General features: G+C 40.9%; 4 protein-coding genes across 13 annotated transcripts; 1 reads left to right on the forward strand and 3 right to left on the reverse strand.

The window, feature by feature from the left end:
- Positions 1 to 17,468: 17,468 nt before the first annotated feature.
- LOC137296743 (small lysine-rich protein 1-like) lies at positions 17,469 to 22,965 on the reverse strand. The gene is made up of 3 exons (XM_067828581.1): positions 22,859 to 22,965; positions 19,933 to 20,059; positions 17,469 to 19,472 (listed from the first exon to the last, which is right to left on the reverse strand). The coding sequence occupies exons 2-3, from the start codon at positions 19,957 to 19,959 to the stop codon at positions 19,209 to 19,211; spliced, it is 291 nt and encodes a 96-aa protein (XP_067684682.1). The 5' UTR covers positions 19,960 to 20,059; positions 22,859 to 22,965; the 3' UTR covers positions 17,469 to 19,208.
- A 153-nt stretch (positions 22,966 to 23,118) lies between these two features.
- LOC137296744 (uncharacterized) lies at positions 23,119 to 33,847 on the forward strand. Its single transcript, XM_067828582.1, has 4 exons — positions 23,119 to 23,158; positions 28,364 to 30,440; positions 31,592 to 31,759; positions 32,684 to 33,847. Exons 2-4 carry the CDS (start codon positions 28,421 to 28,423, stop codon positions 33,559 to 33,561), a joined length of 3,066 nt encoding a protein of 1,021 aa, XP_067684683.1. The 5' UTR covers positions 23,119 to 23,158; positions 28,364 to 28,420; the 3' UTR covers positions 33,562 to 33,847.
- A 1,937-nt stretch (positions 33,848 to 35,784) lies between these two features.
- On the reverse strand, positions 35,785 to 80,405 carry LOC137296745 (striatin-interacting protein 1 homolog). Of its 4 annotated transcripts, none has more exons than XM_067828584.1 (20): positions 80,254 to 80,361; positions 75,996 to 76,065; positions 75,511 to 75,717; positions 64,953 to 65,073; positions 64,647 to 64,715; positions 64,102 to 64,208; positions 57,755 to 57,882; positions 51,164 to 51,352; positions 48,632 to 48,798; positions 48,216 to 48,345; positions 46,789 to 46,860; positions 46,025 to 46,099; positions 45,843 to 45,940; positions 41,853 to 41,979; positions 41,488 to 41,588; positions 41,211 to 41,277; positions 39,795 to 39,815; positions 37,415 to 37,519; positions 37,069 to 37,273; positions 35,785 to 36,750 (listed from the first exon to the last, which is right to left on the reverse strand). In XM_067828584.1, the coding sequence occupies exons 1-20, from the start codon at positions 80,332 to 80,334 to the stop codon at positions 36,506 to 36,508; spliced, it is 2,385 nt and encodes a 794-aa protein (XP_067684685.1). In that variant the 5' UTR covers positions 80,335 to 80,361; the 3' UTR covers positions 35,785 to 36,505. The 4 variants fall into 4 exon arrangements, with proteins under 4 accessions (XP_067684685.1, XP_067684684.1, XP_067684686.1 ...); XM_067828583.1 differs by having other exon boundaries at positions 48,632 to 48,813; XM_067828585.1 differs by lacking the exon at positions 39,795 to 39,815 and having other exon boundaries at positions 48,632 to 48,813; positions 80,254 to 80,405.
- Positions 80,406 to 83,748: 3,343 nt separating this feature from the next.
- LOC137296176 (DNA-binding protein P3A2-like) lies at positions 83,749 to 111,988 on the reverse strand. Of its 7 annotated transcripts, none has more exons than XM_067827888.1 (9): positions 111,863 to 111,988; positions 105,770 to 105,966; positions 104,907 to 105,021; positions 97,463 to 97,598; positions 95,465 to 95,611; positions 94,953 to 95,111; positions 93,767 to 94,027; positions 93,314 to 93,554; positions 83,749 to 86,374 (listed from the first exon to the last, which is right to left on the reverse strand). In XM_067827888.1, the coding sequence occupies exons 2-9, from the start codon at positions 105,939 to 105,941 to the stop codon at positions 86,187 to 86,189; spliced, it is 1,419 nt and encodes a 472-aa protein (XP_067683989.1). In that variant the 5' UTR covers positions 105,942 to 105,966; positions 111,863 to 111,988; the 3' UTR covers positions 83,749 to 86,186. The 7 variants fall into 7 exon arrangements, with proteins under 7 accessions (XP_067683989.1, XP_067683988.1, XP_067683984.1 ...); XM_067827887.1 differs by having other exon boundaries at positions 105,770 to 105,969; positions 111,863 to 111,986; XM_067827883.1 differs by having other exon boundaries at positions 93,314 to 93,557; positions 111,863 to 111,941.
- Positions 111,989 to 119,933: the final 7,945 nt, after the last annotated feature.

Consider the following 119,933-nt stretch of genomic DNA (forward strand, 5'->3'; position numbering starts at 1 on the left):
AGGCCTTCAGCAACCCATGCTTGCCATGAAAGGTGACTCTGCTTGTTGTAAGAGGCGACTAACGTGATCGGGTGGTCAGACTCGATGACTTGGTTGACACATGTCATCGGTTCCCAGTTGCGCAGATCGATGCTCATGTAGTTGGTCACTGGATTGTCTGGTCCAGACTCGTACAGACTTGTATTATTATATTTACAGATTATTTATAGCTCAAATATTGCTGAATGTGGCGTAAAACTAAACTCACTCACTCACTCACTATCAGTTACTCTACGATGTCTTACTGCGCAATGTTTGTATGCATCTGTATAGTTCAAGGACAGTTGCAATAGTGAGTGCCCACAAGAACAGAATTTGTGTTTGAAGGTTAGTAAGGACCGGCTATATTTCGGCCGAAGTTTCTTCCCCAATGCAACCAGGACTAGGGACAGATGTGTAATGGCAGCTTGTTATATTGTGACACTGCAATCGGGACAGATCATTTCAAACACATGTCCGTCTCTCCTCTGTGTGGATGGTGCACTGAAGTGAACCCGGATAGGATTTTAACACAAGCGTGACCTGTGACCATTTGCCATAAAACACAAATATCTCGGCAGTATGGGCAAGGTGACTCTAGAAACTGGCGATATACAAGAATACCACTCAGGCAAACTTATGTATCCATGTTTGACAAAATTGCTCAGTCTGTCAATCCATAATCTGTGTACGACACATGTAACGTTGACATTGTTTTACACTAATATTCAGGAATTCCCTTTGAATGGCAAAATACGATTAAAGTGATGTTTAAGCGATGATGATATGTCATCCCACTGATGTATGTCATAATGCAGCGTACATACCCACAAACGGCGTTCACAGATGTCATATATGGTGCATGAACATTGTAAGTACCTTTGTGATATACTGTTGAATACTGGCCAAAATTATTAATTAAAAGTATTTACTCCACTACAGTGAACGTGCTACTGTCATCATTGTGGGTGATTTATGCTAAATATCTGAATATAAACTGGAAATTACTGACTTGTAGCTTGTGGCTGATTCCACTTTTAATTCAGGAATCTAATGCATTTGAGTAATGTTCAGAAGGTAATGGATTCGCGGGCAAGAAGATCTTCAGATCAGCAGATACAATGTTTTCTTTTCACATGATGCAGTCTGGTTTGGAAGAGGCGGATCTTGACCTGGATAATGAACATGGTTGAAGATGCGTACGAACCTGTACAAGGGAACTAACATAACAATTACCTGTAAACAGCACAGTCTATATTAACCCAGATTTTAGAACGTGTTAACAACATACAGACTCACAACTGTTCCATGTAAATTTTGAAAAAGACAACAACACTACAGGTTTGAAGTCATTTGGGCAAATAGAGACACGTTTTGATTATACTCAGTGGGCCTAGTAAGTTCATAATCTATATATAATTGTGGATCACTGAGATTCCTGTCTCAACAATGCTGGACTAATCGAATCCCGCCATGCAGCGGCATGATTCCATTGTTCTAGGTTACGCTGTCGAAGATAACAACAACAAAATGATCTATTGTATTGGACTTTCCGAGTCATGGTAAACAAACTGGAGCTATTTTCGATAGTCTGGTTCGTAGAACGTACAACAACCCAGGTGTGTGTTTTCTGAGTGTATAATCGTGGCGAAGGTTATGTTGCAAAAAATAAACAATTTACAGTGTAATTACAATGTACCTGGTTTATCGAAAACAGTATACCCAGGACGGCAGGTGCTTCCTCGACACAATGTGTTGTTACGTGGTGATCCTCAAGTTGGTACAATAGCTTAACTGGTAAAGGAGCTCGGTGCGAAACCAACAAACACTTAAGAAATGTGATATAATTCTACTGTTATATTCGAAAAGTATCTAAGTTTGCAAGTAGCTAAAAAGGAATTACAACGGCAGTGCGAAATAGAGTGTCGGCGGTACACATTCAAAGGCAGTGAATATGAAGCTCGTGTTGATAATATTCACCTTCATAAGCGGATCCAGGTGTGTGTGCGCGTGCGTGCGCGAGCACGTTAATATGACGTTTGAGGTTGATGGAAAGAGTATGGCAAGACAAGGAAGTGAATGTGGACATTGTTGAACACTAAGGGCACAGTATCTGCACAGCATCTGTCTGAAGGCAAACTGACGAGCTTCATCCAGATTCTTCTGATAGGGATAAACAAAATTACGTCGTTTGCTTGAACTTGTTATGGGCAACTAAAGCGACACAATCTTTTGATGCATTTATCCATAAATTATCATGTATAATCTTAAACAAAAATATGCGAAGTTTTGGAAATATTGTCAAAGATAAACGTCGACGTTTGACCATTAAAATTGCAGCTCCAGTATGAACAACTCATTTTAAAACAAGCAACACATATCAAACACCTGGCAAGAAGGACCTTTATGGTTTTGTCGAGAACTTTGTGATCGTCTGATATACGAAACTATTGATGTAAACAAGGACTTACACTGTGATTTTAGTCTGGAAGGAATATGTTAAGAAATTAATGACATGGAGTGGGGCAAAACCCGAAGATATTCTGGGATGCCGATCTACTTTTTTAAGAATGCTCCACAATAGTGTCTTCACTTATTATGCACCTTAATTTGAACCTGGCTATTAGTTTTTACCCGAAACAATGTGGAGAGAAACTTCTTTAGGCGGCTGACTTTGCCTGACTCTGAGGGTGCGGTTTCGAATCCCGGATGGGACACAACTCAAATGGTACTAGAATTTGTACTTTACCAAGAAACTGTAATCCCAAATATAACATATCTCACATTTGACCAGTTTCTATATGGCATTGTGTAATCATACTCAAACTTGGCTGACACGTGTCCATTCTTACCCCAAACTGAATACATATTGTGCCATTAAACTTTCATTTTACAGAGTGTGTGTGTGTGTGAGAGAGAGAGAGAGAGAGAGAGAGAGAGATAGAGAGAGAGAGAGAGATATGTGTTGAACTTGTCTATATATCCTTGTTGATCGTAAGACTTTGAACAGCTTTCGTTGTCAAGACACCAGCTGGGGGGAAATCTGGCCTGACGAGAGATCCTAATGTCCAGTTTGTGTTATGCCTGTAATTGAAACAGAATATCACACGTTTGGAATGTCCATTTCATAATAAACTCTGACATACACGTTTGCCTGAGTTCTATTGCACTTCTCCTTCTTATGATAAACTGTATTACTTTGCACATCACACGATGTAGGTTTTTAAAAATCAGTTAGCAACATTTTTGTTCCTAACATTCAAAACAAGGTAACGATAACTTGTACAACCCATTAAGTGTATGTTTATTGACATTCTGTAGTGCTATGCCAGGCGCTCCAGATGTCCATGATATGACTTATGTAACTGTATAAAGAGCCTATGGCCCCTTTACTGAATAAACCAATTATTATTTATTGTCATTCTGAATTTCTTGTCATTCTTGAATTTTTGGTATACACGAGGAATATGAAGGAGACAACAATGCCAACGGAACTAACACCATGCACCAGCACAAAATCATCTACAGTACTTGCTGATTTCGAACTTCAGCATGTGCCTTACGGGCACGTGATTGTGGCAAACGGAGTCAGTCACTTCTCAAATATCCCTTCAGTGAACAGGGGTTTTAAAGACATTACAAATGTTGCTGCATACAAGGTAGCAAGTTTGTCCTAGCGCCGTTTTGAAGGCATAACGGGATCAGTCTATTTTTGGAGGAACGTAACGCCTTTCTATGGCTAAATGTTTATGGCCTTCAAGTCGTAGATTCGAACCAACCCGTGAAGATGCAACCAATGCATGTTGTAAATGGACACTGCCGGGATCGAGTGGTCAGGCTGGCTTGGTTGAGCTGTGTCATCGTATCCCAAATACTAGTAGATCGATGATCATGATGTTGTCCAGTGGATTGACTGGTCCACACTCGATAATCTACTGACCACCTCCATATAGCTGGAACATACCGCTGCGTTAAACAACAAACAAACAACAGATGGGAACCCACTGTCAGTGTATCCTGGTGTACACTTTGCCAAGACAGGGAGTCTGAGGGCTATGCAGCTGACACCGTGCAGAAAATAAGCAATGCAGGTCATATTGAGGCTCTGATACTCTATAAAATGATCTGTAATCATCATTATGAATATTTTCACTATTATTATTCGGAAGAAATCCACGTGAACTGTACATATTATAAGATCCAAACTGACATGTTATCGTTGTCGGTGACAAAGTGCCATCCCACAAGTGACAAAAGACACGTGTAAATCCAATGGAAATATCTAACTTGATAAATGCAAAAACTCTGACTTTACAGCAGATCCCGGAAAGGGACCAGCCACATCATGGACATGCTGTTCTTACAAGGCATCAAATAATATGTCCCTAATGGTTTAGTTGTGTTTCTGGAAATGACAAGTGAATCAAAAATAGTCACTGAACAAATGACACAGTAACTTTACATAATGCACGATAAAATTTATTGGCAGCGGATGCTTTGTTTATAGTGAAGTTTTCTTGAAACTATCTTAGACACTTGAGCGGACTTTAGTGTCAGGTTCCCGTGTTCATAATAACACATGCTGAATACTGAGGTATCTGAGCACTCAGGTGTTCAAGAATCCTAACAAAACCGCAATACAGACACAGCGGGACATCAGGAAATATGGACGAGCAATATTTCTCTGAACGTGATGCTTGACCATTCATTCTAGTCGTCAGTGTAGTACTGGTCAATTCAGAGTGGGTGGAAACGATGTTCGTCTCGATGGCTGATGCGATCACTGCAATTACGTTATCTATTAGTCCATTTATGATGCATTTACATGTACATTTAATGTAAGTGCTTTTACTCACAGCAAAGTGGAACACTATTCCTTGCCTTTCTAAAACTGCTCCGAGTAGCTACGTAAAAAGGTGAGGCGTTTCCGACAGAATCCCAGACTGCGTGCTGCAGCCAGTTACATGGTGCCCGGCGATGTTAACCAAACCCCAAACTGCGTGCCGCACCCTGTGACGTGGTGCACATCGTACCCGGCGATGTCGACAGAGCCCTAGACTGTGTGCTGCAGCTGGTGACGTGGTGCCCCAGGATGTCGAGAGGACCACAGACTACGTGCTGCAGCCGGTGACATCGTGCCCGGCGATGCTAACCAAACCCCAGACTGCGTGCTGCAGCCGTTGACGTGGTGCCGGGCGATGTCGACCAGCTTTATCACATAGTTACCGTAAGGATTAACATTCATGCTGAAACTAAGGTTATGGTATGAGCACTTAAGAAGTAATAATAAATTTTCACAAGCCTTGTTTTGCTTGCTTTTTCAAGTCTTAGGAAATATCTGAGCTTCTCTTTCATGATCTGGAGATTTCGGGACATACTTGAATGAAAATGCAGTATGTATCATCTGTAGCCGACTGTGCCCTTGTTACTTACATTATCTAAATGGGGTGGTATGACCAGTTTCGTGACGTGTTTTATCTCATGAACATCAGACGTTTCACTCCAATGTGCCACCTCTTTGTCATATAGTTCACAGTATATCCTTGCCGGTGTCAGTTCGGTGACACCCAGGGGCTCCCAAGCAAACTTTACTAAGGGTAACCTTGACTCCCATATTCCATAACATTGCACTAAGGTTACCTCAGTGACTCACGATCGCCTTAATGCTTTGTGAAAGGAGGCCGAGGGACGTAAAGTGGACACAGCAGTATAACTAGACGATTTCATTTCCTTTGTTTTAGGAATTCTACAATAATATTCGTCTTCGGGATGCAGAAATCAGATACGCTCGTCTGAGTGCTTCGTACCAAAAACGTAGAAGCCTCGTCGAAATTAGCAGTCACTTGACGTATTCTAATGTGGTTCTATCACATCTGTGACATGTTGTAGATTTGACGGTACTATCACATCTGTGACCTGTAAATGTGATGGTACTGTCGCATCTGTAACATGTTGTAAATGTGATGGTACTGTCACATCTGTGACATGTAGATGTGATGGTACTGTCACATGTGTGAGCTATAGATGTGATGGTATTGCTGCATATGTGTTGTGTATATGTGATGATACTGTTTCATCTGTGATGTGATTCCTTCGAGCGTGATCCTGCCATTTCAATTCATCTGTCCCACGAAAGACTAGGGAATGCAAGTTGTCATGTGTTAATTCCTTCTCCAGTCCTTTGGACGTGGACGAGAGTACATAACACCTCCAGCTTTGGGCAGGAACACTGCAACAATTCAATAACCCCCAATTAATAATGGAGAGATGTGACACCGAGCAGGACCGCTTGTGAGAAAAACCGTACCAGGTGGTAATGCCATGCACAGACCACGTGCGGAGTGTTTGAGCTGTGTACCCGAGTCAGCACAGTTTAGTCATAAACCACTACCACCAAATTAAATGCAACCAAGTTACCCACACGTCCGGCAATCTGTGCCGCGAGTGTTTCATTCTGCCATCGACCTGATGATATTTCCAAACAAATAGAACCCTTTACCACATGAAGCTCTTCTCCCATGCTCCCATAGTCGTATTCCAGCTGGCGATATCAGGGGTTATGCTTTGCATGAAGGAAGTGACTGAACGGAAACAAAGATGTTTTTTTGTCTGAACGATGAGGAGTCGTATGGTAGTAGAGATGTATGGACTCCCACATGCATGACTCTTGTCGAGAGTGACACATGGTCCTGTGTAGAGGTCCCGTGGTCTGATCTCAGTTAAGGAGACCTCCGTTGACATCAGGTCGCCCTGCTCCAGTATTAGTCTGACCTTTATTGATTCGACCGATCACCCCAAACATTCGGTGCAGCTGACAATCAGACGACACCAGTTGATAAAGCTTTCGTGAGCGTTATGCCATGGGGCTTGGTACTTTTTGTTGCCCTGTCTCCGGCGGGGTATTAAGGGGATTAAACTAGGACTGATCGTCTCGGAGTTAATATGCTGTGTCTCAGTTTTGCATTCATGGTATGTCTGTCGACTGGCACTTTATATCGAGATTAATACAAGCAGACGCACAAACTTGCATGTAGGTGCAATAACCTAGCACGTTAACAGCATTCACGAATGTCGCATGCAGGGCGTGCATACTTACATCTTCACACTTACATCTTCACTTCAGTTATGTCTGTGTACAAAAAAAATGATGATGGTGACACGTCGAAATATCTGTATTGTTGTGCAGTTTTCGAAATACTATTCTCCGCCTCAAAGAAACACGGGCGCTAAGGCACCAAATCACAATCACACGTACGTCTGTAAACAGATTTTTTGCAGAGTTTTCCTTTGACGTTTTAAGTAAAGCGACAGATAGCATTGATAACTCCACATGTTAGCATTGAACGCTGGTTGATTTTTCTGTCATGGTTGGTCGTTTGGGCATATTTTGAGAGTATAATTTACTGTCAGATGGACAGCAGTGTTCAATTCTTATAGCGTACACGAGCATGTGAGGAAAATCATCTGTGAGTTGATGAGTATATTTCGAAAACAAAGCCCAACAAATATTTGCAAAAGTGTTGGAAGGCAGTCAGCACAAGCCAATTCTCGTGCCGAAATCGTGGGCATGTGCAGAGTGTTGTGGACGGATTAACCAGCACAGCCCTGTACCCAGCTCAACAAGCACTTGGCAAGACTGACATAAACTAGCAGACAGATTTACAATAATCAGCTTCATGTAATAGATCGATGTTAATCACTGTTCATGTCCTTGCCCTGAGGTACCAGACAGTCGCAAACTGTGATCGGACGTGCACTAGAAAACAGTCAGACACCTGGCAACGGTGCCTACACAGCAAGTGGGGTGTCAAAACAATATCGTCCCCAGGTCATACTACAAGAAAAATGTGCACAACATAAACAGTATGGCAGAAACGTGCAACATGTATACTGCAGTATGACGGCACCCCCAGTAGTAACATTCCTGTCGAGACTCTACACTACCAGGACCCCATGCTTGGTGGAAGAACTATTCTGGAAAGGAAATTGGATTAATACGATGCGAGACCGAGCAGACCGGGAGTTAGCGTGCGCCTGTGGGTCTAGATTCAGGCCATCTGTCATTGGTTTATCTGATCCAAATTCAGTCAGTGACTACACTTGGCAAAAGTGTAACATTAGCGGCTATAAATAACCTCTACTCAATCAACTGAAGTTGTTTATTTAGTTGTACTACAGCTAGGTGTCCACGAGTACAGGAAGCTCATAAGGTCTGCAAAACTCCCAGGACAAGTCAGGTGACGTTATCATTGTCATATCTGTCAGCATGATGTGCAGTTTACAAGTTCACAATATAAGTGCTACGACTGCTATATTTTAGCGGCAATATGCACATAAATATTAATATTTCTACGACAAGTGGGGACACCTGCTGACAGAGACAGATGTTAGGGCACCTACTGACAGAGACAGGTGATAGGAAGATACTGAGAGAGACAGGTGAAGGGCAGGTACTGACAGAGACAGGTATTAGGGCACATACTGACACACAGGTTTTGGGGTACATATTGCCAAATGCAGATGGCATGGCTCCCACTGACAGACAGGTATTAGGGCACATACCGACAGAGGCAGAGCCTATTGACAGACACAGGTGTTAGAGCGCCTACTGACCTCTCATCGCCGGTTCCAGAACCAGTTTCTCTCCCGCAAAGATGGCTCACCACCGGTAACAAAACCACATTCTCACTTGCAAAGACTGCTCTCCATTGGTTCCAGAACCAGTTTCTCACTCGCAAAGACGGCTCACCACCTGTACCCGGACCAGTTTCTCACTCGCAAAGACGGCTCACCACCTGTACCCGAACCAGTTTCTCACTCGCAAAGATGGCTCACAACCGGTTTCAGAACCACTCTCTCACTCTCACAGTTCTGTTCGTGCTATTACTGGCAGCGACCTTGCATACCGATCAGAACAAGCTGTTTGGTGTTACTTTGCGCATCGACGCTCACTAATCACATTTCAGGCGTGGTTAAAAATCAATTTAGAAGATAGTATCTGTGTGAAAAGCTGTATAGAAAACTATACATAGTGTATGAAAGGGTCTGGTCGCCTCTGGCATTATATCGATTTCGTTGCAATAGAAAGGAAGAAGACGCGTAACTTTGCCCTTCTCAGGCTGAAGGTGACTGTGTACAGGTCAAGGTGTGGGCAATACACCCTCCACACCGGACCTGACACCCTTAGTTACGGGCCTGTCACTTCATATTCACGACAGAGGGCTCACATTTTAGTAAGATGCATTTCATTCTGTCCTTTCTGTATTTTTGACAATAATGTCCACCCATTATCAAGTGTGTTTATATTTGTTCATAACTGTTCAGAAATTTATGAAATACGAATGACGTGATGCCAATATTTCGCCGTCGAGGATATAACTGATGTACTGCTATTTTAAAGTCGAGGGTACGTTTCAACTCAATTGTGTGAACCTTCTGTTAACTGATGCGAACCTGTGAAAAGTAATTCATACCAGAGGCAAATTCGCCGTTGTCAGGACAGCGACATACATGTAAGTTTTTCTGGTTACACTCGTCGACAGCGGGGTGCACGGATATTTTGTTACAAAAGCTGAGTCCAATCAGAATTCAGTGTTGTACATGTAAGGTAAGATAATATAACATGTAGCCGTATCATGCTGGGTATCAGAGGGTTCATCAGGTCGGTTATAACAAATTTAACTTACCCCCATGTCTACCGCTTGTTTAACGCGGGCATTAAGGCTATTCAAATTCAACATATTGTTTCAATTATCTCACAATGAATGAATGCATTTAGAGGTTTAGTCACATCGGTAAACGGAATAAAATGGCCCTGGATCGCCAGCAACTCAAGGTGTATCACAGTACTAGGCAGCATAATGCTCGTACAATGACACATGTGGACCTACGCATACAGAGAGTATATACTGAAGTTGTCAAATGATATACTTATAGATCTAACTAGAAAGAGAGGGATGTAGCGACTGGGAGTTACCAAGAAAGTCATCAATATCCCACGCAATGGCAATATTCTCTCGATGAATAGTCATAGTTATGACCATGTCACAAGTTTTGGTGCTTAAATAGCGGTGAACGAGTTTAGTTTTATGCCATACTCAGCAACAGTCAAGTTGTCTGTAAATAACAGAATCTGGACCAGATAATCTAGTGATCAACATCATGAGCATCGTACACATTTGTACACACATGGGATGCAATAGTACGGGTCAACCACGTCTGTGACTATATTACAAAATGGAAGGTGAGTATTCAAAGGTGTTTAAGTTCTGTTCTGGAAAAGAGCACTACCACCAATGTTAGTCAAAGTCAGTCTTGTCGATAATGTATTCAGGAACCCCAAACTACCAAAAGGCACCGGTACAACCACAAGATGTGCCACGTTTGGTGACGAAAATCGGATTTAAAGTTCTGTTCTGGACGTTCTCGCAGTCACACGTAACAGTAAAAAAATAAAATTCATATCTGGGTCAAATAGCACATCTATGGATTATGTTTGTTATGTGTAGGTCGTTCTATGAAACTAGCATGTATGGAAAAGATGGCATCCTCATAGTCAGAGCCTAAGTCAAGTTTCTATGGAAACCACAAAAAGTACAATGCATGCATATCTGTCTACCCCGACAGGCACATCCGTGGTTCGTGGTTGACATGTGTACCAAATTTAAGATATCAACAGCTGAGGAGGTATGCTTCGGACAAAGTGTGACGGACGGACGGACGGAACCTCGTTGTGGCGGGGCATAACAACCCGAGATTGACACCGACCGCACACTGATATTGACAAGTGACATGCTGCGTTCTTGAATGTTTAAGCTGAAAGTATGATTTGCTGTTAACGTAGTCACTATGACTGTAATACATACATAGCAATTTGTATTTGACATTAATTACCGACTTGCAAACGCTCCAATCAACAATGAGTACTCAATATGGTTGGTTCCGAAATAAAACGTGTTGACCATTTAGACCGAACATGAGTTGGTCGTTGGTTCCATGGTAATACTTGAATACATTGTACAATGTGTCATCTAACTTGTTTCTAAACTTGAGTCGCCATTACTGTGTGAAAGCATGTGTCCATTGCTATGAAGTTGTCGTGATGTAACTTAAAATATGCTTCAAACAAAAAGTATGAAAACACCCTAAAATTTGACAGTCATATCAACACTGAAACGTGGCGAGGTCAATTATACTCTTAGATAAATGCAACTTTTCGTGTGCTGAATGGGCATTTTAAACGACGTGTGAGAATATGCAGTGATGCAATTGATTCAATATCCCGAGGCCTTGAGTTTGAGTAAAATGAATCATTGTCAAAAACCGCGAAACACAATGGTGCTGAAACACACCAACACCATGTTTGATTCAAACGCACAAACACAACCTCAACACGTTTTAGTTTATGCATGACTATAAAATTTTGGGGTGTTCCCATACTTTTGTAGTGTATATGACAATGTTATCAAGTTGTCACTGTTGCCATTACAGTGCACCACAACAGGAGTATGCTACAGGAACTGCTGCCTCTCGTCAGATAATCTTTAATTATGTGGGTGACACCCCACCCTGATTACAGTAAAGGGGTCAATAAAACGGTAATGTTTGTACTGACAACCATCTCTCAGTACTGGGAGCTCAAGAAATTCAATTCTTACCCTACAAAATCAATTACAGACTGTAGTGTGGTTTAGAAACAACTCCTACAAGATGCCTGAATTGACAGTCCAATTTATCACTGGTACAGACATTGTTTACCATACAGCTAAACCACTGAATGAACACAATTAAGTGTAGAGCTTACATGCATGAACAGGTATGAACATTCCGCTAAAATACTCAGAATGATCGCGTATGTCACATGGACAAGAAATGACCCTACAGTACACCAAATACTCCAGTCAACATAGTGAAACCATATCTGCAAACGAACAGTTAATATACCCCTGTTGCTACAGCGGTGCTATTACTTACCTCATCGTAAACACAACGCACAAGACCCCAAATATGTTTCATCGCAAAGATTTGCCGTAAATAATTTGTGGTGGTAGCGGTCCTGACTGTACATTCTGGTTAGTTGGCGTTAAAACAGCTAGTACTGTTTTTCGTACTGTATTTATTACAATGGGGCTTCATTTCCCGTGTCTTACTTCTATTCGCTAATTGGCATCACTCAGTTCCCTGTGTGAGGCTGGTGGGGTACCCCAGTGGTTAACGCGTCCGTTCGTCACGCTGAACACACGGGTTCGATTCCCCACATGGAGCACAGTGTGTGAGGCCTATTTCCGGTGTCTCCGGTGTGATATTGCTGGAATATCGCTTAGAGCGACTTAAAACTTACTTACTCCCACTTATCTGTGTGATACGTGTTATCAATTACTGTCACTCCCTTGCTTATTACATGTATGTATACCTCTCACTATTTTCTTATAACCACGTCACATTCATATCTGTGTTCGAATTTACATGGACACGTTACTGTAATCCATAAAGTAATATGTTGTCTTATTTGCTCACAAGTTTGTAGAATTCTAGTCACGAGCGTGTATTATTAGAACCTGCATGTTTGTTGAAAGCGGTCGTTTCTACAGCAACACAGGAAAACTGCTATTGACATTCAATTTACATTTAAGGTGCAAATGACAAAGATGATATTCATGTATTTACACAGTTACAATGGATTAATTCTGTTTAGAAATATACAACAAACATGAGACTGTCACAAACCCTGAAACAAACAGCTCCCAAATCGCCTCTACAACAGTGTCATAGTTGGCAAGCTGGCGTTCTGAACAGGAAGGCAGCCATTTGGCTCCTTTTATTTACCATATTTTCTCAAGGTATTTTAACAGTAAGTGAGTGCACCCGCCTACCCATACAACAAAAGACGTTCCCGTACAATGAAACAGTAGTAGGTAAAGACAAAGTAAACGTTGTATGTCAACCCCAATGTATTTTAGTTCAGAGAAAGAAGACATCAGAGGTCAACTGCACAAAGCAACCTCAGCGTTAACTCGGAACTCCCGTTCTAAACGTAGACTTAACACAGTCGTGGCACAAAGATTACGTTGTGCAAGTGGGGTCACTTACTTTAATGTTCTAATGACGTCATGTAAATCGGAATGAGTGAGTGAGTGAGTTTTACTCCGTATTCAGCAATATTTTAGCTAAATGGCGGCTGTCTGTAAACAATATAGTCTCGACCAGACAATTCAGTGATCAACTGCATGAACATCGATCTACGCAGTTGGGATACGATGACATGTGTCAACCAAGTCAGCGAGTCTGACCACCCGATCCCGTTAGTCCCTTTAGGACAAGCATGGGTTCAATTCTAACCCGTTCAATGAGGATAACTGAAAAGATATTTACCAGTGCTCTTTGGGCTATATATAAGGAAAATGATAAAGATGTCAATGCGCTTTGTATACTAACTGTAGGTGAGGTCAGGTATAAATTGGCTGTCGACGTCAGGCATCCAACGGCCAGAGGCTGCAGATGACGGACACACGGAATGGAAGATTACAAGTAAAATACTCACGGCACTGTCCCTGGTGTTAAGGAGCCAGTTGTTAACTGTCCACGCTGCCTGGAAATGAGGAACAGCATATATTACACGCATTCGCATTTCCATATACGAATAACTTTGTACAAACATAATCGTATAATACTTGGGAAGATATACCGGATGCTTTCATTTTTTGAAGAGGATGACTATAAGTCCTAGAGTCTAGTTTACCTCCAGAATAAGTCGAATCATGTCGAACAGGAAATACAAGCTGTATAGAACGAGTGCGTTGCTGACGCAGACGGGGCGGGAGGCAACAGAGGACGCCGTCAGCAGAACAACGAAATAACATATTGAGGTTTTAAATACTAGTATAAAATTCAGAAAGAAATGCAACTGTTTGAACATTGTTTTTAAAAGGGGGAAATGGCAGAAGGGGTATCTCGAAAAACCGGCGTCCCTAAGATTGGAACAAAATATATACCCTGACAAGATACAAATAATATCTTGGCTATACGACATGCATATACGGTTCTCACGTGGCAGACATATTGTGTGTGGCGTTTCCCGACGAGGACCGATCGCACCCATCCTTCTACAACAACTATCAGCAGAACATCCTGCAGACTACCTGCTACAATACACATAGTTGATATTTAGAATTTGAAAATCTTCAGATTTTGAATCTATATTTGAGTTGGAGGACATCGTATATAAGTCAATGCCTTTTCCAGGGACTCGCATTAAACATAATATACCTCGAGGCTGTCAGTGAAGACGTCACAGCAAGACAGCGGCGTGGGTGACACGTCCCTCATACATACATGCATCAACATTTGCACGACATTCATGTTTCTAGATGTGTCCCATCTCCCAAGTCTGAGTGTCCCAGGCCGCACCAACTTTATTAGTTGATTCACCAAACCGCCTAGCAGGTTTATCTGTTCCATCCTAAAGCTCCCCAAAGGGGAAATTATTTTTTTCGGTGGGTAACCTTTTATCTCAGGTGGATAACCCTTTACCTCAAGTTAGGCAGCTACGTTGATATTATTTACTGTTTGTTCTCTAAACACACGCACGCACGCACGCGCAAACTAAGCTTCACGCTTTCATGCGTACCGTCTAAATTATACCTATTACCATGACGAACTGCGTGCGGAGACAAGATTCCTGAAAGTGTCAGGGTGGTTTTATATGTGCTTCCCAGTACATTTCTACTCGTGCTGAGGCTGACTACCATCCGTCAGAATAATCCCAACAGAAATATACCCATTGTTCTCATTACTGCCATCTGCTTGTCAATGAGGGTAGAAAGTACATGTGTAATGTGGTTCTGGTCAGGTGTTAGTTCAAGTGAACACGACCATATGTCTTACATGTGTGAACCAGTGTTCACTGTTTCCTTACTCATGTATAAGTTGGCTTTGGTGACATACAACGTCCATTAATAATATCCTGTACGTTCGTCACCATTTTGATTTTGATCGGATTGCTGTCTGGCGAATTGAAATTATCAATTAATTCTTGCGTGCAGCCAATATTACTTGACAGAGATTATCGAGAGTGCAGTAGGATTACTGGATGGTTGTCCCTTGTGGAGCCAGACAATGATTATCTAGCCGGTGGCCAGGACAAGCTGGCATTGGATATCTGGTGTGGACCCAAGATTATTAATGTTTAAGCCAGGCTAACATGACAATGTTTATCTAGTATGGTACCAGCATTAGATGACAATGTTTGTCAAGTATGGTACCAAGATAACATGAGAGTGTTTGTCTAGTAGGGTGATATCGTGACAATGTTTGTCTAGTAGGGTGATACCGTGACAATATCTGTCCAGTATGGGGATACTCTGACAATGTTTGTCTAGTATGGTGCCAGGATAACTTGACAACAATGGTCTTGTGTGGAGCCAGGATGACTTGACAATGATTGTCTTGTGTGGGGCCAGGATGACTTGACAATGATCGTCTTGTGTTGAGCCTGGATAACTTGAGAATGATTGTTAAGTGTGGAGTCAGGACTTGATGACAATGATTGGCTTGTGTCAAGCCAGGATGACTTGACAATGTGTCTGTAAAGTGTGGAGCCAGGAGGTGATGACAATGACTGAGTTGTGTGAAGCCTAGCCTGCCAGGAGGTTGTATCTGCTTACAACAATCGTAGTTTTATTCTGAAGAATAAACTGACTAATAATCAGATATAAATGTCTTCTGAATGTACACACATTTCTTCAATTAAGTCTTATTTTGAAGAACAGTCTGATGGCGTGTTTTCACGTCACCGCATCTATCGTGCAAGGTTCTTCACTGTTCCTGTTTTAATTTCACATCACTGTAATGCACGCAGTGTTTGGATAGATTAATTGTTGCACCCCTAATGACCTCCAAGGCCACTGTTTATCAGCTGTGGACCTGTATCAACGTTCTTGTTAGATTTCATTTCGAAGTGAGAGATTTGTATCATGTTTATAAATGGAACTAAGGCAATGTATCTGTGTCCTGTTATTACATGGAGCCAGGGCTGTGCACTTGCATCCTGTTATTAAATGGAGCTAAGGATGTGTACTTGTATCCTGTTATTAAAAAGGAGCTAGAGATGTGCACTTGTATGTTGTTATTAAATGGAGCTAAGGATGTGTACTTGTATCCTGTTATTAAATGGAGCTAGGCATGTGTACTTGTATCCTGTTATTAAATGGAGCTAAGGATGTGTACTTGTATCCTGTTATTAAATGGAGCTAAGGATGTGTACTTGTATCCTGTTATTAAATGGAGGTAGGCATGTGTACTTGTATCCTGTTATTAAATGGAGCTAGGGATGTGTACTTGTATCCTGTTATTAAATGGAGGTAGGCATGTGCACTTGTATCCTGTTATTAAATGGAGCTAAGGATGTGTACTTGTATCCTGTTATTAAATGGAGCTAGGCATGTGCACTTGTATCCTGTTATTAAATGGAGCTAGGGATGTGTACTTGTATCCTGTTATTAAATGGAGCTAGGCATGTGCACTTGTATCCTGTTATTAAATGGAGCTAAGGATGTGTACTTGTATCCTGTTATTAAATGGAGGTAGGCATGTGTACTTGTATCCTGTTATTAAATGGAGCTAAGGATGTGTACTTGTATCCTGTTATTAAATGGAGGTAGGCATGTGCACTTGTATCCTGTTATTAAATGGAGCTGGGGATAGGTATTTGTATCCTGTTATTAAATGGAGCTAGGGATGTGCACTTATATCCTGTTGTTAAATGGAACTAGGGATATGTATTTGTATTCTGTTATTAAATGGAGCTAGGGATGTGTACTTGTATCCTGTCATTAAATGGAGGTAGGCATGTGCACTTGTGTCCTGTTATTAAATGGAGCTGAGGATGTGTACTGATATCCTGTTATTAAATGGAGCTAGGCATGTGCACTTGTATCCTGTTATAAAATGGAGCTAGGGATGTGTACTTGTATCCTGTCATTAAATGGAGGTAGAGATGTGCACTTGTATCCTGTTATTAACAGGAGCTAGGGATATGTATTTGTATTCTGTTATTAAATGGAGCTAGGGATGTGTACTTGTATCCTGTTATTAAATGGAGGTAGGCATGTGCACTTGTATCCTGTTATTAAATGGAGCTGGGGATAGGTATTTGTATCCTGTTATTAAATGGAGCTAGGGATGTGCACTTGTATCCTGTTAGTAAAAGGAGCTAGAGATGTGTATTTGTATCCTGTTATTAAATGGAGCTAGGGATATGTATTTGTATCCTGTTAGTAAATGGAGCCAGGGATGTGTACTTGTATCCTGTTATTAAATGGAGCTGGGGCAATGAATATGTGTACTAACTTTCAGTGTGTGTCTTCTCTGGTTCACATGAGGCACCAGTGCATTTGTACAGTTCTGTCATGATCATGGCTGGTTCAAGCAGATATTTCTTGCAAACACAACGCAGGATACTAAAAAAGTATTTTATTAACACTGAGACAATTAATGATGAAATCTGAAAAAATATCCAGAGTATTAGTGAAACCATAATTATTTTATAAAATTCTAAATGTATTCAGTAGATGTACTGTAGTCATTCACACATCCCAGCTGCACTTCAGAAACCTTCTTCCTATCAAATACTCTCACTAAATACAGTGTTAATAGCTAGAGATAGAGACACTCAGGTAAATATATGGACAGAACACACCAAGCTATCCGCTAAGTACCAAAAACTACATTGGTAGGGGTTCACAGTAAGGGGTAAGGTGATTGGGTGTAGGGTGTGGATTTTGTCTCTGGTAATGAGGTTAAGTGGAATTTCATTCAGTGATAACTGTCACTAAATAAGAAAAGAAAACCAAACAGAATTTCGGACTTTAAGTAAAATTATCTTCATATATTAAACTTAAATTCTAAATCATATTAATTTATTGTATCAAATGAACAGTAAAACAGAGAATATGAAATATAATATATAATTACATAAGGAAATAAAGCTAGTGATAAGTTGTTAATACTGTATCAATAACCAATCAATGCTGTTGATTCATGTACAAAGAAATAAAGAAACTACAACATGGTACAAAAATATGTCCATAGACATTTTCAGGAACATAAGACCAACAATGGAAAGGAGTAAAAGGGTGAAATTATCACAGAATTAGGTATAAAATAAAGACAACAATAAATAACATTGTCAGGTTTCAAACATTTCATGGTAGCAAATGAGAGCTCTATCATAGCTTTTGGCCATAGCTTTTGAAACACAAAGTCATCTCTTTATAGCAAGGGTTTCTGACTTCATTCTCATAAAATGCCTCATAAAATACTGACAGCCTAAGTAAACTTAGTCTCATTGTATTTCATTACACTCTGATTGGTCAATCCCAAAGGTTTCCTGACACGACCTCGCATAAGGTTTTGTTAGACTCAGTAGTGGAGTGTAACGAAAAGTACTGAGGATATGTTTACTTAGACTGAAAATACTGAATAGTTACAATTGTGAAACAAACACAGAACAATTAACAAGCATAAAAATAAATAAGCAATTCTTGTATTTATTTGAAGAAATTAAATATGCACATTTCTTTCGAGTGAATATTTGGTACTGCCAATGTTTTCTGAGAGCAAAATATAGCAAAAACTGGAATGGATGTTGACAGGGGTCGTGATATGTTCATCAAAAGATATGAATGACAACTTAAGAAAATTCATGTTCCCTCAATACTTTGCTCACACAGAAGCGAACAAATCATGGCAAGTTGAGGTAAGTGATGAACTGTTTGGCCTCTCAATGTACATTTTAGGCACTAAAGTAATCACAGAACTTGGCACAAATAGCTTCAACAAGTCATTTTATTATGGCATTTGGATGAATTTGTCCTGAGAAACACACTAGCTTCACCTGATTCTGTTCACGCTCAAATAACAAGGCTAGTTTAGCAACAAGTATGAAAGGATGATGTCAAAACTGTCAAATAATACAATTAACATTTAAACATTTTCTTCTTCAAGTAGCAATATAATCTTCATTTTCACACATACATTTTGTAAATCAAAAGTCCTCCCCTACAAAAATTAACCCCTAGGTTTTGACTAATCAACTGACCAATCCAACCTCATGAATCCCTATGATCCACATAAAAGCCCTCTTTCACATATGATTCTGGAACATCTAAAAACAAATGAAAGGACCTCCTCTTCTACTTTTTCTTCTTCTTGCCTTTTTTCCCCTTTTTGCCCTTAGGTGCATCTGGCCATCCAAAACCTCTCATGCTGAGAGCGTCCACTGCATCGTGGGCAATGTAATATAGGTTCTCCATGGCCGGAGGACTTAGAATGTCCACCTCAGATTTCACACTTTTTATGGATTTGGCAGAAGACTTGCCAGACTTTTTGCCAGACTTCTTTCCTGACTTCTTTCCTGACTTCTTTCCCGACTTCTTGGCTGACTTCTTTTTGCCTGCCTGTTAAGTCAAGATATTTAAATCAAACAGACATTCTGTTATCATATAAGTGACTTCAAATAATACTATTGCTCACAATATTGATCTTTCATTTATATGACATGCATAATAAATAACACAACGCAATAACAAAGGACCTGTTTTTAAGCCAAATCATAAACAACAATTATGGTTTCCGAGACGCATCCAAACCATCAGGTTGACTCCAACCTCTACATACAATACTTTCAAGCTACTTTCTGTTCACAGCTTTCTGAGGACAAATATCAAAGGGCATCTCTTTTTTGTCGTCAAACTAAAATTTGTCTTTTAAGGCTACTAATATTCAAATGTTCAGATCATCCCATTTTACTAGAATTTGTAAACAGAAAGTGTTTTTTGACAGAATGCATCTTTACTTTTTAGTTCACCTGACAAAATAACATCATCAACCCTAAGTAAGTAATACTTGGATACACACCATATTTTCTAGATGATTTTGTACCATTGATACACAGATAAAGGTTGGAGATGGGCGTCCCAGGTTGACCTGATGATGCTTCCCCCCAGACACCCCAGTGATGCAGCAACTGCTTCTGTCATGAGTTCTGAAACATAAAAATAAAAACAGTCAGACTTGACATCTGACATACATTAACTTCACGTATGATGCATTGATTTTCTGTCACTTAGGAGTAACTTTCTAATCTGTCCTAAAACATTAATAGGCTAGAATGCAGTTTACCGGGCGCAGCACCCTCTACGATCCTTAGGTATAGGCATCCTTTATGATCCTAAGGGTTAGAGTTTGGGGTCAGGGTTAGGGTCAGGTACCCGTGCCTATATCTAGGGAGCACTAATTATTCTGCAAAAGTGCACCCAGTAAAATGCAGTACTCCCCATTAAAACCAGGTCATGTTTTAGGACATATTAGAAACATTAATGAGCGTTCAGGTAAAATCTGCTCTGTGCCTCATGGCACACATCAAAGAATGAACTATATGAACATACAATACAGTCTTATAAAAATGTTGTTGGTAATTGTGGAGTTGCAACTTCAGACAGGTCCTCTTCACAAGGCTTTATTGCTGTAAAGATTATATTTCTGAATAATCACTGCTAGTGGGTTGGACATTCAATCAAACTACAAAGGCATCTCACAAAATATTTTCATTATTCAAAAGTCTGAATTCAGACTTCTGACTATCTTACCCATTGTATGATTAATTCACTAGTTGCTGGAAAGCCTGAGCTCATCCATTCCAAATCAGTTGGATCGTCATGTACCCCAAACTAGAATCATACCCAATGAACATTTAAACGAATTTAAAGATTGTTATGCTAAATAATAATGTCAGTTCTGGAAATATCTTTAGTACTGCCATTTGCCAAAACTGTCTGGTCTTTGACATTGATTTAACAGATTTTCAGTGATGACATCTTTTGTTTGGCATAACAATAGTGTAACTCCAATGGTGTAAACTTCATGCTTGATTTATAAAACACTTCGTAGGCACTGTAATAAAATGAGTACATGGTACAAAATATCACACTAGGGCCAGTTGAGTTTACTCATTTCCATTTATTGCTGTTTAAAAACAAGGCCACTGAAGAACTGCAACCAATGCCTACTGTCTTTGAACTGCTTGTGTCTGATACTTGTAATCTCAATCAACACACTGAGTGGAATCCTGGATGTTAGAAATGTATCCTAAAATGACAGCATGGATTTATACTGAACTGAAAGTGCACTAAATGTACAAATGTGTCAGTGTAAGTGCTTTGAATTAATGGCACCCATGCGTAGACTAGAACATGTCCACTTAATGTAGTAAATATATTGTGTTGTTTTCACAGTCAGTGCTCTGTGGACCATCTGTGAATGAGTGAAATAAAGTATGAATGCTCCAGAGTCTCTCATACCCCAACCAAAAGTAATTTGGCTGTCTAAAAACAAACGTTTCTTTATTTCCACTGACTCAGATTCAGAACCTACTGACTGATCATTCAACTGCATATTTCCTGTGCCAGTATGGTTCAGTACAGGTGAAAATTCACACGGAAACAAAGTGTTATGTGTTCATAGTCTTTCTTTAAAATTAATTTATTAATACACTATCAAATATCAAAGAGTAATAGTAACATCTCAAGCAATCTATTTTTCGTTGATTTTCTGCTGCTTTTCTTTGTTGTTCTATGATGCTTTTGTCGGAGTCCAATCCAGTGTTACAGCTTAAGATTCAACAATAAATAATTTTGCTGCATATATACTGGCGTCTCCAGTTCTCACGGTACTTACGGATATCGGATGAAAAATAGTACAAACAGTTCTTTTCGTATGTATGCTTGTTGTTTTTAAATGAAGGGATTCTCCCTCTAACATCTGCATCCATCAACTGTTTGATCCATCAGGTGTAGTATCGCACATGAGCTCGATGAAAAACATGGCTGTCCGTAGCTGACTTTTCGAGGCGTCTCCGATTCTCGCAGCATAACAAGAAAGTAACGTTATTAGGTGTAAGGAAGGGGAATCTTATCGGAAAGGGCAGGGAAAAGTTACGATTCTTCCAAGTTGGTTACAACTCACGAACATTCGTTACACTGCAAAATTTTGATAATTCACAGACTTGGGCCACTTCCTTGTTACTGGTCAATGATGCAAACAACCGTTAAGTGTCACGCATTGGCGATCTCGTCAGAAAATGTGTTTACTGTGAGAATAGGAAACCCGCGAGAATAGGAGACGGCCCTATATATTTAAATTCCTGAATACCAAAGAAATCAAGAGAGGTGTTTCCTATTTCTTTTTGCCAGGTTTCCCACTGCCATTTCCAAAAAGGCCAAATAACACAGAATCAAAAGTGCACATGTTTTGGGTTTTTTTTTTTCCTTTTCTGATGCAGACCTGAATAAATCAAGATTTTATTATTCGTAGGTTCCTTTACACATTCCTTTAGTTTTATCATATATTAGCGTTTGTACGTGTGACTCGCATTGTTACATTGATATACATTATGAAAGACTAGTTATCATATCAACAAAATTCTGTATGAAATGTTGCAACGATATTTACTAGAAGTGCCAGTTTGCCTGAGCCTTGTCCTCCGGAAAATCAACATGGCTGGATGATACAGTTTGAACGATTTGTCTTTTTCTTAACCAGTACAATTTTCTTCATATGGGTACTGACAAAAGAAATAAAATAAACAGATACAAAGATAATGTTAATATTACTGTTAGCTTTGCAACATCCATGAAAAGGGCACCGGCCCAGGATATGTTGGTTATTTTACAGAGTAAAACAATCCTCTCAGTAATTAATATCAGCGTTGCGAATATGGCCCACTGTTGATTGCATTAGATGGTTAGCATGTTCAATTATACATCGGTCATGAGCGGTAACTTACCATAGCGTTAGATTCGGGCGAATGTGATGAATAAATAATGTTATGACACCTCTTGTTTACACCGTCACGCACAGGCCGCCATCACGAGTCATAGTTTCTATGGTTACAGACTTCCAAGAAGTGAATACAAATAAAGATCTTAAAATAATCAGCACAATTGTGATTATTCTTCCTAACTTTAGGCTGTGATAGATACCATGAAAAATTTAGGCTTTTTTGTTTCAAACTTGTAAATATAAGGGATGATCATATGTGACGTCACTTCCGTGTATGGCGACGTCGACGAGGGAACATTTCAAGGTTGTGTCCATTAATATTTTAGAAAATATCTCATATTTGCAGATCATTATTTTATCTTTGTGTCATCCCTTAACACTAAACAACCATTTACTATATTGCTACACTAATTGCTTTCAACATTTCCGCTTCATTTCTGAGCCTTTTTCAACAATAAATCTAATGTCCGTTCATGAGAAAGAGTTCCGAAAGGTTTATACCCAACTTCCTCAAATTATTTTTTGTAGTTCAAACACTTCATTGTTTCCTTTCAGAAGTGTCTGTGATTTTGTTCAATGTCACCGAAATATATTTTGGCCTGGTATTTTTCTACAGTATGGCATATTAAACTATAAGATAGCTGACCTAGATTATCGGTAGGAAGGCGTAGGTAAATACAGTGCAATATTGGTGTTGATCTGGAGTACATTATGGTTGCCAAAAGTGCTAATAACTGTGTGGATCAATCTAACTAAACCTGTGGATACAGGTATACTTGTCTCCAGTCGCACACTGAAAAATATGTCCTGTTGTAAGTAACTTTTGACACAAAATTGTACACAACAGAATATCAATGATATCAATATGAATAAGTTAATGGCTGGAGGCTTGAACATTTGCTTCTTGACAGTCAGCACAAGATTTAACAGGCTGTTTACAATGAAGATTTAATCTGCACCATTAGAAATAACAATGTATCAACATTATCCTTTAATCATATTTAACTTTCATCATATTTCAATTTGGTGGTTAGTTATTAGGGTGATGAGGGCAAATGTTGGGAGATCATGTTTTATTTAACAAACAAACAGACAAACAAACAAATCAAACGCTTCCAATTCATGACTTACCTTTGTTGGATCTTACACATGGTTTTCCATTGTTAGCACTGGAGCGATTCACTGGTCTGGAATTTAGTAGAAAGTAGGAATAATTATAGTTAAAAAGAATACTATTTGTGGAATGTCATGTGATATAAAACAGAGTCAACATTATGTTGATGTTATACAAGCCATAACAGACCGATCCGATAAACCCCACCCACTTCGTTTTTGACATTAGGGGAGGACAACCACTGACTAATCACAATGGCATCACTTCTGTCGAAACGTTCGTAATTGTGAACGGTGTGGAGGAATTCTGCTTATGGTACTTTGGTATTCATCATTTGTGAGTGATATTTAAAGAGGAAAGTTCTGCATATTTTATTTTTGATATAACTCTGTTGACAGATTGTAACTGGCGAGTGAAATGAAGCACAGGCAAATTGTAGAGAAAATGACCAGTTGTCTTACATGCAAGCGAAGTGAGCAAAGGTTGGCAACATACTTTCCTTGCTTTGGTTTGAAAAATATTTTCTATGTCAGAATAAAATATCGCCACCATCAAAACTATGCACCCATTTCTTCACTGGGTTGTGCTCTCACATTTCCAACCCCATGTAGAACAATTACTCACATGAAATATTTTTAGTCAACATTTTAAACGAAACTCTTGGAATATCAGGCTGTTCTTCGCCTGTGGTATTTCTTTCTAATTTCTGCTTATTCTTGATCCGTCACTCCGTTCAACTGGAAGCTGGCAGGGGTAATGGAGGCGAAAGAACAATCTGAATACCAAGAGTGGCACTTAAAATATTGCATGAATGATATTTCACATGAGTAATTACTAAACATAGGGTAAGAAATGCGTGAGGACAGCCAAGTGAGGAAATGGGAGTGTACCTTTGATGGTGACGATATTTCATTTTGACATGAAAAATATTTTTCGATCCGAAGCAAGGAAAGTATGTTGCCAACCTTTGCTCTCTTCGCTCTAAGAAGACTTGTCATGTCAGGGATAAACCTGGCTCAGAAAACATGTGAGATAAAATCTCACATGGGATCAAAAGCATGAGATTTTTTATGAGATTTAACTGTTCATGATCGTTCAGAAGAAAAAGATAATGAGACAAATAAAACATTGTCATAATCAATTTCAAGTCAAGCAATCCTGAATTGCAATGAATTAAAAGTCTGTAGATTTACTAGCATCACCATTGGTGTCTGCATTCTGGTTGTCATCAAGGTCAACGACTTAACTCTTTCAACACCAGTCAACCAGCGGCATAAACTGCCATGACACCGAGTTCCTAGCAACTCTGAGGTCATAGATGAAGTTTATGTTTATCAAGAGAAAATATCAACTTATAAATCATTATTGCTACTGCATATCATACACCAGTTGAAAGGACTAATCTTACTGTTTGTAAATCTGAAAGTTATTTTTATCATATGTTTCACGTAATACGACTACAACTTAAATAAGTTAATTTGTAATGAAAATGCAGGCATAGACATTTGTATGTCTAGATGAACCACGGAGGAACAAAATCCTGGAGCGTTTTTTCTGTTTGTAACAAGTCATGACATCCCCTTCACTTTTTCTTTCATATGTTCATTTATACACGATCAGAAAATTATTCTAGAAAGATTTCAGAAGTAATATGTATGGTCGTGTATTTCCCGATATCAGTGGCAATTCGCTTGGTAACGTGATACAACAGCGTGAAAAACCTCTGTTTTAAAATCTTTGTCTGATAATGAAGAACATGTGAGGCGATTCGTTTGATGGCGGGTATCATTCGAAAGCTCTGAACATCAACAAAATGACGGTATCCTTGCCTAGAGTATTTTCATAGTTGTAAGAAGCGCGTTTATTGGATAAACATTGGTTTCTAATGACGCTTTTTAGCCTCAGCCTGCAGTAAGGATCGTGATCGGTCAAATTCAGACAAGTGACCTAAGTCAGCCAATCAGATAACAGCAATGGATACTGTCCCCCCCCCCCCCCCCAACGAGAAAGAATGACATGACACGATCGCACAATAACGTTTGAAATAGTAAGTTATAATGTTCTTAGACAATTTTTATGATTACTGTTGTTTCTTTTATTCTTCAGTTTATGTGATTTGTTTAATTATATCCTCTACGCATTGTTGATTTGCTCACTGAGAACTCGGATGTGGACCCGTTGCCGAAGCATGTGTGTGAGAATAGTTTTTTTTAAAAATAACATTACGGAAAAAGAAAATAGTTTTCAATTCTAACCTTGTCGATAAATATGGCTATCTTAAATGTAATAAGTGTTGACAGGCATTATGAAGAGTGATAGATTTGATAAATGAATCATATGTTAGTTAGGTTCCGAAAAGTATAAATCATTTTGATGCAACTACTGACTGGTCGTTTTTTCGACCTACAGCTCCTGGGGACTGGCGATGTCTTGGCCAATTTTTCGGCCTACGGTGTTGAATGGGTCAAGTTGTTTCTTCGTTTTCATTCGTAGTCTTTAAGAATTTAAAGATTTTTATATCGAATAAGATGGTTTCGTTAGAAGCTGCCCTTTGTGTGACGTTGCAGAACACAACTTCCAAATGCGAACTCTGTACACCGTCGCACTGTGCATAAACAACACAGTACTGCGGGGTTCAGAGTTTGCCATACTCCTTGCAGCGCAGCTCATTTTGTGCAGCACTGTGTAACGATGTTCGGTGTTCCATACCAGAAGTTATGTTTCGAAGATTAAAATTAGGTAGAAAGCAACGGGAATATCTTTGACAGGACAAAATAACGACAAATCCTTTCTCAGTAAAACAGATTTAAAAACTTCCTATCATACAGGTAAGCAGGATGCGATTTTAAATCGCTGCAGGTAGATTTGAGTGCAATTTTAAAGCAACTGGTGCGAGAAAATCGCGATATCGCGGCCCAAGTCAATCCCTGCATGTTCTCTATGCTGTGAAACCCCATTTGCGCTACAGTTTGCCTGTGAATGAAGTGGCCAGCTGCTGCATAAGCGTAATAAGAGTAGGAAGCATATTTTCTCTCGCACCAAATAATCTATCTGACAGTTCATGTCCCTCTAAGTTACTAACAGGGGTAAGGTAACTGAATTATGTTGTTCCTCTTCAATTCCCATCATAATTTTACAAAATCCATGAACACAACCCCATGTTCACGTTGTAGATTGTTTTGATATCTAGAAATAGATTGTCAACGCTGCTTGTGGTGCCAATATTTCTTAGGAAGATGTTGAAATTTAGTTAAATCACTAGTGTGAAAACATGGGTTTCTACCTTTTAATGAACAAAGCAGAAAACATATTTCCAGTCAACTACTCACTACGTAACTTAGTGCACTTTGTTTGTCTCTCAATATTTTAATGCAAACAAAATCACAAAACAATCACAGCATCATTTCTTAATCTATATTTGATCTTCTTTTGGAAGAGGTAATTGGGCTTGTATACAGTATGTTTCCATGGATGTACCTGGACATACCCATAATATTCCTAATCAGATACCTAATATCCAGCAATTCTCATTACAATTTTTCTCATCAAAATCTGTACACGATCCTAACATGACACAGTGTCTGAAAATATGGAAATGCATTTGTTTAATCATCCTTTCCAATTTATTTTTCTAAGTGTACTTTGTTGTGGAATCCTAATTTACAAACATCCACAATTCTGGACTTCATGAACAACCAGCATTTATGTAGGGATAAGTCATTCCACCATACCACAAAGAGTACCCAAGATACAGTCTGCACCTGTACACTAACTTGTTTGCATCACGCTTTTTGGCCCATCTCATTTCAGCTTTTTGTTCTACCAACTCAAGGCTCAGTATTGACTAAAAACATTAAGAAAAATCAATATTGCAGTTACAAGAACTGTCTGTGCTTATTACATTTGTGAAATCTTAAACTGCTGTTTGTTACTATCTAATTGGTAATGATTTTGCACATGTGCAAAAGGTTGGAAATTCTTGCAAATTCTCACCTTCAAGCAGGCTTAGGGTTTGTGAAGGATGGTGCTTGACATTTTACTGATCGTGAGGCCTGTCGCATTTCTTGACCCGCCTCAATTCGTTTTGTCTTGACCGTATTGGTTTTGCTGAAGGTACACATCAAATAGTTGTAAATTGACGCATACACCAGCTTTGATTGACAGGCTGGATTGGTCTATTTCAACAGATTCTGTGCTTACATAAATTTATAAAAAACTGTCTGAAATTGCTAATTAAAAATTGTTTGAAATGGCTCAATTTATCACTCACTTGGGTTTGAAATGCCTGGGATTGGGAATATTGACCATGTTATTATCAGAAGATAATGGACCATTTGGGTATGAGTATTATTAATCAATTAACTATCATAACTTTAGTCCCGTTGTTCTCCATAGGTGTCTGTCATCCTTGAATGATAAGCTTGTGGAAACGACTAAGTGAGTGAGTGCATCATGGAGGATGGGCAGGTATCCCAGCCTCACTCAGATCATGGCTACAGCTGTGGAGACCCTTCCTCAACTGCATCCCCTCAGATCAAGATGCCCTTTCTGGAGAAGCTGCTACAGCTGCGAGAAAAGCAGTTATACTGTGACCTGGTGATTGAAGTAAAGGCAGTCAAGTTTTACTGCCACCGGGCAGTAGTAGCTTCCTGGAGCCCCTACATACACAGCATGCTCAACATGAAGAATATAGAGAGAGAAGTCATTAAGGTCAATTTTAACAATGTCAGTGTCTTTGCTGCAGTGCTGGACTACATGTACACTACTGCCCTTGACCTTCGAGAAGTAAATTTGATCCAAGTGCTGCATTTGGCAACCAGTTTTCAGGTTCAGCCACTGCGGGATATGTGCGAGGGATCACTGCGCTGCAACCTTCATGTTGGTAATATCATCAGTACGTTCCAGCTGGCACGCAAGTTCCAGCTCTCTGGCTTGGAGGACTACTCTCTTACTTATCTTCAGATGCATCTACCTGAAGCTGTTAAGCAGAATGATTTCCTTAATTTAAGTGCTGTGCGCTTCAACACTTTCTTGTCAAGTGGGTATGTGATAAACTTAAAGCCAGAGGTGAAACTGTTCCTCATAATCAGCTGGCTAGGCTATGATGTGAAAGAGAGGGAACAGTATTTTGTGGTGCTGCTTGGTCACATAGATTGGTCCACTGTAGCAAATGACTTCCTTATGGAGATAAGTCAAACTGAGAACTTCTTCACCACCAACGAGTCCAGTTTGTACCTTCTTCTTCAGACCCTCCACAGCTCTGGGATATCGCTGGGACCATACACCAATGCCTTCAGTGACCTCCGTAGCAAGTACTCCTACCTCCTATCCCAAGTTGTGCAGAGCAGTATTTGGAAGACAGCACCTGAAGTGTTCTGTCCGGTGACAGTGTGTCTGGTGCCCCAGCAGCAGGTAGCCCGGCCAAAGCCTGTCAGTGCATGCCTCTCAAATGTGGCTGTGCAGACAGATTATGACTCTGCCCCTAAGCTGCAGCAGCAGGTGGATAGTCAAATGCTTTGTGTCACAGATATATCAGAGGATGATAGGCAGTTGGTGCTGAAGTCAGAGGAGGGATCTTTACCTGAAGCTATTCAGCAGACAACAGCTGTGACAAGATCAAGCAGTGTTTTACCAAAACGGAAATCAAGTGGGCGCAAGAGTTCCAAACCAAAGAAAATTCCAAGGACAAAAAAAAGACTGACCAAAGGTTTGAAGAGACCTAAGAGACGAAAAGCATCTTTGAAAGGGCTTGAAGAAGAACCCGATATTGTGACTAGAAGAGAATCTACCAGGGTTCCTAAACCTGTTGTGTATGACGAGTTTGATAATGGTGATGACATAAATGATGAAGAGGACAATACAATGGAAGAACCAGAAGAATTGCTGGAAGATGATGAAAATGACCCTGACTTCACTGCAAGAGGAAAACAAGATGGTGATTTGTCTGTTAGTGGTGAATGTGATGAGGAAAATGAAGAAGAGTCCCACTTCCACAAATTAGCTCAGGCACTAGATCTGCAACAACAAGATGATGAAGAAGAGGAGGAAGATGAGGAAGAAGAGAATAATGGATATTCAGGTCAGCAAAGGTTAAAGCGGAAACGAGGACGTCCAAAGAAGGGCACAGAACCCATTAAACCAAAATGTGAAAAGTGTTCATATATTGGCAAAAATGAACAAGCGCTAAGAAATCATATGAGAAGGATTCATGAGGAAGGTTTAGCATTCAAGTGTACAATGTGCCCTTTTGAGTGTCAGTGGAGCAAGGAATACTATACCCACTGTAAGGAACATTATGGAGAACCGCCCTACCATTGTGACTTTGAAGATTGTAATCAGACATTTGATAAGATCCACCTGCTGTTGAATCACAAGGACCGGCACACTGATGAAAGGAGATGGGCATGTGATCAGTGTCCGGCTCGGTTTCGGGCAAGGAACAATCTTACCTCACACAAGCGATCTCACACAGGTTTGGTTTAGTTTTCAATATGTTCAGCATGGTCATTAAGGGACTGGGATAGAAAACTGACAATGGGCCATCTTTTTTATTATTTGTGAGTTTTCTTGGTTTAGAATGGGCCACAGCCTTTGTATCAATAGTAAACTTAAAAATTCTAATGGGCCATTTTTTATACTAATGTGCAAAAATGGCCCATGGCTCTTTCCTTTCCCAGTCTCTGCTCATTGGAGATGTAGCGATGTGATGAGGATGCAATATGAATTTATTATAAATTCCCTATAATATTTTTGCAATGTGTATCTCAATACAGTACTTTCAAAAGTTGGTTGTATGTCCAGGGGCATGGTATCTGGGTTCCAGGGGTACCCCGTGTTGTATAACTGAAGCAGTAGTGCATCAAGGGGCATGGTATGCGGGTTCGGGGGGTATCCTGTGTTATATAACTCAGGCAGTAGAACACATGGTTTATACTTCAAGTGGGGGTTGCACTGCATGTAGTCTGTAATATGGAAATCATGCACAGGATGTCTTCAGAAGTAAGTTTAGTTCTTATATGTGCTCATTGTGCCCTTAATTACCCTAGCGACTTTGCTTGTCATAAGAGGCGACCAACGGGGTCGGGTGGTCAAGCTCGCTGACTTGCTTGACACGTCATTGGTTCCCAATTGTGCAGATCGATGCTCATGTTGTTGATCACTGGATTGTCTGGTCCAGACTCTATTATTTACAAACCGCTGCCATATAGGTGGAATATTGCTGAGTGCAGCGTGAAACTAAACTCACTCACTCACCCCCATAATTACCCTACACCATGTACATACAATACTGGTACCAATATGACCAAGGACTGATTTAGCACTGTCAGCATGAACCTAAGTGTGGGTTGTAACTACATTTATGACCCGGATGAGCCAAGTTTACCAGGCTTAGGATGCATTCTGGTTTCTGATTGGAAAGTATGTTCATGTTTGACATGATTAATATGCATGATATGCAGTTCAAGCTGTCATTTCCCTGCTTAATGGTTTCTAAACACAAACAACAATGGTGATAAGTGTTTTATTTGTAAGCTGATCAGTGTTTACACATTCCTCTTCCAGAACATTCTGCAAGTGCTCATTGTTGCTTTTTTTCATACTGCATTTCATTCATTCATGAAGGTGAGAAGCCATTTGAGTGTAACATCTGTCATCGAAGCTTCGCCACAAAGAATACAATGAACCAGCATAAAGTGACACACAGCGATGACCGTCCATACTTGTGTGACACATGTGGCTTTGCTACAAAGTACCAGTCTCACCTCATAGCACATCGGCGGATTCACTCAGGTATTGAAATAGCTAGAGTTGTGTATTTGTTTCTGTACCACATGGAATCCAAGATATACCTCAGCTAAGTCTCATTAGGTATCTCTCTCTCATTAATAAACTCTCAAAATGCATCTCTATGTACATGTGTTATTAGTGTTAAAAGATTTAGTATTGTACAAGAATGCATCCTGAATGAAAACTGCATTATGATGACCATGATTCTGATCATATGTTGATAGTGCCATGTACATTATTTTGCGTACTGATGCATCAAATTCTTTGCATGTTATGTGGTTGACTAACAAATAGCAACATCTAGTCTCTTGAAATGAATGAGAAACAGTTGTTAAATTGTATCAATAGGACTAAGTTCGTTCTATAAAACTGGAAGAGTTTAGTTTTACACCACACTCAGCCAGTTATATGGCTGTCTGAAACTGCTGCAGTAACCGTGATAACAATTACAAGATATTCAAATGGAGATCATCTGTTCTATGTGCTATTGTACAAAGTAGTCTCCTTAGCATTAAGCTCTGCTCAGTACAACTGGGATCTTGGAAAATTGACTCCACTCTGAAAGATTATGTTAATTTGAATCTGCATATGTCTTGGCCCACAGCAGTAAATGGGCACCTAACGGTAGGAGTCTTGGCAGTGTTTGTGATTTATCAGTAGGAAGTGTATGCTGATTTTGTTAACCATGTTGACTGTACTAAGATAATGTTTCATGTACATTTGGCTTAACAGTTGTGATCTTATCCCATGGTATTTATGTTCTATAAGTGTTTTTTTGGTGTTTGTATGTGTATATGTACTAAAGATATTTGTGTGGTTCTACCCCATACATATAACTGTTATGAGAACCCCATACTTATACCATGTGTACATTTTTGAGATGCTCACTAATGTTTTTCACAACTATGGCATCTGTTCTTGCTTCAGGCGATGTTTACCACTGTCACTTCCCTCAGTGTACCTATGTTACACCTAAAAGAAGTCAGCTGAAAGCACACATGCGTTCACATCTTGGCATTAGGCGACATGTCTGTCCAACTTGTGGCAAGGCATTTGTGGAAAAAAGTCATCTAGTACGACACGAGAGAATCCACCTGGACCAAAAGCCATTCAAGTGCAATGAATGTGACTATAATTCTGCCAGGATTGACAAACTGAAAGATCATATTCTCCGACACCATGGGTCAAACAGCCCAGAAAAGTCCAAGTACCCAACTGTGCGGCGACCTCGTAAACCAAAATCCAGTGCCTGGCCTGTGAATGTTGTGCCTCTTCCTCATCCCCCACTTGCAGACCAAACAGAGGATCCAGCTAACCCCATGAAACAGAATCCTCAGCCCCTTGTGTTGTCAGAACATGGTTATGTGAGAATGACAGCCCCAACTGAAGATGGTTCCCAAGTTCAACATGGCCGACATGCAGGTCCAGTGCTGGAAGTTCCACCAGGTCTAAGTGCTCAGCAACAAAGTATGACAGCACATGTCCACCAGCAGGCAGCCATGTTACACCCACCTCCTCCACCAAGTGGCCCGCATCCCCCAGCTATATCCTCTCAGTCTCCTGCCCCTTTGCACATGCAGGTCCTACCAACTATAGAATCCGTGTCAGGTGCACCAATGACATCAATGACATCCTATGTTGTACCAAGCACCTCCTCTGTACTTGTCTCAACACATAACACACATCACCATCAGCAGCAGCAGCAGCACCCTCATCCACACCAACAACACCAGCATCAACAACAGCAACAGCAGCAACAACAACCTGACTATGGAGGTCTAGGAGCTTTCATGGCTCTCTTCTGATCACAATGTTCATGGGACTTGCTTTTCTTCCAGTTACAGGACAAAAGAACTAGAACTTCCTCAAGCTGTTGTTCATACATTGTTAGGGTTAGGGTGGCAGGGTATCTGTTTTGTTTACAGTGGTTACGATGTTTATTATGCCTTGGCCCACCATGGTTGATGAACATTTGAATGGAATGTATACTTTTTGACATTTTTTAAATTATTGAATTTGAAAGAGGGCAAGCATATTGAGATGCAGTTTGTTACATTGATTTGTTTTTTTCCAAAAAAACATTATTCATGATATTTCACTATTTTTGTGTGTATGTGTTTTTAACTTCATGTTATTTGGGACCAGCATTCAGTACACCATACACCATCGATAGGTGCAGATCATGATTATTACAGATGAGGTACTGGCACAATGCTAGATCACACCTTCCTTATGCAAAGTTCACACCACATGCATACACCTATATTTGCTTCTCTTACATATTGTAGAAAAACAAAGACCAATGTTACTTTGAGCAGAGAAAGTAAGAAATGGTTGTTATCACATTCACACTGTTATTAGTTGAATTTGAAATAAGGAAATCTGAAGTACATTAATGATAATATCAAGTATCAAGCTTCCAGTTATCACCTAAAAAATGACACCACATTGTGGTACTGAAATACTGTACCTAAGGTGATGCTGCGGCAGGTAGATTGCTTGGCTATTATTTCTGTTGAATTAGCTGTCTTCCATGGGTATACAGTCAAAATTATTTGGCACACTGATAACCCTGATAGTGCAATACATTGTATGCACTGAATTTGCTTATATATGTCTAGGTGTTGAAGAATAAGCATTGTTAAAATCAACAACCTCATGTGATTATAAAAATGCATATTCTTCAACACACACAAACTAATAGGCACATTTAGAGCATTCAGTATTTCCACCATCTAGCTTTGTCAGTGTGCTGAATAATTTTGATTGTATACACCTTGAAGACCTATTTCTAATTCGAGGTGAGTACAGTCCGTTTGAGTCAGAAATGGACTGATGTATTGCAATTTTATCATTGTACAAAACTGGCACATAAACATGTGTACTATTTATACTTATCATTTACTAATACCAAAAAGCTGTCTTGTATTTGAACATTTTCCGGACTCCACCAAAAACATTGCAGCAGGGTGAAACTGCAGAAACAGAATAGCCAGTCATGGCAGAGGACATCTCAAAATGTATTCCAAAGGACCTTGTCTGTGTCATAGTCATGACTTAAAGGGATGACAAGTGGTGCTACAGTTGCATGTTGTAAGCCAGTGATGGCAACATTTCCTTCGAGTGACAATACCCCCATATCATTTCAGTGACGTAAAGTTCACAGTGGTAGCGTGGAAGTTGTAGAAGTTTGTGGCTCTTACTTTTCATGTAACTGTCAACTTTGTAGAAAGGTTCACCTTTGTGGGTTTTAATGATCTCATATAGCTGTGCGATCTGAAATTTGTTGAGCCATGATATCATATCACCTTTTTGACTGTTTGATGTCGAGGCTTTATTGTCCTGCACGCTGTGGTATGGGGCATTGTCCATTATGATACAAGATGTCTCTGGTAGAGCTGGTACCAACTTATTTTTAACCCAATTGAAGAAAACTGAACCGTTCATCTCGGAATTGTAGTCTCTGTGGATTTTGCCCTGAATACCAAGTCGCAGCCTTGGAGAATGCCTTTGCTGGAGCAACCAGCATGGAGAATGATTAGTCTCTCTCCTTTCCCTAGAGGCAGCTTTCTGCGTGACTCCTTATCATCCCCCTAGGGTACCCACTGACTGCTGGCAGTGTGTGAGGCATTGACCCAGGTCTCGTCCAAATACACTGGCTTGAACCCTTCCTGGCGCTTCTTCTTTACAACCCTGAGAAAAGTTTCAAATATCAGAAAGCTGTTGGGTATTAGTAAATGATAAACATGTGTGCTATTTATATTTATGTGGCAATTTTGTACAATGAATGATAAAATTTGCAATTCATCGGTCCGTTTCTGACTCAAACGGACTGTAATCACCAAGCGATCTACCTGCCACCCTGTTGGGATCACCTCAGGTACAGCGATACTGTCCTAGTTGGCATTGAACAATTATTCTCTGCTCATCTCAACAATCATAAGAATCATTCCACAACTGGATATATACTCAATCTATTAAATTTTAAGTCTGACTGAAATTTCACTTTTGCATTAGGATAGTGAGCATTCGTGTTTGTCTTTTATTTAAGATTTTGACAAAAAACAGTTGCATTTCTTTTGCTGTTTAGTGTTGTTATCTGAAGATACGAGACTTAGCCAGGCATGTGATTAACACAAGCTGTTGGGGAATTCTCCAAAATTGCACATTGTGACAATCAAATAGGAAAGGACAAATTGAATGTGGTCTAAATTATTCTTGGAATATTAAATCTACAGTATGTAATATTTTGGAGAGGTTGATGGCAACAAGTCTGTTGAAGTGTATACATACAAATCATGTATATTTGCAAATAGCAAAACAATAAACAAACTAAAAATAATGGTGGTTAAATCATTCTTTTACACAACTCATGCAATGAACTACTTGGGTGCCTTCACAAAGATTATGATTCCAATGTCTTGACACCATGGAAACAAGAGCACTGTGGTTGAAGGTGGATATGGTCATTCACATGACCAGTCTTGTTCCTCTCCACAGGTTCTATTTAAGGTAATGGCACAGACTGTAGTGTTCATGTAGTAAATCTAACATCCATTTCTGTACAATAATTTGCAACACAGGTGATCCACATATGTACAGAAGACTGTTCGGAGTATGTTCCATGAGAGACCACTTAGATGCAGGATTTCATGTGAGTATTTCTTGTGTCACATACTCTCAGATCTGTCGTGTCATGATGTCTGGCAGCTCGCACTGTGACCAGCACAGTGGTGTAAGAGCCTACTCTCACAGTAACTGATCCCAGTCTATCTGACTTGAAAACACCTCCATGTCTAGCCATCGCTCATAGTTGTGCATGAACTCATCACTTAATTCTACTGACTCGCCCAGTACACTGAGTGTGCATGTATCCACTGGCTTAAAGTCAGGGTCTGTGCCATTGGTACCATATCGACGGTTGTTAAAACGATCAACACAAGCTCGCAGTGCACATTCTTCTGCCTGGAAGTCCCATGGTCTGGCATCCATATCTGAACAACAGAAAACCAACACACATTACAGAGTAGGAACAAGAGAAAAATTGACAACATGTAGTTTCAGTTAACACAGATATACATCAGAGGCACTCAGCACGATTCCAGCAAGTTCCATACCTATTCTGAAAGTAATCATAGTCACTATGTTCTATTTGTACAAGTGGACACTGACCCTTTGTTGGAGGAAGAACTAGTAGGTTGGAAGTGCCTGACTTTGTGCTATGTTCATCTACTGCATTTATAAGCGATATTCCAGACATATGCCTACAGACAACATGGGTGAGTTTCACCTCAAAACCTTAAGTAACTTGCCATTTCCATATGCCCAATCATCACCAAGTCGATGCCGGACTTTCTGGTAGATAGCTGACATGGTTTTCATGTTGCTTTTCCTCCACTGACGTCCCAGATATTTGGTCTGCATCTTAAGGAGCTTGAGAATGTACAGTTGCATCATTGCATGCTTCACCTTCAGAGCGCGCTTCAGGATAGGTGCAGACTTGAATACAACTAGCATCTGAAAGAACACAAACAAAATCATTATTGTTTATTTCCTAATATGATTTTTCTAGATCTGTTCTTGGATGTCATCCGATAAAAGACATATAAGACTTTACATTACTTCAACATAACAAGGATGAGAATCTGGAAAACATACCATTGTGCGAGAATGCTTCCACTTTGTTAGCTTGTTTAAGATGCGAAGCAAGTTGATACAGGAAAACAGATTCCTCCAACAGTATGGCTGACTGTCTCCATTCTCCTAAAACAGACACATTCATGTATTCACATCTCACTGTCACCTTTCTACTGCTACTGCAGATTCACATACTGGTAGTCATCTTTACCCTGTTACATACAAGTGCACAGTCATCATTCCCTAGTTACAGACATACACCCACAGCATCTTCAGTCACTATTCCCTTGTTACAGACATACACCCACAGCATCTAGTCACAACTCCTTAGTAACAGACATACACCCACAGCATCTAGTCACAACTCCTTAGTAACAGACATACACCCACAGCATCTAGTCACAACTCCTTAGTAACAGACATACACCCACAGCATCTTCAATCATTATTCACCTGTTACAGACATACACCCACAGCATCTAGTCACAACTCCTTAGTAACATACACCCACAGCATCTTCAATCATTTTTCACCTGTTACAGACATACACCCACACCATCTAGTCACAACTCCTTAGTAACAGACATACACCCACAGCATCTTCAGTCATTATTCACTTGTTACAGACATACACTTCAAGCATCTTTCATAAATCACACACTTCAAATTTAGTGACAAAAAGTGTGACGAGATCCTCAAGACACGGCATACCTGGGTATACAAACAGATGTCCAAACAAACACATGCAGGTGATGTGGCAAACACCAGATGGGAGTACAAGAAACATTGCTGCATGCAGACTTATGACCACTGCCTGGTCATGTCACTGATCAGGTTGGAGTCCAAGATCCATGCATTACTAATTACACCTCTGTCCTGGAGCAGGTGCAACCAGGCAAGTAGGTTACTGACAGAGTACCAGGATGAAACCAGTCACAGTGACATACCTGCTGGCTTTTACATTACCTTAACAAACTAGTTCTTTAGATGACCCCAAAATAGCTAATTAAAGGCCCCTAAAAAGTCTATAATAGTGTACTGTACTTCAAGACAGGCTGTATATAAAGGGAACTGTGTATTTCTTGTCAAGATGTTCACACATGATTAACACACCAGTGTGTAGATGAAACACTGTATGTTGCTTGCAAAGTATGGTTAATGCCAATCTGTGATACAATGGAAAGGATAAGTGTAGTTAGTAACAGGCATCAAGTATCTGTTGATGACAGAGTCAGTTTGTTGCATCAGGAACATTAGTTCCACATTACATATGAAAAAAAGTTACTAGTGTCATCACTATCCCACATCATCATTTCATTTTTACATATTTTATCCATGACAGAAAAAGATTGGACACGAGTTATCTAAAATGGAAAAAGCACTTTGCCATTTCAACAATGATAACATCACTAACAGTCATCTCTATGGCAACTGATCTATGACAACAACATACATAATGGTCATCTGTGATAACTGATTTGATCACAAAGCAACACAGGTATAGGTCACCATGGTAACTGATCTGATGACAAGAGCAAAACAGGCAATAATCATCACAACAGCAATTGATCTGATGACAGTGGCAACACAGGCATGCAAGTCCAGTCAGCGTGGTCATAATGGGCACAGGGGTGAGAGGGAGAAGCACAAAGTAAGCACCCTGTCTCCTTTTCTGTGTTTGTGTGCTCAGTGGAGTCTTTATCATGTTTATCATGAAGAACCACAGTAACTCAAATGCTATTTATATGACTGTCTGCTATGTAACTTTCAAATTTCAGATCATATAAAAATTACATGTCAAAGCCAGCGATATGCCAGCAAATAGACCACAGCATACAGAAGTAAGTCTACACCAGGCAAAGCAGTGGATGAGAGCAGTCCATCAGCTAACAACACAATCTGCAACGCCACATGTTGTAAGCTGTCCATACTACAGGTTCCTCAGCAGTCTGTCATCATTATCTTGGAGGTAGCATTTGGGCATCTTCATTTACAAGTTCATTGTGTTTTGAGCTGTATAAATAGACTTCTTGTGCAATACCTATACCTATACTTACAGCCATGAGACATGGTGTAGAAGTTCCCAAACAGCTTGCCAGTCAATGTAATGTAATCAAGCTTATAAAGATATTGTGCATCTCAATATTTACCTTGTATTTTTCCCATTACAAGCAAGGGAACCAATAAATCATAGTGGATTTGTACAAGTTAAGCTGCAATACATCAATCCTCTTCTTATTCAAGCACAGGGCCCATTTCAGTGTGTGTTATTCACAAAAAGCCTGGGGTATGTTGGATGTGTTATGCTGTCATGGTCAGGATTGATGGATGGATGAATGTTTACAGTGACAATGAAAGACAGAGCAAGGAAGAGAGACATAAGGGAAGAATGCATGCTCACCTGCGCCTCCTCGGACGTGAACTACAAGGGAGGTGAATCACACATTGTCAAACAACTCTCCACAATACACATAACACAGGGCTACATATGTCAGCCAGGTCTAGTTGCCATATTGGGGGGTCACGGTCAGACAGCAGTCATCTGTCTTATGAGGGCAACAAGGGGATTAAACACTGTGAAACATGATGCTTGACTAGATGTTGGGGTGTGAGTCATTACGTGTGAAGATGTGCAGTTAGTAACTCTTGTTAGTTTGACAGTGTGACTACGCATGCTGAAGGCAGACCTCAATACAAGTACTCCTCCTCCTTTCAGTGTTACATCGTAACTATAGTAGAAACCTTGCCAGTCTTGATTACCCAGGGTATCATATCTCCATTGGACATATGTTCAACATAAATATCAATCCAATCAGTTACTCTTTTGATTAATTATTGCAGCAAGAAGCAACATGTGCAGCACCTAACCAACCTTGATTTGTGTCAAGTCAATACACTGGAAAATGTCTGACAGACATCACTCAGTTCTAATGACAAAGGAAACCATCTAGCAACAAAAGTATTTTCAACACTCTTCTGATATGCCATAACCCTTATCTAAGGACTCAGTGGCTAAAGGCTGTTATTCTGAAATGAAGTTGGTACAGATAAATCTGTTTATTATGCTTGCTGGGTTTAAGCAGAGGAGTGAGAAAAATTCTGTGCTATGTTGCTGACAAAAGACGTGGAGATGGTGATGAAGTTTCTAAAAACAGGCAAGCCATTTAATGCTGCCACTCCAGAACCAGCAACAAATGGTTCAGTCAATTCAACATAACTATTAGGTGAGATCATTTACTAGCTGATCCATGATGGCCCCTGGTGGGTTATATCACCACACTACAGTTACTTCTAACTTCCAAGTGCTCTTGGTAGGGGGATTTTGGACAGAAGACTGGCCCACCATACCATGGCATATTTGTTTAGATTTCAAAATGTTTAAGGAGGTTTGATTGCTATGAATTTCTGTTCTTTCTGATCTCCTTACTTAAGACAAAATATTTTCTTAAAATGGAGGCATCTACATAACTGTCTCACTATTATCAATGTACTGGTGTTCCTTATGTGTCCTTATCCTTATTCCTTATTATGTCTACATTACTTGCATGAGCAGAGTATCACACCACAAGTACATCAGTGCAACACATCGGACCCATCAAGATATGATGGTCTTCATCTAGTCGCACATCTACTACCTACTGCGAAACCAAATATATACATTGGCAACCAGTGTTCTGTTGAAACTTAATACTTGAACAAAATCAAAGATGACTTGTTAAAACAAATACAAGAAAGACAGAAAGGGAAAACAAAGAAGCTAATGTCTGTATGGGTATTACAGACGTAGGTGGAGGTACAGTGGGTAACAGCTACTTACTATGTTCTCTGCTGTCAGCTCGGGCTGGTCTCCGATCACACAGTTGGGGAAGTCCAAGGCAGGTATACTAGAACATAAACAAACATGGTAAACAGTTTGGCAAATACACAAAAGTTTCATCTTGATACACTTTTCAGTCATCTATATTTCTGTAAAACAACATACACACTGTCCCAATACACAACTTTGCTCCTGAAAAAGCATGTTATCTATGTATTCCCAAACTGTTTTGGGCAACTATAGTTCACCTGACAATGAGAGGCAGTGCCCAACTCACCTGTTTTTTGCACTGACATAAGACAGGATGTTCTGGTTAAAGAACTTCAGCACAAGAGGAATACAGTTGGCAAACACCAGATGCTGACTCATGAACTCAAACTGAAACACAAAAGGATCCGTTCACAAATTCCCATGACAATAAAGAAGATGTTGATATAGAGTAGGATATACAAAACATTACACTTGATGATGAGAATGTAGTGGTTATATACAATAAACAAAATATGACAGCAGAATACCTGATCTACATCTGATACGAGACACTGTTTACTGGCAGTTTACACAATACCCATGTCCACAAATATGGGACAAGTTCCATCTCAAAGTAACGAGCATTGTGCAGTGTGCATGACCATAACTTACCTGATACACATGGTTGAGTTTGAAGTGTTTGAGCAGCAAAAGCAGAAGTCCCGATATCGCCTTGACTATGATTTCCTTGTGTCGGTTTACATCAATACCCAGCTTCATGGACTGCAACACTGTAGTCCTGCAACACAGCACCAGCTTTGTACTCAACACACAACCAGTAGCAGCCATCACACTGCATGTACATGGCTAATGGGCAACAATCACCCTCACTGTACATAATTTTCAGTGACTTTAATCACCTCAACAAATGACTGGTGGAAATAACATTGTGACTGTGAGAGCCTGCTATTACCCTGTCACCAGTGGTACCAGAACATCAACAAGTTATATAGGAACTTTTCCTAAAATGCAAATTATAAAGACTTATTCTATCTTACATTCAATTTCTGCTAACTGCTCTCACTACTGCAGTTTTGAATATTTATCCTTTATGTTGCCTTTATCTAAAACCTCACAAAAACAAAACATAACCATGCAGCACACTCCAGGGGTATCTTCCCATTATGACTACTAATTAAAATACACATATAATGGACCACCCCTGCACTTAATAATGTACTGTACCCATATAGCTGATTATTCCCAGTTTGGAGATCACTCCTCTAGTGCAGGTGCAGGTGCACGACCGCTATCTTTGTCCTGCACCGAAGTTACCAAGTCCGATCCAAGCTGAGTTGAGCCAATCAGCGGTGTCACATTAGATGCGCTTGGTGATAATCCGGGGGTAGGCACCAGTAACACCCTAAGAATCCTCTGTACTTCGGGATGAGCAAGGGAGTCTGATTTTGTCACATCAACCCAACCCCCTGCCTGGGAGGTAGTCAAAGGCGTAGGCATAGGCGTAGGCATAGGCACTGAAAGCGGGATAGATGACGGAGCAGGCGCAGCACCAGACCTCGGCGCCTGCGATGGCTCAGGCCTCTGACACGCCCCCAGAAGAGCAGGCGTTCCCAGACGGGACGAAGGGAAGTCCAATGGTAGATTCTCGGGGGAACTGGGAAGAGGCAGTCTAGAGCCCGCCGAAGACGCTGGGGATCTGGACATCTTTTTAAGTTGTTGAGACCTTCTCTTTTTAACGACTGCTAAATAGGTCTTGAAGTCTTGTGGAGAGAGGTCCGCACAAACCGAGCACCTCTGACTTAAGGAGCAGGGTACAGCCGCATAATCCAGATAAACAGCGTGGGGATCTTTGCCGGATTTACGACTCTTTGGACAAGTGAAATGACTATCACCTTAGCTGCACAATGCAATAAATTGAATAATCCTGACTGAGGAGGGCATCAAAGAAAGAAAATAAATGCCCTAACGTATCAAATAACCATCCGAGAAACACACGGAGGTAAATGCACGAAAAAATTTGAGACACGATGACATGTGTCACGCAAGGTAGCCCGCACGTGTAAAACTTTACAATTACATGTAAAATCGACACAATGACTGAAAGAATACATACCAGCTGCAAAACTCTTGGAAAAAAACAAGCAAGTATCGAAAAAGTTGCGACTTTATTCGATCCAGACAAAAAATCTAGGCAATCCACAACCGTCTGTCACAGACGACGCTTGAAGTAAAAGTGAAGTTTTCGAGGAATCGGCGTGCATGCGCAGTGAGGAGATCCAGATACTTCCGTATCCTGACGTCGTGATTGCGAGGTAGCCATTCAAGTTTGAATGCAATTCATCTCCGTCAGATCTCCTGTTAAGTGAAGCTTGAGGTAATATGCTATAGACCTATGGTAAGGTAAGTAAAAAATTAAAACGTTTTAACTACCATATTTATCAACAAGCATATAAGACCCAGTTACACGTATTTTGATTTAGCTATGGCTGATGTTCAGACAGCAGAGTTTGTTATATCATAGAGAGGAGCCCGACAAGTGTTGCATGCTGGATTTCGGTACAAGTTGAACAAGTCTGGAAATGTGTCTGACTACTGGAAATGTGTTGTTTTTAGGTGTAGAAGCAACTTGTCAACAACTGGAGAGTTCATCAGAGCAGTTACTGGCGAGCACAATCACAGGCTCGACAATCCAGCCACAGCACACTGTGAAAAAGAGTCAGAGATGAGTCAACACCAGTGCCCCAAATGTACAGTGAAGAGCTCCGCCAACTGCCTGTTGATGCTGCTGCTGTTGGACAACCTCTGTCCAGTGTAAAGTCAGCATTGTATAAACACAGAAGGAAGACAACTCCTGCATTGCCTGAACATCGTAGTGATGTCAACCTTGACGGAAGATGGACTACTACATCTGATGTTCATCATTTTCTTGCTGTTGAAGACGGAGATGGTGACAAATTGCTGGTGTTTTCTACAGAAGAAGCACTCTCAACGTTACAGCAGGCTGATATCCTCTTTATGGATGGAACTTTCTATTCGTGTCCAAGACTTTGGCATCAGTTGTACGTGATTCACTCTCTCAATGGCAATACTATGACTCCCTTAGCTTTCTGTCTCATGCCTGATCGTCAACGTGCTACCTACTGTAGACTTTTTCATGCGCTGAAGGATGCTGTTTGACAAACAACTGGCAGACCTCTTCTACCTCTGACTATCCAGGTAGACCTTGAGTACACTGTTCATAAGGATATCTCTGATGAATTCCCTAACACAGGGTGTGAATTTCATTACACGCAGTGCTTGTGGCACAAAATTCAGGACCTAGGGCTTGTGACAATGTACAAAGAGAATGATGACTTATCTGAGCTGTTTAGATCTGCGGTAGCCCTTCCCTTTTTACCTCCTGAACTTGTCCAAGACACCTGGCATGAGGCCATGAACCAAGCACCAGACATCCGGGGATGTGAAGCATTCAAGGACTACTTTGTGAGTGTCTGGGTTGATGATGTTTCCCCATTCATGTGTGGAACCATTCCGAATCAGATGGTCCACAGACAAATAATTACCTCGAGGGTTTTCACCACTCGCTCAACCAGGGCATCAGACACCTTAACATTTTTTAATTCATTGAGGCGATCAAGGGAATCGAAGCCACGAATAGAAGAAGAATTGCCCAGCTGGAGTATGAAGCACCTGTACCACCACGGAAAAGAATGTACAGAGATTTAGATGCTCGTATCCGTCGCTTGACGGATCAGTTCCAGAGACAACAGAAGTCGCCCATTGAATTTGTTCTGGCAGCAGGCTATGTCGCAAAATAGTTTTGTAAATACAGATTGTAGACTGAAGAAAAAGAAATGTTGACGCCAGACGTTTCATTGAGATGTCAATTATTATTCTTAATTCACTTACTATAAGGTGTACATCATGTATAGCTACATATATATCTAAATATAATTACCTACGTAATTAGTTGAATAAATGTTTATGAACCCGGTACAGCTATAGTTGTTTATGGTGCTGTTGGAATGTATGTGTAAGAGTATGTTGATGAGAAACTTGGAGTAGTCACAAGAAGATATTGATGGAACAGTCTACCACTGATGGAGGGGAGAGAACTAGCAATTAAAAACCAATGGACTGGAACAAGTTGTATATTGGACGGGTAGTCAAACTGGGAGTAGTCATAATGGGAATGAACCACTCCATGTGGCCCAAAGCCTTTCCCAGTCTAATCATGCTTCTTATCACCGCTGAGTAAACACGCCATTTCAGAGGGACAATTTTTAGAAAATTCCTGTTGGTGTCTTCTTCTGATGGAATTTAGAAGCTAATGTTCCTCTATCAAGGAGAAAGAAACGGTTCAAAAGTTACAGAAGTTTGAACAGTTTTTCCAGTACTTGACAGCCTGTCAACCCACACAAGCACTGGAGTTAAACTAAAAACCAAAATCATAATCAGAGCTAATCTCAAGACACTATCATAGGATTGCAGCTGTCCAAAGGACACAATCTTACATGCCAGGTATACAAATTCATAGGGTTTCATTGTGAAATAATCTGATCATCCACTAGAACCATACTATCAGCACTATGTGTCCAGCTAGGGCAAGACGGCCTCTCCAGCATGGGCTACACTACTCACGGCATCTCCTCCGGCAACACATCAGCCAGGATATTGATTGACTCAGTCTTGGCCTTTGACGTAGGCGCTGCAGCAAGCAGTAACTTCAGAAGGGCTATCTGGGGACAAGAATAACACTGTCAGTATGTCTGTAGAACATATGCTTGTATTCAACACATGTGATGACCAGTACAGCCACTCACCATGTACTGAGGTAGATTAGGTAGCATAGCTTGATATAAGATCTCAGCAGCGCCTGATGTCACCTCTGACTCGGGCTGAAACACACCAACATGACATGTTTGACTACTGTACCAGTGACATATTCATCAAAACAAGAAATCTGATTGCCATTACAATTTGATGACTACATCATGGTCAAGAATTAGAAAAATACACAAAAATCAAGTTAAAACTACATCATGTGTTAGACCTCACCAACTTATTAAATGCTAATGAATCAGCTCTATTTTTCAATTGTATTTTTCAATGATGAACAGACAAGCTGATCGTCTTTCCAATTGCAAATGTGACCCTCACTCTCCCTACATTATGACTTGGCTTTATAACCCAGGTGGTTATTTCCTAGAAAGATTTCTTTGACAGCTGAGTTTAAAATAACAAATCTAAACATCTAAATGTACAAATGCACACTGCAAACAAGACATGGTGAATATTGTGAAGGAGTGAGTCAGTTTAGTTTTACGCCGCACTCGGCAATATTCCAGCTATATGGCGGCGGTCTGTAAATCGAGTCTGGACCAGACAATCCAGTGATCAACAACATGAGCATCAATCTGCGCACTTGGGAACCGATGACAAGTGTCAACCAAGTCAGCGAGGCTGACCATCCGATCCCGTTAGTCGCCTCTCACGACAAGCATAGTCACCTTTTATGGCAGGCATGTGTTGTGAAGGAACAGTAAGTTGAATCATGCAAGAATCATTTTCCTACTGTCAGGCATACCTTTGACAAAGGATTTTTAGCAATCTCCTCTTCACGTTTGATTTGGATTTCAGACAAAGATATGTACAAATGCTGCAGGAACAAAGAAAAGAATACATTTAAAACAAATTATTTACATCTCTAAAACATGCACATCATTTCACACTCCCTATCACCTTGAGACAGTCACTTAACATTAATAGTCACATAGACACTAGGTCTTTACCACTAACAGTCACATGGAGTCAAGTCATGTAACACCTCCATATAGAAACTAGTCATGTAACACTTCCATATAGGCACTAGTCATGTAACATTAACAGTCACATGGAGACAAGTCATGTAACACTTCCATATAGAAACTAGTCATGTAACACTTCCATATAGACACTAGTCATGTAACATTAACAGTCACATGGAGACAAGTCATGTAACACTTCCATATAGACACTAGTCATTTAACACTTCCATACAGACACTAGTCATGTAACATTAACAGTCACATGGAGACAAGTCATGTAACACTTCCATATAGACACTAGTCATTTAACACTTCCATACAGACACTAGTCATGTAACATTAACAGTCACATGGAGACAAGTCATGTAACACCTCCATATAGAAACTAGTCATGTAACACTTGCACACAGCCACTAGTCATGTAACACTGTCATATAGACACTAGTCATGTAACACTGTCATATCAACACTAGTCATTTGACACTGTCATATCGACACTAGTTATGTAACACTGTCATATCGACACTAGTCACATAACACTGTCATATCGACACTAGTCATGCAACACTGTCATATCGACACTAGTCATGTAACACTGTCATATCGACACAAGTCATGTCACACTGTCATATCGACACTAGTCATGTAACACTATCATATCGACACTAGTCATGTTAACACTCTCATATCGACAATAGCCATTTAACACTGTCATATACACATCATGTCACCTTAACAGTTACATGGAGACAAGTCATGTAACACTTCCATATAGACACTAGTCATTTAACATTATCAGTCACATGGAGACAAGTCATGTAACGCTTCCGTACAGACACTACTCAAGTAACGCCGTCATATAGACACTAGTCATGTAACACTTCATATAGACACTAGTCATGTCACACTGTCACATTGAAATTAGTCATTTAACAGTTGCACATAGACACTAGTCATGTAACACTGTCATATAGACACTAGTCATGTTAACACTCTCATATCGACAATAGTCATTTAACACTGTCATATAGACCCTAGTCATGTACCAATGTCATATAGACACAAGTCATTTAACATTCCCTCTGCCTTTTCATTTCACATTAAAAGTCAGTCACACGCTGTAGCCTGTTACCACTTCATGCCATAGACCTGCCATCAACACCCAGTCAGACATGCTGGTCATTTCACTGGACGGTGTGGTATGTACCTGTTTCAGGACCTTGACACCCTCGTGTATGGGTTGTGGCAGACCCGCCAGGGAGGAGTGGTCGTTCTTCACCTGGAAACCCACAAACTTGCCTCGAGTGTGCTCCAGAAACATCTCCAAATCCTTTAACCTGCAACACATTGTCACCTCAATCATGACATAAATACCTTCCACAACTAAGTTTCACTTCTTTCTTTAAAAACAAATGACTGCTAGTTTGCTATGGCTACACTCAGAACATCTCTCAGCACCTAATAACATGGTAGGTAGATCACACAACAGAAAACACTATTTTTAAACTCATCAAAGTACATTTTGGCACAGCAATATATATAACCTCTTTTATGATTGATTTCTAGCCCAAGGTCAGTGGTTACGATGATAGAATGCTTCTCTCTGTGTAGATAATAACTGACCTGACTTTTGGTTTCCATGGCAATGACCTCTGTGTGACAGTGGGTGTGGAGGGTCTGGGTGGAGTAGGAGGTAACTCCTCGTCACTCCCATTCTTCATTGGGTCAATCTCTCTCATCAGATCATCATCACGTTCTGCTCCATTCTCAAAGGGGTCATCTAGACTGCTCTGTTTGACCAAACTCTAACATTGTAGCGTATCGTGTCAAGTCCACACAGGCACAGCAGATAGAGGAGGAAGCAGAAATGGCAGAGAGAGGTTAGAAAGCGAGGCTGAGCCAAACTCTCAGGCCGACCAGGAATCTTCTACAGTCTTGGTCTGGGACATCCCCTATTATTACTAGATGTCCCTGTGGCCCTCTAACAACCCCAGACCAGACAGCAATAGGGCCTGGCAGACCTTCATTCTACTTGTGTGTTTGGTTCAGGTTAATGGCACATATGTTATCGGACTGAAGGCGTATTGTAGTTATACAGCAGCAGCTGAAGAAGTAACCCATGCTTTCCCATCAACCAAGGTGACCTAGCTACACTGCCCATAATCCCTTTCACTTCACAGACTGAAAAATCAACCAGTCTTCATGAACAAGAGACAACCAGTTACTGAATCAAAGATTGAACATAAAATGCATTCTTCATGTGGATAATTTTTTTTCAAATCACAAAACACATTTATAAGACTACAGGAACATAATAGAAGCATACATTGTGTTCATAGTTGATAATAACATGCTAATCTCATGTACTAGCTGTGATTATCAATCTGATGAGATCTCTAGTAATTGCTGTTCACATTGGTCCCACTAAAATAAAGAGTTTATGATGAAATTACAAACACACAAGTACTACAAAGTTGCTAAGTTTAGTAAAACATGTTAAGATGCACTCTACACATTGTTGTTAATTTCTGTCAATTAACTGTAAACAACTGTACACAGGATATTCAGCAGTTGAAGACATGGTGAAGATTACAGGTTCCGCAGACAAACACTTCAGTGTTACTGACTGATAACATTACAAAGCACATCAAGCTGCTTAAAATGAACCCCAATAACCACATTCTGAATAAAACTGTAATTTGATTTTGTGCTTGAAAATCAAAAACATTAAATGAAATTTACCTTTCAAATATTTCTATATACTCATGGAAATTAATAAGGGGCAACAAGAAAGTACAGTGTACCTTTATATATTTCCAAATTATCACCTACAGTGCAATATACTTAGAAATCCGGAAAAGAGTATAGGAACACTTGCACTATCATGTGTTCCTTTATTCCTTTCAGTGAGTATACAATAGCAGTTTTTCTATACAAAAACACACAAAAAGATCAGTGAAGATATAAACAATCCCATTAAATTTATTACAAGTTCTGGTTCTCATTAAAAATTTATTTCAAAGAAAAAATATGAAGTATGTTTTTCCATAAGGGGAAGGGATGGCTACAGACAGGTGGACAGACAAGTAGACAGACAGGAGGGTGTAGCACAGCAAGATAGAGAAAGATACAAAACATGGCAACAAAAGCACAAACACATAAACTACCAGTAAACATGGTAAAGCAATGACATCCCAACATGGCTTTTACAAGTTAAAAACTGAAGTGATCCACATCCATAAGTGATTACAAGGCACACTAGAGTCAGGTGACAGAACCTACTGTCTGTGACATTACCATCAGGAGTTGTGCATTTAGGACGTTTTGCTGGGAAACATTGGGTAAACGTACAAACACAGGGCTCCCTGTACCACAGATACTGTGATGTGTTGATTGTAACATCGACATTCATGGGGCAGTCTGGTGACAAAATGTTACTTCTGGAATATTCATCCAAGGAATTATTTTCAGTGACAGTGATTTGGTAAGAAACAATTTAGTACCAATCTTCACACAGGTTCCAATTTATACTGCAAAACTCACATTGACATCACATTGTAATGCCAAGCTCTCACAAACACAGTTTCTGTGTGACCCTGGCAAACCCAAAGCTACAAAGTGTTTCCAACCTCCTAATGGTCACTTAAGCAGGGTTCGGACAGAATTTCAAGACTAAAATTTAAGGCTTTTTCAAGACTTTTCTGGGCAAAATTAAGGAAAATAAAACAAGTAAGTAAACTTAATGAATATAATGATCATAAGCAGAACTTCTTGACTAGAAAGTGTCCCCATGAATTGCTAAATATATGACTTTAGAAAGGTAGTTAATAAATACTCTGAGGCAAGATGTTCATGAATAACCTATAACCTAAAACCTGGGCTCTAGGCTGACATTAGTTAGAATCCTAAGATTGTACATCATTACTTGAAATTCAAGGTCATTAACACTTCTTCTAAGCTTTCTAAGGCAAAAAAAAAAGATTTTCAAGGCTTTTCCAGGCTAAGTACCCAAATTCCAGGCTTTTCCAAGATTGTACGAACCCTGTCAAGGACAACAACTATCCGCAGGTATCACATATAGAAATATTTGGAAACACCTATGATCACAGGTGAAGGGATCCAAACAGTGATCTCCATGTGATCACATATACCTACCCGTTTGCCACCCCGAGGTCCACGGCGAGGCACCTGTTGCTCAATGAGGTCAGCAGCAGATGCAGGAGGTGATGAAGCCCTCATGTTTTTACACACTTCATATGTGTCTTCTGGTAATGGAGGCAGGCCATTCTCCTGACGGACTTGATTTTTGATATCCTGCAGTTCCTTTAATCCTCCTAATGAAACCTGGTTAAGAAATGAAAAGAACATTATGGGACTACTGACAAGACCATGTTCATCAGAGATAATCGGAAATTTTAACAATGAATAGTATATTAAAATACTTATCCTATCTCACATCTTGTACTCTCTCTTTAATTCGACCAGCTGAGTGGAAACGAACTGCAAGCAAAGCCGCTCTTGTCCATTTGCCAGTGCACTCCATGCTGCTCCCCTTATTGGACAACCTCTGTCCTGAAAAGCAGGAATCATGCTCCACTACCTGCTCACAAGATCACCCCTCTCTGAACAAGATGTAATCTTAGTAGTGGGCAGTCTGGGCCAGCATCCATCACGTTTATCCAACGGTTGGATGATGGGTGCAGAACACATCAAATTCCACTGGAATATAGTAATTCACACTTCACTGATGTATTTGCTCGGATGTGTAGAGGTCAGTAAGCGTAGGGGTTGATCACCTCTGCATCCCTGGTAGTACTAAAGCTTTAGGGAGTCTGAGGAAGTCACATCCAGCAGCTGTACTGAATGCCAGAGTGGAACTGGGTGAGGTAGATCTAAGCCCATAAAGATCATAAAAAGTGAAGTAGAATTTAGACTTTATTCAGTATACACAAGGAAGCAATGAATTTTGTGTGGATCAAGTCCCTTCATAGGCACTGGTGGGATGAAGACAGCTGCCATAGGACCGAACTAGTGGAATACATTTATATCAGTGACAGAGAGGTCTCATTGGTAGTGCAATGAGAAGATCGTAACAGAAATAAAAAAAAAAACAACAGCCCCCATGATCGACACCAAGGGATAGTTGCTGTGCAGTGCCATGGTGGAGGCCAAAGTCCACCAAGTCTTGTGCAGGTTAGAGGCAGCTGGAAGAGGCAGGCCAGTGTAGGTATAGGCACAGGCAAAAGTGGGGTTGCACAACATAGAGAAAATGACCAGTCTTCTTACATGTGAGCGAAGCAAGGAAAGGTTGGCAATGCACTTTCCTCACTTTGGTTCAAAATAAAATATTGCCACCATCAAAGGTATATACCCATTTCTTCACTGAGTTGTGCTTTCACATCTCCAACCCCATGATGAAATATTACTCACGTGCAATATTTTTATTCAACATTTTAAGCGCAACTCATGGTATATCAGACTGTTCTTCACCTCCTTTCCCCCTTCCAGCTTCCGGTTCAAAGGAGGGAATGAACAGGCGGGTATTATTCCATGTGGAATACTTAGAGTTACCTCTCCTGCTTCATTCGACCATTACGCCAGAAGTGTTTACATATAGAATAAATGTTACGAAAATTCTAACAATAGAGATGACAGATAAGACAAATAAACTCCAACAGGTTCATGATAAAATTAGGCAATAAGGTATTTCTTTATAATTTCTGCTCATTCTTGTTCCATCACTCCATTCAACCAGAAGCTGGCAGGGATAATGGAGGCAAAGAATGATATGAATACGAGTGGAGCTTCTTAAAATTTTGAATAAAACATATTTCACGTGAGTAATTTTCAAACATGGGGAAGGAAATCTGAGAGCACAACCAAGTGAGGAAATGGGTATGTACCTTTGATGGTGACTTTATTCTATTTTGACATGAAAAATATTTTTCGAGCGAGTTATGTACGTTGCCAACCTTTGCACGCTTTGCTCGCATATAAGACTTGTCAAATTCTCAACTCCATTTGCGCTATAGTTTGCCTGTGGTATATGCTTGAAGTATCATGGTGCACTTCCAAAAGCAACAGGTTAGTTCAAAAGGGGACGCTGTGGTCAATGGAATGAACAACTGCTACCAAAGTCATCTGTGATCTTGCAATGCAGCTGGGTAAACCTGAAGTGCCGTCACAGGACAGAGCGCCAAGTCTTTAGGCCCAAGAAAAGTGGACAATAGAGGGATCATAAACATCTGATCCAGTTGAACTGGCAACTGGTTCTTCGCAACAAAATGCCAGAGGAGACCAAGAAAAACCTTGACATGCTTCTTCCACATGAACCTCCAGGGTGTGAAGTTCCAATATTCCAGTCACAGTAGGCTTCTAGGAAGAAGGTTTAAAAGTAATGTGGTCAAACTCATCCTCGTGTAGATGTTCAAAGTAACTGGTGACAAGGTGACGGAAGGACAATGGAGAGGTCCCAAGGCAAGAATTTCTTTGACTGGTCAGACAATCTGTACAAGTGCAAAAATACTGGAGTTCTGGAACGATGAAAACATAAACACCTGTAGTTGTAGCTATTACCGAGTTGACAGTATGCAAATACATAGCCAGTGTAGTAACCTTAAGTTTCTTAGTGGCACGTAAATGCTGAAGGAACTCTGTGATAACTGGAGAGGAAGCAGTAGTAGGGGATGAATGCCCCTAATTCTGCAATAATCCTCGAACCGTTTCAGTTCATCATTGTATAGTGAACAAAGGTATGTACGATGAGCCATGGTGATTGCCAAAGCCATTCTATGTTAGTAGCCTTGAGCTACAAGCGACTTCTGGAGATGCTCCAAACATGCAGATTTAGCATCTGAGGATATCCGTGGTAACAATCTGAGTGAGGATGAATGAGTAGGTCGTCACAGCTGGGTAGAAGTAATGGGTTTGGACTGGCAAGTCCACAGACCAACATCTTACCAGCTAATCGGGCATGATATAAAAAACAAAGTTATCTCCTTGGTGGTTAGTAACTTCTGAATTACTGTGGGCAGTAGTGCTCATGGAGGAAATGTGCAAGTGTTGAGGCCCTTGCAGGAGATTGCTAGAACCTGGTCATGAAGGGGTCCACTTGAGGTCTGGTAATTGAGTAACAGATCACTTGCAATATATGTGGGTGCAGCTTCCATCTGTCAGAGACGGAGGATCTGATCAAGACAGAATGACTGCGATCACATTCTTGATCCCTGGAATGTGTCTGGCTGTCGCTACAATGATGTCTGACAATCAGTAAACTGATAGATCAAAGCTCTTGCACCCAATGGTTTATGGCCAGGATGACTGCTTGAATTCTTAGTGCGCAGGGCCTGTTTCACACACAAGCACTGTCCTGCCACTTGATGATTAAGTAGATGAACGCAGTGTTTCCTTGGGCAATATTTACAGCTGGACATTGTGTCCGAATAGCAAATCAAATACTGGCCATTAGTAAATTTTGCCACTCAAGTAATCATTATGCACGAGACCTTGCATCCTAAAAACTGATCAGAAATGTAGAGGGTTTCGCAATGCACCAGAGCTGCTATTTTTTAGACAACACCTAAATGTCACTGTGAAAACATTATCTCTAAGGAGATATAATTGACAGAGGTATTTAGAAAATTGATTTTAAAATTTGACAAACATGATGAGCGACAGCCTTTGAAATTACCAGACATTCTAACTTTGTACCAGTCGAAGACCTGTTACAGACTGGATAACAGAAACGCTGATGGAAACGCTTGAACAGCCTCTACAGAGATGATGAGTGGGTCTAACTATGCCAGAGGTGTTCCATTCAATGAGTCATCAAATAAGGAATGGATGTGGTGATCCATGGATGAGTAGGATCAGTACTTTTGGATCAACGACCCTGAGGTACACCCACAGAAACCTCTGAAGAGCCCACAGTTGACTTCTGTAATTGATGGATTGACTAGAGATGAGGAGAATTAGCAGCTCTTGCCACTGATGCAGGGATCTGCGAAAGGAAAGTTCAATTTGTCAAGCTACCATGAAGATACAGATTGAGTGATAAATATAGGAGGATTGGCACATGGGGATCGTTGTTGTACAGGATCGTTCACATTGTAGATGGAGTGATGAAGATCTTAAAATTGGCAATCTCTGGAATGTTTTGTTGGCCAATGGATTAATGATGGGAGCAGATTTGACAAACGGGGATTGCTAGAGTGACGATGATAGTAGCATCAGTGCATGGGGATCGTTGAATCTCAATATCAGACACAGAAATCTTGGATCAGACACAGATATAGTAACCCCTGAACTAAGGGTTATGGCAAGGGTTAGAAAACCATGTAACCTTACATTGTCAAAATGTTTCTGTCAAACACCCTCAGTAAGCTGTCTCTCTCAGTTGGCTGGATAGTCCCAACAGTTACCCTTACAGGTTGGGAGTGATGATTGTCACTGTCAATAAAAAGCTGGAATTGTTATCCACCCGAGAAATCTGTCAGGGCACTTCACAGTCACTCAGATCATCAAATTCCCAGTTAAACAAATCTGCCATTTGCATGCTATTACCCATGACGCAACAGCGACAAACATATGAACAACACAGTCCTCAGTTAACCGGGCGAGTCACATTGCATTTAAATTCAAGTGAGGGATGCTTACTACTTGACAAAACATCACTGCTGGTGCCATGTGTTGGATCTTGAACCATGATTGCACCCAGGATTACACCAGTGCAATGCTATGAGTTGTCTTTAGTTACAGGACTCAGTGAAGCATTGGGAATTATTAATGGATTGCCAGCTTTTCTGGTAATGCATAAAAAGTGGTTGAAGAATGCAAAGGGTTGTTCATCAAAGGAGAGGATTGGATGGTTGTCTAGATATGGAATGTGATGAGTCCCAGCCTCGAAGGAGTGTAAAAAATCCAATTTCAATGGAACATCATGTGCTGAGTGTATGCCTGCACTACTGACACAGCCACTGCCTCTCTTCACCCATGAGAAAAGAGGGTGACTGGTAATCTTCTTATGCCTCACAGGCAACTTGGATATGCTGAGTAAAATAATCAGATACATTCTGTTCAAACAGTTCACTATTTGTTATGAGGAAGCATTGCAAAAAAAGGGACAGCCATTTGAGTGAGAAAGGACGGAGACAACACAGCATAGGCTAATAAGTAACATTATCAGTGAGCATGTGTGTTGAACCTACCACTGCTTGTTTTACCTGATTCCAACAACAGTGCCTTGCATAGCTTGATCCATAAGATTAAAGTCAAGGTTTGACGTAGGTTTGAGTGTCTTTGGTAGCATCCCAGGCACAAGTAAGACAGGCTCTGAAGAACCAATAAGCCAGGTAGAACACTGCTGTTTGAATGTTTGTGTAGGGGCAGTGGCGTTTAACAGATCTGCTGAACCAGCTGTGGAGTAGTTTGGCGACCGGGTTGTAGCATCTGGTTCCAGGCTGTTGAAGTGGCATGCACAAATATATGAAAAGTCTTGAGACGGGTTTGGTCCAAAGAATGGGATTGATCAAATGGGATGATAGAGCTGCTCCTCCAAATGGGAATGGTTCACTGGGGTCGATCACTGAACTTGAAGTAGAAAAAGACATCAAATGGAGGTTCGCCAAATAAGCCCAATTCAGCGAACCAATAGAGTTGGTAGGCAAGGTCCAAGGAGTGAATCCATGAGAAGTTTGCATGAGGCAAGTCCGATGATTGACTGAGAATGATTCGGTGAACAGTCCTGGGATGGAATATTTGCCAAACAGTCCAAACAGTCAAATGAAGTACCCTCTGCAGAATGGTCGAAAGTAAAGACAAAGACGAAGACGGACCTGACCAGAACTTTGGGACAATTTGGCGAAGCTGGTAGATTTGCCGTATGAGAATGATCCTTGGAGTAAGGTTGGTGCATGCACTGGAAGTTGCACGAGACAAAGAGTTGGTGGTTCACCAAACTGATGTGATTCTGCAAACTGCAGAATTGTTAAACTGGATCCAAAGACGTGATGCTCCATGACCAAAACTTGTGAAGCCTGTTGGGATGAAGGTTCTCAGAAAGGTAAGAATCAGATGAACCACAAAAATACCTTCATGCTGTAATGTGGCGTGACTTTACCAGGCATTGTTTCTCCGATTTCTTAGGGGTAGAGGGACCATGTTCACACATTAAGTAAATCCCTCTCAACACAATGATGCGTACCAACCCAACGATAGACTAAAAAGGCATCCTAAGTTAACACAGGTTATCTGTCTACCTATGAACAAAGTCTATGCAAAACGTGTGCAGGTCAAACGTAGATAATACCTCCTTACATTGCAGCATGGAGTGCAGCATGGAGTGAAAGGGCATATGGACAAGACATGCCTAGGATTTTGTTTCTACTCATCTGTTTGAATTAAAGAGATAGAGTACAAGATGTGAGATAGTGAGTGAGTGAGTTTAGTTTTACGCTGCACTCAGCAATATTCCAGCTATATGGCGGCGATCTGTAAATAATCGAGCCTGGACCCGACAATCCAGTGATCAACAACATGAGCATCGATCTGTGCAATTGGGAACCAATGACATGTGTCAACCAAGTCAGCGAGCCTTACCACCCGATCCCGTTAGTCGCCTCTTATGACAAGCTGAGTCACCTTTTATGGCAAGCATGGGTTGCTGAAGGCCTATTCTACCCCGTGACCTTCACGGGTCACAAGATGTGAGATAAGATTAGTTTACAAATATGGGTATAATCTCCTCACCAGTACAACTTTCCATAAGAGGAGCAGAACCTTCTTCATGGGAAAGTGTGGGGCACTTCCACTGCAGAACTTTGTCACCATGGCAAACAGAGTAATTGGAAGACTGTCATCACCAATAAGAGGCTGGTCTGAAATTAATCAAAATTGTTAAAATCTAAATATCTTAGATATTTAAATACTTACCTTACCATAGGTCTTTAGTATATTACCTCCTACCTTCGCTTAGTAGGAGATCTGACAGAGTTGAATTGCTATTCAATCTTAAATGGCTACATTGCAATTGATGACTGTCATGATACGGAAGTATCTGGATCTCCTCACTGCGCATGCGCGTAGACTCCACAAGATCTTCATTTTCACTTCGTCCGAAGAGTCCGTAGTGCGGAGGAGCATCCAGCGTTGGGAGGTCCATAGGTCCATAGCATATGGATGCAACAGACAGTACAATGGTGCAGGACTCCAGAAGACCATCAGAGTCTAACATCTCACATATACCTCGGGGCAGATGGACCACTACTGATTCACTGTTCACCGGTCTGCCGCTACAATCTCTTGTGAAGGTCAACTGGAACCAGAATCAGAGGAGCAGGTCACATACTAACCACCGGAAGGGTATGGTACATTATCTCATGTAAGTACAAAACCCCCATAGACCAAGGTAAGCAAGATCGTACCTTATAGGGCGAGTGCATCCCCTCCATATCTTCCACTGCCAAGTCTTGCAGGTAATGGCTAGCAAATACTGTAGAGGACCGCCAGAAGCATCCAGCCATAATGTCAGGAACTGTACAGTTTCTGTGCAGGGCCATAGTTGAGGATAACGCTTGAAACTCATGCGGGTTGTTAGATGACGGGTGTGGATGATTCTGTGCGTAGTAAGACGCCAAGATGGTCTGCCTCAACCATAAGGCTACTGTGTTCCTGGTGACTTCCCCTCTAGTAGTCATGGAAAAAGGCAGGAACAACCTCTTCCTAATTCCCCGACGAAGAGAGGACTTCTTGATATATAATCTGAAGTATAATCTAAAGTAACTGCTCTTCCTGATCCTCTGGTTCAATGATGGCAATAAGAGGGGGGATGGTGAATAACCTGTCTGGTTGACCTGACAGCTGGTTCTTCGCAATGAAATCTCAGAGAAGGCCCAAGTGAACAGCCCCATGTCTGGTCTGTTCAAACCGAACCCTAGTCACATCCAGCATGTGAATTTTGCTAACTCCGCAATAGCTAGTACCAACAGAAACACTGTCTTCCTCGTTAGGTTGTCAAACAATGCCCTGTTCAGTGGCTCGTAAGGGTGACCTCTCAAGTGCTGTAGCACGACGTTCAGGTCCCATGCAGGCGGCTGGAACATAACCTTTTGGTCCTCCAGCTTGAACGTCTTCAACATAGCGAGCAGTTCCGGGATCTTCGAGACCTTCCTATCTCCTCTGGCAGCTAACACTGAATTAAATGCTTACAGTCCAAATGGTACTGCTGGTACTAGTACTGGCGGTGGGAAGGCATTCAGTACCTCACAAGGCGTCGATGGAGCGCCGACCGCCCAAGCTGCCGGGTCTGGTATCAGAGACACGTACACTGGAAGCTGAGCATTGAACTGTGAGGCAAATAGGTCTATCAGTGGGCGCCTGTGATCCTGACATATGAGCCGAAATATCTCCGGGTGAAGCATCCACTCGGTCGGGGATGGCTTCCATGGTCGGGAAAGCGCATATGGGATAAGACAAGCTCTGGCCTCTATGTCCTTTGCCTCTAGAACGCTGGCTAGACAGAACATCTGATCCAGCAGGGACTTGGACCTGGTTGTCCCTTGTCTCAAAATCTGCCACACGACAATCATGTTGTCTGAAACAATCAGTAGGTTGGAGTGGCATAGCAGCGGTGCCCAGTGGCTTACAGCTAGAATCACAGCTTCCAGCTTGAGATTGTTGATATGCCAATCCCCGAGGTTGTCAGATGTTCGACTCAATCGTCCACCACCACTGGTATTGGTGCAGGTGTACTGGAAGCAACAGCCATGTCGTAACATCGTCCGCTTGTATGTACGGGAGGAGGTACCTCTGTAACGGCCGTGACATCAGGCACCCGTGTTAAGTCCTGTGCCGACGTAAGTAGGCCCAACAGAGACTGCCACTCCCTGAGAAGCCACGGCTCCGACAGTGCCTTCGCTATAAACTGGGAAATCTATTCCGACCGGTCGCGAGGGATCCGAACACGGTTGTACTGTGTCTGGAACAGGCCCCTGATAAACACCAATTCCTGCGTGGGATGCAACTGCGACTTCTCCAGCTTGATTATCCACCCTAACTGCTCAAGGAGATGGATGGCAAAGTCTAGCTGTCTGCATAGCAACTGAGGTTCGAACTGGTTGAGCATCTGGTTGATACATCTATGTATGGGTCAAACTCTATTGAAGAAACCGACTGATAGGTGTCGTAATTCTGGTAAATAGCCACGGGACCATGGAAATGCCAAACAGCAGGATCCGCCACTGGTAATGTCGACCCTCGAATACAAACCTCAGAAACTTCCTGTGAGCCAGGTAGATGGGGACGTGCAGATACCCATCCTCTATGTCGAGACTGCACAGCCACGTTTCCGGGACCAACTTGAGGCGCACCTGTTCCAGAGATACCATCTTGAAGTGAAGAGGCTCCATCAAGTAACGATCGTTGAATGCTGCCATGTTGTGGATCATGCATAGCTTGTCGGAGACCTTCAGAGAGTAGAACCTTGGCAAGAGGTGTGGGTCCACCACTTCCTTGATGGCACACTTCCCTAGTAACACCTCGATAACACCCGTGCCGCCGGATAGGATATCAACGGTGGAGGTTGTATGACCGGTAGTTTGTAGCCCTTCTTTAACATTCTATTAACGTAAGGATCTTCGAGGATGGACCAGTTCCTCCAAAAGATGCCCAGTTTCCCTACTGGTGTAGGGAAAACTGGCATGGCTGGGGGCGGAAGGCATCCTGGAGTCCCATACCTTATACGTGGAGGTGGAAGATAGTCTCCTAATGACCTCATCTAACACCGCCCCACAGTCCGCAAAGTCGAGACTGTGCACCTTATAATCCTGCTTTCCTCGACTTGGGTGCCCTGATGGTGGAATTCAACGACAGCTTCGCAAAGTCTTCATTCAGGGAGGACATGGTGTCGGTCACAATAGGTTGTGGCGAGATCATCAGTTCCGGGTCCACTCTGATAGCCCTGGTGCTGTCTACACCTGGTGCCAGGGAAGGGCAATCTGGGAGCCTGTCAGCTATCTAATCGTACATTGCAGAAAACGGCAGGTACAAACCTTCCTCCTCAGCGGGGTCTTCCTCATAGTCGGGGGCAATATTCCACTATAGTCATCAATATTCCAGGATATGCCTGACTTGCACTCCAACGCCTGCTATCTGTGCGCTGACTGTCTAGCTTGAGGAGGTGACGCTAACTGGGATCACAACCGCCTTCTCTTTCTTCTACGGTGGGGGGATCTACCCCGATGATCCGGAGATCTGGGCAATGATCAGCGGTGCCGACATACGCTGGAAGAGCTGCTCCAGGTACTTCTAGATCTCGATCTTCTGACACCCGCTTGGCTTGCTCTCACTCTTGCGCTGGTGACAGTAGTGGCGACCCTCGCACTCCATATGCCAATGCGCCCAACCCTGGCGCCGATCTCTCCAAGCCCAGCGTATCTCTCAGTGTCGCATCTGTAAAGTCCGGGACCAACGAGGAGCCCTAGTCAGAGGCGCCGTTCCTGAGATATATCTGACGCCATCGACGGGGTTGGTACAAGTAACACTTGAAGTACCCATTGCACCTCTGGGTGTGCTAGGGCGTCCCGCCTCGAGATGTCAGCGTCAGCGTCACCTCCACCCTCGCAGAAGTATCAGACACCACCCCAGACATCTCCAGTGTTGTCTGTAACTCTGGCGTACAGGGTATAGATAATCTGTCTTCCAGACAAATGCCAAAAAAGCCTTAAACTCAATAACCCGGTACACGCTGCACAGCGCTGCTGAAGGGTGCACGACACCTTAGCACGATCTGGACACCAAAGGTGAGGATCCCTGCCGGACTTCAGGCCTTTGCACACCACACACAAGTGACAAGTGACTACTGTAATAAACCGAAAATAAAACGTGACAATAAGGATAAAAGAAAAAATACCCCTTACCACGTAGTGGACTGCTCCACTCACACGTGCAGCAGCATGCTTTGCAATAGACAAGTGAAATGGCTGCTCTCTCCAAAGAGGACAGTAAAAATTACACTATATACAGCGCTAAGTGCCAAAAGAAAAAAAGAACACAAATCTTAGATACGGCAGAAAAAATATCAAAAGAAACATATTCGCTGATAAATAAATCGATCTGATAAACATCAAAAATAGGAGACACACTACTGTGTCTCATACGAGGTAGCCAACAAGTGTACAATAACGAATTTATATCTTACAACCGACACAAAGATTGAAAATATTACCTACCACAACACCAAGAACCTGTAAAGGAATCAGTGCAAAAGCGTAGTAAGTCAAACACGACAAGTAAGACGACACTTGAAGTAAAAGTGAAGTTCTCGTGGAGATCCAGATACTTCTGTATCATGACAGTCATCGATTGCGAGGTAGCCATTCAAGATTGAATAGCAATTCAATTCTGTCAGATCTCCTACTAAGCGAAGCTTGAGGTAATATGCTATAGACCTATGGTAAGTAAGTAAAATAATTAATTCCTTGCAACATGAAATTTTTTAGTAAAACTGATATTTCATACTTATCTTGACTCATGCTTATCATGCTTGTCTCGTTCTTCTATCTGAGCATAGTGGAACACTTGAATCCCTTGAAGTTCCCTTTACTGAAGCTGACGTAAAATCAACACTGCCCCACAAGCAGCATCCCTTTAGCCTGTGCATTGGCATGCAAATCGGTCACATGACCTTCCATGCTTGTCGCTCTCTCTGTATTTCCATAAGCCCAACACAAGAATTACTGGGAATTCAGCGTGAGCGCTTGACATCATGAGTCAGAATAAGTATAAAATATCAATTTTAATAATAAAAAAATATATATATTTCCTTATCCTGACCTTATTCTGCTTATTATGCTTACAAAATCTGACAGAAACGGCAGTGGGTCAGGCCATGGATTCTGTTGATGGCCATACAAGTACGTCCAGTATTTACCCCCTTTTGGGAACTATGACGGCAGTAGTTCAGTCCTGTTCTTCCAAGATTTTCATGATGTGCTCATCATAGAGTTACGACCCTTCTTCATATCCAAGTATCTTTGCTACAAATTATGGGTCATCATCACTCATGATAAAAAGGGGGAGAGTGAAACTCACCGCCTTTGTGGAGCCATTAGTTCTTGTGGTACAACAAGTGGCCAAAACTGGTGAATGCCAGCGACATCCTCACTGGCCCTCCATTATCTTACCCATAGTGGAAGAGTGTTGCGGGATACTTTAGAAATTGTCTAAGTAGATGGTGGGATGTATAGGCACTTGAACTTTTGTCTCCTTGACTTAGTTCACTGAAGATGTATTTTCAACGCTCTGACTGGGCATAATGATAAATCCTGTGTATCGTGGCCCGAGGACTGTCAAATATGCAAGGATGTGGAATTGTCATACCGGTTGTCCAGACAATTGATTTTTGGTGATGAAACTCAGTCCTTGATGCGCAATCTCAAGAGGATCGGTGTCAAATCCTGTACAACACATGTTCAGAGCATGTATATCTGACATCCACGCTGCTGTTGTTAGGGCAAGTAGAAACAGCATTTTCTGTGGTTTTTTTTCGAAAGATGTCTGACCTAGATGCTTGTAAATGTCAGTAGTGAGATGTTGGAGCACAACATTCATGTCACAAGATGGTGCCTTAAATTTGCATTGTTGTCTTCCCGCTTGAACAAGTGTAGTAGGGTGATTTTACGTCCTCTTCAATGAAAGGAACTGCGAGGGATTCAAGTGTTCCACTATGTTTGGATAGAAGGAGATAAGCAGAATAAATGTAGTCAGGATAAGGAAAAATATGACAACATCCACTACAATGAAACATGTTACAGATGATGAGAATATTTTCTGTGGTAGATATCTGTTATCTACTTCAAGAGCTTATTAAAACTACCCACATTCCTGTATAAAACCCGATACTCCCAACTATTCACCTGATGCAACAGTAAGCGTACAATAGCATCATGTTATTCATAATAAAGAAGTTGACATCTATAAATCTTTCATTTCTTACCCATGGTCCTGACAACTGATAATGACAACACAACTGGAGACAAATGACTTCTTAGTCCCATGGAAGTAAGGGGCCTGTGTGTAGCTACAGTATTGTGACTTACTGATGTCAGCGAGAAACGCCTCCCTGATCTCCCTCTCTTCCTCCATTTCATCTTCTGCCGGTGTTCTCATTGTCTCCACCACAGTGTACAACACATTCAGGATACATCTAAACAAAAGGCGCAATCACCCTGATCATTTAGCAAAGGACATTTACTACAGGCTTGGATATACTAGATAAAAAAAAGTTAGGGGTTTATGTAAATTTTGAAATTATGAATAATGATCTATTTATTTATTGACACACACTGATGACATATCCATCATAAAAATACCAATATCACTAACTTATTTTGTCCAGTATATTCCATGTATACACATGGGAACATGAAGAAAGGGTTGATGGGTACTAGCACCTTATCATTGCTTTTCAACCTAGTGTACTGAAAGAATAGGGAAGTTGCCATTCATTCACTGATTCTGCAAGTTCACAGTTAAATGCCACAAGATGGAACATGTCTTAAAACCAAATGCACCAATAGGTTTCAGCGAATTATTACATTTCTTAAAGATTTGTCCTGTCTATCATGACAAATGAGAGGTGTACCTGAGTTCCTTGCTATCTGCAACAGACACTGCAGGTTTCCTCATGGCAGAAGATGCTGCCGAACTGTTGCTGGAAGTCAGAAAATCAAATGAAACATAACATCAAAACACTTGGAAACAATTACTGAAGTAGGACATCTACTATCACTTGTAGTGTTAGAAAATTTGAGGAACATAATTACTTTGATAATGCTAATCAGTTAATTTACACAGCTTCAATACAATCTTATTTCATACCTTCAATATTTTCTCAATTACGATTAATCTCTCCTACTCCCTGATCACTGATTATGGAAACAACACTCACTCTATTTCCATGGCCAGCAGCTCAACAAAGGAAACAAAGAGGCCCTGGTCATACAACATGTAAACATTCTTCCTGGCCCAGACCTCCTGGTGATCCTCGGACTCGCACTCCCCAAACACACCTGCAAGACATACATCATCATACGCACTGGGTGACACGCACATCTTCATTGTTTAGTAACCCAGTATATTGCAGGACTTCAGGATTCACAATCAATACAGCATGCAGTTAAACAGTTTCTTCATTGGTTAATGGTTCTCTCAATCTTAAACACCACTTCAGTATTTTGAAAAAATTAAAAGAGGAAACAACATAATGTGAAAATCTTGAGCACATACACCACTAACTGCAAAGATACATGTCAACACAAACTATCCACACAAAAGGGTAAACAATAATACTTTATACTTAATTCTACTGGGAATTCAGTAAATACTTCATTCTGATTAGTCAATTATATATCTATGCAGATGTTTATACAAAAAAAGTGTTTGCCACTAATATGGCAAAGCCCCCTGTCGCTTAAGAAGAATGAAATATTTTTAACGTATTCATTACTCTTTACTTTTAGCTCAGACACAAGATGCGTGAAATAACTGGTGCCAGGATAATCACCCAATGTAGGCTGCCACTAAAGTTGAAGATATTAGGTACAATAGTTCATGAGATATTGCATTAACAAGAATCTGAAAACAGGCCAAAGTGTCATGGTGACCTTGAAGATAAGCTCAAGGTCACCAAAACTGACTGGTGTCTGCATGATCCCCAATGTAGGCTGTCACCAAATTTGAAGATACTATGTATAATAGTTCATGAGATATCGCGAATCGGGACGTACATTCGTACGTACAGACGCCGCTGAATAGTCACTTCTGCTTCAGTCAGTGTTTCCGTTCTCCAGTATACACCTGAAAATCGGCAGTAAAGATCATTGGCAACCGGTAAATTGAAAGCCAGACAGACAATGTATCCGCGAAATAATCATGCATATGAAAAAGAAGAAATCATGCATAAGCAAACTGACTGTCTTGGCTGAGTTTCCACAATGGGGGAAAAGGGGTTGGTTCTAAACGAAAACACGATGATGACGATGATGAATCAATATCTCATATAGACGAAGACACTCAGGGTGAAGGGTGAACTTCACAAATTTAATGCCGACTGACTCACAGAATTCAGATGGCTTCGTTTTGATGAGAAAAATACCTTGATGTATTGCAGAATTTGTGAACTAGCTGGAAAATCAAACTGATTCACACGTAGTTGTCAATTTGAAAAAATCAGCTTTGAGAGAACACTATGATAGTGCCACTCATCAACATGCTATATACACAACAATCAGCAAAATGTTCTGGCCACTCATTTTAAGACGACAAACTAAAAAAGAAGATATGAAACTGACTGGACTCATAAGAACTGTATTATCTATGGCAAGAAAGAATATTGTAACTTCCAAATTTTCTACGTTATTGAGGTTACAGAAGAGTAATGGGTTGGTAACTTCCCATTTTTGGCAGTCTGTTGTGCACTGGACCATGAAGACTTATATTTCACTGCCACTGTTCAAGTTTGAGTGGGTATGCTTAATCATTCAGACTCTGTCAAAGAGATGGAAGAAGCACTTGTGAATAGTACAGTTGAGCATTTAAAACAGCGAATTTCACAGAGTGACTTGCTGGAGTGATAATTGATGAGACTGTCAATGTGACCGTTAAGAAAAAACTTGAGATCTTTTTACAGATTGAGAATAGTGGAAAAGTTGAAACAGTATTTTTCAGAAATTTCACTGTTCATGCAGGAACAGCTCAGTGAACTACTCAGAAAGTGATTGAGTAATCAGCCTGGGATCAGATGGGGACAGTCTCATGAACTGGGTGAGAAATGAGTTAGTGTTCTGTTGAAACAAGCTGGCTGTAATTACTTAGTGTACATGCATTGCACATAGAGTGGCCCTTGCATCCGCTGATGCTGCAAAAACTTCCAAGACAGTTGCTGAATATCAATGTACCCTGAATGAAATAAACAAACTGTATGAATATTCTGCTACAAGATACAACCGTCTCTGTTAAATGTCAGAGGTTCTAACAGAATCAAATTTCCTCAAGTGTGAAACAACCCTGTAGTGTTATGTGGTTGTCAGTTGGCAGGACAGTGAAGGGCACTAAGGATAATTACCTAGCCCTTGTTATGGAAATCGAAGAAGAAATGACAGAATGGAAGAACAATGTTCAGTTATTAAAAAAAAAAATCTGACTGGATAAGCTTATCGAAATTTTTCAGAGACAATTCGAGTGTGGGTATGATAATGCCGATTGTGAACACTACATGTTGTGTCCTTCAACAACTGAAGGATTTACCTGGTGAAAACCAGCAGTATTTTCTTGAAAATCTACAAGGACAGTTCAAAAGTGTTAAAATGACCTATGCAGATGTATACAAAGCTGCAGAGATTATGAATTCTTTGAAGAAAGTCCTCTTTGGGGTATATATAAGAATTCTTGTCCATCAAAAATCCCACGACAGTTGTAAGTATATTTCGCAATAAAATATTTACAAAAGAGCCAAACCTTACAGTGCCCTGTCAGCCAAGAACAGATAATTCTAGCAATCAACCTTGTACCTCACTTTTCATGCTGAACATAAGGGGAGGTGGGTGGCTGTACCCCAAGGAGGACTCTCTTCAAAGAATTCATAACCTCTACAGGCTTGTATAATTCTTTTTTCAGAAGTAGTCCTCCTTGGGGTACATATAAGCATTAGACAGACTTACAAAGACTCGAAATCCGGGAGTGGTATTCTGTAGGACATAGGGTACATTCGAAGTGACAGTCTTCTACCTTATGGAGGTAGAAAATGACACTCACCTAGTCACCTGACTGTCGATGTCAATGAAGGCAAGCAGAGTGACTGACATGCGGACCCATACTGTCAAACCTAGTATATGTTGACCGGCTGATCGGTAACACATCCATTTATAAGTCCCACCCCCAACCCAACCTTCTGGACAGTGGAAGAATAAGGCACTCGCCAAAACAGAAACTTGTCCATAACACACAAGCGGGGACAAATGGAAAGTCAAAGCTAGGCACCAATCACCATAGCAGCACTAAAAGCTACCACCAGAAGGTGACTGATAAAAGGGGGAAGGATAGAACCCGACACCAAGTGCAAAACAGAACTAGTTCTCTGCAAAGCTCACTCGGCTTGAGTGCATTACTCTGTCCACTGCAGGTAACCAACTGGCCAGACTGAGCATGCTCACTCGAGTGTTTGTCCAGTTGATAATGATGGACAGGATTTACAGGACGCAAATTTCTGCTTCTGATACGTATCAAAATTGACTGTGGATGCAACCAAATTTATAAGTGCATTCACAGGAATGTTGGAAAAGTCCAAATTTTTTTGTAAAAATTCTAATCACGTGACACTTAAAGATCACATACACGCTAGTAGGGTACAAATACAAAATCACTTGCTGACATCGCTATAAATGAAACCCTGCCATTAAAACTACTCATTTCGACCTTTAATTAAATTAAATCAACCTTTCTGTCAACAGTGCACAATTCTCAGCCCCAAACGAAATTTCAACCAGTCAGAGCGGCGTGTCTCCATGACGTAATTTTAGGTATAGAAATGAGGTTCTGTGCAGTATTCATCTACATTTCAGGGGTTAAACTATTTCGTTTACAGGTTTGTACAAACCTGAAATCGCGAAAGCTGTTGAGAAAAATGAAAGCTATATGTTCTCACAATCTACTATGATTTAGTTTTGTCTCCTGCTTTGCCTAGTTTTTGAGTTACAACCCTTGTTTTCATAGATGATTCTGTCAAAATCACTTGGTGTCGCTAGGTCTTGGAAGTGAGGTGTAGGTCAATGTAACATTGCTTGCAATATAAATGTCACTTCGACCCCCACCTTCCTTCCTTGGAAGAAGTCCTTATGTTAAAAGTTGTGTCAAGTAAAACCCTTTTGGCCATAATTCAAATGCATATGTAACTACCAGTAAAAAGTAGCTTTGATTTTCTAACTTGATGAAAACATAATCTCAACAATTCTAATGGACCTTAGCCTGTGACTTCATGATTTTGAAAAAATGGCGGCGCCCTGTCTGAGGATGAATGCTATTTAAGTTTGTTTTCACCGACTAACAAAATCAAAATTACTTTTCACTGGTAGTAAAGTATGTATTTTATTGATGGACATTAGGATTTTACATGACATTGCTTATAACATAACAATTTCACCCTTGGAAGCGCTCAATTTAAGGGGTCAATATAATATTTACTTCCAATAATATTGTCACTTCGACCACAACCTCGTTTCCGAGGAAGAAAGCATTATATCCACGCAAAATCCTTTTGGTCAACAATGTGTAGTAAGCAGTCTTGATTTTATAAACTTGATGAAACTTGAACTACATTTCCTATCCTGGAAGCGTGGTAGGGGGCAAACCATCCGATTTAGTATATACCACAGGCTTCCACAACGCTCACTTCTCACAAACTAACAACCCATTTAAGCACAAATTATGGGGTCCGGTGGAAATTTGCGCATAGTGGCACCATCACCCAACCCCAAGGAACAATTGACGGCAACTCAACAATTCGGCATGTCTTTCGTGACGTTGAGAAATCAGCAAAATGACGAGCCTCCTACACGTTTCTTATACATTTAACTGAAAATGGTTCCTTCTATGACATTTCGTTTGCGGGCAAGAGAGAAGAAGACGGCTTTTTAGCAACTTTTGAGCACTTGGTAATAATTAACCACAAATTTGAACAAAAAATGGTGTTCTGTTTATGACTAACCAGAAGTCTTTCATATGCAGTGATAAAAAGAGTACCAAAAAATTGTGTTTAGTTGTTCTTTAAGTTGTCACGGAGTTTGATACTAGCTGAGTTATAGTATCATTTGTAATTTCATTACTGTAACAAATAATGTGTTGATCATGATACACAATACAATAAGAATATTAATAATAGCATTTAAGTGTCTGGACCCCCATTTTGTTGACCTAGACCCCTGAAAATTATAAGCATGCAGGGACCCAGGGACCCAGGGACCCTCAAATACAGGACTCAAGGTAAATCCTTGGACAGATGGACGAGCGTGTGGACGGCTCCAAATAGCCACAGAACAGAACTAATCAATGGGCAGAGCAGCAGCATATGCCTTTGGCGTGGTAGGTCATACATTGCCAACACTATGCATCATGAGATGGTTTGTGTATTGATGTGGAGGCAACCAAAATTGCCATCTTCTATCTTAACAGTGTTAGCTAAGTCGGAAAAGTGAGGACTGGACATCCAATCTGATACAAGTGACAAGTCCCACACTATCTGTCAACGCCTGCTAATACTGCATCAGAGGGCGCTCCCCTAAAAGAGCACCCTCGGCAGGAATGTGGAAGGCTGAAATAGCCACAGAGTAACCATGGATAGTAGACGCAAACAAGGCAGCTTCTAACCGAGACTGTAAAAACTTTGACTACAGTCGAAGAAAAGGGACTGAGAATCCCTCTATTTCCACACCAGCATGCGTATAAGGCCCATCTACCCTCATACTGTGGCCAGATGACACATTTGTCAACCACTGGGGGTCAAACAATGCATGGAGTGAAGGCTTCACCAGGATGGCAAAACTCCCTGGGGTTGGGATCGTCCAAAGCGATAACCATCTGCGGCAAAACCATGGTGAAGCATTTGTGCACTTGCTGCAGGGACGACCCAAGCAAAAAACTCCCAATCTCATCCATGGCCGCCTCCGGCTACTCCTCCAAGAAAGAGCCACTTTGTTGTTGGGATATTCCCCCATGTACCATCCCAGGGGCCTCATGACGTTGTGCAGGCGATGATAGCTTTGGCATGCTATGTGTTTTAATAGCCATTCAATTTTTTGAACGATCGCAAGGGCAGGGATTGAGCGTTCCAAAGTGACATTCATTTGCTGTTTCTCTTTCCAGTAATGCACATGCAACAACATACTGCACCTCTCGAGAAAGAAACATCTGACATCATGGAACGTGGCATGTGCATGCATGTTGGATGCATGTCACTAATCCTTATGCTTAAATCCTTATGTGTCTACACAGGTTTGGTAAATTTAGATTTTGGAAATTTTAACTACAAATTGTATCTTTATATACTTATCCTATCTCACGTTATGCATCTCTCTTCCTCTCTTCGACCCAGTGTGGAAACGTGCTGTCAGCTAAGTTGAATCAAATCTTCTTGGCCTCTGACCACCCGACCTCTGCCCCCGCAATAGATGCCTGTCAACCATCCTGCACGCGCAGCCAACCATGTGATGTCCTCTACTCGTCATTCTCTTCATGGAGCTCCAAGTAATCTGTGATGCAGGGAAGGAAGGGTGGGCATCCATTGCATGGGATAGGATAAGTATATAAACATACAATTTATAGTTAAAATTTCCAAATTTTTAAACTTATCCTATCTCACATTATGCATTATCCCACAATTGGCCGCAGATTACCTTCTAACACACTGTACAGGCAAGGATGCATTCCACAAGGAGGCCAGGAGTAACACCAACTCCCAGTATGCTACTCTGTACTTGTGATGGGTTGCTTCGAAAACCCCTTGGCTTACACGGCACAAAAACTCGAGGAAGTGGGCGCTCCCTAGTAATTGTGGTTTCAGCCGCAACTTTTGCTAAGCAAAAGGATGCAGTTTGGCAAGGAATTATAGCCGCTGCCGCATGATTTATCAGGAGACCCCAGTGATCTGGCTCGTCCCTGCTTCGAAACTGCCCACACAGACATGCTCGACGGCAGTGAAAAGAGGAATAGCCCCGATGTTCAACTAGTTTAACAATCGGTACCGATCTTCCTACTTACCAAGGTGAGAAAGGACCTAGGAGCGAACGCTTCGAAAACTGTTAGGTAATCGGCAATCAATGCTTCACTGACGTGATTGCTCAGAGAGTAGAGGTCAATAAGCGGAGTGTCGATCATCTCTGCACGTGCATAAGACTTCCCGCACAGTCTATGCAGCTATGGGTATGACAGTGCACCATGCCCTAGTTCCCTAGGTGAGAACAATATAGCCCATTTGAACAAAGTACATACAATATGGATAACACCGTTTATTATGTACATAGAATGCGTAGATGCTTATCTGCGTGGACGGGTCGATGACACCTGCTGCGCCAGGACCAATGGATGAAGGCCTTCGACGTCCGTGACTGATACATCCCATAGGTAATGAGCGGCAAACACAACATCTGACTTCCAAAAGCAACCTTCCATAATGGCTTGCAGTGAACAGTTCCTATGGAGCGCCATGGTGGAAGCGAGGGCATGTGTCTCATGAGGCTTTGTGGACGAAGGTGGTGGGAACTTCACAAAGGCATATGCTCCCATAATCATGGATCTCAACCAGAAAGCCAAGGTTGTATGCAATACTTCTGTTTTGGAAGCCGCCGAAAGCGGAATGAAGAGCCTCTTGAGTTGCCTGCGGTGGTCCCTAGAGGCGGCTAAGTATATCCTTAATGTCCAAACTGGGCACAAGGATAAATCTTCAGTGTCTTCTGGACCCAGGATAGACAACAGCAGAGGGATACTGAAGATACGGTCTGGCTGTCCCGGTACCTGGTTCTTGGCAAGGAAATCCCACCTTAATCCTAGGAATACTTTAGCATGTCGAGACCTTTCAAAGCGTATCCGTGAAACATCCAACACATGTAACTCGGATATACGCACAGCTGTAGCCAAGGCCAGAAGGAAGAAGGTCTTGAAAGTGACATGCTCAAAATCTTTCCAGTCAATGGTTCATATTCATTCAATGTAAGATGAGCCAAGACAATGGACAAATCCCAAGCCAGGACTCGAAACTTCCTTGATTGATCCACCAATTTATACGATCTCAACGGAGACTGGAGCTCAGGGACAGTAGACAACTTCACTCCCGACCCCACTGCAATAACTGTGTTAAGTAAGGCTAAGTAGGAAGATAACGTAGCACCCTCCACCTTCTTAGTAGACCGTAGATACTCTGCAACCATCTGTGGCAATGCTGTTGTGGGAGACATAATGCCCTTCCCTCTGCAATATGATTCTTCCACTTGTCATCATAAAGCTACCTCATGGATGTACGATGTGCTGTAGTGATGGCAGTAGCGACACGTTTAGAATAACCCATGGCCATTAATGACCAATGCAAATGCGCCAAACATGCAGATGGAGCATTAGTGGAGACCAGTGTAGTTGATCGGAGTGCGGATGCACCAGTAGATCTGACCGAACAGGAAGTGGCACTGGATCTGGATTGGCTAGCTCTCGAAGATCTACGAATCAACTCCTTGTCGGCCAAAAGGGTGCGACCAAAAGCAGTGTCATCTGCCGAGCTGAACGTATCTTGAGAAGTACATGTGGATGAAGGGCCACTGGCATTGAGACTGTCCCACGGAATTGCGAGGATGTCTAGTCCACAGGCTATCGGATCCGGAATCGGAAACACAAACAGCGGCAGTTGGTGATTGAATCTGGTGGTCTTGAGCAACGCTACAGACACCATTCTAAAGTGAGGAGGGGTCTGTGGGTACTTCTTGCTGAACACCTTCATGTTGAATATTAGTCTCAGCTTGTCTGAGCCTTTCTTTGGAACCAGAAAAATAGGGGAATAAAACCCTGGATCCACCGACATTGCCCCTAAGGACTCTATTGCCCGCTTCTCCAGTAAGGTGTCTATGGTGACTCGCAACACTTGTAACTGTTGAGTTGGGTAAGACCTTTGCACCGGTGACCTGGTCAAGGGAGGCTTCCCCGCAGTTGGCTTCCTCCTACGGGAGAAGGCTGGATGGGTACAACTGGAGGCAGAAGAACCCAATCTGGTTCTGATGTCCTTGAGTCACTGCTTGGCTATCTTCCTAGGTCAGCCTGGCCAGATCCTCCATTGGGTCTAGGTGCATCACCTGATTGCCTGTGTCGATTAGTAAGGCCCCTGTTACCTCTGTCTCGAAAGGATGAATTGACACTTGCACGCAAATCTGGATTGGAGGGCTCATACTGGGCAGATTGACACTGTTTTGCAGACTCCTCCATCTCCATCTGCAGTCTCTGGTACTTCAAAAGCTCCACAGACACCAGGTGTGTGTCTTGCAGGTGCGCGTCTTGGCGCACCACAGGCGTCTTGGCTCACCTTACTAGCCACTTCCCTAATAGCGCCGTTGAAGAGCATCCTGCCTGACCATGGTTGACGGAATAGGTCCGTCTTCTGCAACAGACCCCTCCTGCGCATGGCTGTCCAATACGAAAGGAAATGTGCAATCAACTCCAAAATGCAGTTGAATTATTCCTCTATCAAACCCTTCACTGCCTTGATATAAGCTTGTTGGTGTGTAGAAGCATGTTGCAGTGACATGGCTACTCCCTCAGATGTCGTGAGTACCATGTTCGAGGGTGCCAAATCTTCCTAATTGTCCCATCCAAGTGACTCAGCTCTCGGTCTTCTACCTTAAAGGGAGAATGGGACCTACGCTTTGAACCCAGAAGTGAAATATCATCACCAACTGGCGGGGATGGATGCAATAACTGCCTGAGATCCTCACTAAGATAAGAATCCAATGCTTCCTGTAAAAAGTCTTCATCTGACAACCTAGATGCAGAATGCTGTGCCATCAACTTAGGGCGGTCTTTTTTTTTTTTTCCTTCTTAAGCGCTGAAGAACCATCTTCTGCCCTGCCCCTATCTCTATCTGATGTCCTCCTCTTATTCACCTGCCAGTACAGATCAAATTCATTGTCATCTAATCCCATACACAAACTACATCTAGATGACCTCTCACACAAGCCAATACAGTCAACACAAAGTTACATTCACCATAACGCTTGCGTTTTTTAGAAGTATTCTTCTCTTTAGAAACACTCATCGTCAATTACTAAATCAAGCTTTCAATCCTCTCGCAAAACAACACGTCCAGCCTGTGGGCGACAAGAAAGAGAATGACAAGTAGAGGACGTCATGTGGTCGGCTGCGCGTGAAAGATGATTGACAGGCATCTATTGCGAGGGCAGAGGTCGGGTGGTCAGAGTCCAAGAAGATTTGATTCAACTTAGCTGACAGCACGTTTCCACACTGGGTCGAAGAGAGGAAGAGAGATGCGTAACGTGAGACTGGAAAAGTTTAAAAAATTAAATTTTTGTATGCACAGTTTCTTTATGTGTCTAGTATACATGCGAAGTGAAAAGAGGAAACTTTGAAAGCATGTTTACATTTCTATTTTGAATTTATTAGTGCTTACACTATGATGATATTTTCTAAATGGGTATGGTTATTTCGTTGCTTATAGCAACATTGGGGCACTATCAAGGTAGGGAAACACTAGTAATTACCTTTACACATCTCACTAAGTGGTGAATGGAACTAGTGTCTTTGGTTGGATAAAAACACTTCAGTTCCTATGATACCACAGCACTCCAATTGCATTTTAACAATCCTGGAAAAGCATGATAATAGATTTTGAACAAGTCAGTCGCAACTGCTAATGGATATAAGGCACTTTCACTTCCAGTATGTACCTACTAAGACACTCTTACCTTGAGCAAGGTACAGGGTTGCTTGTATTGCTTTTAGACGCCGGTGTCGGTCAGCAACCTCTAGCTCATTCTGTAGATAAACTGTGAACCTTCTCCTTATATTTTCAGGGGCTGTTGTCCACTTTTCCAAGCCATGCTTATTGCACAGCTCTTCAAAGTTCTCCTGATTCTGTGGGTATTCTGGCTCCTCTGTGTAACTGTATAACTCTAAAGAAAATACATCATACATAGTTAAAATAATGGTCTGTACACAGTGTTTCAGAATGGGACCATGAAATTGCCCTGAAATTAGTGAAAATGGTCAACTACATCCTTCTCTGAGGACATTCTCTGGCCCTGGTGGAATTAAAAGAGGTTTGTGGGGCTCCTGCTACAATATTTGGATCTGGGAATTTTTAGCATGTGTGTTACTGGTTACACAGACCCACTGTCATCAATTTTTAATTTTGCAAGAAATTGGAAAATGAAACCAAATGATTACATACCTGATATTTCAGCACTGTACTTATCAGCATCACTGTAGGAGAATTCAATGTCAGGAACCTCTGTCATTGTCTGAAAATTGTCACATTATCATATCAAATTTACATGGACATGCAGATTTCATTCTAATTATGAAAAAATAAATGCATCTTTTCTGATGGATTTTAGGCATATTTGTACTCATGGTTTTACTGGCATAAACTAAAAAGCACCAGGTTAGTGTCATGAGGCATTTTGTGTTTGATTACTCAAAAGCTCATCTAACATATTGCACTTTAGGCTTAACAGGCCAGAGTTAACCCCCTTATACTGACATGATTGGTGCAAATTGATTTAACCCCCTTATAAGCAGCCCTCCACTATAGTTGATAGTGAGCAGTTCCCATGTAGCGCTTGTGTAGGGGCCAAGGCTCTGACTTCATGTAGGTTGGAGGCTCGTGAAGGTTCCAATCCTGCTGCTTTGTAGGCTCTCAGTATAACAGCTCTGATCTACACTGAGACAGTGTTGCGGAATACTTCCGTAGGTATCTCAGTAGATCTAGGGATGAACAGGTGCTTGAAACGTTGTCTTCTAGACATGGTACGTGCGATGTATATCTTCAATGCTCTGACTGGACATAATGATAAATCTTGCGTACTATGAGGTCCAAGCATTGAAGACATGGCCACCCTGGAGAAGAAAATCGTTTCTGACCCGGCAGTTGATTTTTCGCAATAAAATCCCATCATAGACCCAGATGAGCTGTCTCTTGGTGACTCGCATGAAACTTCGTACCACTGAAGTCTAGAGCATGAATTTCTGACATTCTTGCTGCTGCAGCCAAGGTAAGTAAAAATAGCGTCTTTTGAGTCAGCAGTTCAATTGAGGTCCGGTCAAACAGCTTATGTGCATCACTTGTGAGATGTTGGAATACAACATTTAGATCCCATGCTGGAGCTCTAAATCTGCGTTGTTGATCTTCCAACTTTGAGGAGCATAGTAAGGTGAGTAACTTTGGGTACTTTAGTCAGCTTGGTCCCTGTTTCCATGGTGACGACTGAGCTGAGAGCTGCCAAGTATGTAGATAATGTAGAGCCTTTCAGGCCTCTGGAATGACGTAGATGGCATAGATAATCTGCTATCTAAGGATGTGTTGCCTTCATTGCCATGAATCCTTTCTTCCTGGCATATGTCTCAAATCGTTTCCACTTGTCATCATCCAGGGTGCTAGTGGATTTCTGTAAGGCTAAAAAAACTGCTTTCTCTGCTCACGCCAAGTATCCTCTGTGCTTCAACCAGGTCTTCTATGCAAGAAGTTGGAGTGCAGATGGTTTGCCGTGCGCCTGTTTTGTGTGAGAATGGACGAGAAGATTCTTCCAATCTGGTAGTTGTAGCACTGGTTGTCCTAACTCTTCTATAAGTGTTGGAAACCAAAGTCTCGTTGGTAAGGTGCAACAAAGATCAGTTGTAGACCCTTCATCTGTTTGATTTTCTCGATGACTTTTTGGAAGCAGCACTGGAAGGGGAAACACAAAAGCGTTTAGTCCTTTCCACAGGATGCTGAGAGCATCTGTAGCCCAGATTAAGCTCCTCGACCTACCTCCATATCCATCAACTCCGTTCCCGAGCCCGAGCCTGAGCCTGGATCCCCTAACAGAGAAGACGTGAACCCTGTCCAGGACTAAGGCTGAGCAGATGGGAAGGAAAGGGAAGGGCCTGAGACACCATTTGCCCTAGATGCCGACAGCACACCAGGACCTTGGTCCCAAAACGCAGGAGGCAGCACAGGCAGAACTGGTTCCCCGCTCTCATAGAGAAAGGGGGAACGGGAAACCCTGGTTTCCTTAACGGTCCCTGCGCAAGCACTGAGAGAGGGACTGGGTGCAAGTTTTCTTCTCCAGGGTGGCCTGGTCTCCTGGACCCGAAGCCAGCAGCAACAGATTAACAGATGCCTCAAGGCTGACAGACTGAGCTCAGCCCAAGGATCCGACCCCTGAACTCTCCGTCCCCTACCGAGAGTGAACAAAAAATTCCATTCAGAATTCTCCAACTGACTCATGGACGAGGAACTTCACCAAGTCCATATGTTGTTGAAACAACTGTTGTACTGTAGACATATCAAAACTTTGAGGTACCTGAGATCTGGGCTTATGAGGTCTTTTTAAAAGTGTTTTTAGCTTTAGATGGGGAAGTTCCTCAGCCTGGTTCCTTCCTGCCTCCCTCAATTACTCAAAGAAAAAGAAGTCTGCAGCTCATCTCTTTTCAGCCTAGCATATACATATTGCAAATTTATCTTGTAACGGTAAATTTTGCCCACAATCAACCCATAATGTAAACGTCTGATAGCAAACACTTGTAGCTAAGAGCTAAATATTGTATAACTTCATATTTAACTTAACTTGTGGTACACTGATTTATATACCATTTCTGAAATGTAATGCATTGAAATTTGATTATTTGTATGATAATATAATTAAACGGTTTAGTGGATTTGCATTTCATAAATAGACGATTTTAATTTTCCATGTATTGACAGTAGAATATTAAAGCAGCTTCGACCATTGTCACAGATAAAAACATTACATGCTTGCTTGAGACAGTTGGCTTACTTTTCACAAATATTGCTATGAATGATACTGAACATATTCTAAGTGAAGAGTGTGTCTAGATTCACTATATCATTAATTCATGCAGTGTGCAGCGCAGACAGATTACATATGCAAAATTTGTTCTTCTTAACATCAACAAACGAGTTTACTATCTTGAAACTGGAACATTTTAGTTTACATGAAACATCTTTTAACAAGAAACTGTCAAATCAGTTTGTTTTCAAAGAGTTGCACTGTTAATTTTTAAAGTCTATTGTAATTTCTTTCAGAAATATGAGTTTGTCCACATTGTCAGGTTTAAACTTGTGCTGAAAACTAGTTCACTGGGAACAGACTTTGCTGGAGTTGCCAGGTAACAGTGAAAACCACTCATTGACAAAGTTTTCAACTTCAAATTCAAGTATCTTGCATGGGGTTGAAACCTCTAGTTTCTCAGATTCAGATTCATTGGTGTCTGCTGGTTCAGTCATGTGAAGTGATTGTAAGTTTGGTAAAACTGGGGAGAGACATGTGAGACTGCATTCTTTTTTTACAGCTATGACTTTTGTTTATATTGTTCGATAAAGGAAAATATGATAAGGTAGAATAAAACGTTTCAATGAATGTGCATCCAAACAATGATCATTTCTGATTACCAATCTGTAGTTTATTAGTAATTGACAATCGTTTATTTCAACTTGGATCAAATGATTAACCAATCCTCCAGCACTAGTGCCAGACATTATATAAGTAGGAAGCCATCACAACACTCACTCCCAGAGCAGAGCAAAAAATATGGCTCATCATCGAAAACCAAAAGAAAATCTATGGAGGTGGAGCGCAGCAACAGTTTCGCCAATACGATGTCACTGATAATATTTTTGTTGGGAACACTTGATATTTTTGTGTGAAGTAGATGAATGTATCCTTTATCTCTCAAAGTTAGTTAAATAAAACTTTATATGATTTTAAAGATAAATATTATGTTTTTGTCTCATATTATCAAAAACCCCTGTCATGTCGATATTTGTTGCCACTGGACGATCACATGTGAACAAATTCTTTTTGTGGTGGAAACTGTGAAAATGCATGAAACCATGCCAGTGACAGGCCAAATTGTTCCTTACATAAAAAATAACCAGCAATACACAAAAGTGCTGTTGGATAAACATTTCACATTTTTAGAGCAAAATCTGTAATTAAAATGACCCCATGCTACAATATAATTCGCCTGATAAAATAAGAGTTTCAGTTACTACATTTTCCAGACCACTGCATCAGAATTCATCTGGTTAAATTACTGGGTATGTTTTATTTAAATCACCAGCAGATACGGGTAACATATGTATGCACCTCATACAACAGTATGACAGTTCCAAACAATGCAAAAGCAGAAATAAGAGGCATGGGTTACTGAATTGTTAAAAAATGCTCCCCTGAAAAGAAATAAATAAATGAATAACCAAAACGACAAGCATAATTCTAAAGATCTTCCCAAGATCATAACTGCTGTCGAATATCACTGATTTCCGCTACTTCAGTTGGGTTTGAATGTATTCGCTGTGATAGCTTGTGTCTGACATTCTGTTGTGTTTTGACAAATGTCTCGAAAGGATCCGCCACGTATGGTCAGTAAACATACTTGTTAAAGATAGACAATGTGCAGAATAAATGTTTGTAAATAAGAAATACCTCAGAATCTCTCCGCTGTCGCCGCAACAGCTCTCTCAACTTGGGCACTCCAGTTCTTTTCCCTGCCAAGCCCACCTCCATCTTTGGATGGTGTCGCTCATGTGAAAGGGAAATAACTCATGTACTGTGTAAATTCGCTCACCACTAAAGCCGGGCAGTATGCGTTTCATTTTGGCTATGCTATCTTGGCTTCAGTATTACTATACAATAAACTACACAGGGTTATTTTTGCCTGTATAGATATGTGAGTTTAAAAAGAAAGGTAGATCAAAGACGTGAATATACGTCTTTGGGTAGCTCAATGTTTTACTTCTTCAAACAATATTGCAAACTGTAGAACACAGGTCAAGACATATTTGACAACCTTTTCATGTCTAAATCTTCAAATTAAACAAGAAAATATCATCAATTTTAGAAAAAAAAACTTAGTTCATAATAAATGCTGTAAGTATTGAAGAGTAACTGAATACAAATATTTGGGTTCTGTCTTAGATTTAAAACTCTCCTGTAATGAAAGCGTTTATAGCAGGGAGACAACATTATCCCTGTTTATGGGAATGGAAAGCAACACTTGCATTTTTGTGAAAGTTGAAACATTTTTAAAACTGACCAAACTATCATATTGTTATTTTAAATAATGTTTATTCAAAGAGTCATAGAATTTAATTTCTTGAGTTGGTTCAAGAACCCATATCTTTTCAGAATATATGTGAACTCTCAAAAACACTGCTACTAAAATTATTGGACTTCCTGTCGAAAGTGTTGGCAGGTATTGTAAGCAAATTTAAAAAAAAGCAAACCAAAATTTTAAGTGATCCTACTCACTACCATCTGGACCCAGGCTGCAAATACTGATTTACAGAACAAACAGACTTTGCCACTCTTTTGTTCCACTTACAGATGCACCAATATATAACAACTTCAGTGAATGGCTTTGTCAAAACTGCAATGTTAAAACTGGAGAACTGTAAATGATGCAAGCAAAATTTCCCTCCTGCCCTGCCCTGCCCTGCCCTGCCCTGCCCTGCCCTGCCCTGCCCTGCCCTGCCCTGCCCTGCCCTGCCCAACATTGGATTCACCCCTGGGAGTTGTAAAACTGAAAACAGTACTGTCGGAAATAAGAAAAAACACCAACCAACCAACCAAACTGTTTTAGGCTGTTTCTCTGTATCCCTAAAATTATACAATTCCAAATAGCATATGTTGAAATAAGCCACATCGTCCTAACTAGGTGTTCAGTGTGATGTGTAATAGGATACTGGCATCCAGAAAATCTTCTACAAAAATCAATATGAATAGCTGCTGAAAACAATTTAGATCAGACTATAGGTCACTCAGCCAGATATCAGGATGGAAGGTTGACTCACCTGGCAAGAAATACATGTGATGCCTACAGGCACACTGAGCGTCATCTGAAATATATTTTATGCTTGAATTATGCCTCATCTATCAGTTAAGATCTAAATGCTTGGGGGATGCGCAGCAATATGGTACTTATAAAATATTTTTAAAATTATGCTCAGAAATTTTGGGCAAAGCCGTAGTGTGTCACTGATTTTGTACATGACATACAGGGGAGTAGGGGAGTTCACTTTCTTTGTGCACAAGTATTAGGAGCAGCCATTCACACATTCATTTTGTACAGACCTTTCCATTAAGGTCATCATCACCTCCTAAGCCATAAATTATGATCGGTCCCTTAATGTGTGGTCAACATCATCATCATTACAGACACTACAAGTTCTTTCACAAATTGACCAGCTATAGATCTACGGAGATGATCTCGATATCCATTCAGTTGTTGATAAAATGTTTGATGTGCCGCTTTTCAAATGTATTTAATATGCCTCCAAAATGTTCTGGCATTACAACAGCTGCTAGACAGCATGGTGACCTGTACCTCCTTTCACAAAGCACTAAGGTAATCAGAAAATGTCAGATTATCTTTGGATAACAACTGTTTTCACATACAATGCCTTCCTGTATTTATTCTTATACAATTGTCAAGCAAGAGTGAAGTGCAGCACAGAACGGATTGACTTACATACATAAAAAGGGATAAAGTAATAACAACATGTATCAAGGGGATTAACAGCAATGGATGGTGGTAATGATGTGGTGACAATAAGAGGAAGTCAGTTGTGATTGATTCAGAAACAAAATTTTCACAGCTTATAAGATCGATTAGCAGTGATAACTGGAGTGCTGTAATCTGTTGTTCATTGTATCGGGAAAATCAGATAATCTACAACAAAACATTAAAAAATGAAATTCAGTCCAAAATGGAGAGATGCCAGTTTTTCTAAACATGTCCAAGTTTGAGTGTTTAAGGTGTTTCAAGGATGTACACTCTTCGTCATACCAGTCAGCGCTATGAGGTTCATAGGAAGAACATCCATGGACTCACATACCACGCTGTTGTGCACTATGAGTTATAATGGAAGTTTGGAGACAGTATCGTCTTTTCTCCCCAGAACATCGCTTGTGATGTCATGAAAAGAATAAGAGGACGCATCACATGTAAGACTATCTGAATGATTGTTTATCTTTTCATCTTTCCATTTAACAGGAATTTCTTCATTGTGATTGACATCAGCTTTGTCGCATGGTGTTCACAGCCCCTGAAGATATATAGAGTGTCTAAAAAATATCAATGTCAGATAAACCTGACAAAAAGCAGTGCTTCAGATAGTCCAATCCTTGCAACAATCTTGAAGTACTCATTACTCATTATTGAATAAATGTAAGCACAACCAAATGAAACATAGCGTGTTTTGTACAATGTTACATTCATTGTTTGCCCCTAACCCAAAAAGGTGCAGGTCTTAGGAGCCCACAACCATATAGGCTTGTGGGTCCTGATCAGAATGTGTAGATAACCTGAAAAGAGTGTGCCACAAACCCAAACAAAAAATTTACCCTTTGTCATATCTGACAAGTCATTTGCACAGATTGTCTATGACATGTTTCACTTAAGCATTAGATCTGAGAACTGCCTCACTTCCGATGCACTGGATGTCATTCTTTCATTTTCCCCACATGTTGTGATATATTTGGAATGCTGTTCAGTGTTAAACCCAGTTCACTCACTCACACATCATTCATTCCTTTCGATGAGCCCAAGGTTCCCGAGGAGCCTGCTGTTAGTGGACCCTTGTCTCCTGGATCCACATAGATTGAAGAAGCATGTCCTGAACTTCAATCAAAACTGGCATCATCATAATATGACAAAGTGCATAATTGACAGATATCAGATCAGTTCGAAATAGACACATGTTAATAGCACAGACACAAATTATGATAAACACACAAAAATTTAGATGCGGACATTATGTTTGAATTGGAGGATGGCATTTTTATGGATCCCATTTTAATCTCTGCCACAACCAAAGCTGAGAAGTCTGGTGTAGTTCCATGTACTACTCATTTCAAACATATGGTCATGTGTTGCTGGTGTATTTAAAAGTCAGTGAGTATAAAGACAAACTGATGGACTTGATAATATAACAAGTTTATTACATATTTACAATCACACTGTAAGTAATGGAATAGTCATTTGTTGGAATAATTTACAATGTGATATGAAGAAGTTACGTTATGTCAGCTAGCCAACCCTCCTTGTTGTACCTGTTGCTGTTAACATCACATGAGTACACAAATGGGAGAACAACTAGTTCACAGACAACTGACACACTAACACCTAACACAAGTCATGGAACGGTTTTATTGCATTAGAATCTGAAGATATAGTGAATGTCCCACCATACACTTGAGTATGGTTGTCAGATAAGCCAAACACATCCTCAGTGCACACTGCTGCAGCAGCAATAGCCAGGGACACCCTCAGTGAACACTGCTGCAGCAGCAATGGCCAGACACACCCTCAGTGAACACTGCTGCAGCAGCAATAGCCAGGTACACCCTCACTGAACACTGCTGCATCAGCAATGGCCAGACACACCCTCAGTAAACACTGCTGCAGCAGCAATAGCCAGACACACCCTCAATGAACGCTGCTGCAGCAGCAATAGCCAGAGACACCCTCACTGAACACTGCTGCATCAGCAATAGCCAGACACACCCTCAGTGAACACTGCTGCATCAGCAATGGCCAGAAACACCCTCAGTGAACACTGCTGCAGCAGCAATAGCCAGGGACACCCTTAGTGCACGCTGCTGCAGCAGCAATATAGTCAGACACATTCCTGCATCCTCAATGCACACTGCAGCAGCAATACCCATACACACCCTCAGTACACAGTGCTGCAGCAGCAATAGCCAGGGACACTCTTAGTGCATGCTGCTGCAGCAGCAATATAGTCAGACACATTCCTGCATCCTCAATGCACACTGCAGCAGCAATACCCATACACACCCTCAGTACACACTGCTGCAGCAATAGCCAGGCACACCCTTAGTGCATGCTGCTGCAGCAGCAATATAATCAGACACATTCCTGCATCCTCAGTGCACAGTGCTGCAGCAGCAATAGCCAGGGACACCCTTAGTGCACGCTGCTGCAGCAGCAATATAGTCAGACACATTCCTGCATCCTCAATGCACACTGCAGCAGCAATACCCATACACACCCTCAGTACACAGTGCTGCAGCAGCAATAGCCAGGGACACTCTTAGTGCATGCTGCTGCAGCAGCAATATAGTCAGACACATTCCTGCATCCTCAATGCACACTGCAGCAGCAATACCCATACACACCCTCAGTACACACTGCTGCAGCAATAGCTAGGCACACCCTTAGTGCACGCTGCTGCAGCAGCAATATAGTCAGACACATTCCTGCATCCTCAATGCACACTGCTGAAGCAGCAATACCTAGATACATCCTTCATGCACACTGCTGCAGCAACTATATAGTCAGACACATTCCTGCATCCTCAAAGCACACTGCTGCAGCAGCAATACCTAGATACATCCTTCGTGCACACTGCTGCAGCAGCAATAAATCACAACACCATTGTTGAACGACTTGTTCCTACTCTAGCCTCATACAGGTTGCATGTGTATGAACCAAACCCATAAGTCTGACTTGCTTTCATGTTGTAAATGAAAATCAAGCAAGCAATACCATCAGGAACTGAAGGAAAGCAGTTTGGCATATCAAATGTATTGAGTAATGTTCCAGTCAGTGAGCTAAATGATTTCAGGAGTTTAAACATGAGTACTGTTCAAGGCAGAGAATCAGAAACAGGATGCTAGTTTCTTAATGTCATTGCACAACATTCAATCACTTTTCCAAACATTATTCTTGCATCTTCCTAAAAGGACATATGCAAATACAGTACTTGCAGTGACATCTGAATTTCACCACTGTCCTGAGTGTATGTTAAAGCATCTGGTTACAAGCAAAATCATACTTATCACAGCATAGACAACCTCACTGAAATGTGAACCCTTAGCAAACATCTAGTTGGAACATGATTCTTGAATGGTGCTATTGCGTGTTTTTCTCCAATAGCTAGGAGATCAAAATCCTAAAAAAAAGAAAACTGTAAGTGTGAAGTGAACAAAGACATGCAGCTGCGACAGGACATAAATGCTGAAATGTGAAGTTATACAAGCTGTCTTACTATATCCCAGCTGGAAACTATTGTAAATCAATGAACCAGAAAGTACATTGTGCTGTAATATCCAACAAGGTTCCTGTGCATTGAAAGGTAATCAATACAGTTGTTCTGAAAGTATTATCACTTCTGAGTGGTCATTGAGCTATCAAGTGCATATATTCACAACCAGTGGGGTGCAGTGTCCAGGGACACAGAACACAAGGCTGTCTTGCTGGGCTGGAAATTACACATCCATGTAAAATCTGCACACAGAACCATAGGCTTGTTTCTCAAATGTCTCTGTTTCAGTACGGGACAAGGTGTTCCAGCACTGGTATGAGAATGTATGTGTCACTGCTATCTGCCTGGTCATGTGTCTCCTGTCTGACTGACCGACATGACCTCTACTGGCTGGAGTGGCATGCCAGAAGTGTCTTTACATGTGGACATTGCGACATGCACGCCAGGTTGTGACTGGGCAGTTGTCAGTTGGGGTCCTGGGAGGTTTACATTAGGATGCACTAGTTGGTACAGGGACACTGGAATAGTCACAACACCTGCAACAAACAACATATTTTCTCAAAGTCTGATGTAACCATCGATGATGATTTTCTGTGACATGACAAGCAACATTAGATTGGTTACAATGACATGAAAATAACACACAATTATGTCAAGCCATCCAATGTATTAAGTAACCTTGTACAAGCAGGCTGGAGGCATGAAAAAATACTCTTAATGTGTTCATGAAATCAAAATATGTAGTCATGACTTTGAATTATGGTAAATAATACCACGAAACACTTACACCTACACTGTTTTCCACAGCTCCATGAGATAGCATGGGTTATAGCAATCAGTTACATCATATCATCAAAGACACAACTCCGTGAAATCAAGAACTCGCCCGTTGAAGATACTGCAGTGTAATATTTTTACGGCAATATTACACCAGTGTAATACTGCTTGACGTATGATGTAAAAATGATTAAAAGTTGTGACATCACAATGCTAATGTTGCTGTCGCAATTTTACTAGACCTTGCTTGACTCACGAAAACCTGGGAGTCCTCACACTGTAGACAAGTTTGCCGCAGTTTCTGTCAATTTATGATGGCGAGTAATAAACAGAATACTACACTTGCTTCCGTGAAATACCATTTTTATTAAACTTGTTAAAGATTTAGCATCAAACTCACATTTGCTCATTTGATACCAAATCATTAACTTGTTTAATGAAAATGGTATTTCACGGAAGGCTGTTTAGTATTGTCTATGTATATTCCATTTAAAAAATATTCAAAACAGGTCACTGGCATAGTTTGGACAGGTTCAAAGCATACACTCAGAAAAAAGTATTGCAACACCAGAATCAATTGCCAAAATATGAAATATTATTTCACAGATAGATGATTGGTTTAAAGATATGATATTGCTGGTGTATATGGGTACCCTACAAGGTCACAATGGACCTTCACGCTACACGTGCTGTAGCTGCAACCTGTTGAATACATGCACCCTTGATGTTCTGGGAAGCAAGTTTGCATCATATATCATTGTAACATGTTATCATCACACCAAAGCACAGAAGCCGACAATAACTTATGAAATAGGTCCCCCTCAGTTGGCAGATAATTGGTATGAGGAGTGCTGGAATATATAAGACAGATTGCTATCCAAGCTGTTCATCATCCTTCCACAATCAGTAGGTTGGTGCGAAAGCAGATGTAAGGGGCAGACAACAGTCAGATAGACCCAAGTGGACATCTGTGAGAGAAGACGGAGTTCTGATGAGACATGTACGCCGTAGTCCATTTGCTACAAGAACAGTATTGAAAAGGGACTGTTCACCCACTCAGTAATTTTCCCACAGGACTGTCAGAAACTGACTGAAAGCTGTGGGATATCATGCTGGAAGGCCAATAAGACTACCCCTGTTAACAGATGGACACAAAGCTACATGTTTAGTTTGGTGTGGAGCATGTCATGGCTGGAACCAGCTGGCATCCTGGAGAAAGGTTCACTGATCTGATGAAAGTCGTTCCTTCTGTACTGTGTATGGCATCTTGAAACACAGCATTCTGGAGCAGGTTCCATTAGGTGGTGGGTCGATTATCATCATCATCATCAAAGTCTTTATTACGTGTGAAGGCCACAGGCCCATATACATAGTAATGTACATCTTCGAAACAGGCATAAAAACATGAAACAGTTCTTGAAGGTATAAACATTTACCTGTCTGCATGACTTAATTTTTCCTTTAGTTACATCCCCACTGAGAAATATCAGAGCACATATGTGTACATGTGTGTCGGTACTGTATTTTTTAAATATAATTCTAATACTAATTTCTGTTTTTCTAATCTTTCTCTTATTGTGTATGCATAATAGATAAAATGAGCTAGATTAATTATGTCTTCAGTTTTGTTTCTTTTAAGGCTATTTTTAAACGATATCATATTTACTTGCAAGGTGTCAGGCAAAAATCTCTCCCGAAGATCTCTAAAAGCTGGACATTTCAACAAAAAGTGATATTCATCTTCTAGGTCTACTTTACAAGCGGGACAATTTCTTTGAGATACATCAATATTTTGCCACCTACCTACATTATTCTTTAAACGTAATACACCAGCTCTGAATTTGACCAAAACTTTACAGAATTTATGTTCCAAATTTAAGGATAGATATCCCTCAGGCTGAAGAAGACTCTTATATTGTGCATATAACCTGTAACGTGAGCTTTTGTCAAGTGTAGATGTCCAATATTGATAAAACATATTGATCAAGCGTTCTCTACAAATATGAATAAAAGCACACGGATCACCGACTGCTTGTGAATACCAGACAAATCCAAAGCCGTGCGAGCAACGTATATGGCGTATCTCAGACGCCCACGTGTGGTATCCAGCTGTGTCTAGGTAGTATAACATATTATATTCCTTTTTCGGGATACATCCATCATGCACTGTCATTAACTTAAGCCAGTATTTCATCGATCGAACGTAGGAATTAATATAAACTGGAAAACGTCCACATTCTCCATATACTATCACATTTGTCTGTCTGTGGACCAACATTTAACAATATTTTACATGCTTGTAAGTGAACTTTTTCAATGCTGTCGTATCTTTTAAATCCCCATACCTCTGACCCATACAAGTATATTGGCTGAATTTCTGAGACCGCTTGCCTGAGACTACAATTACATGTGAACACAAAACCTAGGTATTTGTAGCTGTCTACCGTTTCAATGCTTCTCCCATTATAAAGCCAAGTTTCCTTAACTGCTAATTTCCCACCTCTCCTAAACACAAGGACTTTAGATTTATCCAAATTTATAGTTAATCCCCACTTATCTGCATAAAATTTTAAAGTGTCTTGCTGACACTGAAGACCATCAATGGTGTCTAATCTAAAGACTTACATCGTCTGCAAACACTAACATTAGAATTTCTAGTACATCTGGGAACAGTTGGACCCCATGCTTACCATATTTTGTGATTTCTACGGGAAGTTCGTTTATAAATAATGAGAATAACATTGGACTCAACATACAACCCTGTTGTAATCCAATTGGACAGTTAAAATGTTCCGTTAGCTCAGACTGTACCCTGACACACGATTTGACTGTTTTATATACGCTCCTAAGAGCTTGTAACATTTTGCCGTTTACACCGTATGATGAGAGTAATTTCCACAATTTATCTCTATTTACAAAATCAAAAGCTTTTTTAAAATCAATGGAAGCCATGTATATTTTTTTTCTTCTTCGACATAGGCTTTTCTCGACGATGGCATACAATGTGAAGATGTGGTCAACAACTGAATAGCCCTTCCGAAAACCAGCTTGCGTTTCAGAAAGTTTATCCATAACATTTGCCCATTTTGCTAGTCTTTCGTTCAGAATACTAGTATATATTTTCCTGAGGGAGCTGAGTAGAGATATTCCTCGGTAATTATCGGGAATATTTACATCACCCTTTTCATGCAGAGGAACTATGACTGCTTTACTCCACGCTTGTGGAAAACAACCATTTGAAAATATTTTACTACACATTGCTAACAGAAAAGGCATTATTTTAGATTCACTTGTTTTAATCATTTCTATGAGGATGTTATCAATTCCTGGAGATTTACCATTTTTCATCTGCTGTATAGCCTTGTGGATTTCATTCTTGGTTATGATGGATTCAAGTATCTCCTTATCAACTTCACCCATTTGTACAGATTGGTCTAAATTGAGCAGTGCATCTGGTTCGGCTATATCTGTCCTGTTGAAAAGTTCATAAACAGGATCATGCCATCTTTCTTTAGTTATACTATTCGTAGAGCATTTTAGCTTTGCAATCTTTCTCAGCTCCCTCCAAAATACTGAGGAATTGTTCCTTGCAAGATATAGTTTCCTTGTTTTTGGGTGTTGGTATTTACATTTCCACTGTCTACATAAACCTTTATACCTATTTCTAAGACTGCAGTATTGGTTTTTGCACAGTGAATTTCTGTTTCGTCTAAATATGCGTAGATTGCGCTTAGCTTCCTCTTTTGCCTTATGACACTCTGGTCCATACTTGATATGATTTCAATGAAAGTGCTAACATTATCATTATTCCATCTGTACTTAAATGTACTTGCATGTACGTCTTTAGTTTCCAGTTTTTCATGTGGACCAGTAAATCTAAGAATCAAAGGCATGTGTTTACTCTCTATTCTATATCCTACATTGAAGTTTGAGAAAATTATGGTGGTGGGTTTTCTGTCTTACAACTGTAAGCTTCAGCATCTCACTGTGAGGGGTAATCCTGCTGGTCAAAGATATCAGTGAGAGATCTTGGAGAACGTTGTTGTCCCAAACTTTGACAATCACCCTATTCTCACAAGGCCAGTGTACATGAATGACAATGCTAGGGACCATAGAAGTCGGACAGTGACAGATTACTTATGCCAGGAAGCAATCACAATATTACCATGTAAAATATGAAGTCCAGGTCACAATCCAGTTGAGCATGTTTGGGACATTTTAGGACTATGTGTGTATATGAGGGTCCCACTTGTACAGAATCTTGCCGAGTTGGAGTGGAAGAGACAGTACAGAATCTTGCCAAATTGGAGTGGAATCTCTCCACCAGAAGTATGACAGACTAACTCACAGACAGATACAGCATCCAGTGCAGTAAGTGAGACAGTGTCTTCAATCGGTCATCCTGGGGTTGACACACTCAATAATGTCAGCATCACCTGTTTTGGTAAATATCTTTCATGGCCTAGGATGAGGTATGTGAGTGACCTAATGTACTGCAGTGTTTCAGCCAGGATTTCTCCAAAAAGTGCCAATTGGCACACTGATCTTTGAAAAGTGTGCCAACTCTGAGTAAAAGTGTGCAAACTGTCAAGCAATAGTTAACTAAGTTATTTATTAATGAATAATTATGGCAATCAACTTTTAAGCTTACCATAAGAATATTCACCATCTGGGCTGAATTTCAACTAATGCTTCGTTTTTCTGTGAAATAACATTATTTGTTGCAACAGCAAAACTCTTTCGCATGTAAAGTTCGCGAAGTGCATTTTGGTGTTCACTGCAATCAACATGTTGCTATAATGTGCGAAAACAGTCCGTTCAAACAGTAAATGTGTTTCTCTTTTTGAATTCTGTGCACAAGTTACAATACATTTTACCAGTGTCCTCATGATAATCAAGCCATGTGTAATCTCTGAGCCAATTATTTGGAAACGATGTACGAATTTCTTTCGCTTGAAGTCGGGCATGTGTTTGTCTTCTTCCCTCTGACCCAACTTATTAACCTCGTTATTTTCAGTAAATACATCCGATACGAAACGTTCACTATTTGTACTATCAGTTGTATGAACCGCGTCAGGAACTTAAATTGCATCGGGCGGCACGCTAACATCACTTTGCTTTGAAAAGAAATCTGTTATTCATCGTTTCATTTTCACAAAGATCGATTAAAGTGGCGACACACTAATGTCCACTTCCATTTCAATAGGATTGTTTCGTTTTGACAATTCCATATGTGCAGTTCGTTTTTTTCCGTAATGTCTCATGACTTATTGACCAATAAATTACAAGTATTTAATTACGTCAGTTTTCGGACAAATCTGAGTTAGTAAAAGCATAGTAGGACTTCCAAATATGGCACACGTTTCCAAGAAATTACAGTTTTGTCAATTCTAAGAATGCGGAAGTGTCGCTATCCTCTTTGCTTAACACTAGAAACTGAAACGATTGTTTTCCAAGCAAAGTATGATTTCTTTTTAGTTTAACATATTTTTCAAGCGTGTTGTGACAGATTATAAATAATAAATGTATGCTTTTAATTTTATTGACTGAAAAGAGCACCAAGACAAACGCGTCAATGTCTATTTTTAGCGTCATTTTCTATGATTTTGCGGGAATGGCGCAAGGGCGCGGTCTGGCTGCAGCACTGGTACTGTGTTACTATCCCCATACTTTACTTTACCAGCGAGCCTCAGTTTACATCAGTATTTGTAACAGTAAATAACTAACTTAAGTGAAACTCAGTTGGACATTAATATCACCAGTTTCTATTCAAATGCACACTCCTTACACAAGGCATTGCCGTTTGCATCAACTGGCAGTATTGTGTTTCGCAGTAAAATGTCATTCCAAAACAAAGTGTTGCAATATTTTTTTTCCAGGTGTATGTTTGCTATAAAAGTTAATAGAAGACTTATGAAGACATTGTCGATAATCACCAGGGTGTAAGTTCTGATAAATCTCCTTAATATTCTGGATGCATCTATGACTTGGTCCAATGATTTTATTACCTCCTCTTGCTGGTTCCACATTCTCACAGTACCCAGTCAGCTAGGGGGCCATTACAACTGAACTTGCCAGTGTAAACAAACATAGTGGTCGCAGCTGTGTGACTCAGATTTTGGGGGAAATCATACAGACAAACTGACAGGTCTAAAACGGTAAAATAACATATGCAAGAACTCCTACCACATTCAGAGTACATCTGCATCATTTCTGTTGCCAAATTTAAGCGAGGTGTGACTGATATGTTAAACTTCCCAGCTTAGACAATGGATTGGATGAAAAGCCAACAAAGGGAGGCAGTAAAATCATTGGGCCACAGATGCATCCAGGGTATAGTAGAGATATATATGAACATATACTCTGGATATTACATAGGACATATACAAGAGGGTATACTAGTATATTATACAAGCAGGTTTATGCATTTACAGTAACTACCTTAGGTGCACTGGATATGTTCATTCCCTGCTTGGAAATATGAAATTATTTCACAGGTTATGAAGAAGAGAGATGCTGTCACAGACAAACTGTCATAACTGCTTGACAAACACCAATATGTCGAGCTTAAAGGTTTTACTTTATTTACATGAATGACACTCATATTTGTTGTACTAAGTTCATGCTCGCATTCATTAATATTATTACAGCATTACAGTACTGACTGCATCACTTATTCTACACACAGATATAGGTACCTGAATCTGTAGCACAAAGATTTGTGTCTCCAGTTAGCACCAACTGATGATCCTGTCCGAGCGCAGCCCCGTGAAGAGCAACAGCCTGCTGGGCATGACTGTCTGCCATATTCAGACTGAGAGAGTTCATATGGACTTGGTCTCCCTGAGCAATGGAGCCATCACCAAGTGTGTGCACTGCTTGAGCTGTTTCCTGCTGTTGCTGCTGCTGTTGTTGCTGTTGCTGCTGACTGTTGTGAACCTGCTGCAGAAATAACAATCTTAAAGAGGAATTAATTACTGTCACTGATGCGTACCTACTGAAACATAAGTACAGACACATACTGAGATATCATGCATAGAGGCAACATACACCAATATATGCTGAGATACCATCCATCAGGCAGAGTGACGAGACTGACGGGAGTAGTTGTGTGGATGGTAAACTATCAGGGTCAGTGTGAGCTGACTTACCGCATGTACCACAGTGGCCTGTGTTCCATCAGGCAGAGTGACGACACTGCCAGGAGTAGTTGTGTCTATCTGTATGATGGACACAGAGCCATCTGGGTTGTTGACAGTCTGAAGCAAGGTCCCATTCATGGCTGCAGCATACTGGGGCTGCGCTTGTTGAGCGGATGTTCCGTCATCATTGAAGATATGAAGCAGATCTTCACGGCCATGGTTTTTGTAACAATTTTTCACAATTGTGCGAAGGGCCTCAGTCCAAGAAACCTGAATTAAACACCAAACATGACTACCTCATACACATGGAACATAGCAAAAGCATGAATTATATCCCCAGAGTGTGAAGCAATTAGGACTGAGTCAAAAAAGGGTAGTCTTTCTGATTACCAGAACATACTGCATAGAAATACATTAGATACAAATCAACCATTCAAATGAAGAGGTAGCAAGTTGTCTGGCTATCTATTTGAAGCATGTTGCAAAAGATTGCTAACAAGAGTCCTAATCATATTTCCTCACTGCCAAATCATACCATGTGGGGTATGTGCTGACAAGCACTTAACAAAGGCACATGAGAGATAGCAGTGAACGTAAAAATCAGTTGTTCGGTCAGCATTAACTCACATGCATATGCCTTCCTGTCAGTAAGTTAGCCTTCCAGGTAATCTGGACAAATCTCAATGGAAGTAATAGGAAAGGGATTGAAAAATCATTATCTACTCTACGTTCCAAAGTGCTGAGTTCAAGTATGTGAGTACCCTTAAAGAAGAAATGTTTAGTTTCACTAAAAACTTGAGTGGAATTTCTGGAAATACAGAGTCAGTGTAAATGGGGCTCGACTGTACTAGGAAATTATCCAGTAAGCAATCTCACATTCAATGTGTAAGATTGGTTTAAAACTTAGAAGTGAATTCAGTGGGCAATATAAGAATTGACTGATTCAGAATTCTGTGAGCAGATTTCAGATTTATCTCATTTCAAAGTTGATATGAGTGAACTTCTCAGAAATGCTTGTGGAACAATGCAGTACAAGGTTATGTGATACACAGCTATCCTGATCCAGATTAAATGCATAAACACAAGCATTTGGTTCAGAAAAATACCTGCTTTAGTTCTTTACGGTATGGCTGGTTTGTATTCATGTACAGAACCTGTAAATCTGAGCTACCACCTACAACTGAAAGCTTCATACCTTCTGCTTCTGTTCTTCTGTGCGAGCATCACTGCGGACATTAGCCCAGGGTAGATCCTCTGGCCACCACATTGGGCGATGTTCAGGTTTACCCCAACCTGGCTTACCCCGACCAGTGGAGTACTTTAGCATGAGTGGGATGAATGCTCTCAGCTGGGCCTGGGAAACAACAGTTTCACACTTGTACCGTTTTATTCAGGATACAGTTTGACCATGAAACAAAACAAACTTTTGAAGCAATAAATAACTATCAAGACTAGTTTCTAGATAATGCAGCATGAATGAATATAATCTTATGCTCACTAGTAAATTTCAACTCTTATCTATGAGGCAAAGAAATCTGGAGAATCCTGTGATGGACAGGATGAGCAAACGTCCATGTTATCAGGGTATGACATAACCAGACAGCTCATTATAACCAACCAATCCTCTTATCAATAACACCTGGAAGTTTGCCGACATGATAGCAGCAGGATGTAAGATGTGTACTAAATTCCCAAGATAGTACCTACCTGAGTCATTTTATCAACTGGAGTCGGGATGCCATCAATACACAAGGGAGGTAAGTCATGCATGCTGGAATTCTCCATCTGTGGCATAACCTGCTCTGCCAGGGCTGTCTCCAGGTCCTGGAGAATCATGTTGCGACAGTTGCGCATCTGAAACATAAACACAGTTTGTGCAGATAATACAAAAATACTTCAGTATTGTCACTGAAATGTCTTTTGACACCATGGGTATTGTAAACTTTGTCAATGTCTCATAAAAAGCTGAATGACATTAAAGATTGTAATGGTTTCAGCATGCAATGCTACTGTAAGTACCACAGAATCCAAGGCCCCACAGTCCAAGGTATCACAGCTCCATTCTACTCAAATGGCACAATGCTATAAATTACTATCCAATCAAATTACATACAAGAGGGTGAGGATTTGCGTGGGATGTTACTGAAAGGTAAATGGGGATTTGGCAACATACCGACCGTCTAAGTTAAAACTGATAGTTAATGGACTATATGAAAAGAATGGAGATATAATGCACTGGGGAAATAAAGATGCAGAACCCACATTCAGTTAGAATCTGACATATTGGAATAATGACATATTGAAATCTTAAAGCCATTTAAATGTTCAGAAGCCAAATATGTACAGCATAATTAGTGCATACCTTGAACTTGTTAGTATGCTGTCTCTATTTTATTATTTCATAAATCAATGCATTATTCCCAATAAAGTTACACACAAAACATATAATTGTAATTATTTTTGACTGATATTCCAAACATGATAGTGAGTGAGTTTACTTTTACGCTGCACTCAGCAATATTCCAGCTATATGGCAGTGGTCTGTAGATAATCGAGTCTGGACCAGACAATCCAGTGATCAACAACATAAGCATCGATCTGTGCAATATGGAACCGATGACATGTGTCAACCAAGTCAGCGAGCCTGACCACCTGATCTTGTTTGTCACATCTTACGACAAGCACAGTCGCCATTTATAGCAAGCATGGTTTTACTGAAGGCCTATTCTACCCTGAGTGTCTGTGGTGCATATCTGTAGTGAGTATCTATGGTTAATATCTGTGGTGAGTATCTGTGATGAGTATCTGTAATGAGAATCAGTGATGAGTATCTGTGGTAAACATTTGTGGTGAGTATCTGTAATGAGAATCTGTGAATGTCTGTGATGAGTATCTGTGGTGAGTGTGAGTATATGCGATAAGTATCTGTGGTGAGTATCTGTGGAGGGTATACTGTAGTGAGTATCTGTGATGAGTATCTGTGGTGAGTATCGGTGGAGTGTATACTGTTACCGTATATATTTTCATGGGATGCAATTTTTGTGGAAAGTTCGCAAAACACCTGTTTGTGCACTTGTTATTTTGCACATTTCAAACACCTGACTGACGGTATCCATCACAAAGTTTTCACAAGCAATAGAAATGCATTGATCAAAGTTAGCCTCCATGATTTAATCATGTTTACTGAAGCATTCAGTGAGATGGGGATCATACTTGTGTGAACACAACATAACAATACCTGTCCTATAGGACTATGCATCACGAGCTGCCAACGAATTAAGGAAGTGACTGCAGCACAGAAAAACACATCCTATACGTATATTATGGGACTCAGTGGACATATCGTGCTAGGTTATGACTTGTGACAAAAATGCTTCATCCAAAAATTTGAAACTTAAATATCAAGTCTGGACACTAAGTTCAAGATGACAAAAACGAAGATGTCACTTGTTTGTGTACCTGTTTTCTGACATTGTGAAATGTGATAGATTTAAGAAATTGGTGGTGGTGGATATCTGTGGGGAGTATCAACAATGAGCATTCACAGTATCTGTGGTGAGTGCTTGTGGTGACTATCTGAGGTGAGTGTTTGTGGGGAATATCTGTGGTGAGCACTTGTGGTATCTGTGGTATCTGTGATGTGTATATATGGTGAGTATCTGCGGTGAGCGTCTGATGAGTATTTGAAATGTGAAGGCAGCTCACCACACTTTCAAGAGGCTGTGAGCCAAACACTTTAAAGGACTGAACTGACTTGGTCCCCTTGCCTGGAGTACAGCAGACAATGACTGCCTGCTGACCAACACGTGTTGTGAACTCCTCAATGGCCATCTTCAGCTTCCTGGCAAGTAACATCTTTCACATAAACACCATAAACATCAACCATCAAAACTAGTGCTAGATCATAGTATCCCCCCTACTCCCAGAGACATCAACAGTCTTAGATATCAGCACAACCAGTCACATAAACACTACTGCTGTCAGCACAACTACAAAAACATTTTCTACAGTCATTCTGAAGTCAAAGGTACAAGTAGGAAACAACTACCAGTTACTACCTACAATGTACTTATATCAGCAAAAACTTGTTAAAATCTAAATATTATAGATATCTAAATACTTACCTTACCATAGGTCTACAGCATATTACCTCAAGCTTCTCTTAGTAGCAGATCTGACAGAGTTGTATTGCTATTCAATCTTGAATGGCTACCTCGAATTCTACGACTGCAATGATACGGAAGTATCTGGATCTCCTCACTGCGCATACATACAGACTCCAAAAGAACTTTACTTTTACTTCCCTGATCCGAAGAGTGGGGAGGAGCATCCAGTGTTGGGAAGGACTAACCGCCCTATGGTAAGGTAAGTATTTAAATATCTAAAATATTTAGATTTTAACAAAACTTTTACTTACCTTACCATAGGTCTATAGCATATGGATACAACAGACATGATGGTGGTGCAGGACTCCAGAAGACCGTCAAATACGTATCATCATACATATGCCTCGGGGCAGCCGATCTCTTGGGAAGGTGGACTGGAACCCAAATCAGAGTAGTAATTCTCTTACTAACCACCGGAGGGGTACGGTACATTATCTCATGTAAGTACATCTTCCACCACCAAGTACCGCAAGTAATGGCTAGCAAACACTAGAAGACCACCAGAAGCATCCAGTCATGATGTTGGGACTGTACAGTTTCAGTGCAGGGCCAAAGTTGAGGCTAATGCTGGAATCTCGTGCAGGTTGTTAGACGACGGGTGCGGAAGATTCTGTGAGTCGTAAGCCGCCAGGATGGTCCATCTCAACCATAAGGCTACTATGTTCCAGGTGACTTCCCCTCTAGCAGTCATGGAAAAGGGCAGGAACAACCTCTTCCTAGTTCCCCAATGAGGAGAGAACTTCCTTATATATGATCTGAGGGCCCGAACCAGTCAGAGTAACTGCTCTTCTTGATTCTCTAGTGCAATGATGGCAGTAAGAGGGGGGATGGTGAATAACCTATCTGGTTGACCTGGCAGCTGGTTCTTTGCACTGGAATCCCAGAGAAGGCCCAAGTGTAAAGCACCATGTCTGGTCTGTTCAAACTGGACACTAGTCACATCCAGCGTGTGAATTTCACAAACTCTCGCCGCTGTAGCTAGCTCCAACAGAACCACTGTCTTCCTCGTTAAGTTGTCAAACCTCCTGTCTCCTCTGCTGACTTGTAAGCCCTTGAGTTTCTTCGAGCACCATAAAAACTCCACCTGGAGCTGATGTGACGCTAACAATAGGTCCTGTGACTTCTGGGCACAGAACTTCTCAAATGTAGCCCACTAGTCATTATAGAGTGACTGAGTGGCAGCTCTCTGCGTCCGGGCGATGATGTTCGCCACTTGAGATGAGTACCACTTTTGTAGACAGTCCAGGCGAATAGATGAAACCGCCACGGATCTGTGTGCAGTGTCTGACTGTGGGGATGGTGTAGCAAATGGTCCCACTTTGGAAGGCGATTAGTTGAAACATCTCCCGGGAAACGTAGAAATGTCAGGTGTAGAAGAGATTGAGGTCTCGTTGATCCTTGTTTATGCAGAAGTCTACTGTTGAGTTGTCTGTCTGGATCATCAGTAGCTTGTCTCTTGGTGTTGTCGACCAATGATGGATAACATGCATCACCACTTTCATCTCCAACTGGCTCACGTGAAGAGCTCGATCTTCCTTCTTCCCGAATCCTGCTGGAACCTTGTTGTTTAGATGGGCACTCCATCCTTGGAGAGACGTATCTACCTAAAGATGGTTGTTGAACGCCGGCTCTAATATGTAAGTTCCTGTGCAAACATTGACAGGCAGTCTACAATAGCAGGTATGGTCTCAAGATGCTCAATGTCGTAAACCGGTCAGGCCATGAAACCATGACCCAGAAACTGCTGTCATAGATGTAGTAGTAGGCGTCTTCATCTGGTCATCTCGTGAGGTGACGTGACCAGATCTAGTAGACATTATCACTGACATAGTGATAATGGAGAGAGTAGAGCTTCTTCTAATCATTGGCTTGAACTTCGACCCCCCCAGAACCTGGGACAGTGGTGTATCTCAATGTAGGGATGAATCAAATCCCGAGGAGTTAGATTCTCAAGTCATCCAAGCTGAGTTAGTAGCCTGAGAGTGAAGTCCAACTGTAGACTGAGTTGACTTCTCTCATGATGAGCTTGTATGCCGTGAAGATGTGTCATTCAGAACTTCAGACCATCAATGCTGTTCATTGAATGAATGTGTTGACATTCCAAGGAAGTCTATTTATAGCTGGCTGGCTGTCCGATCAGAAACTGCCATTCACTGCTGCAAGCCTCCTCATAGGCAACGTTAAGTCTGCTGTTAGCAGATCTCTATGCCATCTGAAGAATCAAATGATGCTGTAGACTCCTAGTCTAGTGTGTAAATGACATCTTTCTGTCAGAAACTTCCTAACACTGGAATAATAACATCACATTCTGCGCAGGGTGTTGTCCCTCGAGGACCAATCAGATTGTAGGTGTAATGTCACTGACTTCATTTCCAGGGCGTTGTCTCTCGGAGACCAATCAGATTGTAGACGTGGCGTCACCGGTATAGCAGATAACCGATTGGTGATACAAATGGTGATACCCTGGCTAGCATTTAGGCTTGTCCGTAACCATGCTGTTTGGTGAGCACGTGTCTAGATGAGTAAAGCGCACGAAAAAAACTTTCGTTCTTAGTTAGCTCCACGTGTTCCTTATTAGCCTACGTGATAGCATTTCCGAAGAGGGCCTCTGAGGAAAAGGGAGTTCTTATTAGACACCGCTTGAACTCCTCCTGCCACGAACATGCGTCTAAAAAACCCATCCTATGCACCACCGTCGTCATAGCTAACAATGTACAGACATGCCCCAATAGGTTGTGAAGCACCTTGCCCTGCCACAGGAATAACGACGTCAAATGCTCCAACTGGGACTCGTTAACTTCAGTCAAATCAACAGCCACCGCTGACTTTGCTGACACTAGCACCGAGACCGGCTTCAGGATATATGCCACAGCTCCGTCTCAATCGCTTGTGTTCTGGAATCATGTACTTTATATGTGGAGTTGGAGGATAGTCTCTTAATGGCCTCATCTAACACCGCCTCAGAGTCCGCAAAATCAAGACTATGAACTTTATAGTCCTGTTTCTTTCGACCTGGGTGCCCTAATTGTGGAATTTATCGACAACTTGGCAAAGTCCTCATTCAAGCAGGATATGGCGCCGGCCACCATAGGATGTGGCGGAATCATTAACTCCGGATCAACTCAGACAGTCCTGGCGTTGTCCACACCGGAAGATGGGGAAAGGACAATCTGGGAGTCTGTCAGCAATCCAATCACATATTGCAGAAAGTGGCAGGTACGAGCCCTCTTCATACTCCACGTGAGAAGGGTCTTTCCCATATTCGAGGGAAAAATACTGCTCCTCAGCCACATCCAAAAATATGCCTGACTTGCGCTCCAGCGCCTGTTTCCTATGCGCCGACTGCCTGGCTCTAGGAAGTGACGTCGACTGGGAACGTGACCGCCTGCTCCCTCTCCTACAATGGAGAAATCTGGCCCGACGATCCAGAGATCTGGAGGAAGATCAGCGACGGGGGGCTTCTCAATCTGGATCTACTCACACCCTGTGCGCTCTGCTCGCACTCTTCTAGAATGCTCCGCAACCGGCTGGCTCTGAGCATCTTGATCTCTAGCGCTGGTGACAGTAGTGGAGCCTCTAGACGCTCCATACGCCTATGTGCCCAACCCTTGCGTCAATCTCATCAAGCCCAGCGCTCCCGCTGATTGAGATGCTCCCACAGGCGTCGGTGCCGGTAAACGGATGCGCTCCTCTCTTGGCGTCACTGCAAAGTCCGGGACCAATGGTGGAGCACTAGTAGTAGGTGTCGTCAGCTCCTGAAATGCGCCTGACTTCATTGAAGGGATAGGTACTAACAATGATCGTAGAATCTGTTGTACCTCCTGGTGCGCTAGGGCGTCTGACCTTGACAAGTCCACCCAATCCCCAGCCTGGGTAGTTGGCGTCGGTATCGGCATCGGAATCAGCGTTGGCATTGACGTCGGCATTGGCAAGTGCGTCAGTGTCTGCATCAGCGTTGGCACTCATTCTCGATGAAGCATCAGATGCCGCCCCAGGCACCTCTAGCGCTGGCTGTAACTCTGGTGTACAAGGTGCAGACAATCTGGATCCTGATGAGGACGCAGGTGAACGGGACATCTTGCATAACCACAGCCAGAAAAACTTTAAACTCTGCACTTGTCAAACTCGTACATGCCTCGTACTCAAGGGTGCACGACTCCGTAGCACAATCCGGACACCAGGGGTGAGGATCTTTGTCGGACTTCAGGCCTTTACACACCACGCGCAAGTGTCATGTCATACACAACTATTGTGATAAAACGAAAATATAAACGTGACAATAAGGATAAATGAAAAACACCCCTTACCACGTTATGGACTGGTCCACTCGCACATACAGCAGCTGCTCTGCAAATGACAAGTGAAATGGCTGTCTCTTCGAAAGGGACAGCACAAAAATACACTACATACAACAACATGTGACAAAAAATGAAACACAAAAGCTTAAATACAGCGGAAGAAATATAAACAGAAACAAATCCGCCGACAAACAAAACTGATCCACGTAGAATTACGGAGGCAACTTCAAAAATAGGAGAGCCGACAAGTGTGCAATAGCGAATTTATACGCTATAATTGACACAAAGATTGAAACATATTACCTATCCAAACACCAAGAACTTATAAAAGGAATCAGTGTAAAAAGTGTAGTATATCAAACTTTATTCGCTGAAAAAAAAAGGGAGGAACTCAAACACGTCTAGACAAGACGACTTGAAGTAAAAATTAAGTTCTCGTGGAGTGCAGTGCTCGCATGCGCAGTGGGGAGATGCAGATATTTCCGTATCGTTGCAGTAGTCGAATTCGAGGTAACCATTCAAGATTGAATAGGAATTCAACTCTGTCAGATCTCCTACTAAGAGAAGCTTGAGGTAATATGCTATAGACCTATGGTAAGGTACGTAAAAAATTAACATACCATAGGAAAAAATTGCCATCAGTTTGCTTTAACTCAGAAACTTACAAACTTTCAAAAGAAAATAAGGACATACAACGTTCAATTCTTTTTAAGAAAACTCACATTTTATGCCTGTTTCACATTTGGTCTGCAGTGGGCTACAATGTGAATACTCTGCCTGTAGCTCCATTTATTGCACTATTCTATGCGTGCCCTAGCCTCTAAGATTTTGTCAAACGGCTAAATGTGACAAATTTGAAAAAATCAGACATCCACACTGCCATCACACGGTTTCTGCACGATCACCATATGTGCCCACAGACATTGTGCAATTATGCTTGTAATAATCCAGATTAGAATTGATTTTCAGCAATCTATGGTGGTCATGCTCGCTGACAAGCTGACATGTCACCGTATCCCAAGACAATGCCCATAGACAATGCAAACACAAATGTTGTAGCCTGCAGTCACCTATGATACCTTAAACAAGACAAATTGCGTCCGGGGATAGGGATGCTCCCGCTGCTATAAGAAGCGTTCCTTACACTGAGTGCTCTGGTGACTAATTTCTACTAAAACAGTTCAATAAACATCTATGCAACTATGCACATCTTCAGAGTCCCTAAAAAGCATATGTGTAATCTAAATGAATTCCATACAGTAGTTTTTGAGGAGAAGTAGATAGTGTCCACTTCCCCTTTGACACTATTCATGAAAATTTATTTAAGTTCAAACACCATTAAAACTGAAAATAAATAAATCAAAATATGAGATGCACGCTTTTGGAGTTCCGATAAAGCACATGTGTAATCTAAATGAATTCTATAAAGCACTTTTTGGAGAGAAGTGGATAATATACACCCCCCCTTCATCCCCTATTACACTATCATCACAGAGAAATTCAGCAAAATGTACTTAAGCCCAAATGTCTCTAAACTTACAAACAATTAAATACAAAATCAAAATGTGAGATGTACATCATTAGAGTACCCAAAAAGCCCATGTATAAGTTCATTGAATTTCATAGAATGTTTTGTGTGGAGATGTGGATAGAGTACATTCCCTGTTTCATATAGATTTCTGGACACAGAGGGTAACCTTATATGCTCCTTGCCAAATATAGCAGGGGCATAAAAATTGTGTGAAAAATCGTACAATCGTGCAGTGCCCATGGCAAATCTGATCCAGGTCTTAGAGATGTTGGGCATCGTGGTTTGTGCGCATACCATATGAATGTGGATTTATGTTACTCAGTTATTTCCCTTTATCTTGCTTCTATTAATACTTCATGCTATTTTGGCCACAAAAGTATTTATCCTAGCCCTTGGCAAGAGTTATCTCAACTTATCAAATTTAATTTGGGTATGCTGATAATTTTGGTACCCTCAAGTAAGATATTTTTTTAATAGTAATCTAGTGAGAATCTACAACAAAAAAATTCACTTTATAAAAAATTCTTGCTACTATAAAAAAATTTGTTTGTGTGATGAATCAGTATTTTTGTTCAAATTATTGTTTTTCAGAATCTAATTAATGTGTCAAATCTTACATACTGCCTTGAAAATCGACTTTCCTGCTCAATTTCATATCATTACTAAAAGTAAACAATTTACTTTTGCGAGAACTTTTATGGACATATTACTTCTCACAGGTGTGCAACAAGGGGGCACCACTTGTGAGAGAAATGCAGAAGTAACATGCTATTGTTATTACATAATTGGATTCAGGACACATTTCTTGACTTATTGATGTTTTGTATCCAACCTCCTTAGAGAGAACCATGCATGACATGCATTCCCTTGGCCTACATAATTACAGTTCATTTGTAGCAGAAATGGCCAAAGATAGGTTCTTCAGTTTCACTGATGTGGCAGCTGAATTGTGAAGAGCAACTTCAAACTTCGTGAAGAATTTCAGATGCTATTTAAGCTGAAAACAATGAGTGAGGTAATGACTCATGTATTGCATATTTCGGCAGTATGAAGGCTGTATGTACATAACTGAGTCTCTATGCGATAAACAACTGATGTTTTCACTAATTTTATCAATGTTGGATATAGTATAACTATGGTGAACATGCACCTACCGAAGTAATCTCGTTTGCTGTCTTTTCCTGTTGGAAGGGTTGGTCTCGAACATGTGTGGTCGTTTTCGTTTCTTTCCAGTTGCTATGGCCGCTGCTGCAGCGATCCCAACTGTGCCTGCAAGAGAGTTAAACTCCTGACTGAGGCATCCTGTTCAGCATGTCACTAGGAACCCTCACCAGCAACAAAAGCTAGACCACTTCACTGTTGATCAGAAGGATGATCCTGAATGATACCTCATGTTTTGCTCAACCAAACTGAATTGAACCAGTTGTTACAGGGACCATATCTGTTATCCTACCAACACCATAACCATGATAATTCAAACAGCAGGGCAACAGCGACACGGAGGAGACACCATGTGTGATGTGATCAGTATTTTGGTGGAGATGCAATGCCGTAGCTTGCATTTCACTGACCCAGTGACTGCATGCTATGCAACTGAAGCAATCAACACTATCTCAGACAGCCACCTCACCTACTACAGGTCTGTGTGTTAATGTCCCAGCATACCCCCTCATCAACAAGTCCCCATCAACTCCTAAGTCAGTGCCTTGACAACACAATCACAGCCAATGGACACTTCAGTACCACATGACACCTTAGCCTTGAAGACAAGAAAACTGTGTGTGTGCCTTGACAACACAATCCTTGATGAAGACAATTCTATCAGTTAACTCATTTTCCAGTTTCCTTTTAATAAGCAACAATTTCAGTGCAAAGTGAGCTGAACATTATAAAGTAATGTATGTTTGACTACTTATGAGTGGTACTGATGACGACAATTCCTTGTATTGTCAACGTTTCTCCAGTGGGTCAGCTCACCCTTATCTTAAAGATGAGGATGAACTGTGAAAGTACAAACCTGAGGCTGCTAGTTGAGATGTGACATCGTCAGCTGTGAGGAGGTCCGTAGGGTCAAAAGCTTCACTCTCTGGTGAGCTGGGGCCACTCATACCGTCACTCATGATGTCGGAGGTGATGTGGGCTGGGTTGATAGTGATGGTGCCCGCCAGATTCTGAGTGTTGATATTCATGGTCACTTGAGATGGCTTCACTCAACTGCTGGAATATTCACAAAAATATTTAGAAAAGCATTTCAGGGACAGAAACTAGCCCAATTTCACATGGAAGTCTCTGTAGTGTTAGAAGTTTTGTGACAAATTTTAAAGCTTCATGCTTTGCTCGCTACTTTGGACTAACAGATGGGTGTAATGTCATGACTACTTCACTTATTTAATGGTATGTATCCACGACGGGCTGCTAGTACTAATGTAATGTGAGAAATGCCTGGAAAATGATTTTTGGCTTCAATATTATTATGATGAATTTGTCACAAGATTAAAAGCACATATATGATACATGTACAACTCTAACTCATTGGATATCAAAGCTTTCACAGGAGGAAATTTTGATGTTTAAACAACATTTGTAAATATTCTAAGTACAAACTGTAGTTTTGAAATACAGACAATAATTATTCATATTGCCCAAACCATTTAAATAACATAAATGATTGTAAAAAGTTTGGGGTTTTTTAACATCAATATGTGAAAAAGATGGAATTCGTGTAGTAGTTATATTCAAACTAATTATGTCAAAAAGTCTTTAATTCAAATCGCATAGATAATCTTGTACACTCATAGAAGTTTCACTTCACGTATGAGCACTGATCTGGTAACATGCAACTTGAAATAAATGCAGAACAATTAATTTCAAACTTATATCAGTATTACATACTGAAGAAAGGAAGAGGGAAACCTATCATCAACTGTGACAGGGTTATTATAGAACTTGCAAAGCCTTTGATTTGACATACAGTCAGGTTTACAAAGTTGTAAGCAAATCTGTTACCTCAGGGGTTGTGTCAAAATCCAAAAAAGGTAGGAAACACAAACTGGATAGCTTTCATAAGGGTGTCATGCACTGTGCAGTTTATAGGCTGTATGTAGACAAAATCTCACTGACGTGTGCTAAAATACTGGATGAGATCAAAGATGCAATACGTGTTGAAAACAAAACTTATTGTAGTTCTGGTAGAAATGGGGTTCAAGTACACCAAAATGGGAGATGACAGAGGTGAGTTTAGAGAATAATACTCAATCCTGTCCAATCAGCTTATCTCAGAACAGTTTAAGAAAACCACAATTTAGGGTTTCAAATTAAATACCTTGATGAAACCTGGTGTAATATAAATCATTCAACCGATCGGATGTGACTTCCTTCACATTGTTGTAAGGTGCCAGTGTTACAATAAGGCACAGGCAGATGCCCAATCATCTTGCATGCTCATGCCCATAGCAATGGACTGATTAGGGGTTGTGAGGCCAAGACATCTGATGGGGATTAGCATAGCGAAATCGATGGGCAGGTATTTTAGGATTGGTTTGAACGTCCACTTTTACTGCAGCTGGACAAGCCAATGGATATGCCAGTTACCATAACCTGCATGTACCTGGTACCATCACACCCATCACAAGCAGTCTCTTGGCTCAGTTGTGAGATTTTTCTCACTTCCTGTAATGTACTTTACCAGCAATCAGAAACAAAGCCCCCGTTCATGGACAAAATCAGGGAATCAAAATCAAAAAGCAAATCTAGTACATCACTGACGAACTAGCTGCAAAACAAGGCCACATGCTTCTGTGTACACTGTGAGCTCAATCCCATCGAGTTGATATGGGGTAACTGTAAAAATCTATTGCTTGCAATAATACCACTTTCAAGCTTTCAGATGTTAAACAGCATGTATGTTTCCTTTGCAAGAATTACCTCAGAGTAAGGCAAAAGGATGAAGAACATGTTCTCAAAATTGAGGATGAATAGCACCTGTGGGACTTCAGCCAAGTTGCACCTGTTGTGACTCTCCTAGAGTCCTCAAACAACAGTGATACTGACACTTGATATTTTGAGACTATCGCTGACGTGTACTGACCGTGCGTTATTGGCAGCCACCTGTCTGCCTGCCAGGTGGGTCACAGTATAGTGTGTTTCTTAGAAATGTTTCTACCATGGAATTTTTTCGAAGTTTTTCGATATTTTATAAGTGATCATTATGATTAGGGAACAGTACATCATGATTACTAATATGCCATATTAGATCAAGGAGGTATGAATAACTATATGTGAGTTTTGAATATGAAATATCAACCATTGGCACATAATTGCCAAACAGGATCATCCAAGCATTTCTGGCAGTACTTTAGTCCAGACTAAAGCCAGGTGCTGCAGTGAAAGTCCACTGACATCCCAGGCTGCAGTCTAAATCAGATATACCACTCAAGCATTTAACACTCACTCAGCACTGACTGATCACTAAACACTAGGCACATGTTGTGTTATGACAGGACAGAGTTTTGCTTTCCTCCCAAATGCTCTAAACACTGCTATTCAGTGGGAAGGAGAGAAAGCAATACCTACTGGTTAAGTGGTGCAGACAATCAAGTGATTGACATGCCTAATAACGTCAGGCTATGGTGTCATGCAATCACAATCATGCTCTATGGATCGCTTGCACCTTTCAAAGTGGTTTCGTCATTAACATCTTATCAGGTGAGGATCTCTGGAAACGTCTCTCCTGAAAAGGGTCACTTTCTGAGAGACTATGAGTGCAGTCGACACAGGTTGGTGCAACAAACAACAAACGTTGAACCTTTCTCCTTGTGGCAGCCAAGGACACTTTGCTGTTTTAGTAGTAAATTTCAAACATCCATACCAGACCCGGAACATCAAATGATCCCCGCTAGTTTTCTAGTAGACACTGGATGAGGGGAATGGCGCCAGGAACCACACATGCATGCACACACACAATGACTATGTGTCACGAACAGTTGAGGAACTTTACAGATAGTGAGGATTTCAGCATGCTATAATTAGCATTTATAAACAACAGAATCTCAGGCTCCACTTGAAAGGCACAATGCTACAAATAGCTATCCAATCAAATTACACACAACAGGGTTAGGATTTCTGTGGGATGTTACTGATAGGTGAAAAAGGAGATGGTGACCATGCTGTCATGCAATCAACCAAGTTACAAAGTCTCATCGCCCACCGCATAATATAGTATTCCCAGAAATTCCTGAGAGAGTGGTTTCGGTAAATATATAGTATATAAATTATTGAAGGTTTACTTAAATAAATATGTTGTGATATGATTCTCTTACAGTCTAAGTGTCTTTCCAGAACTTTTTGAGACCTCCTTGCCCTGCAATGTGACTGAATGAACCTTGGTACACTACCGATCAAAGTTTCAAGGAAATCGTGTGACCACATCCCTTTCTAAGTTCTGTTTGGTTCATTCTGCCCATTATAAGTCCCCACACATTCTCCATAGGGTCAAGATGTAGCTGTAGCCATCCAACACATGAAATTTTAAATTTTGGGTTTTGGTAGCTAGGTTTCACAGTATCTCTTGACCAAATTTTTCACACTGTTTGGAAAAAGCTAGGCAGAACATATTAGAAAAGAAAACATTTTTGTGATCCCTACATCAGTTTAATCCTTTTTCTTTTTGTGCACCTTTCATCAATGGATGAGGAATTCCATGCCTTTTCACCCAGTTCAGTCTTTCTACATATTGTCTGAGGGTTTCATTACATATCAGAGGACTTTCTCTATTAATCATTTCATTTCTGATATTCTCAATGGTTTTCCCTAACTCATAATCTGACCAAGTCGCCATTGATTCGTAGTACTGAACTTCTTTGGCCTCCTTGCCTGTTTTGTACACCATTCAAACTCCTGACTGAATGTTCTTCAAAGTTCTGTGTACTGTAGACAGAGGAATGTCATGTCTACTATCTGACTCTTTTGCATTAGTCACATCCCTTCCATAATCATACAGAACCAGCTTCTCTTTCTCTTCTGCTGTCAAATCTGCCATGTCAACAAGGAAGCTGTCTGCTATACTAGGGGAGATAACCCTTGGTGTAGTAAGTTTATTCTTAAGCATACAAGAGTTGCCTCCCATATTGAATACCTGACTGCACAATGACACACCTATTTTGAAATTCTAAATTCTTTTATCACTATAAGCAAACAAAGATTTATTAAAATAATTTCTTAAGAAACTGTGTATGATGTATTACAACCACTGTATCAAGAGTTGATCAAGAGAATCCCATAAATGTTTCATCAGGGTGAGGACAGCAGTGGCACTCAGTCCAACTCTCTTAACTTTCCTTGGAGCACAACTGACAATAGATTGTTGCTCATGACCACTTTCTGTTTGACTCTCATTATAATGTATATATAATATGTAGCATAGAACTTCATGGATACCAATATCTTGTTGCATAATATCAGTTTAGGGCTGGTTACATGAAGATTATAGTTTAATGTAAAAAACTGAATCAGGTTTGTGACAGCATTAGAAAACGATACAGAGAACGCATGACATGAAATCATGGACTTTAACATGCAAAGGTTAGAAGAAAATGGAGATTTCACTGGAAGAGAATATATCCACCATATAGGTATACTGAGCACATGGTAACAGTCTTATTCTCTCATAATAACAATTAATATTTCTTCATCACTATGTACCACATACATTGTGTAGTGAACAATTACAAACCACCTTCAGTTAACATCAGTGACAACTATGGCATGCTGAAGACGATTCTAAGCCAGATCTTCCTGGGTCACTTCCAAGGTAGATCTCATGAGTCATTGCAAGACAGACATGATCTCTTTAACATAAATTAGCTTAGAAGCTCTTAATTATTTGCAGTGCACAATTTAAGAATACAGTATTTTAAAAACGTAGGAGGCAATGTCATTTGTATTTTCTCATTGATGCACTTTGCAATAAATCATGGATGTGAACTGCATTAACAGTGTGCAGATAATGTAATAACATGATACTTATAATATGGATACAGACCAAGAGTATCACACAGAAAAATATTCAAATTGAAAACAGTTAGTGGATTAGCCTAGATCATATTTAACACTTAGTTTATTTATTTTTACCTCTAAATATTCAGAATTACTCCTGAGTTGATATTTTGATATGATCACCCAGCCTTAAATTGTTCTTGTTTGATTTTTATTTACCTGCAGACCATTATATGTAAAGAACATCTGGGCAACGTGATTTCAGAAACAAGAAAGCCAATGGGAATATACTGGTAAATAGATGTTTAAATCTGTCATTTATTGAAGTAGATCTTCGGAACAAGAGCTTATCTAGGGCAGAATTAGTGTGTGATATTAACAAGCATTAACAAACTTTGCACTCGTCCGATTTGCAGTTACATCAATTTCCTCAAACTTTTGACCTACTCCGATGCCTTTGTTATATCTGGTGCAGTGCCAATAAACCAAGTTTTTCTCTCTGTTCTGACTGTGATCTTTTCCAAAGCGAAACAAGCAAATAAAGAGTTAGTAAATTGATGAAATTAGCGTTTGGGGCATTCGATAAAGACCATAAAAATCAGCTGGGCGTATTTACATTTGGAATCGCTGGACGTTCTGATCTGATTTAATGATTTTGTAAATGTACATTCTGGCAAGCATTATAGTTCGTACTCAATGCGCAGAACGGTTCATCTGGAGCCGAAATTTGACAGATACACATTTGCGACTGCGCTGTACATGAACCTGCGCGCGCAAGGAATTTGACATACAAGTTTCAACTCGGTCTGTTATGTCATAGAAGGCTGCGGAAACATGCGATTTTAAGGCGAAGACAGGAGCTGAACTTACAAAGCACTCCTATGACATTTCGTTTCGACGACCTGACACAGTGACTACTGGTACATACATCTAAGAGTGAATTGTCAACTCACAAAATGGCGGTCTTCCAATAAAGAACAATGGAACACTGTTGACAGTGCCCTCCTTTCAGCGAGGATAGCAACCAATCTCGCTGTTGTTTAGCCGTCCTGAGAGATGAGAAATACGAATAAATGGTTGTTTTTGCGTCAGATCTCCTTATAAATCTTATACTCACCATGGATAGTCTGAAAACTTAGTTTAAATTCACTCAAATATTTAGGCCATATGCGCAGATTGGATCAGTTTTAGGTATCATTTGAGCAAGGGAGGGACTTTCGGCGATGATGAATTAGCGCCACCTGTCGTTGTCTAATGAAAATTGGCGGGCCATTTGAACGCCTTGAGGTTGTAACTCGTTGAGGGAAGCCCGGTATGAATGTAAGCTTGAGGCGGATTGGATGTTTGTATTGCTTTTTCATCTGCATGTATAACTGCTGTGAAATTGCATCAGTACATGCTTGTAATTGCATCAGTACATGCTTGTAACAGAGTTACAGTGGTTGGCATTACGTGCGTCAATTTTTGTGAAATATCCATAAACTAACACGTTAATTAAGAGTTGGAAGAATAATTTTCATAAATTGAGATGTCATTTTATTTTGATATTTTGCAAACATCTTTGAAATCATCTTCAGCTAGGTGTACATAATTTTTTTTCATCCTTCCGTTGACTAGTTATCGAATGACCCATGTTTAAGCAGCGTACGTGAGTACTTATAACTTAATTTCAAGCCACTATGAAGTCAGTATGAAAAAATATTCTTGAATTGCTTGACATGCAAGTCATGGGAAATTTACTCACGACGACTCATGGAGAACCACTGTAATATAGGTATGAATGTCTCAGTATATATGTCCATGGGATGATTGCGTTCAGCCTGGAAACAAATGGACAAATATCTTTTCACTTTACACATTCGTAGTCTTCACGCTGTAATGCATCGGCCATCGATGTTGAAAAGATTTTTCCGGTTTTTTTTCTAAAGTAATTGCTTCACATCGATTAAACATTAACGATTATATTTGCGAATAAAATTTGGTGTGAAAGGCGTGAAAGTAATAACATTACAGCCCAGTGGCTGAAGCCCATGTTCTATATCAGGCACCTCACTCTTATGTTTTATACCAGGTACCTCACTCTTATGTTTTATATCAGGTACCTCACTCTTACACCCATTTCTGGTATCACCCGCTGTGATTTTTGCTGGAATGTTGCTGAAAACCATACTCACTCATGTCTCCCTGCGAGAAACAAACAGGAAGTCTTATAGAGGCAGATGAGGAGTATTGAAGTACTGTCGGATACAGAAGACAAAAACTCTCTTGTTTCACATTAGTATGTACAGTTTTGGTAGTTAATACGTGAAAGTGTGAAATATCTCTTAAATCTCTCTCTTAGACGGTGTCCTTTAATATAGCCTAATGCATGCTTACAATGTTTGTGTCTGATGAAGAAAGACAATATTTGATTGATTTATGTGATTATGTCATATTTTATGTCACCAAATTAACATCAGTATTATGTCGTTATTGATATATCATGCATCATAAGGTACTTTTTGATATGCTATATGACTTTGTTGTGGCATGGTTATGAAACTTTTTTTTATCTCGAAATGGAGTTGCAAACATTTTGGGAACTCATATTGAATTTCCATGTATTTTCTAAACCCACACACGATACTTATTACAATTGGTATTATTTCCAACAATTAACGTGCAGTTCCCATGGAATTTCACAAGCCCCTGCGTGCAAAACTAAATACAAATCATAAACATCAATATATGATACATAGGTTGACGATAATAAGTATACATGCAATATATACTAAGACGTTAAAATTTAATTTGAATATTTGTATGACTTAAGGGAGCGTTACAAAGATAGGGGATATAGCTATAGAGAGTTATGATAGGCTTGGATTAATACCTCTAAACTAAGATTTATTACTTGTTAGTAAATGTACACAACATATACATACAAATTAAGGGACAGCCATTCATGTTTCTTAAAATACACATAGGTACAGTGCGTGATCATTCATACAGAGCAATAATGGATACTTACAATCCCATAATACTTATGACATTGGATGATTACGCATAACAGTGCGTCTCTAAGTGGGTTTATATCAGAAAGTTGGTTTGACCTTTAAGTTGGAAACGCAGATTTGAATAAAGGAGAATATGAAGGACGTGTATTGGAAACGACTCTAATTTTAGCTATTTACCTCAAGTCTCACCTTTTAGCTCACTCACATGGAAACTGTAGCATATGTTAAGGCCACAGGTTGTCTGTAATCTTCACTCGCTTAGAAACAACTGCACGGTGACCGTCTTCGATAGCTGAGAGAACTCACACCATTCCTGAGATGACGCACTTGTCAGCTTTCAGTGTATTTCTTTGCCTCGTCATAACCACAGGGACTTGTATCGCTTAGAAACAGCGCTCGAAAGACATATATGTGTATAGACCCTACCCTAGTACTATATAAAAGGAAAGGGATGTAACGAAGAAACCACCCCCTGTTCGATCAAAGTTACATGTCACCGCGTAAAATATTTTTAAGGCAACGTCGAGGCCAACGGATCGAACGCTAGATGATTTCCCTACAAAACGAGCCATAAATGACCACAATCGGATCATTATTTCAAAAGTTATACTCCACGAATCATCGAAAACAGCTACCTCCGCAATTTCACGCCAAAATCATGGATCACCAAATACGGCGAAAACTCACCTTTTAAATTAGTTTATTAATTCCAGACACGTTGACAGCACCAGCGCTGGGCTGGATTCGATCGGCTGCGGCATTCCGTGGGTCGGAAAACTTATTGCAACACCTACATGTCATTTTCTCGACAGTAAGCAAACATTTTCACCAAAATCGCTGGCAAACCTACTCACTTGTCGGCCATACGTGACCTTGACATTCATTGAACTGAGCAGATCCGCGCAAACAGATTCGGGCCATCCGATTGGTGGGAAACAAAATATACAGTGGCAGTGGCCAGTCGGATGGCCCGAGTCTGTTTGCGCGGATCTGCTCAGTTCAATGAATGTCAAGGTCACGTATGGCCGACAAGTGAGTAGGTTTGCCAGCGATTTTGGTGAAAATGTTTGCTTACTGTCGAGAAAATGACATGTAGGTGTTGCAATAAGTTTTCCGACCCACGGAATGCCGCAGCCGATCGAATCCAGCCCAGCGCTGGTGCTGTCAACGTGTCTGGAATTAATAAACTAATTTAAAAGGTGAGTTTTCGCCGTATTTGGTGATCCATGATTTTGGCGTGAAATTGCGGAGGTAGCTGTTTTCGATGATTCGTGGAGTATAACTTTTGAAATAATGATCCGATTGTGGTCATTTATGGCTCGTTTTGTAGGGAAATCATCTAGCGTTCGATCCGTTGGCCTCGACGTTGCCTTAAAAATATTTTACGCGGTGACATGTAACTTTGATCGAACAGGGGGTGGTTTCTTCGTTACATCCCTTTCCTTTTATATAGTACTAGGGTAGGGTCTATACACATATATGTCTTTCGAGCGCTGTTTCTAAGCGATACAAGTCCCTGTGGTCATAACTCTACAGGTACGTTAGTGGTGAAATTGAACGAACACTATTTTCATGACCGTATTCAGCAATAGACATTTTACGCCAGTCTCCTTGACTTTAAGGCTACTAGTATACAGAAAAGCGGTTCTGGAACACTTTCAAGAAAGCCGGCTGGAAAGCTTTATTTCACAAATAACGCCTTTGTTAGACCCGTAGGTCTCGCCGCCACTGTATAGACCAGTTTTGAATGCGCGATTTAACGTTCCGGTCACTATGACCGCGAAACAGTACTTTCCCGGTCATGACAGGAAAAATCGATTCATCAACAAATGTTGATCTCAGCAAAACAGTTTAACATGTATCTCCTATGATTTCTTTGGTTTTCGTAATGAAGGACCTTTGAGCTTGCATCCCTTGTTCTATGTACTTTTTTATCTTCTTCGCTGAGGGGAGTGCTTTTACGAGACTGAGATGTAATCTCTTGTATTTTTCTATATTTTGACAGTTTAGAGTGGATCAAATGAAACTCTTCATCCGAGATTTTAAAATTTATTGTCAGTGAGATGCGGTCGCTTCAGCTAGAATTCTTATTTCATCGTGTTTCAACGCTTTACGGTGCAGTCTGCGGGATGCAAATATACAAACCAACCCCACCAACCCTATCACCCCAGCCGTTATTTCAATGCCTAGTATTACTGGTGCAGCTATGACGGTATTCAACAACCCAACTCCTAACCCCATGCTGGTTGCCATAAGGGCAGTGTCAGTTCCATTCAGGAAGCCGAATACTTTGTGGTATTTCTTGTATAGCGCTGCCCTCATATCGTGGTCTTGTTCTAGCTCACGTTTTACATCACATATCTATTTCAAGCGAAACACGTCTACGGTTGTCTTTGCTACTTCCTCTACGACTGGGTACAGTCCCATCCTGTGCATATATGTTACAAGATATATTTTAATTGTGTTTTACGTAAGTTTTGCTAAATGTATTGAACCTTATAAGGTGTAGATGGTCTAGGGTAATAGGTGAGAGTTTAATTGGTAACCCTATGCCAACAAGAACTTCCCGGTGGCTTACTTCGAAAAATACCGGTGGGTGATCGTCCGACAGTTGTATGATGATTCGACATTGTTCGTAAGTGTATATGGCGTTCCGGTATATCGTCACCCCAGACAAAAGTTGTTGTTCTTTACCCCTATCAGTGTGCCCTAAAAAGAATTCTATGATGGGTGTGGAGTTCTGCTTCATATTTAGATAGTTCACTTGAGGATTGGGCATCTCGAACCTTAACTCTGAATCGATTGCCGTTATCTTGTTACCAATGGGAGAAATTCTAAAACTCTTATCTGGAATGAAAGACCCGATTCAGATACCAGTGTTTATAATTCCGGTGACCCATCCACGTTTATCTAGAGACAGACAAGGTGTGGTGAGGACCATGTTGATGAACCAGTTAGGTTCTTTATAGTCTATTAGGCGCGCCTGCTTAAACACTCCGTTTTGAAAGTGTATGACAAACAAGGAGTCTTCATCAAGTTAATCAAACCCCCCCCCCCCCACATCCCCTAGGTCGTTAAAGGAGAAGTTGGGACGATGCATTGTTCTGTTATTATTACGAGATAGTTTCCAATTGTTTTCTTGATAATCTCTCAGGGGTGCACTTCAACCCCATGAGGTGTATGTTTTCTGGCAGGAAGAAAACACGGTTACCCCCATGTCTACACGCTGACCCCCTGCAGACTGGTGTGAGAGTCGGCACTCACCCGCACGTAAACAGTACAAATGTTAAACTAGTGCCGTTTTGGTCACCGGAATTTGATTCCCCTCACGACTTCGTCCTACTGTTTATGACTTTGTCTAGGTAGTTGCCTTTGTTCTCCGTGAACACGTAGGGGGAGCTGAGACTATTGTGGAGAAACCAATGAACTTGAGCGGGTAACAACACCCACTTGTCGCCGTCGGTGAAGACTAGGGGATGTGGCTTATTTTTGGTGATGGCCGCCGTGTTGTTCGCAACATCGTCTGAGTCGAGCAGTCTTCCACCGTACGACGGGTGTACAGTCCACCTATCATCACTGATGCGGACAAGGTCAAACCTAGTGTTGAGAGCCGCTGCCGAGGTATCGACTATATCACGTAGGTTTCTGCCACCACCACCAATGAGGAGGACATCAACGCGTTTGTAAATGTTGTTTTTAAACTGCAAGGCGTACAATATACCATCTACTCCCCGAGGTTGGACATCCCCACATTGACGCATTTTCCGGGACCTTGTGCGCTGGTCATTTTATGTGCAGTGTTATACTGAGGTATCCTATATTCACACAAAATGTTTTATATCTAAAATCGATATTACCAACTCAGCGATGGTGCCCCGAGTTAACTTCTTAAAACGACTCGGTTCTGCCGTTGTTGTACTTCTCCATTTTCTCATGCATGGCTCTCAGTATCGTGGAAGGGTAGCCCCCTTGAATGGTGTCCGTCGTGCACAGCTGACCGAGATGAATGCACAGCTCTCGGTACGGCACCAGGTTGGGTAACTTCGTGCCAGTGATGGTAGATGTTGGTTTTATCTCATCCGACGACATCCCGAATGCCCTCGCCAATGGTCGGCTGAGCCTCAAGGGGTTTATTCCGTTGTTGGTTAACACCACTGTGCCGTTTGAGTCATTTATCTTGAGTGCGGCTCCCAGGGTTTTGAAGACCTCGTCGCTAAGCGAATACACACTGTAGTAGCCATTGGTTATCTGGTTGCGGGCGCCACTGACGAACAGCTTGTTGTCGTTGATGTTGGTACATCGCGGGACGTAAGTGATATGGAAGAGTGGTCTCAGCTGGGTCAGCTGAATGGTCTCAGCGGTCGTTAATCCTGTAAGCATCACGTACATAGTGGAAGTATATACATTGTATATCCATTATGCATGTATAATACTTTAAAAATGCACAACTCTGATTTTACGGACATGAAGATCGTGGTGAGTGTGGATGGCACGAGTTTTAAAACACCCTTTATTGATATATTCAAGAACTATATCGTGACCGTCAATAACGCACAGCTAGTGGTAAACTACTAGTGGCTAAACCAACTCAACGGCGTCTATTAAATAATGGTTGTTGTAAATAAAGATGTCTTCAGAGAGAGAGTTATATTGCTAGCATCGATGATTTACATACATGTATAGTCGGGTGTCTAGATAAAATAAGATGGGAATATGGTACTAATCCCACAATCGGTAAGGTTACTCTGAATAAAGTACTGAAGGTCATACAAACGACATCCTCAAAAGGTTGTCTGGTCGTGTACGAGGTACAATTCACTGACATCAAACCTATGGTTATCAGCAAACTTGAGGAATTAAAGGGCATTGAACCCTTCCTCAAATTTCAGTTAATATTGGAAATGGAGCTTTTAGTGATGCCGACTATAGTTCACCTGTAACATGTGGGTGGGAAATCGCGTCTCAACTCGAGATAGATGCATATTTCAACTTCTTATTTTTTTATCTGGTGGTTGTATACACAATTAGAGATTTGTTTACACATATGTGTAATAATGAAGTTCGTAGAAATTTATCCCTATGACAGCTTTTGCCGTATATCAGAGTCGTCAAACCTATATAAGGCACTCAAAGACCATGGTGGCTTCTCAGTTACAATCGTAGTGAAAAAACTTTTCATTTGGAATCTTTGAAGAGTACAGAGATATGCATCAGCTCGAGGATATAGATTGGTTTGTCGACTACTCATTGCAAACATTTTAAGGCGAATGTGGGGGGTGGGTAAACGGAAGTGTCTGTCTACATATAATTTAAGGACGCCTCCTTTAGAGATTGATACACATAACTGCACGTGCAATGTCTTCTGTCCGAGAGCTCAGAGAGGCTGCAAAAGCACAGGCTGAGGAAAGCCGCCCAAATCGAATGGCTTAACAGGCCGTAAGGTAAAACAAAGTAAACACTGTGAAACAACTCAAACAGGATACTAAAGAGCTTGGGTTAGTAGGTTATTCACGCATTAGGAAGCCAGAGCTAGTTGAACTATTGCGTCAGCTTAACACTGTTGATTTAGAGTTCTTGCCCACTGATGCTGTAGGTAATGAAACGGAGACGTTGGTGCGTGCATGTTGATAAAAACATAAACATCGTCGACATCAAGACTCTAATCGCTGACAAAGTTAACGAGGACCTAAACGATTTGGGAAGTATAAATTTCGACTGCCGAGACAACTATAGACAGGTGAATGGATAACAGTTTTCAGCAGATACGAGAATACCTAGAACGCTACACACACAGGAGTGGACTCAACTGGAATGGTATAGAGCAACCAACCCCCATATCCCAGATCGATAAAATAGAAAAAAACACGCCTTCATGCCAGCTGATGTATTAGAATTACACCGGGAGGATTGCCAAGGTGTTGGGCAGACAGCCATACGAATCGACATGCCTGAGGAAAGTGACAATATCCTAAAATTTGACAACCACAAAAATCAGATGTCAGTGTCTTACATCATCTACGCCGACTTTGAAGCCTTGATCAAAAACGTTGACATCGGGTCAGGCCCCATGGGAGAGGGCTCTCCCCCTACAAACGCAAGAGCACGAGGCCTCTGGATTCGGATATGTGGTCGTTCGATGTGACAGTAAAACGAAACATCCAGTAGTGTACAGCGGCCCAGACGCGGCTGAAA

Source organism: Haliotis asinina, chromosome 9 (genome assembly GCF_037392515.1).
Source record: "Haliotis asinina isolate JCU_RB_2024 chromosome 9, JCU_Hal_asi_v2, whole genome shotgun sequence".
NCBI lineage: Eukaryota > Metazoa > Mollusca > Gastropoda > Lepetellida > Haliotidae > Haliotis > Haliotis asinina.

Excerpts from the sequence above, each read along its gene's own strand:
- LOC137296743 (XM_067828581.1), bottom strand. The coding sequence starts at position 19,959 with ATGGTACAAAATCATCTAGAAAATATG. Across the intron at positions 19,473-19,932 it reads AAAATCATCTAGAAAATATG|GCAGGCAAAAAGAAGTCAGC; the intron begins GTGTGTATCCAA and ends TTGACTTAACAG.
- LOC137296744 (XM_067828582.1), top strand. The coding sequence starts at position 28,421 with ATGGAGGATGGGCAGGTATCCCAGCCTCACTCAGATCATGGCTACAGC. Across the intron at positions 30,441-31,591 it reads ACACAAGCGATCTCACACAG|GTGAGAAGCCATTTGAGTGT; the intron begins GTTTGGTTTAGT and ends TCATTCATGAAG. Across the intron at positions 31,760-32,683 it reads ACATCGGCGGATTCACTCAG|GCGATGTTTACCACTGTCAC; the intron begins GTATTGAAATAG and ends TTCTTGCTTCAG.
- LOC137296745 (XM_067828583.1), bottom strand. The coding sequence starts at position 80,334 with ATGGAGGTGGGCTTGGCAGGGAAAAGAACTGGAGTGCCCAAGTTGAGA. Across the intron at positions 76,066-80,253 it reads GACAGCGGAGAGATTCTGAG|ACAATGACAGAGGTTCCTGA; the intron begins GTATTTCTTATT and ends GACAATTTTCAG. Across the intron at positions 41,278-41,487 it reads TATGTCAGTGCAAAAAACAG|TATACCTGCCTTGGACTTCC; the intron begins GTGAGTTGGGCA and ends TTTATGTTCTAG.
- LOC137296176 (XM_067827883.1), bottom strand. The coding sequence starts at position 105,941 with ATGAATATCAACACTCAGAATCTGGCGGGCACCATCACTATCAACCCA. Across the intron at positions 94,028-94,952 it reads CAGAAGAACAGAAGCAGAAG|GTTTCTTGGACTGAGGCCCT; the intron begins GTATGAAGCTTT and ends TGTTTAATTCAG. Across the intron at positions 93,558-93,766 it reads AGGCCACTGTGGTACATGCG|CAGGTTCACAACAGTCAGCA; the intron begins GTAAGTCAGCTC and ends TTATTTCTGCAG.